Raw genomic sequence first — 144179 nt, 5'->3', positions numbered from 1 at the left:
TTGCCCAGGCCAGGCATAGGCACTTCATGGGCCAATCAGGAGTAGTTTGGGAGGCAGGATTACCCAGCATCACGTGGGGTGTATGTGAGCATTTGCTCATAGAACGCTCAAGATCTCAGGCGACAAGCAATTAACGCTTGAATACAATAGTAGCTCCAGATCAACCTCGACACAGAATGTTGAGCTGCAGAATTACAAAACGCTAACCAAGATCTTAAGAAATCAACCCACCATATACTTGTAAGATTTAAAAGAGATATCATCATCATCATCATCATCATCATCATCATCATCATCACCGACAGAAATAGTTGTAGGGTGTGCGGATGTGTGTATGGGGTGGGGGTGGGGGACTGTGTGTGAGATAACAGCCAGTGTAGGATATCAGGTAGCTTCCTCTAGTGCTCCGCACCTGGCTGCCTGAGACAGATTCTCCCATGGAACCCAAAGCTCACACTGTTGTTTTGCTTGGGCTGGTTGGCTAGAGTTGTACTGTGACATGTGACTTGGCTGTTCAGATACAACCTTCTACAGATTATTGTCCTGGTGTGTTTTTCATTGCTGTGATAAACACCATGGCCAAAAGCAAATTGGGGAGGAGAGGGTTTATTTCGCCTTCTATTTCCATTGAGAGATGTTGGGATGGGAACTCAAGACCGGAATTTATTTTTTTTCTCCTTTATTAATTTATTCTTGTTACATCTCAATGGTTATCCCATCCCTTGTATCCTCCCATTCTTCCCTCCCTCCCATTTCCCCCTTATTCCCCTCCCCTATGACTGTTCCTGAGGGGGATTACCTCCCCCTGTATATGTGCATAGGGTATCAAGTCTCTTCTTGGTAACCTGCTGTCCTTCCTCTGAGTGCCACCAGGTCTCCCCTTCCAGGGGACATTCAAGACAGGAATTTAAAGGCAGGAACTGAAATGGAGGCCGTGAAAGAATGCTGCTTACTCCTTCTCAGGCTCACACTCAGCTACCTTTATTGTAGCTTTCCTTGGGCGCACTTGCCTATGAGTGGTTTGAATGAGAACAGCCCCCACAGTCTCATATGTCTGGATATTTGGTCCCCGTTGGTAGAACTGTTTGGGAAGGGTTAGTAGGTGTGGCCTTGTGAGAGGAAGTGTGTCATGGGGCAAGTTTTGAGGTTTCAAATGCCTCTGCTATCTCCAGTGTGTTGTCTTTCTCTTTAAACAGTGGCCGATATGAACATTAATTTGATGTGCTCAGATAGAGCTGAACTCAAAGATAAGAATGTATCAAATGTCCGTGATGTGAATGCTAACTCTGGCTCTACAAATCCTCAAACTATGTTAGGAATACTTGGAAAAATGTTAAAAGCTTTGAAAAACAAAAAAAGTCATACAAATTAGGTACTTTTAGTCACTTTGAATCCGTTTTGTTTGTTTATATGTATATGCATATGTGTGTGGATGATTGTCTATGATATACTTATTAAGGCATTGTTTTAAAGTGCTAGATTTTCTTAATTTAAAAACATGTATTATATAATAGCTGCACACATACATTATGTGTATAGACACATCCATATATCGATTAACTTGCTATTTCATTGAAAAGAAAAGTCTTCAGATAGGCACACTATGCTCTGGGGTTATGACAGGAGTCTAGCATGCAAGGCAAGGCTGGGGAGCTCTGGGTGGAGCTCTGCCAATCACAGATCTTGGTGAACAGGGCTGTACAGCCACCCTGTGATGCCTACTGGACTGCTTACCTTGCTTCATTGCTAGTACTATTTGTTGCCAGTTACCAAACAGCTTGTGGATATCAGGAATCAAATGAGAGAGGGAGAAAAACAGCCATGTTGATTCAAGGCACCATTATCCTGAGTCCCCCAAGAGGCCAAGAACTCAGAACACAACATCAGAAAGTGGGTGGAATTACAGGCAGTTGCTTTCAGCTTGAGCCTCAGGTGGTAGGAAGGACAAAGGCAGCTGGGTGTCTTTTGTTTTTTGTTGTTGCTTTTTTCCTTCATCCTCTCTTTTATTGATTAAAAATGAATATGATTTCAAAATAAAATTTATTTACTGTCTGGGTATCTCATTTTTGGTATTCTGGTTGCTCACAACAAAGAGAAAGTCTAAATACTTTAACACTATGTGTGACTTATAAACACCTAGTGGCTGCTCTTCTGTTTTTCTTTCTTTCTTTTTTTAAACTGAAGTTGTTTAGGGTGGAAGATGATGGTTCTGCAGTTGAACACTGAATGCTCTTGCGAAGGACAGAGTTTTGTTCTCAGCATCCACACGATGCCTCAACTGCTTATAATTCCAGTCTCAGGGAATCTGGCTCATCTTCTGACCTCCATGAGCACCGGGCACAATGAAATGAAATCAGATAAATGTTATTTTAAAAGATTTATTTATTTATTTATTATGTATACAGTATTCTGTCTGCATATGTGCCTACACATCAGAAGAGGGCACTGGATCTCATTATAGATGGCGTGAGCCACCATGTGGTTGCTGGGAACTGAGCTCAGGACCTTTGGAAGAGCAGCTAGTGCTCTTCACTTCTGAGCCATCTCTCCAGCCCTTCAAATCAATACTTTTAAATATATTAGTTAGCCTGGTCTTGTAGTGCGTGCTTTTAATTCCAGCACTAGGTAGGCAGAGGCAAGTGGATTGCTGCGAGTTTGAGGCCAGCCTGGTCTACATAGCAAGTTCCAGGACAGCCAGAGCTACATAGAGACACCCTGCCTCAAATATATACACACAGATATTTGTTCACTTATTTATTAATCAAATTTGTTCTTTGGCACTTTCATATATAGTACATCCTGCTTACTGCATCCTGATTGCTCTTGTCCCTTGTCCTACCTCCCACCCATCACCCTCCTCTCCTCCCTACAATTCCCTTTGCCATAGTCATGATTTTGTTTTGTAACGAGACCCAGTGAATTAAACCAGTGCCATCTCTGTGCTGGTATGTGGTGATTTGAATGACTCACATCCCGCTTCCACGTCTCTCTCTACTTCCTCTGTGTGGTTGAGATGTGGCCTCTCAGCTTTCTGCTCTGACCTCTTGCTGCCATGCCTCCCCCACTATTTAGGGACTCTCTCCAGAGGCATAAACCAAAATAAACTCTTTCTTCAATAAGTTGACTCTGATCATGGTGTGTGTGTGTGTGTGTGTGAGAGAGAGAGAGAGAGAGAGAGAGAGAGAGAGAGAGAGAGATGTTTCTTTCATAACAACCAGAGGCAGCCAAGTACACTATGAATTTGTAACTGCCCATCACAGCCCAGTGGGCACACCAGTGGTTATTTGATTAATAACAGTAGCTCTCAATTCTCAGAATCTATCAATGGGCCAGTAGTTCAAAAAGAGTGAGCAGCCAGGCTTCTTGAGCAGCTCACGCATGCCTTCTTAGGCAGGCTCAGAGCAGGCAAGCCCAGGTGAACTCCTGAGGGCGTGGGCTATACCCACAGCCCAGCTTCCTCTCTTCTACCTCTTGATTCTTTCTCCCCTCTTCCTCAGCACTCGCTGAGCCTCACAGAGCACGGTATAAATACTGTGCCTATGACTGAGCACTCAGCCTGGACCGCTGCACGTCAAACAGGCTTGTGTCCCAGCATTCACCTCCTTCCACAGCGAGGACAGATTTCACTGGCTTTTGGCTAAGAGTGGCATTGGTCCCCAGCAGTCATGTGCATAGTGCTTGGGCCAAGTTCAGGGGCAGGCAGCCTTAAACAACTATTGATTGATTTGGATGCTCATCAAATCTAAAGCAGCAGTTCTCAGCCTGTGTGTCTAGACCCTTTGGGGGTGAATGACCCCCCACACAGGGGTCATATATCAGGCACCCTGCATATCAGATATTTACATTATGATTCATAACAGTAGCAATGTTATAAGTATGAAGTAGCAACAAAAATAATTTTATGGTTGGGGGGTCACCACAACATGAGGAGCTGATTTAAAGGGTCACATCATGGGAGAGGTTGAGAACCACTGGTCTAGACAATATATTTAGTAATATAAATTTGTAACCTTTTAAGTAATGCCTTTTTATGATTTATCTATCTGACTAGTAAGCTTTTAGGAATATTTTATTTTCCTTCCTAATTTTTATTTGTATGTATGTATATATGTATGTATGTATGTATGTATGTATGTATGTATATTGGTTTTTTAAGACAAGGTTTCCCTTCGGTGCCTTGGCTGTCCTGGACTCATTTTGTAGGTCAGGCTGGCCTCGAAGTCACAAAAATCTGCCTGCCTCTGCCTCCCCAAGTAGTAGGATTATAGGTGTGCGTCACCATGCCCACCCAACTTTTCTTCCCAATTTTTAATAAAATGCTTATTTTAAGCACTTTTAAAAGTGAAGTTTTATTTAATTAAAAAAACATAAACACATGGGCATACACATATAATATATACACCCACATATCTGATAGTTCTTTCTCCCTCCTCCGAAATGCTTTCTTGGTCTTTCCAGCAAGGATTAACGATTCCCATTGCCTTTAGCAGGAAAAAAAAAAAGAGTCTGGGTGGAAAAAGTATGGCTGAATTTAGTAAAGATGGAGATAAATGTTTGGAAAGACAGAGGGACATTCCAGACACACACAAGAGAAAATGAACAGGAGCTTCCCAGCCCTGTGGATCTCTCTGCCGGCCATTATGAACCGCTGACTGCAGATCCTAGGATAGGGTGGTACCTGCACCCTTGAGAACCACAAGAGCATCTCTGCGCTGCGCTAGCTGTGAGACCCTGCCCCTGATGCTGTGCTGGTGGAGGGATCCACCCAGACCTCACAAAGTAATCCACACCTTCTCATTTCATCGGCCCATGAGGCTTGTCATTTTGGAAGAGGCAGGAGGAAGGAAATGAACAGCAGGCTGTATAGATGGCATCCAAAATCAGGCTTTGGTTTTCTGAAGCAGGACTAGCCATATTTGGATGGTAGGCTGCTGGCAAGAAGTCAGCTCTTTGAAAAATTAGGATGAATATGCTTGGCGAGGGACTCGGATGAAGAGAAGATTTCGTCCTCCAAAATGAAATTTAGGAGAGCGAGCTGGAAAATAGGCTCATCCAAAACCACAGCCCCTGGCTGGACACCTTCCCTTTTCCTTTCCTGTATGTGCCCTGCCCTTCTGCCTCTCTCTAGGCCCAGGAAGCTGATCTGATCATGTGGCTGAGTCACTGGGCTCCCAAGCCTTCGCATTGGCTTGATACCTGAGGAGCATTGGGTAGGAACTCTGAGCTCAGTAGCCGTACTTTCTCCTACCCGCTTCAGGCCCAGGAGTAGTTAACAACTCCTTGTAGTTGTCATCTCCAGGATGCTTTATCAGCCTGCCTCAGTTTCCCCATATTGTGCTCTTTACAAGGTAGACCTTTCCCTCTCCTTGAGTATGCCAGCTTCCTTCCATGACTCTGATGGAGCCAGAGGGGAACAGGCATCTGAGAAGACGTACTCAGTGTGTTCCCCATAGGACGGTGAAAGAGATAGGGGCTGTGACAACTACACCAGGAGCAATGATGTTTGTGACTTTAGAAATCTGCATGGTAATGGGTGCATTTGGATGACAGAGGGAAGCAGAGCTCTTCATTCAGACCTTAAGCAGTGAAGATTATGCCTATCAGACAGTGATTGAAAAAAAGAAAAGGCCCAGAGGGTATCTCGTAGCTGTGCCTAGGGGGAGATGCGTGTGGTAACAACTAGGTGTCAGAGGATGGACTTAGCATAGAGCTAGCAGTGAGCAGAGGCAAGGAGGCATAAAAAGCATGTGATTATATACATCATGGGTTCTGAGCCAGAGGCAGGGCTATCCCCCTGAAACACTAGCAACTGGTTGCATAAATAATAATATTCCCCAACTCCTGGCAAATGGGCTCAAACATGCTGGATAGCAGATTCACAACTGGGCCTGTGCAAACTTAAGGACATAGACCTTAAGGTAAATACCAGAAACGGTTATGTTGAAAGGTCTTAAGAAGCAGAGATGGGCATGTTTTTAAAATGTCTGTTCTAGAAAGTACCTGCAGGCAAGCTTGGTGCTGGACCTGTGCAGTTTTCCAGGCTGATTTAATGAACAGTTTGCAGAAACAAAGGCATAAAGAACATCAGGCTCAGCGTGGTGATCCAAGGAAACATCCACGAAGTGCTCAAGAGCATCTGTATCCCCGCCTTCAGGTCGCAGAGGATCCTGGGAAAAACGTTCTGACATTGTCCTCGTTTCTAGATGAGGAAGGCCTGAGCCATAGGTGAGGAAAGAACTTGCAAGAGGTAGCAGTGTGTGTGCCTCTGGTACTCAGCATGGCAGGCTGGTCCTGCAACCTCTGCTCTCTCTCTCTCTCTTTGTTCCACATATTTCTCTTCACAGTGAGGCAGCAACATACTTGACAGGGAAAAAAAACCCTCAAACAGGTAGGACTTATTTGGGTTCGTGTGTTTAGAGGATTCAATCCATCCTATTGAATGTGGCTTTGCAGAACACCTCATGCTCTGACAGAGCAGGAGGCGAGAATGCTAGCACAAGGCTGGATTTTCACTTCTTTCCCCTTTGTTCTGTCTTGAGCCTTGGCCTGGGAGAAGGTGCCAGCACCAACTGAAGTGAAGCGATGGTCTAACTCTCTCAGTTGATTCTTCTTCTGACCGACTCAGAGATGCACCTCGCCAATCTCGTAGGTGATCCTAAAGCCAAGCAAAATGACCATAAAGATTAATTATCATACTCCATGACGCTTTCAGCAGAGCAGCTGAGCCTGCACGGGGTTGAGGTGGGGGTCTCAGGGCAATACCCCCAACGCAGGCTACCTCATGGTAGCAAGACAAAACAGCACACCCTGAAGCAGCTGAAGTTGCAGACATGGTGGTTTTGTTTTGCTTTGTTGGTATTTTTTGTTTTGTTTTGTTTTTGTTTGTTTGTTTGTTTTTAGATAGGGTCTTACTGTGTAGCCTTGGCTGGTCTGGAACTCACTTTGTAGGCCAAGCTGGCCTTGAACTCACAGAGTTCTGCCTCTACTTCTGAAGTGCTAGGAATAAAGTCATGTGCCACTACACCTGGCTCAGTCTACGACCCTTGATGGCAGTCTACTGCCAGCTTTAAAAGCCAGGAAAAATGTAGTGTACCCGAGCACTTTGTATTTGTAAAACTGAAGATTCTACGTCTTCTAGCCTAACAATGTTCCTTTGTACAACACTTTCTCATACACTTACTTACTTGAGCATGGATAGTGCTTGTTGAACAATTTCCAGATGACACCGACTGGGTCTCATAGCACAAGGTGGGTGACAGAGTTATAGTCCACAGTGACCTTTACTTGGAAGAGCAATGAAATGAGTTTTAACAGACATTAACCTGAGTTTACTTTTAATCACTGAGTTCTAGAGCATAAGCTGCGAAAGACCTGACCCCTCAAAGTCTGTGAAGACACAAGCTTCTTTGAGTCCTGGGTGGAAAGGAGACTAGGGAAGACAAGTTACGGGAGGCCTTTAGCACACACACACCAGCTCCCCCCCCAGCCATCCGTCGTAGACCCCAGGGCCAGCACTGGGGGCAGCACTGTGACATGTGACATGTGGAAGGTGTTCAAAGAAGAGTGTTGATTGCCTACAGAGTTAAGGGAACTCAGAGTTCCCTGGGAACCTTGGGGGACTCAGTCAGCAGCCTTCAAACAGCTACCAATACTCAATGGGACAGTGATATTCAAAGGGGTACAATTCTACAATTCCCACAAGTCACAATCAGATGCTGACATGAGAAAGGCACTGACCTACACAGAGAGGCTGAAAAAGGACAGAGAAAATGCTATCTTCATAACACATTTTGCTCAGGCATGGGGTCTGACATCATGGCTCCTGATACAGAAAGTCAGTTTGACAGTCAATGTGAAAGCCAGACAGACACTTGATGGCTGTGACTCCTTTAGCAGATATTTGTGTCACAGCCTGAAATCTAAAAGAGTAGTTTATTTGTCTGGGGTGCTAGATCTACTAGGAACAGGATGCATCCTATTATAAAGAATGGAGCCGGCTATAGATGATGCACTAACAAGACCAAGCCAGTTAAGAAGTCCAGTTTGGAGTGAGCTTGGGGCTCCGGAAACCCCACCCTTAGCTGTTGTCAAACTTGATGGCTGCTGGAGGAGGGACAGTTACTTTTCTTTGGAGATATGGCCATTGGTAGGCTCCCCTGGTCCCAGTGGAGAACCTCACACCTATGCACATATGGGCAACACTAATTGACACAGTGGGTTAAAATTTTTTGTAAAAAAAAAAAAAAAAAAAAATTAGGAGTGTCTGCCTACTAGAAGACACCCAAGCACCCAGACTTTGGCTCCGAGGCCCTGGTCGGGGCAGTGCTGCTCCAATGAACCAATATGTGATGGAGCGTGAGAAAGAGTGTGTGGTGGAGAGACAGGGGACAAAGAGCACAGTGGTTTGTGGGCTGTGGGAAGAGGTGGGACTGGATACATGGTGCTGATAAAAAAAAAACAGTCTGATACGAGGAGCTTGCACAGTTATTTGAGGCCATGGTAGTGTCCGGGCCATGCTGCTGCTGGTCGCCATGCTGATCTGAGTGGCCTGAACTGTCACATCTGGGCCATCTGCCTCCCTCTTGGGGCCATGTGTAGCTCTGTGGCCCCACTGCAGCCAAGGGTCTGTGTGATGTTCGAAGCCCATGTGCCCCACTGATGGGGTCTCGGAGTTCTGAGCTGCCGCAGAGGCCTCGTTGATGTCCAAGCTCTGTGCTGAGCTGGCCATGTGCCTCACCAGCCATAGGAAAGCAGGGGTCACACAAGGGAGCTGGCCCTACCCCTTGCCAGGATGGCATGGGAGTGCCGATGGTGTAGGTGCAGGAGAACTGGCCATCCATCTCCCCCCCCCCCACTCCCTGGAGTGAGAATGTTGTCCCTACCCCTCCCTTGGGGGAGGGAAGGCCCAGCAGAGCCCTGGGATGGCTAACTCAGCTACCACCCAGGCCCAGATGCAGGCTTTGAGTAGCCCCAACCCAAGATTTATGATCTCCTGAAATGTGAATGGCAGGGCCTGCAGAACCATAGCCACAGGATCGCCATGACTCTGGGCAATTACAGGACAACCAAGAGGAGGTTTATTTTTCAATTTTAAGATTTACTTATTTATTATTATGTATACAGTATTGTGCCTGCATGTACACCTGCAGGCCAGAAGAGGGCATCAGATCACATTATAGATGGTTGTGAGCCACCATGTGGTTGCTGGGAATTGAACTCAGGACCTCTGGAAGAGCAGTCAGTGCTCTTAATCTCTGAGCCATCTCTCCAGTGCCCCAAGAAGAGTTTTGGTGAGGGTCCAGTGTTGACGGTATAGCAGATGCCATGGGCTTCGAACTGGACCAAATATTCACTGAAATGGACATTTGCAAATAAAGTTGATTGGGAAAAGGATGTGCCGTGCGACACACCGAAGCTCCCAATGCCACTACTACAGTTGAATACGTGATGGAGAGGTGGGGAAGAAATTGAGATGGGGTGTGTAAGTACAGAGGTGAAACTGGAGATGCGACAGCTGTGACAACAGTGGCTGGTGTGATAGAGGACTGTGATTAATGGGAAAGGTTGGGCCCAGAGGGGTTGGCAAGATTGTTTTTTTTTTTTAAGTTTTAATTTTTGTTTTTTATTTTCTTTTGTAAAAGGTGGATATGGAAGGACCTGGAAATGAGTCAGGTTAGGGCATATGACATGAAATTCTCAAAGAATCGATAAAAAAAACCATGTTAAAAAATAAGTAATATTTAAGAAGGACATGAAGTCAAGAGGGTCCTGCTGGAGTTGGAACAGCGGAGTGAAGGACAGATAAAGATATATTATGTGTGAAATATTCAAAGGTTTAAAAACTAAAGAAAGAAACAATGAAATAGTGGCACCTATCTGTAATCCTAGCACTTGTGAGGAAAAGGAGGAGGAGGAGGAGGAGGAGGAGAAAGAGGAAGAGGAAGGAGAGGGAGGGATAATCAAGAGTTCAAGTCTAGCCTGAGCTACACAGTGACTTCGTGGCTAGCACGGATTACATGAGGACACCTGGTTCTAACATTCTGAAAAACCTGAGAGTAGGGAGTGGGGAAGAGGAAGGGAGAAAGCTGTGAACCCTTAGAGCCTCGAGGCCACGCCCAGGCCACGCCCAGGCCAGCCCTACTCTGCAGTTGGCACTGTTGAGATTTCCCTCTGAACTTGATAGGCCTCTGACTCTGAAAATAACTATCAGGTGAGACCAAAAAGTCTCCTCCGTGTGCTAGCCATGCATGTAAGCCAGGACAGAGGTAAACACAGAGCCAGTGCTCACAGTTACCTTTTTTTTTTTTTTTACTAGCTTTACTACTCCATAGTGCAACCCAGCTTTAAGGACCTCTGATGTTATAAAACAGGTGTCGAGTTTTTAGAGCTATAGACTGCCTTTTAGCTACAGTGCCCAGTGTCCAGGGGATCCTGTTCTGTCTACAATAACACAGAGGAGCTGAGTCCCCTTTCTATTCATGTGTCATCCTGCTGATGCCATCCTGCAGCCTGGTTATTGGAAGTGTACTTGCTCCCTATTCCTTGGTTTCCCTTCTGCATACATGCTCCAAATGTCAATCCAAACAAAGAGATCCCAGGTTTTTTTTTTTTAAAGCACATACAGGAGCCACCTAGGCATCATTCGAGGGTCAAGGCGCTCCAGGGAAGCTATCTTCTTTCGTTTGTCACAAGATCCCCAGTCAACATGTAAATTAGCATGGCTGTCTGCACTTGGAGCCCCTCCACCAGGGGGTTCCCAATCTGTGGGTCGCGACCCCCGCCTTGCATATCGGGTATTTACATTACGATTTGTAACAGCAGCAAAATTACAGTTTGATGGAGCAACGAAAATAATGTGATGGCTGGGGCGGGGGGTGGGGTGGGGTGGGGGAGGGGGTCACCGCAGCATGAGGAACTGTATTAAGTAAAGGGCGGTGGCGGCGTTTGGAAAGTTGAGAACACAGCGTTGTGGGAAGGGTTCTGCGTTGCTCCCTTACGATGGAGAACAGCTGCCCATCTTAGTCAGGACAGCCAAGAGCAGCAGGAGGGAACCGCAGGGGCGGGCTGAGTGCCGCGTTTCAGGACTAGAGCGAGACCTCGCCATCAGGATAGCCCGCGCACCTTACAGTTTCCCCTGCAGTGCACTTGTAACTATCTTCATCAATGTCCTCTTGACAGTGTTCATAAAATAGGAAACAATCATTTGGATTTGATTTATTTTCCGTATGCTAGTATCTTCCTTGGGGGGGGGGTGGGGGGTTATAGTTGTATATAAGGGGTACTTCCTAGTAACCCTAATGTTGGCACCCACTGAGTCAATGGATGGTGGAAAAAGATGACTTGCAGGTTGAGCTGAACCCTGTGAAAGATCATCTCCTCTGTGAAACACAAAATCGTCACCAAGACGCTATCTGCCTCATACGCCAAAGTTCCGGCGTCAATTCTTCAATGAGGCCAAGTGAATTTCTCTAGCACCTTGGAATTTTCCAGACTGTTGCCTACTTATTTTTCTCTCATCTGTTAACATATTCAGGTGCTTAAGCACAATGAGATTCTATTTACTCATAAGAGTGTTGCCAGGGTACCTAAGTGCTTTCATCAAATCACGCAGTGGATCTATGCCTCACAACCGAAGAGCAAATATTTTCCCCTTTATCTTTTGTGTACTGCCTCCAGCTGCTGATGCAACAGTGCTATGATATTCAGTCATGTTAGCCCCTCTACCAGCATGAAAACGGTTGTTTGCTGGGTTGGTGGGATTGCGGACTATTTTTTTTTTATCTTTAAAAAAATGTCTTTTAATGTTCACACAAAATTCTTTGAAAAATAAGCATTTTTAAAAGGTTACAGAAATGTCTTCTGGTAAGAAACAACAAAATATTTTTTTTCTGGAGAGATCCAAGCAGTGGGAGGATGGTGACAACAAACAAATGCATCAATGAGGCAGATTTGACAATTTTCACGTATAAAGGGATTTCTGGATGATTGACTTCTATGGATAATCAGCATGTCAAAGTTATTATGTAGGAAGATGTACACATAATTAATTAAGTGCTTCATTTTTCCATCCAACTGCTCCTGTGCCCAACAGAGAAAAACCTCAAAAGGGAATTGGCTCAAGGACATTTCAAAGCCACTGTCTATGTCTTTGTAACCATGCAAAGGTGGAGAAGTGTGAATGCTCATCTTGGTGGTCAGATGTGGCCTGCTGTGTGTCTTCTCTTTGTGTGACTCTGGGGAGCCAAGGCTCTCTAGGAAGCACATCCGGAATGGGATGCTTATCACTGTTCTCGCGTTATCTTGTTTTCTGTGGAAGGTTTCAAGCTCGAATCTAAAGGAGTCTGTGACCTCAGGGTCCCTGGAACTTTAATATTCATGAAGGGGGCAACTTGTATTTTACAAGCTTGGCAGTTCCTACTTCTGGTTTGGCAAGTTAGGATGTCTTGTGTGTGAGTAGTGATGGGGATTCTGGTCTTTGGGACTTTGACAGCTTTGTAGTCTGTGGTGGGCTAAAAGAAGCCCCCTAAAATTACCTACATCAAACACATGAAAGTAGCGATCCTTACATGACAAAAGATGTAAGTTAGGGACCTTGAGAGCGAGAGTCAACCCCAGGTTATCTGGATGGGCTTCAATGTAATCCCGTGATCTTGGTGGGAGGGAGCGAGGATGGTGATAGTGGTGGTCAGTGGATGTGAAGGCTGAGCAGACAGGAGAGGAGGTCACAAGCTAAAGGATGCCCAGCGAGGAACTGATGTTCCCTTAGAGCTTCCAGAACCAGTGCATCTCCTACTGCGTCTTACCTTCAGATTTCTGGTCTCTGGAACCTTAACAGAATATATTTCTATCTTTAAAACCGCGCCATTCACCAGTGTGACAGTAGTCACCGACAATAATCCAAACTATTGGTCTGGATTCAAATCCTGGCTCCAACTATTAGCTGTGATATTTAGCACTGTGTTCTGAGCCTTAGTCTCCTCATATATGAAATGGGAGCATAGGCGTGAGGTCTCCAGTGCATAGTGACATGGCTCTAACACACACTGGTGCCCTACATAGGCGTGAGTTCTCCAGTGCTTAGTGACATGGCTCTAACACACACTGGTGCCCTGTGTAGCTTTTATGGGAAACATTGCTCCATGGCTGTAAAGCTGCTATCATGTTGTCCCTGAGCACAGTGAGGTCTTCAGCATGCAGAGGTAGTCCATGAAGGAGAAGAGAAATGTACATGTGTTAGGGGGTTAGTGAGGAGCCAGAGCAGAGAGCGTGAGAGGAGAGAGCTGACAGCATGACAGCATTGGTGGGTAGGACTTCTTGTGGGAGGCCAGGAAAAGTGCCTCAGGATCTTTTCCTACTTACGAAGCACACGGACCAGCATCCTTAGACTTTAACAGGGAAATTTCCTGGTTTCTTTGAGATGGGCTTAGCTTCTTTATACCCACCTTCCTATTTCACATCTCATAATCGAAATCTAAATACACTCTTCATTTGTAGCTTGTCAGCTAAGGGAAAATTACAGGATGGGTGCTAGCAACAAGGAGATTATGGGTTGCATCTGAGAAATGGCTATTTATATGTATTGAGCCGGCTCTGGGGCATTCTCAGCGTATAATTTCATAGCAGAGTTAACATCATCACATAAAATATGACAACAGGCTTTATACTGCCCATCTGAGATGAAATTGCAGCTTCCATAATGAGCAAGTGGGGCCCAGGAGGCAGTTGAATTGACACTCTCCCTCCCCACCCCCACCTGTCACATCCAGTCCCAGGCCCTGGGAATGGAGTGGGGACAAACAGGAGGGGGGTGACAGGAAATGGCTTCAATTCTCGGAGGCACCCAGAAGCTCACCTTGCGAATAACTGTCCCCATACCACATCTAGGGACCACCCACTCTCTTCTTCCTGCTCTTGAGTTCCCACAGCCTTGAGCATAAGTGTACTGACTAGCATCACCCTCTCTGAGATGATTTACCTCAGCCTCCACTGATCTTACATTGACAAGGGCTCTGAACTCTCCCTTGCTGGCTCCGTGGTTAATGATTTATGGAAAAAACCCTCAATGTCCCGAGGTGGTCCCCACTTGAAGGGCATACTAGAGTAAATATTTTAAGTGGACCCTCTTTGAAATGAAAATAATCACACTAGTGTTAATCTCCTTGGCCGTTTGAGATTTCTCGTGTGTGTGTGTGTGTGTGTGTGTGTGTGTGTGTGTGTGTGTGTGTGAGTTCCTTCATTGTTTGGGAAAAACACCTGTACTATCCAAGTTTTTTTCCCTTGGTAAATAAGCTGGTCTCACTCTAGGTAACAACACCGTTATCCTGGTTATTCTGTGTATAGCCTGGTCTCCTTTGGACTTCCTTTTCCCCTAAGTAGTCCTAGAATCTGAGCACCTTTGAGAGAGAGTGTGCCCTGGGGTACTGAGCTGCATAACAATGTCATTGTCTGAGCCCTCGAGATCCTTCTGTCTTAGTCTCTCATACCGGCCAGTAACGCCTAACCAACCCCCCCCCCCCACTTTCAGTCATTACAGACAGGAAGAGCTTTTACCTAATGTATTTGAATAGGAACTTTCCTTCTCATCCTTCTCCTACCCCCACCTATAAACAGAAGACTGGACTAGCTGAGACCCTGCCTCCATCTGCAGCAGGATGATGTAAGGAGACAGCTCTGCACTTTCAAGTTACTTGGACGCATCAGCCGTGAGCAAAAGAGAACTGGCTCAAGTTCTGGATCCAATCCCTTTTCTCTGGTACTTCATACACGTCTTGCCCTTCTTACCCGTTGCTCATTCGGGGCCAGCAGAGGGGAAAGGCTGTCGACGAGATGAAATCCATTAGAATGCAAGGCAGTGTGGGGATTAAAAGTAGATGGAGAAAAATCTGAGAAGTTGTGTTTTCATATTGTGCAGTGCGGTTTCCTCTCAAAACATCCGTTGGAGGCTGGGCTCCAGCTCCATGCCAGAGTGCTGGCCTAGCATGCTTGAGGCCCAGCATCGTAAAAACTCAACAAAGCATGAAGTCATCTTTCCGTTGTTAGAGATTACAGCATAGAAGTCTCCTCTTGAGAGATGTTTAGGCTTCCCTGGTCCTTTGTTTACCAAGCCATTTTAGGTTGTATCTTGTATGTTTAAAATATTCTGCTGTGAAACTCTGAGTTCCATTTAAATCTTAGGAGGAGGAGGAGGAGGAGGAGGAGGAGGAGGAGGAGGAGGAGGAGAAGAATTGCCTTTGGAAACAGCTAAGTAGTCTGATAAAGTTCAGCCGGCATACTCTTGTCCACTTTCTAAAGCATTCACAATGCTATTTTGGCCATTCCTGCCTGTGTACTACCCAGTCTGAAAGCTCGGAAGTGTCTCCCCACAGGTCAGTGTTTACAACGTCTCAACAGTGATGACTCCAAACACAAGTCCACGCTGTTTGATACCATCCCTGTCTCCTGCCCGCTTCACTGTGCTGCTCATCTCTGCCTGCATCCTCTGGATTCCAGCATCTTCCCTTCTAGATGTTCCAGTTAGAAAGTCCAAGTTTCCCCATCCCCCACCCCAGGACATGTTGCACTGCTAAGGACTGAAGGAGCCTTCTCTTGGCTGACGCTTGCCTGACAACAGGCTAGAAGGTCAATGGGGCTCTGCCCTCAGGGAATCTCCTCAGTACCTTGGCTCCTTGAGCAGGTTGCTCTAGCACTTGCATTAGATATATGGGTGAAGTGAAAGCCTCTGGTTTCTTTGAGGACTCAGTTGTGTCACGTGGCGTTTTCTGGAAGATGTCTTGTGAGAGGGTATGTGATGTTTTGCTGGGAGCAGGCACGTGAGCGGTCATGTGATGGTTGGAAACAGTATAAATAGAACCACGGACAGTGGGATGCCGCCTTGTGCATTGCTACACTGCTATGGCGTGCACCTCTTCACTGGTCCTCCTTGGTCTTTGCTGATCTTCACTTCACAAAAGGAAATGTTCCAGAGAATTTCCCATGGTACTCCAGCTGTTTCTGGTCGCTTTTGCTGACTTGTGTTGATCTAGTGGGGCCTTGCTGTTTCTGCTGGGTTGTGCCATCACTATGGACTCCTGTCCTGTTTGGTGTTGGCTATTGGACTGGACTGCTGGTATCCTGACAACGCAGAGTGAAAATGGCCCAAGGAACTACATCTAAACAGGTCCATAACCCCGTTTTCCCATTAACCTTCTTTCTTCCTTTCCTCTGGATGGTGGGGTAGAAGTGAGGTTTAAGAACCCTAAATAAAGTAGGGCTTGAAAAATCTAAACCTACATGTGGGAGCCAAAGAGAGTTTATAATTCCTTAAAGGAATAGTTCCCAGCTCGTCCGTTGAGTCCTGGATCTAGCAAATATAATCCTCCCCGCACCCAAGGAAGCCAACTGGGCAGGTGCCGCTATGCCCCTTTCAAAAGCGACAAAGATGAAATGTAGAGAAAGCGACTTGTCCAAGGTCACAGTGCAGTGGAGCAAAGCTACAGCTGGGCCCCTGGGAACTGCCTTTCACCATCACGTCCTCTTCCCTGCACCTCTTTCTCCCTTGTAGGTTTTGCCTCCTGATGGCCAGGCAAAGGCGTACCTCATCCGTGCTGGGATTTCCCGCTCTAGAGAGGGTCAGCTCCTACTTAAGCTAAGAAACAGTGAGCACACAACACAAGCCAGCCTAGACCTCACAAGCACTGCTGGGCGCCTTGTATTGCTCAGTTTCCTGGTTCACAAGAAATGTTTGGACCCAAGTGCTCGAATCAGGGTGACGTGAACCTGGCTCTCCCCTAAGTCCAGGCTTCTTGTGTGTTGAATGAAGAAGACATGAAGGATGCTTTAGGACCTTCTGATGCTAGGGACAGCCTGGAAGGCAGTGGTCCCAAGTGCTCTCAATGGGCCTCCTGTGGGAAGAAGCATCTTCCCTTCCTGTGTAAGGCCTTGCAGTGCGGGTCTGTTCTCCTAGGAGCTGGAGTGGTCAGCCACCTGCTACCTCCTGTGTCTCTGTCTCTGTCCCTGTCCCTGTCCCTGTCCCTCTCCCTCCCTCCCTCTCTCTCTCTCTCTCTCTCTCTCTCTCTCTCTCTCTCTCTCGTCGAATTTTATTATGTAATGAAATCCTGAAGCATTCAGCTTTTAGCCTTTTCAATTGATATACTTTGTGTACCTTTGAAGTCCTTAAATTTATTTTCTAAAACTTGGCTTTTAGGGGCTAAGCATGTAGTCCAGTTGGTAGGGTTTCGTGCACGGAATGCAAGAAGCCCCGAGTCTGAGCCCGGAGCTGCATAAACCAGGGACAGGGGCAGAAGCCTGCAACTCTAACTGCTCAGGCACACGCAGGAGGCTTAGAAGGCAAATGTCATCCTTGGTCACGTAGAGAGTTCAAATCCAACCCAGCACACATGAGGTCTGTCTCAAGAACAGCAGCAGCAAAATGGAAAAAAAAAAAAAACACAGAGTTTTAAAGGCTGTAAAAAATAATTCCATCATTTTGATGAATGGTTAATTACATTAACCATTTAGGTCATTTTTATTTTTGGTTAAACATCTTTGTGACCAAAACCGTGTTCAATGCCAGTGGGCGGGTTGCCTGGCTGCAGAGGCAGAGGATCGGGAGGAAGCTGACTAGGCGGACTAAGTACTCCGGAGCTCCGATGCAAGTGAGTCATTCCCACAAAGAATAGGTTATTTTATTATTAAGGCTATAACTCCTTTGCCTGACATACATGTAGCAGACACTTTACCCTTGTTTTGTTTTCTCATCCATCTAAAAAAGATATTATGCTGATTTTTATGCGAAGCCTTATTTTCTTTAAGAAATCCCCTACTTCCTTTTTCACTCCTTTTATTTCTTAACAGTTTAGAAAATCCTTCACCACCCAGAGCCCAATTTTAATCTTAATCTGGTTTTTGAAAAAGACTTATTTATTTACTATTATATATACACAATGTTCTGCCTGCATGTACACCTGAAGGCTGGAAGAGAGCATCATATCACATTACAGATGGTTGTGAACCATGGTGTGGTTTCTGGGAATTGAACTCAGGACCTTTGGAAGAACAGGCAGCACTCTTAACCACTGAGCCATCTCTCCAGCCCTCTTAATCTGGTTTTACTTTCATGTGTTAAGTATGTAAGGCAAGACAATTTTTTCTTTGTTAACAAGCAGTCAGGTATTTTGGTTTTGGGGTGGTTTTTTTTTGGCAGATTTAAATGGACTATATGGTGATGATAAAGTAAAGATTTATTTTGCTTTGCTCTGTTTTTGTTTTTCGAGACAGGGTTTCTCTGTGTAGCCTTGACTGTCCTGGACTTGCTGTATAGACCAGGCTGACCTAGAACTCACAGAGATCTGCCTGCCTCTGCCTCTCTGAGAGCTGGGATTAAAGGCGTGCACCACTACAGCAGGCTCAGACAAAGATATCTAAAAGAAGTTTAATACACTTTGGGGATGGAAGAATTGTTCCTTTTTTTTCTTTTTTCTTTCTTTCTTCTTTGCTTCCTTCCTTTCATCTTTTCTTTTTTGGCTTTTCATAAGATCTTGATTGATTATTTGGAAAATTTACATCATGAACCCTGAGCACGTTTACTTCCTAGTCCTTCCAGGTCTGTCCCCACTTGTGACTGCCTCTGCCAAGGAGGAGGAGAAGGAGGAAGAGGAAGAAGAGAAAGAAGGAGGAAGAGGAGCGGGAGTCTAATTTGTGTTGCCTGTATACTCACTGGAGCATGGTTAAATTTCTGAACTCCAAGTGGCGAACCCCTTAAAGAAAACTGAATCCTTCCCCACCCCATACCCCATACCCCATTACCCCTGCCAGAAGCCATCAGTTGTGGAGAGCTACATGCCAGCATCCTTATCACAATTTTTAAGTGTTCTCTTCTGTGGCTTTCTGTCTAGGCTGTTACTTTTCGAGTGTGGGAGTGTGTGTTGTGGGTAGGGGTTCTCACAGAAGCCCTCTATGTTTCATTTTCTCAACTGTGAATCTGTAGTTATCAATACCATGACCAAAGTTGTTTCCTTGTCCTTTACAGTCAACAAGAGCATGGATCGTGGACTTGCTCATGGACCACAGACTTCCACACGGTCTCCAGCATCAGCATGTGCCACAGACCTTAGCACGGTCTCGGGTGGCAGCACAGCCCTGTGCCACTGCACGGGCCACAGACACCATCATAGTCTATGGGGCAGCATAGGACATCAACATGGCTTCAGGCTGTAGCTCAGACCACAGACCTCAGCATGGCCTTCAGTGGTAACCCAGACCCTGACCGAAGTAGAACCGTGAACAAGACCTGGCTCTCGATGGCAGCACCGACCCCCGGATGTCACCATGCCTTCAGTTGTCATGCTAGACATTGGCTTTTCTCACACGCTGTCCCTCAGATGAGAAAGTTCTGTCTGTTCCCAGCTTGCCAAGAGATTTTATCACAGGATGGAGACGAGGCTGTGGCTATCAGTTTGCTACTCTCCTGAGCTGTGTGCTTTCATCTCCTTTAGTCAGCTGGTCACAGGAAGTGCACTGATTGCTTTTTCCCACAATTTAACTGATTTTGCATTTTGTTTGTGCGTGGTAAGGCCCAGATGGTCCTGATGTGGCACACCGTTGCCATGTCTAAAGATTCAGTTCAGTGAGATTCGGCTGATGAGGACTTGTACTTTTTACTCACCTGGGGTATTGGTCTGTGCGTTTCTCAAGTGGTGCCACTCAGGGGTGGGCATCAGGAATTTGTCACTTCCTGAAAAGACGATGGTGTGTGCCCTGTTGTGTAGGAGAGTAAGGTGGGTGCTATTTCTTCCCAGAGGATTGATACAAACCCATCCTCCTTCCAAGAGTTCTTCACCTCGGATTCAACTTCCTCAAAGTTACTCAGGTGTTTCTTGTGTCTTTCTCAGTTATGATTAGTCCTGTTTCTCAAGGGGCTCGTGCATTTCATTGGCCTTGTCAGCGGCATTGGATCGGCTTGTTTCCCGTGACCCTTCATTATCATGTCTGGAACTTCTGTGTTTTTTTGTGTGTGATCGCTCACAGTTTCTATTTCTCCCTTAGTCGAAGGCATTGCCAATTGTATTGCTTTTCCTTTTAAGGTCATCTCTGGCTGCGCTGATTTTCTGTGTCCTTCGTCTTTTTTCCACGCCACCGATGTCCGGGCTCATGTCTGGTGGTTCCATCCTTCTGTTCATGGCAGCTCACTGTGTGTTCTCTTTCTGGTTTCTTAACATGGAAGCTTAGGCCACTGCCTCAGTCCTTTTGTGTTCTCTAATGTAAGCACTCAACTTGCTAAAAATTTAGTATCTTAGTTTCATGTTAATTATAGCTTATAAATCTTGGGAAATGTGCATTCATTGTCAGCTAGTAAAAAACAGTATTATATGTCTTCTTTGCAATTTCTCTTTTAATTTCAAAGTACACTTTTATTGGGGAGTTTTAAACTGGTTTGCACCCTATTTTTGCTTCAGAAATCTCTGTGTGACCTCAGGTGCATACGTATATGAAATAGTTCTTCATTTATTGATAATAAACCAAAAAATATTTTTTTTATTTATTTTTTCTGAGTCAAGATTTCCCTGTGTAGCTCAAGGTGATCTCAAGCTTACCTCAGTCTCTTAAGTGCTGTTATTTAAAGCCACATGGCACCTCACCCTCATTTTTCCTACAATTTTTATTTTTTTATGTGTGTGTGCGCGCATGGGCACATTTAAGTGTATCAATGGGTACTTCATGTATGCAGGAGCCCACGGAGGTCAGGAGAGGGAGCAGGATCTCCGGGAACTCAAGTTACAGACAGTTGTTGTACGCTACCAGCTGGATACTGGGAACCAAAGCCAAGTCTTCTGCAAGAGCAGCAAGTGTTCTTGAGCCATCTCTCCAAGCCTTCCCTTCAGCTCTTAAAAGAACTCTAGGAAGACTAAAGCAGCTGTACAGACTGTAAATGGAGTCTGAACATCGGGTCTTACAATCTTCTCCAATTGCAAGGACTAAGCAGCCATTGTGCTTTGTAGGTTTTAGGTTTGCCAGCCTTTCCTCAAAATAGAGATGATATAATGCAGACTTACCTGCTGGTTTTCAAGGAAAATAATTGCCTTTCTCAGGCAAGGGAACCAGCTCTAGTACAGGTGTAGGGGCCCAGCCAAATGAGTTATATTCCTGTCTCTTTGAGGGTTTGAGGCTTTGGGGAAAGATGTTACGTGCTGCCCCACTCCATACACATGCATATACAAGGAAAATGTATGTTTTAAAACAAAGGTCGGGTTCAGATGGTTTGGAAAGTCCTTTGCCTGCTGGTGAGAATGTTGGTCCCAGTGTGGGGCGGAGACAGGAAGTTGCTGGACTGGTTGTCCAGGTATCACAGACCTGGTGCGTTTGGATGGCAGCAATGCAGTGAAGGTGGACTCTTGGCCCCATGACATAAGATACACTTCAGAGGAGGGCTGATGGCAGCCAAGTCAGATAGATGAACGGCGGGGTGGATGCTGCTCGTTAGTCGATGGCTCGGTGTCCATCTCCAGAAGGGACCACTCACTCCACCTGCTTCTGGCCTCCGTCTCGCCTTATTAAGCACCTATTAATGTCTTTGATGAAGACATTGATGGCCCAGTGATAAAATTTGTCGGTGACAGGAAGCTGGAAGGGACGGCAAATACACTGGACAGCAGAACTACAGTGCAATAAAAGATCTGATAGACTGAAAGCCTGGATCCCATCCAAGGAGACTACACGTGGTTAAACTAAGCACGCAGATGCAATGGGATGTGTGGCAGATGGGACAGGAGCTGTTTGATCACAGCCTTGATGAGAATGGTAGAGATGGTTTGGTTGGTGCTAAGTTCAGAATGACTCGCTAGCACCAGAGAGCTTCAGGTGGAACAGAGTCCGAGGGAGCCTCCGGGCTTGACAAAGCATGTCTGCAACCCCAGCACCTGGGAGGCAGAGGCAAAGGCAGAGACAGAGTTGGCCCTCTGTTCACGGCCAGCCTGATCTACATGGTGAGCTCCAGGAAAGCCAGGGCTGCAGAGTGAGACCTTGTCTCAAAATAAATAAGTGAATAAAAATACGAGGAAGATGATGCGCACACGGATGGCTGGAGACAGGGCTATGACCTCTGTCCTATGTATTACAAGCCTATCTCCCTCCTCACTGGGGACTGGGTAGAGCCAAGGATAAAGAGGGACATTACAAAGGACACCAAGCCCACGCTTTCTAGTAACAGAGTGTCCCCAGGCAGTGAGGCTCCAGCATTAGGGGACCTCCACCACAGCCATCCTGAAAAGTTTTCAAGGACAGATACTGGACAACGTGACTTCGGGGTTCTATATCAGATCAAAGACACTTTTAGACCCAGGGGGTTTCTCAAGGGTTTCTAGTGTCTTCCTGCTCATCAGTGACCTTGAAAACTTGTTTCTTCTGGGAAGTTTTGCTTTTATTTTTCTGACGTTTTGGCCTTTACTTTGTCTTCAGTCTTTCTGTTTGTTTGTTTTGTTTTTCAAGACAGTCTCACTATGTAGCTCTGGCTGTCCTGGAATTCGCTATGTAGACCAGGTTGGCCTTTAACTGATCGAGATCTGTCTGACTCTGCCTTCAGCGTCCTGGGATTGAGAATGTGTGCTACTTACACCTGCCTCCGTCTCCTACGTTCCTGGATTATTTGCCTGGCTCTGCTTTTGTACCTTAATTCTCAGGGATTCTGAAGTACCAGCTACTCTTTGCTCACATGACAAAAGGTGTAACTGGCTGCTGTAGATCACCCCCTTGCATGAAACAATTAAAGGAACTCAGACCCCCACTGAACAGGAAAGCCTCCACCTCCCCGTGGTGGGCTGTCATCTCACTTCCTGTCACTGTACCAGATACCTCTTGTCAGGATTTCATTTGCATGTGACAGCCTTCCTATTGGGCCTCCTCAGCCCACCGTTGCTAAGCCATTCCCACCAACAGAGGGGGCTGCAACAGGAGTCGTTCTAATTGTGAGCTGAGAGTGAGTAAACAGGTGCCGCACTGGGGCTGGAGACATTGCATCAGTAAATCACATGATCTAGATACATGGACATTATATTATCCATTTTGATTGGTTGGGACCTCCTTTCCCTTCCAAAACCTTCTAGAGTTTCTAAATACAAAAATACCTTGTTGTGTGGGTAATTAAGATTAAAATACAAAATAGTTTAAATTATTGCCCTTTTCTCCTAGTAAGGGAAGAAACAATGACTGCCAGTAATATGGGCATCTTCATTATCCGCCCAGTCCCAACAGCCACCTGAACAGCTCCCATCGCTCACCCAGTGGTGGAGAAAGCGGCTCTGCCCAGCATAATGAGACAGCACCAGGCATTGTAAGTAAATATTCTTGGGACAGCTCGTGGCAGTCTGAGGCTGCTGGCACATTTTGCAAAGAACCTCACACTATCTTAATCATGCCTGCCAGTGAAGCAAGTCTCTTTTTTTTTTTCTGTTTCCCATTCCCCCCCTCAAGACACATTTTCCTCCATATCATTTAAACATATTAAATCACTGTTGGTACTCAGAACGGGCATCATGTTAGCATAAGATCTAATCAGCGCGCCGCTGCAGGTCTCCCAAGGCTTTTATTCTTTTTGTCTCTTTCCTCTGTTTTCTTGTTAGGCTGAAGAGCCTTTTTTTTGACATCCTCATTTGTTCTGCTGTGTAATAGCACAAGATCTTTCAGAGCTGTCGACATCTGCTCCACTCTGGAGAGCTGCAGAACCGAGCCAGCGGAGCGATCATAATTATGCCCAAATGGACTGAAAGGCTACAGGAGCTGAGGAGGAAGACAAGAGAAAACACAGCCTGTGCGGGTACATGTGTGTCCATCCTCTGCATGTATGTGCACACACTAAGGTCATATTTCTGAAAGTAATAGGCCAACCACTAATAAGGCTCAGAATTTTCAGGTTCCCCTCTCCACCCTCCCTCCCTGGGCAGACCATGCTTAGTTTGGGTGTTGTGTATGAAACCATGCATGCAGTTGGACACTGCAATGCATTGTGGGGGAGAAGGCTTTCACCTCGAGTTCCTCACTCTTGTTGGGAAGAAAGCCAGCAGATGTGTCCTCCCCCCAGAGACTACTGTCTGTGGGAAGAGATCATGCTTGTTGGAAAGATGCTATGAATCTTTCTTAATTGTCAAGATATCTGTTATGAAATAACTGTTCTGGTGACTTTCTATTGAAAGTAAAAAGAACATCTGGTAGCTATCAGATGCTGAGTGATTGCCAGGCATTCACAGCACTTTAAGGATATGATCAGTTGTCCTTCAATAACTCTGCAAGAAGCCAGGAGTGGCGGCGCATGCCTGTAATCCCAGCACTGGGGGAGGCAGAGGCAAGTGGATCTCTGTGAGTCCGAGGCCAACCTGCTCTACAAAGTGTGTCCAGGACAGCCAGGGCTACACAGGGAAGCCCCATTAAAAACAAAACCAACCAACAACCAAACAAAAGCAAATGAATTCTTCAAGATGAGGCCAGAGAGATGCTTTGGCGGTAAGAGTGTACACTTGCAGAGGACTCCAAGGTCAGTTCCCAATACCAACAGTATACAACTGCCTGCAACTTCGCTTCCAGGGGACCCTCTGGCCTCCAAGGGCACACTCATGTGCACACATAAGTATGAAGGGCTTTCTAACAGGCCAAGCACGGCAAACATAGCGCTGGCAGGTTTTTATCCTTTACCCTTCTTTCTCTTTCTTGCCAAAACAACAACAAAGAACAAACAAACAAACAAACGAAAAACCCATTAGATTGAATTCCTAAAGCTAGCCCTGAGGTCTAATCCGTTATTTGGCTGTGACCTTATTCCTGAGACTGATCACCAAGGTCCAAATATCAAAACACCAAGGTCCAGCAGTCAGAATTCACTGTTTGGCTACACTGTCCAATCAGGACTCACCAATTACCGTAGCGCAGACGACGACGCCCCCACCCCTTTCTCCTTTAAAAACCCACTCCTGCAAAACACACCTGCTGCTTGCTATCTGCCTTTGCCCAACCTGGAGGCACCTCACCCCCAGACCCTAGAAGGTAATAAATTCTCCTGTGCTGAGAGTTTGGTGTCTGTGTAAGTCTGTCCTGACCTCAAGAAGGCTCCCAACAAAGATGAGGAAGCCAGCTTTCAGAAGCCAGTGACTGCCCAGTTAACAGAACCGGCCCTGCCATTCCTTTTGTAAGTCTTCAGCAGGTAGAATTCTCAGTGATAGACCAAGAAACAACCTTTCAGTGAAGAAAACAAAGGAACGAGTTCTACAAACAAAGGCTGGGCTTTTCCACTGGACCAACAGACAGTTTTGCAGAATCTAAGAATCCTACTGAGGTCAATCAGGGCCAGGGTGAGTTGTGACCAACCCTTCCTCAGACTTGGGAGGCCCAACGCTCAGCAAAGGTGCAAGGTGAGAGTCACCTCAGGGAGCACACCCATCTTGCCTCTGTCTTCCACATCACCCAATCTGATTCCTGTGTAGAGATGGAATTATTGCTGCCCTCTCCACAACCCTGAGTTCCATAGGTCTGGCTTTAGAAAGTCATGTGATTCACTGCTTTGAAAGGAGCCCTTTTTAAAGTATTTATTTGAACTAAGGAGTACCTTACAAGACCAAAGGGAGTGGCATCTCATTGATCTAATAACCCTGATGGAGGTTAAAGGGAGAGTTTCACCTGGGCCTGGTGGCACTTGCCTTTAATGCCAGCACTGGAGAGGCAGAGGGATCTATGTAGGTTCAAAGCCAGCCTCATCTACATGGTGAGTTCTAGGCTAGCCTGAGCTCATAGTGAAATCCTGTCTCAAAACAAACAATTAATAGGTAAAAGTTTCTATCGGTCAGCTTTTTCCCTTGTGGATAAAATGTCTGGGGTAAAGTACTGTGAAATGAAAAGAGCTTGGACCAGAAGTTGCAGCTCATGATGGCTTAGCCTGTCGTGGGCCTGTGGTAGCTTAGATGGTCACAGAGGGGACACGCAGCAGAAAGCTACCCACCCTGGGGCACTCTATGACAGTCAAGAAAGACTGGGGTCCCAATGTACCCTTCAAAAGCCTGCCCTTAGGCCAGGCGTGGTGGTGCACTCCTTTAATCCCAGCACTTGGGAGGCAGAGGCAGGTGGATCACTGTGAGTTCAAGGCCAGCCTGGTCTACAAAGTGAGCCCAGGACAGCCAAGGCTACACAGAGAGACTCTGTCTTGAAAAACAAAAAAACAAAACAAAAAAAACAAAAACAAAAAACCCCAACAACAACAACAACAACATCAACAAAAAACCAAAAGCCCACCCTCAATAACCTTTCTTCCTTTGTTTAGGCTCAACCTACTAAAGGCTCCACTAGCTGCCACTAGTACCACCAGCCTTCAACACCTGGGCCTTTGGAGATGTTCAGGATCCATACTCTAGCTGTCTCCATGACATTTTGATCATCACTGTCTGTGGAAGAAGGAAGGAGAAAAAGGCCTTGGAATCTGTCTGTGCACACGGCTGGATGAGGCTGGGATAGAGTCCGAAGGGTCCTTGCTTGTAAGCCCTGATCAAAATCTTTTCTTTTAAAATTTATCTTTAATTTATATATTCACTTTATATCCTGATCATAGGCCCCTCCCTCCTCTTCTCCTGGTCCCTCCCTCCCACCCTCTTCCCCCTCTCCCCTTGTCCTCAGAAAAGGGAAGCTCCTCCCCCCAACAACAATGACCCACCCCAGCACACTAAATCGCATCAAGACTGAACTCTTCCTTGTCCACTGAGGCCAGGCAAGGAAGCCAGGTTAGAGCGAAGTAATTAAAAGCAGTCAACAGAGTCCATGTCATAGACAGCACCCCCTCAACTTACCAGGGGACCCACATGAAGATCAACTGCCCATCGGTTACATATGTGTTACATATGCGTTACATAGGCACAGGGGCTCTAGGTCCAGCCCTTGCATGCTCCTTGGTTGGTGCCTCTGCCTCTGAAAGCCCTCATGAATCTACGTCAGTTGACTCTATTGGTCTTGTCAGGCATTTTGGCTTGGGAATGCACTTTGCAAAGTGCACTTACAACATCCAGTGATGTTTTAGGAAGGAAAGGGATAAAAAAAAAATATTAGGATGAAAAAGAAGAGGGGAAAGGATTTTTAAAAAGAAATAGGTGAATGAGGATTACTCTTGGGAGAGAGAAGAAAGTCCCAGAGCCAGAGAAGGGGGGCAAGCAGACCATTCCGTCAGCAGCTGTGCTACTGAAAGTCACCCAACGGGAAGAGCAAGCCGCCAGAGCCCTGCAGACTGCCAAGGCAATAAAATGACAAGAGAGAGCCAGGGCCAGTCTGGGCTGAAGATGAAACTGGAGCACACCTGGGATGGAGGAACAGTGCCACAGTCCTGGGATGGAAGTTTGGGTTCTTTGTAAATTCAGTTGTGTTATGTCAATATGTGTTTGCTCTACTCGCAAGTGTGGGGTTTTTAGTTTGAGCTTTAGCTTATCCACATCTGTTAACTGTCCAGTGTGGGGTGTGGCTTTTGCCTGCTGATAAAGGCAGCAGGAAATGGGGAGAGAGCATGGTGGGGCCGTGCTGTGTTGGGGTGCAGACTGTACCAGTTTGAAGAGACAGGAGGTGGACGGTGTGGCAGGTTAGAGTGGACAGAGACTCTTCTGGATGCAGCAACTTGGAGGAGACTGCTGGCTGGTGCTGTTGGCAAAGAGATGAGTACAGCCCAAAAGCACCCAATTGACTCTAAACAGCCAGGAGAACTAAAGGGGTCCCCTCTCCCCACTAACCTTCTCTCTCCTACATAGGGTTGGGAGGAGGTTGGAAGGGAGGTTGAGGCCTAAACACCCCAAATAAAGTAGAGTTTGAAAGAAAGAGGGTTAAACAATTTCTCACAGCAGAATTAACATCGATCAGCATTAATTACTGACAGGGTCACAAGTAGTCCTCCAAGGAGATGTACTGAGCCAACCAAGCTTGGGTTGAAGCACACTCCATACTCTGTGTGCGTTTTGACTTACAGGGAACATACAGGGAACCTCCTGCTCCACCACACGCACCACCCAAGAACTCTAATGACAGAGAACTCAGACGGTCTTGGTAAAAGTCTATACAGCATCCCCAAGTCCTGCATTAGTCATGCAGTCCCCTACTCCACTTTTTTTTTTTTACAAAGTTCAAATAGTTCACCAAAATATTTCCCCTGGCCCCTACCCTGAGGTAGTGAGGTCTTTGAGATCCCCCAGGGGTGAGCAGATGCAAGGACCTTCCTGTGAGGTGCACAGACGCACAGGAGCAGCTCCTCGTGATGTCCCTTGCAGCCAAAGACTCAGGTCTTGGCTCAAGCCCACTTCGATGTGCACATTTGCATATCGCAGCCCTGCGGGATGATGCTCCTGATTTAATTAATAATTTATTTGTTTGCATGATTTCCCTCAGAAAGGACCATTAGCACATCCAAAGAGTGTTAACAGGGCCCTCTGCACTGAGGAGTAAATACACACCTAGCAGATCACTTTTACCAGTTTAAAAAGATACAACTCAGACACGTGAGCTTTCCCAGATGGAAGGTGTGGGCAGGTCCAGTCTGGAGCCAGTAGGTCATAAAAGGCAAAGTAATTTCTAGAATGGATTTAAAAAATTTTAATTTATTATAATTTATTCAGATTACACCCCAAATGTTATTCCCTCACTTGTATCTTCCCATTCCCACCCTCCTTGTCTCTTCCACCTTATTCCCCTCCCCTAGACCTCTGACAGAAGGGGGGCCTTTTTCCCTACCATATGACCACAGCCTATCAGGTCTCATCAAGATAGCCTGCCTCCACTTCCTCTGAATGCTGCCAGGTCTTCCCACCAAGGGGAAGAGATCAAATTGTGGGCACCAGAGTTCATGTCAGAGGCAGTCCCCACTCTTCCCACAACCCTGGAGAATGAGCTGTCCATTGGCTAGATCTGAACAGGTTGTCTAGGTTTAGTGCATGCATTGTCTTTGGTTGGTGCAACAGTTTGTGCAGGCCACACTGGGTCCAGATCCACCTGCCCAGATGGACTCCTTGTGGGACTCCTGAACCTTCTGGGTCCTTCCATCCCTTTATTCTTCCATACCACTCTCAGCACTCCACCCAGAGTCCAGCAGCGAGTCCCAGCATCTGTCCCAATCCCCTGCTAGGTGGAGTGTTTCAGAGGACATCTATGTTGGACTAATATCTACTTATAAGTGAGTATGTATGATGTGTGTCTTTCTGGGTCTGGGTTACCTCACTCAGGATGATAATTTCTAGTTCCATCCACTTACCTGCAAATTTCAAAATTTCCTTGTTTTTAATATCTAAGTAGTATCCCATTGTATAAGTGTACCAGTTTCTTTATCCATTCTTTGGTTGAGGGACATTACGGTTGTTTCCAGATTCTGGCTATTATGAGTAAAGCTGCTATGCACATAGTTGAGCAAATGTCCTTGTTGTATGGTGGAGCATCTTTCAGGTATATGCCCAGGAGTGGTATAGCTGGGCCTTAAGGTAGTATTATTCCCAATTTTCTGAGAAAGTGCCAGATTGATTTCCAAAGTGGTTGTACAAGTTTCCACTTGCACCAACAATGGAGGAGTGTTCCCCTTTCTCCACATCCTCACCAGCATGTGCTGACACTTGAGTTTTTGATCTTAGCCATTCTGATGGGTGTAAGATGGAATCTTAGAGTCATTTTGCTTTGCATTTCCCTGATGACTAAAGACGTTGAGCATTTCTTTAAGTGTTTCTCGGCCATTTGATATTCCACTATTGAGAATTTCTCTGTTTAGCTCTGTATCCTATTTTTAATTGGATTGTTTGGTTTGGTGGTGTTTAATTTCTTGAGGTTTTTTTGTTTTGTTTTGTTTTTTTGTTTTTGATATTAGCCCTATGTCAGATGTAGGGTTTGTAAAGATCTTTTCCCACTCTGTAGGCTTTTGTTTTATTCTGTTGAGAGTAGCCTTTGCCTTACAGAAGCTTTTCAGTTTCATGAGGTCCCATTTATTAATTGTTGATCTTAGGCCCTGAGCTATTGGTGTCCTGTTCAGGAAGTTGTCTCCTGTGCCAATGAATTCATGGCTCTTCCCCACTTTTTCTTCTAACAGATTTAGTGTCTTTGGTTTTTATTGAGGTCTTTAATCCACTTGGACTATAGTTTTGTGCATGGTGATAAATACAGATCTACTTGCATTTTCTACATGTAGACATCCAGTTAGACCAGCACCATTTGTTGAAGATGCTATCTTTTTTCCATTGTATAGGTTTGGCTTCTTTGTCAAAAACCAAGGATCCATAGGTGTGTGGGCTTATTTCTGGGTCTTCCATTCAATTCAATTTATCAACCAACCTGTTTTATGCCAGTACTATGCAGTTTTTATTACTGTTGCTCTATAGTACAGCTTGAGATCAGGGATGGTTTTTTTGTTTTTCCATATGAAGTTAAAAATTGCTCTTTCTAGATCTGTAAAGAATTGTGTAGGTATTTTGATATGGATTGCATTGAATCTGTAGACTGCTTTTGGTAAGATGGCCATTTTTACTATATTGATCCTCTGGATCCATTTTCTGATATCTTCTTCAATTTCTTTGTTTAGAGGCTTCAAGTTTTTTTTCATACAAGTCTTTCACTTGCTTGCTTAGAGTTACTTTATATTATTTGTGGCTACTGTGAAGGATGCAGTTTCCCTAATTTCCTTCTCAGCCTGTTTGTTATTTGTATTCAGGAGGGCTACTGATTTTTTTTAGTTAATCTTGTATCCAGCCACTTTGCTGAAGGTGCTTATCAGCTGTAGGAGTTCTCTGGTGGAATTTTGGGGTCACTTATGTACACTATCATAGCATCTGTGTAAAGTGATGCTTTGACTTCGTCCTTTGTGATGTGGATCCCCTTGATCTCCTTTCATCATCTTATTGCTCTAGCTAGAACTTCAAGTACTATATTGAAGAGCTATGGAAAGAGTAGGCAGCCTTGTCTAGTCCTTGATTTTAGTGGAAATTCTTTGAGTTTCTCTCCATTTAATTTGATGTTGGTTATGGGCTTGTTGTAGATAGCCTTGTATCCCTGATCATTCCAAGACTATAAACAGGAACAAATGTTGGGTTTTGTCAAATGCTTTTTTTGGCATCTAAGGAGATGGTCGTGTGGTTTTTTTCCCTTTCAGTTTGTTTATATGGTGGATTACATTGATGGATTTCTGTATGTTGAACCACTCCTGCATGTCTGGGATGAAGCATCTGTGATCATGGTGGATGACATTTTTTTGTGTGTGGATGGCATGTTTGATGTGTTCCTGGATCTGGTTTGTAGGTATTTTATTGAGTATTTTTAGAATAGATTTTTTAACATTCAAAACTACTGCAGGGGAGGGGGATAACTGATTTTCCCTCCCTCTTTCCCTCCCTCCATCTCTCCTCCCTTCTTGTAACTTAAAGCTCTTAAAGAAAACCTGCTGAGGTAACTGCCCTTCTCTGTGTCTCGTGGAATGCATGAGTAATATTTTTGGATCTGGAGATATCACTCAGTTTGCACACTACAGGCAAGTACCAGGCCCTGGGTTCAATTCCCCAGGACCCAAAGCAGGAAAAAAATGATGTTTTCAGAAAGGAAGGAGCAAAAGAAGGGAGGAAGGAGAGAGAAGGACGTAGGGATGGAGGGGCCTTTATTTAACCTTACACCCTTTTCTGTCAGACTCTCAAGCAGAGTCTCTTTGAGCCCCTGAGAGCCACATGAGTCTTCTTGTTTTTGTTTTTACCTTTTAAAAGAGCCATGAGCTCTGGTGCTCCATATCTGATCACCTCTCCTTGGTGGGGAGGCATGGTGGCACTCAAAGAAAGCCTGCTTAGGCTACCAGGATGAGACTTGATAGCCTATGACCATATAGTGGTGGAAGAGGTCCCCCTCGGTCATAGATCTAGGGGAAGGGAATAGGGTGAAAATGGGAGGAAGGGAGGAATGGGAGGATACAAATGATGGGATAACAATTTAGTTGTAATCTGAATAAATTAATAAAATTTTAAAAATGAAAAAAGAAAAAAAGAGCAACTTTATGCATGGCAGTGCTGTGTGCATATTAAAGAGAATATAACAGAATGATTTGCTGTCATTTTAAACATGCAAAAACTGGGGACAATTTTCAGGTTACAAAACTCCTGCCCCCAAAACAAACAAAAAAATTAAAGCAACTTTTTTCTATGTGGGTCAGTGTAACAAATGTATTCTGTGACTAGTCGTGTCTAACTCTCACTGCCACTAATGGTTGATGGAATTAAAAGCAAGCTTAATTCTTACAGTCAAAGACAACTTAGGCTTATTCTTTCGGGATGTACAAATGCAGGTTCTTGCTACTTCAACTCCCAGAAAGCTGGATCCACAAGGCTACAGTGGTTCCCCCAACAACAACAAACAAAACCTAGGCGGGGGTTAAAACTAATGTCCCTTTGCCTGCATTTCTCCCTTTATGGTCACCTAACATCGCTCTTTCTTCTTGTCTCATTTCTAGACTGTAAACTGCACCTAAGGTTCAACTCAAGACAGAAAATGGCCCCCAAATCAGGAAGCAGAAGATGAGATGGGCAAGCAGTCAAGATGACCGTTAAACCAAATCTGACCTGGGACTCTAGCTCACTGTAGAGATGAAACTCTGGTATCTCTCCGCAGGACCGCAAACAACCCAAATCCCAACAACCAGGGGTGACTCCACCAGGTCATGTGGTCTCTGGTATGCTTGCAGAAGGTGCCTACTCAGCAAGTCCTTCCTGCCTCTCTGCAGGCAGCCAGGTGGGCAGCTAAGCTTATTTCCCCTCTTCATATGGGGTCCATGGTTAGTAGGAACTCCCTCCTCTCCTAGGAAGGTCAAGGGTCCTCTGGAGCCTCTGTCCCCAACCTTTTTCCTACTCGGCTTCCCAGGGTAGGGCCAGTGTTAGTCACCTCAGCCCCTTGCAGGCAGCTAGTTCAGGCTAGTGAGGGTAAATATATCCTAGGTACCTTTGGGGGAAATGATCCTATTCTTCAAAGACTGAACAACTGTTATTTCGGGGTTTGAGGCCAGCTGCTGCAGCTACTCCGTTGCCAGCTGGGGATGAAGCCTGACTGGAAGAGGACAGAGGGGAGGGACCTGTAGTGTCATCTTCAGGGTCATGGGACCAAGGCCTTGGCCCTCCGTCCACTGGGAGCTGGTTGTGCCAATAGATTTCAGTTTGGTGAGCCACTTGTCACCTTATCTTATAAGCCTGTTTGAGTTTTCTGCTTCGCACACATGAACTTCACCACATGTTTTCAATGACTGAAAACTTCTACGCCATGTTGATAACGAAGGCAGCACAAGGTTGCCTGCACGGGAAGGAGTGCAGCACTGACTGATGGGTGAACCGGTGAGGAACAGATTGATATGAAACCAGGAGAACATCCGCAGTGCAAACGACTGAGCTGCGATTTAGGATGGAATCCAAGACACTGCCATCATGTCACATACCTAGAAAAAAACGAAGTAAAATAACCTGGTGCCATCATGAACGTCCGTACTCAACCTTGGTATGTGTGGCGCTCTGTTTATAGTGTCATTGTGACGGGATTTAGAACCACCTAGGAGACACACATCTGGCCATGTCTATGAGGGCATTTCTAGAGAGATTCAAGTGAGGTGGGTAACCCACCCTGAATGCAAGCAGCCCCCTCTCATGGGCTGGGTACCAGAAGAGATAACAAGGAGAAAAAGAGGTCAGCTCCAGCATTCCTGTCTCCCTGCTTTCTAACTTCACAGCCCAGGTGACCAGGCACTTTATGTTCCTGTCACCATGCCTTCCCCATCAAGAGAAACTTGTCATAGAAATGAGAAAACAATACAGCACAGGTCTGTTTGCAGTGAATAAGGTAGCTTTGACCATAGTAGGCAGGTTAAAATGACCCTCAAGACACTTAGGTAACAGACTTCTAAAAACCCGAGCCAGAATAGTGTGTTTTCATGTAGAGAGGCACGGAGAAGGACAGTAGACAGTCTAAGTTGTGGACATCAATACCAGTTTAGTACCTAAATATAAATGGAAGGCTCCTCCCCCATCTGGCATGCTTCCCTAGTTTCTGTGTTTGGAATTCTATCAACATGGAGTATGAAGAGTGTCTTAGCAGAAATGAAAGACCCTCAATGTAAATCTTCCTGAAAGCACTGACCTGATGATGCTAAGGTCTCAGCCACTGTAAAGGTGGCAATAGGGTTCTTTCTCTCTCATTGGCCCTCCACTATAACCTCCTGTAACCCTAGTAACTAAAGAGGTGCCTAACCTGTACAGCATGCAAAACAAATTCATGGGACTGAAGGAGCAAATGATTGATACCCGAGTCCTCCCTATTGGTAAACTTAACAGGAAGGACGAAAACATGAACGGAAGAACTGAAAGGCGCTAGAAATGGGCAAGAGGTGGAAAGGCCACTTCCTCCCGTTGCTCTACTCAGTGCAGGCCAGACCCTGACTGGCTTCTCATACTAGATCTTCCATCAGAAGGCTGGAAGGCGTTGTCTCCCTTCCCAAACATGATATGGAGAGACGTGGAACCAGACTGGGTAGAGACACCTGACAGCCACACTGCCCTCTGCCTACCCAGCTTCACCAGGCTTTCCAGCCTCAGCCCCTCCCACCTTCAGAGCTGGAGTTACCCAGCCACTGGCTTTGGTTTGCAAGGAGTCACATCAGCGTTGTTCATTATATTTTTTTGCAAAAGTTGCCGGAGTTGGTTGTTTTGGTGACAGTAATCCAGACTGCTGTCCTTTCTTTTCCAGCACCTTGTATCAGGCGATGCCAGCCATTTTGAAGAACAGGCAAGCGGGTGGAAATGGATATACGTTATTTTGGTGTGACAGGTGTATTTATGCAACTGCCAGGCACTTGCACGTGTAAAGTTTTGTTTGTCGGTTTGTCTGTTTCATTTTTTCTCTCTTTTTGAGCTTATGTAGCTCTTGCTGTCCTAACACTTACTATCTGCTAGGCTGGCCTAGAACTCGCAGAGATCTATCTACCTCTCAGTTGTTGGGATTGATTAAAGGCGTGCACCACTATGTCCAGAAAGTATTTCTTTGTGTTTCTGTGCACACATGCGCTGGTGCATGTGGATGTGTGTACATGTATGTAGTAGACAGGAGATTGACAATCTTGGGTGTTGTCCTTGTTCTTCAAGCACTGTCCCCCATGGTTTGTTTGCTTGTTTTGCTTTTGTTATTAATGATGTCTCTCACTGGCCCGGAACTGGCTACGTAGACTAGGCTAGCTGGCCGGACGAATCTCAGGGACACACCTGTCTCTGCCTCCCCGACAGTGGTATTACAACACGATGCCTGGCTGGCCATATTTCTTTCCTTTAAACAAGGGATGCTGGGGGTTGGGTTCCAATTCTTGCACTTGCAAGACAAGCACTTTACTCGATGAGCTATCCCCTAGCTCCTGTGTGTGTTAGATTCCAATGGTTCACTTAGGAAACTCCCTCGGTCTGATAACAGAAACGGACCGATCTACAGGTTGTACTACAATCGGAATAGTATGAAGACTCTGGTAGAAAAGACACAAAGTTGGGAAAGGATGGAGCCAGCAGTTAGTGTGCGGGAGATTCCTCCCAGTGATTACAACCAAGGGTTCTTCATTAATTGGTTCTGGATCTGAACCCAGGCCTTGCTCTTCACATACTCCACCACTGAGCACTACCCCAACTCCAAAGGACTGAATTTGATTGACACATAGTCAAAGCAAAGTGTCTCCTCCCATACCTCCATCCCCACCCCCAACTCCCACCCCCCACCCTCCCGCCTTTGGGATGCATGTGAAGGAGCGCTGGTGTGCTGTTATCTTTTGTGCCATTCAATAAAATTATTTTATTATGGGTTTGTAACAAAGTCAACAGAAATTATTCTAATACTCAGAAGTAAACTATAGAAAAAAATCATTCTTGTAAAAATAGAAACTCATTAGGAGAAAGAGGATTAATTATTAATAGACATAATCAATAGACTCTTGGAGGCAGGAGCTGATGCAGAGCCATGGATGGGTGCTGCTTACTTGCTTGCTTTCTGGGGCTTTCTCAGCCACTTCGAATCAAGCAAAAACTCTCACAGGTTCCATTTCTGTGGAAACTCCCAACTTTGCATTGTGTTCATTCCAAATACCGTCAAACTGACAGCTGATAATAGCCATCACAGTTATCAAATGATTTAATCAGTCAAGAAGAGTGAGCAAATGAACATATTTCAAAATATTTAAGTTAGAGCGGGCTCGGTGGCGCACGCCTTTAATCCCAGCACTCGGGAGGCAGAGGCAGGTGGATCGCTGTGAGTTCAAGGCTAGCCTGGTCTACAAAGTGAGTCCGGGACAGCCAAGGCTACACAGAGAGACCCTGTCTCAAAAAACAAAACAAAACAAAACAAAATTTAAGTTGGTTTGAATATGACAAGACTATTCCTAGTGAGAGAAATGGTAGGAGGATTGTGGATGTGAAGGCTTGGCTCAGTGAGTGCATAGAGTATGTGAGGACCTGAGTATAGTCACCAATATCCATTTCCTAAAAAACTTAAAGGGCCGAGGAAGATGGCCCAATGGTTAAGAACGCTTGCTGCTCAAACATGACAACCTGAGCTCAGAATCCTAACACCTATTAAGAAGCAGAGATGGCAGAGGCAGGAGCATCGCTGGAGCTTGCTGCTTGTCACGCAGTGAGAGACTCTGTCTCAAAAGAATTAAGTAGAGGGAAATAGAGAAGAACACCTAATGTCCTCTTCTGCTCCCTCACACAGAGGTATATACAGACACACAGACAGATAGAGAGACAGACAGACACATAGATAAAGACAGAGAGGCAGAGGCAGGCTATAATTTGAGCCCACCAGTACAAGAACACTGAAAACAAGCTAGGTGAAGGAAGGCCAATACATCAAAACATACTTAAGAGTAAGCCTTGAATGACGACATAAATCGGAAATGCTTTGAAAATTTTAGTTTACATATTACAAGAATTTGGTAGAATTATCTCAGAGCTGATGATTATCTTAAACATGAATGTGATGATGCTGTCAATGACTTTTGAAGCTCATAGATGCTTTTTTAAGCCACTGGCTAAAAATGAATTTGATCAACTTATATTGTGGGCAAGACTGACTCCTTTTTATATTCTCTCAGCAGGATGTATCATAGAAGATTTGTCCCCTGGCCAAATGGGGAAAAGTTACGGGACCATCAAGTAGGCTAAGCAAAAATAAAAATGTCTGTTAATTTTTTTTTGTCCTGTTTGGAGTTCTGTGGTGCTTGTGGTTTAATTTTTTTTCCCCAAGACAGAGTTTCTTTTTGTAGCTTTGGCTGGCCTTGAACAAGTTCTGTAGACCAGGTTGGCCTCAAACTCACAGAGATCCACTTGCTCTGTCTCCCAAGGGCTAGGATTAAATACATGCACCATCAGGGCTAAATATTTTTAAATGGACAATTTTACATAAATAGTCTTGTTTCCTTCTCTTCTTCTTACCCTCTTCTCTTCTGGGTTTTTGAGATATGGTCTTAGATAGCCTGGGCTGGGCCTGAATCCCTATCTGCCTGCCTCCGTCCCAACCGCTGGATCTGAGGCAAACACAATCACATCACAGTGCTTTCCATCTTCTTTTACTCAAACCTCTAAAATAATATGCGTGTCAGATGCCAAAAGCAGTAAGTGACAAGGGAAAGCTCCTAGACCCACCTTCTTGATTTCTCATGCCAACCTGGATTGATTACGTCATTTTTCCAGTTTAAAAAAACCACATCAAGCTAGGTGAGGTGGCGCATGCCTTTAATCCCAGCACTCAGAGAGGCAGAGGCAGGCCGACTTCTGAGAGTTTGAGTCCAGACTGCTTTACAAAGAGAGTCTAGGACAGCCAAGGCTACACAGAGAAACCCTGTCTTGAAAAACTAAAAAAAAAAAAAAAAAAAAAAAAAAAAAAAAAAAAAAAGAAACAACAACAATAGCAAAACAACCACCACCACAACCACCAAACAAAACAAAACACATATCACACTGAAACACAAAGATAAAATAAACTGGGTGGATTTTTGTCATCTTCTCAGTCTTGGTGGCACAGATGATTGGGACACGGCTCTGGGGTTTGGTGCTGGAGCATTGGGATGCTGGTGTGTTGAGGGTGGAAAGTGATGAAGGACTTTCTGAGTGCAGACGTCTCCTTAGGCTTGTACAGCAGAAGATACCCACAAGGATCACCTGCCTTGGTCTGTTTGGACTTTGATGACAAACTAGATGGATTATAAACAGCAGGAAAGTGTTGCTTATAGTTCAGGGGATTTGGGAGTCCAAAACCAAGTGAGCATCAAATTCAGTGTCTGAGGAGGGCCAGCCTCCAGCTGACAGGGGCCGTATCAGTGGGGGAGGGGAGAGGGCAGTTTTACAAGGACGTTAATCCTATCTCATGAAGGCAGAGGCATATGGCCTCTCAATGCCTTCCTCCCATCATACCATCAACTTGAAGGTGAGGATTTCAGCATGCCAGCTGTGAAAAGAAAAATATCGAGCCCCTAGCACGGCTGTCTAAAGAACAGAGGAAAATGTGACTTTGGACAGTCTAGGGTTTAAGTCCCAGCCACAGAATTAGAGAATAGTCTTGTGTTCACAAGCCATAGCTTCTAAATCTGCAAAAACAGACAGAATATTAGATGGTTGTTTAAAGTCTTGTGAAATTGAAATGGAGCTGCAACAACTGCCGAGGGCTGTTTAAAGAGACGCCATGATCAAAATATGTATTCACGTGTGTTTCTTCCTTTGGGAGTATAGGACACGGAATACCATGGAACACAGTGTGAATCTGTTCTGGTCATAAATGCCAATGCAGTTTCCTTCCTCACAATACCCGTGAATCTGAACGGATTGTTGGGATTGTGTTTCATCTTTCTGCCTTATCCTAGGGCTAGTACTAAACATGACACCAATGACATATATGTGCAATTTACAAGAGAAGTAAGAGTGTTTGGTGACAAAGCAAGATTTATTTAACACACTTGCTTATCAACGCAGTGTAAACATGCAGGTGCTGCAGCAGCTTGCAGACTAAGAATGGGAACGCCCACTTGCTCTTATCAGGAGAGGAAGGGAAGGGCACACGGGAAGCATTAGCTCGTCGGAGTTCAAATGGGACACTTTTGAAGAACAATGTAAATGTTGGTTTGCATTTTCTCTGCACTAAAAGCCAAGCACTTGGTGATAACTGGTTACCCTCCCAGCTTCCATAAGAAAAGAAAAATCTGTCTAGGTAAGGTGATATATACTTTTGTTTTTAAAACCTAATATTTTTTTTAATTAAAACACAATTTATCATATTTTCCGGTATATAAGATGACTGGGCATATAAGACAATCCTCAACTTTTCCAGCTTAAAATATACTCACTGTATAAGACTACCCCTCTTCTAATACACACCCTGTAGAGTAGACTCGGGCATGTGTCTATTTGCAGGCAGGGCACAGACAGCCAGGTGCTTTATTAAATGCTGGCAGACAGCCAGAGCCAGCCTACAGTGCCCCTTTAAGGCGTGCTCCACACTCAACCCTAAGATATGAAGCCCTCAAGTCGAATGGGCGGGTTCCGGATGGAGAGCCAATCCACACTCATGTCCTCTTCCTAGAGGTACAGGAAGAGGTGTGCAGCTTGCTCCGCCCTGCTTCATACTCCTTGCACAGAGCCGGACATATGAAGCAAGGGGAAACAAGCCTGGCATATAAGACGACCCCCAACCTTGGCACGGATTTTTTTTGGGGGAGGGTTAAAAAGTCTTTTTATACATCAGAAAATACAGTACACCATCTTCCCCTTTCCCTTCCCTCCCATCAAGCCCTTCCATGTAAGACTTGTCTTGTTTTCTCTTAAACTCATGGCCTCTTTTCTTCAGTGGTTGCTAGATAAAAAACACAATCTTCTCAGTCCATTTAATATTTTATCTTATGTACATATGATTTAAGGGCTGACCACTTGCTATTGAATAATGAACGGTGAGGGGATGCTCTTTCTTAAGGAAAATGATTTCCCCTGATCGCAGCATTGTTGTTGCCTGTAGCTCTTTGTCTAGGCTGAAGCCCTTTGAGATGCCCTGCTCTGTGTTAGCGTGTCTGTTCGTTGTCCTTGTTCTTGGGTTTAGGCAGCCACACTGATGAGACCTGGTGGGTACAGCTTCCATGACACTTCCAGAGGATGCAGACTTCAGGTTCCTTTGCCTATTATGACCTTTCCCCTCTCCTGAGGTGTTTCCTGAGCCTTGGGTACAGGAGTTATGCTATATCAGTTGGGTCTGGGCTCCACACACTGTCTTGTTCTCTGCATTTTGATTGGTTGTAGCTTTCTGTAGTGATATTCATCTTTACAAAAAGAAGTTTCTTTGATGAGGGGTGAGAGCTGTACTTATCGGTGGGTGTAAGGGTGAATATTTGGAATGCAGTTAGGAGCTATGCTGCCTTAGGAAAGAGGTTATAGTGACCCCAACATATAGAAGGTGGAGCTATGTGATTTTGAAGGCAGCCTGGTCTACATAGTAAGTTTCAGGTCAGTCAGAGTTACATAGTGTGTGTGGTGTGTGAACACCTAAAAGACATTAAAGAATATTCACAGCAAGTTTATTCATAACAGCCTAAATGTCTACCAAAATAAAACAAAGCAATAACTTGCGTTAAAAATAGAACAAGGGGCAGGAGAGATGGATCAACAATTAAGAGCACCGACTGCTCTTCCAGGGGACCTGGGTTCCATTCCTAGAACCCAGCTGTAAATCCAGTCCTGGGAGATTTAGTGCCTTCTTCTGGCCTCTGGGGGCATGGATATGGTGTGCAGATACAAATAAAGTAATAACACAAAATTTAAAGCAGAACAAAAACAATAAGCTGCTGTTAGACACTTCAACAAAACTGATCTAACAAACGTTATATTGAGGGAATAAAACCAGAAACAGAAAATCACACTCTATGATTCCTTTTATGCCAAGTTCAAGAGCATAGATAGGCAGATTGATTTGGAAGAGCATAAATATCCTGGGGTATCACAGAGATTTTCTGCCTTGACCTGGGTGGTGGTGATGTAGTTGTGTGTCTGCAAGCATGTGTGTATGTGTGTGTATGTGTGTGTGTGTGGTGTATAGTGTATATATATATGTGTGTAATTATTCAGCTGTCTTAAGATTTGTTCACCTTGTTGTATATGATATATATCAATTTAAAAATCTTCAAGAAAAAAACCCTCTTTGGCTTAATATTAGTGCTTTCACCCCAAGGAAAAGGTGAGAAGATACTTCCATGCAAGATCAGTAATCATAAGATTATTGCTTCTGTTGAATAGCAATCTGACTATGAAGAAATGAGGGTGCCACTAAATAAATTATAATACATTTGAAATGGCAAGGCCATCATTAGCTTTAAGCATTGCTTTGCTTCAGGCTGCAGCCTGAGCCTCTTTACCATCGCTGACTCGGTGGCTGTGAAGAACTGGCTCTCCTTTCTCCCTTGAAGAAGGGCTGGGGTGACAAAACACACCCAGGCTCAGCACGCCACACCCATTTGTCTGAAAGGCCTCATCTGACCTGACCGGTGACTCTCATTCTGAGAGCCAGGTCTGTGAATGTGATGGATGCATCAGGTTCCAGTTGTCACTCGGAGCCACGCAAGGTCAAGCTTGTGTGTGTGTCTCTCAGAGAAGCCTTGCAGGCCCGGGTTCTGTGCCGCTCTTTGTCACTATTTAGACAGACAGAGCGGCAGAAAGTCGGGAGCTGCTGGTGTCTCTGCCTAGAGGATTTTCCCTCTGCAGCGCGCTCCACAGCCCTGTTGCACAGTTGGGTTTTAATTTCATTCCCTGCTTGTGTCTCCTCTGCCACTTGCTCCGCTCTCCTTGCCTTCTGTGTGCTTCTCCACTCTTCTCCCATTTCTGTCTGCTTCTGTGTCCTTCTCCTTGTCTGAGCTCCCCCCGCCACCCCTCCCACCTCCACATCTCCCTTCTCTCTCCTTCCTTCCCTTTTCTCTTCCTCTTCGTCTCTCTTGAGACAGGTCTAGTGGCCTGGTTGCCATCTGCTGCCTTTTTTTTTTTTATGAGGTTGAGATCAGATGGCATCTAATCGATCGTTGCAGTCTCCATGGTTACCAGGGTGACAGAGTACTTGGGAGAGACACATTCTCCAGCCTGGGGCTGTCAGACCATTCCTGAGAGGGGAAAGAAAATAAAACCTCTTCCATCATATTTACACATTTACATCTTTCTCAGAAGCGGCAGAACACAGGTCCTGGGTGTGGTTTTTACACAGCTACCCAGTGGCTAGAGGCTTCAAGTACTCTGTCACACACAAGCAACAATAAAGGTAACGTACACTACACACACACACACACACACACACACACACACACAGACACACACACACAACACATACACACAGATACAGGCATAGATTTTTTTTTACCTTAGAGTCCACTGCCCAGACACAGAGACAATCCCTTCTCTGTCTTACATCTTTTAATGGCTGAGAATTAACTCACTCATCTAACGAGTTGCTAGTCTTCAGTGTACTCCCAGCACTGACATTCGACAACTATTTGCTTCATGGAAAGAAACACCAATGCAAAATGCTACCAACACTTTAATCTTTGATTGGGATCAAAGGTCACATTAAAGCTAGTTGCCCTTTGCCCAAGAATTAGTTATAGTTCAGGAAGCTATATGATGAGATATAACCAAAATTATCTCTATTGTTGCTTGTTTGAGACATGGTCTCTTGTAGCCCAGGCTGGTCCCAGACTGATTTGCTGCCGAGGATGTCCCTGAACTCCTGAATCTGCTGCCTCTAACAACATGCTGGGATTTCAGGTGTGACCCAGAATGATCCTTCTTAAAGCAAAAGGTTCCTGGGCTTGGCTGTAGTCTGCCAGGCTTTAAGTCCCAGGGGCTTCCCGATTTGTCAGAGACACACTTGGCCCATACTATAATGCATTGTGGCTCACAGACCAGGTCTGATCGACAGACAACTGAGGATGCCCTTGGTACTGAGAGCTGCGAGCTGAATGGAACCAAAGCTAGAAACGTGGAGTGCTTCTAAGACAGGAAAGCAACCACGATGCTATTAAATAAAGTCAAAACTGCACTGGAAAGTGTCCTTGACCTAGTCCCATGGCCTTAGCCCTAAGCACAGATGATGGCGAGCGTCTACAGCCTGTCTTTCTCCCCTTTCAATGCAACTTTCCACGCTTTGGAACACTTATCCAAAATTCTGTTATTTTTCAGCTTCCTGGAGAAAAATCATAAAAAGTAAATCTATCGTCCTGAAAGGGACAGCTGCCCACTTAAAGAACAGATACACCTGGCAAGGCTTCCGGCTTCCCTCCTGTCTCGGATCCCTCCAGGCCTCCCGCCTCCCCTCACGCACAGTATCTTAGCAAGATCCAGATAGACTCATCTGCGGCGCCTTCGGCTGTTAAGCAAATATCACACTGGTATTTGAAATAGAAATGATTCCATCAATTGAGGGAGAGACTTTAATATAAAAGGAAAATAATTTGTTCTGGACACGAACCTCCTATTCACTTTCCTCTCCGTATCTTGGCTAGTGCCTGGCTTCTCTGCACTTCCTCCCACTGCCCCTGCCCTCACTTGTTGCTGCTCTCAATGACGGAGTGGCCAGGGGAAGGTGTTTTATTGAAGCCCTGTCTTTCCAGTGCCCCATCCCGGAGAGCCAAACCCCCAACGCTCAGTCTATGCTTCTTACTGAGAGCAGCCGTGGAATTCCTCCTATCTCTCTAACTGGTGAGCTCTGGAGCGTGGAGACCGCATCCCCTACCGCTTGTGGTCTGACTATGTACTGACATAACACTCACTACAAGTTTACTGAAGATACTAGGAGCCTGTGAAACCTTAAGGCAACGCGCACCTGGCTTCCAGAGTTTTTGTTTGTTTGTAGACATCCATTTATGTATGTATACATTTGCATCTGTGTGTGTGTGTGCTCATGTATGCGTGCACATATGCATGACAAGGTCCAGGAGTGACACTTTCTTCCTCAACTACTCTCTACCTTATTTCTTGAGCCGGGGTCCTTCTGTCTCTGCTTCCCCGGCACCAGCACTTCAGGCACTGGCCACCATAGCCAGCTTTTCATGTGCATATTGAGTATCTGACCTCAAGTTCCTATTCTTGGGCCACAAGTGCTTTCTAGACTGAGCCATCTCCCCAGCTCTGGTTTTGTTTTGTTTTGTTGAGACAAGCTGTCTCCCAAGGCAATTAACACTGGCCTCAGTCAAGCAATCCTCCTGCCTCAGCCTGTCCAGAGATATTCTTTCTAAAACTCAGGACCACATTTCGCTCTGGGCATTTCTTTGGCTTCAGTTCTTGACCCTGCGTCTGCCAGAAGCCTTCTCTTCCCTCCGAGTCCACTACCTGCTCATGCACAAGCCTGCTCCTCTGAGAAGGCGGCTTCCACCTTGGAATGAAATGAATCATTGGCTCCCTTCAGGACAACTGCCACAGCATGGTGTCAGCTCACGCTCGCCTTCTGAAAATTGAGTTTGTCAGTACCCAGCCCCACAGCTGAGTGAAATGTTGTGTGATGCGGGGGGTGTCTCCTGGGAGAGAGAAACTGGCATAAACCACATCCTAATGGGACCCAGAAACAAAGAAGCGTGAATGAAGTGTTAATTGCATTCATAAAGACATTAACAAAGGAATTAAAATGGCAGAAGCTCCCTTTCCTCACTCAGGAGTCACATGGAAAGGGGGGAAGAGGGCAAAGAGGGTTTTAACAATAGCCATCAGAGTTTAGTGCTTGCCCTTTGACGAGAGAACTCTCAAGAAGCACTAACTTTTTAATAGAACACTTTCAGCCCATGGTTTTGAGTCTGTCAAGGAGCAGGCATGTCCACCCACCTTACCTCCACTTCTCTCTTTGATTTTGTATGCTTTAAATTTCCAGGGAATCAAGAGGCCTGGCTGTGTCGCTTCGCCAATCAATCTTGCAGTTCTTAATGGGGTAAGATGCTTACTGTCTGCGAGATTTTGTTTTTGTTTGTTTGTTTGAAGAAAAATGACCAGCCTGGGGACTCTTTGTAATTCTTCTTGAATATTCTCAAGGTAATGTGCAGTGAGGGTATCCTGCCCTTTGGCTGGACCTGCAGCTGCTGGCATTGGGACTAAGTGGGCAAAAGGTCAAAATGGTGCATTGACTAAAGGTGGGTCACTAGGTGAACTTGAGCCTGCTTAGGAAAGTCAAGGGCATGGATTTGAGGCCTTGTATGGGTACTCTTATTACACTCAATTTCACCCTCACAGATCACCATATTAATTCCAGACAATCACTTTGTTGCCTGTATGCAACTGGTGACCAAGAGACTAGAGAGGTCAATGGATCCCAGCTAATTCAGTGACTGGAAATCTCTAGCACCTGACAGGACTGTAGCTGAGGGCCATGTTCACAGAGGGCACGTCGGAGACCTTCGTGGACATTCTGAGATACACTGACAGCAGATGAGAGAACACAGGTGTCAAGCCATTAAGAAAAGCACGGGATCGGAATTCAAGCACTCTGACAGCTTCTCTGCTCATTCCACGGTGTGCAGGAGTGTAACTCTCCCAGGGTCTCATTTGGCTCAAATAAGAACCCTGAGAAGGAAGATGAGCTGGATAAACAATTTCTATAAACTCTGGGTCAATTTTTCTGGGAGTTGCATCAACCTACCCAGAGGAGTGGCCACCACCAGACTCGGGCTGACCTGCCTGGTTACCTAAACCGTCACATTTCTCTGTCTTTCCTAAATCATATTAGTGGACGAGGCCCCAACCTAATGGTTGATTTAAAAGCAATAATATTATTGCATGTTGGGTACATCTATGCTGATGGATACAGGGCAGTCTGTGGGGCGGGGAGTGGGTGCAGGGGGGGAAGGTGCACAGAATTGGGGACCTCACTCTCTAGCCTTTGGAATCAGCCTCAGGTAACTTCCAGACCGGGAACTCTGCATCAGACACTGGGGACACTTCCTCCCAGACATGATCTCTGTGCTAATTTTGGAGATATCACAAATCCTAAACTGAAAATCTCTTGATCATTTGTGGCTTTGCATTTGTTTTGTGTCACTTTTTAATATGTGATATGTACATATATATGTATAAATAGCCACCGTTATCTTTGTTGTATTTCATGATGTATATAAATAACCATGTACTCTAAACAGACTGTTTCCCTCACTGCAACATACTGTTTATAATACTTGAGTTTATAATGTTCAAAAATGTCCAATTTAATTCAATGCAGACCAGGATCTAAAATTATCTGCAGGTTATTCATATTCATTTACAGCCTAGGATGATCTTGAACCTTGACCAGCTGATCTTCCTGCCATCACTTCTAGGGGGCTGGGATTCTATAGAAGCAGGGTCTCCCATCACTGAGGCTGCTGTAGAACTCCCCATATAGCTGAGGATGACCGACATATCCTGCCATCTTAAGTGTCAAAATTACAGGTGTGTGCCATCACACCCAACTCTATTATTTGGCATCTTGAGAGTCTTTTGTGTTGCTTTTAAGATGAAAAGAACTAGTGAAATAAAAAGCTTATTCTTACTTGTCAATGGCTAGGAATAAGACAGAAAAATGCAGACTAAATATATATTTTTTATTTATAAATGTAAATACATAAATATATATTATAGTGAGTGATTGGCAACTTAAATATTAAGTCAAAAAGACTGGCTTTCAAGTCCTGCTCTGTTGGTAGCAGCAGCCCTGGATATTTCTCTTCTCTTTCCTCTTTTATTATGTCATTCCTCTTTTCCCGAAGTCAGAAGACCGAGGACAGAGAGAAATCTGGCTGTAATTACCTACTGAGGTTCAAAGCACTGGCTAAGAGATCTAGAATTTTCAGCTACCTTACTTTTATGTTGACACTGGGGTGTTGAAGATACGTGGCCTGAGATGCCACCTAATGCTGGGAATAAAATGTTTTGGACATTTATGTACGCCACCTATGTCAGAACTATGAGAATTAGCTCATGTTTTCTGACTTATTCTTATAGAGTGATCACAGATCCTTTCCCATTCGCAGAAATCCAAAGGACGTAGTTTCTATCATAGTAGGTACCAGTCATAATCCATTTAAGTTAAGATGGATTTAAGTTAAATAAATAAATAAAAAACTACTGAGCATCCCAATTTAGGCACTTCCTAGCCACATGTGGCCAGTAGCTACTGCACTAAGCAGGGCAGATTTTTTAGGATATTTTTGTCTCTAGCCAAGCATGCTATTAGTCAGAGCTGTGTTTTTGGTTTTTTTTTTTTTTTCTTTTATGTTTCGTAAAAGACAGGACCCCCCATAGATTGAAGAAGTACATCGTACTTAGTCCTTTGGGAAGCAATATGTAAGTTTTCACTGACAATAACTGCGGGGCCAGTCTGCTGGAGCCTGGCATGAAGGGGCGGCCTGGAGCCTCCTTTGTCAGAGTGTGAACTGGCCCTGTGTGTCACAGCGGAAGGAAAGCCAAGTCTCCAGAGAAAGGGCAGGTGCAGATGAGCCGTTTCCATTTTCCACTCCTGCAGCTCCCCGGACCTCCATCCAGACCTGCCGCCAAGACATGCTTGTACAGAAGCCCAAAGCGAAGCTCTGTGCGGATTAATTTTCTGGCCGACGTTTCTTTGCAAAATCCAGCCCGCTCCTCTGATTAAGGGCTTTCTTTCTTTCTGTCATGAATTTCAATGACTCTGGACTTGAACAGCATTCCCTACCAGCCATGACATTTAGCATCAACACTGATCAAAAGCAGTAAGGCCTCAGACAAGTCAGCACTGTATCCAAGACCTAAGGACAAGGGCAGGGCTCTGCAGTGCCCATGGCTACGTAAATGCCGTTGGCTCATGGTGGCTGACAGTCAGCAATCAAAAATATCCTGCAGACTGAAGAAAGGTCTCTGCCTACAAGGATAATGGGGATTTTCTCCAGTCATTTGCCATTTTAGACTTGTAAAAAAAAAAAAAACAACAACTAGTAGCAAAAAGCAAAACCTTCAAGCTATGCCGTTCTCCAGCGTATCTCAGTTCTGAGAGTATCTTTCAAACGTCAGGAGAATGGGTGAGGATGCCTCTACAGAATAACATGGCTCAAAGTCATTTTCAGTGATATCATAAGATATGCATCTTTATTGATTCTTATCCATTTTATTGCTCAGAGTGAGCTCATTAGACCTGCCTTATTTTCTTGATAGTCTCTAAGATCCTTGAAACTGATTTTAACATATTCACTTCTCACCCTACCTGACAGGAAGGGAGGTGCTGAGACTTGTTTACTTTTATTTTTATTTGTGTGTGTGTGTGTGTGTGTGTGTGTGTGTGTGTGTACATGTATATGTGCACATGCATATGAGCAAATATGTCAAAGAGATGAGAGGATAAATGGGGGGGGCAGTCAGTTCTCTCCTTTCGCCATGGGTTGTAGAATAGAACTCAGGCCCTGAAGTTTGCAAAGCAAGGACCGTTAGCCACTGAGCAATCTTGCTGATCCCCCAAACAATATTTATTAAGTCAATGGACAAGCAAAAGGACATCAGTGACAAATATGTCAAGGCAGAAATGTGTCAACTTTCATCTGTTGTCTACAGAAACGATGGAGGAGGAAAGAGGTGCAAATTTCAGAGCATAAGCTGTCTGGAAAGGTGTCCTTCCCAAGCATCTCTGAGCCTTCGGGGGGCTAGGACGCTTTAAGAACTGCGTGGGGCTGCAGAAATGGCTCAGAAGACGGCGGACTGGTTCTCTTCCAGAAGACCTGGATACAATTCCCGGCACCCACACGACAGCTCACAATCCTCTGTAACTCCAGTTCCAGGGGATCTGGCACCCTCTCCTGGCTTCTGAAGGCACAAAGACCTTGGAGCTCAGTACACAGGAAGCAGAGGCAGGCAGGTCCCTGTGAGTTCAAGGCCAGCCTCGTCTATATAGCATACCAGGCCAGTTAGGATAACACAAAGCATCCCTGCCACAAAGAAACAAAGAAACAAACAAACCAAAAACTAAGCAGAGACTAGAACTACTGTGTGGGAGAAAACAAAAAAGAACACCTTTGTGTTTCAGTTGGTAGAACTAAAGCTCTGAGAAGGCCAAGTCTCGTATCTCCTCTGGTTCAAGGTGCTTCTTGACATCCTTTTAGGATGTTGACCCTCAAAGCAGTGTCTTCATTTGTACTGTTTTGCACTAACGGCCAGCTATAACAATGATGGAGTTGACCAAGACAGAGCCTGATTGGCATAATTGGATTCAAGCCTACACACCTTTCCAGGCAGAGTGAGAACGAATCCTGAAGGTGAAGTGGCCACTGGCAGGCTGCTAATCCACCCACCCTACCCCTGAAGTCATCGTTGGCAGATCAAGATCCAACCATCTCCAGTGGATTCAAGAAAACAAAATATTAGGGGTGTGTTACATGCCGTAAAGGGGAAGTCAAAGCACACTTGTAGCCTCTTCAGGGTCTTGACACAGCGGCCACCAACTTTCTGTGTGACTCTTGTGATGCAGCTTTTCAGTTCGCGTGTGTCTTTAAATCCCCGCGGCTCACATTTGTCCCCATTCCAACTGCTTTCTGGTGTCTCTCCTGCCGAAATGGTTTCAATTAGAGCCTGGAAAGGGTTGATACAGAACTCTCGCACCATGCTTGCCAACATGGGAATTGGTTTTTCAACACTGCTGTTTTTCATCCAAAAAAAAAAAAAGCCCTTCCCACCCTTGAGTTAGAAGAGATTATTCTCAGACAAGCATTTAGCTGATTTTTAATGTCAAAGAAACTTAATTTGCAAACTCGTTAGAAACTCTTTAGTAAAAAGCAGCCTAGTAAAACAGATGATTAATATTGGTAAGCTCCTCATTTGCATATTAATTAGTCTCCATACTCAGCTAATTAAACCCATGCTTTGAGGACTATTTTCTAGATGGCTCCCCTTGTTTCCACACAGTCAACGTTCTTTAACTCAAATAGGGCTTACTGAGCGAGTCCGTGCTTATTACACTAATTTTTCTATCTGTATTGCTTGGAACACCTCTAGGTGGCTAAGCAGCCTTTTCATTGGTCCTCGTGCTTTTCTGTCAGGTATTTGTTCTTCTGGTTTGAGGACCGGGCGGGTAAACAGTTGGGCGACACAGCGGCTTGTGATCATTAAAATCATTAAAGGTACAAGAAGTACCAATCCGTATCAATACTTGTTACCTTTAGGTCTCGCTCGGTAGCGCCCTCTGTCGTGGCACATATACAAATACATATGTGTATCCACTGGGGAGCGGGGAGACAGGGTCTGGGGATCAAGGCCTTGTGACCAGTACACTTGGCTAATGTAATAACTTACTCCACCTTCTCATCTTTCATAAAACAAACAAACAAAAACAAAAAACAAAAAAAAACCCCTGTTCTGCTTTAGACAATTACGCCTGCAGAAGCCTGGCTGCCCAGGACTGTGGGAATTTAGTTTACAGAAGTTGAAGAATTTAGTTCACAGAGGCTCACTGGTAGTATATACTTGTCTGCGATATACAAAACCTTGTGTCTAGTTCTCAGGACCAAACAAAGAAAAATGCCAAGAATTTAGCTTTCCTCAGTGAGAATGCATTTCCCTGCAGGCAAAACTAAACGAAACAGATCGACAAAACCCCAAAATAATTTTGGAATCAACTTTTGAATGTATATTCTTCAACTGAGATTCAGGCAAAAATAACATTCGTGCCAGTAACCAAGTGACTTTAGCCAAACTGCTGAATTTCTACAGTAACTAAGACCAAACAGCTGCACGAGACACGTGGAAGGAAGGGCATGAACGAGAGACCAGAAAAGAGAACAGGACAGGCCCCAGACATGGGATTTTCACAAATTCAGTTCATAAATCCCAAATGGAAAAACCTGGCCTACAGCTAGTCTAGGGGGAGTGCCTTACCTGGCAAGGGTAGGGCTCCAGCCTCTGCCGTGAGACTGAGCTCTGATCATCCAGGCCTGCCCTTATTTGTGTGACCTGCACGGCAGGGATTGCATACGTGGAAATTGTGTGTGTAGCAGCTGAGGCTGATGTCCCCAAACTATGCACCAACTAATACAGACTACACCTTCATCCTTCGATGGTGTGAACTACAAACCAGGAAAAGGCACGCCAGGAAAATGTCCCTAACTGAACACATAACTCTAAAATGGAAATCCCAGCTTCTTCCCTAACCTCCAGTGCACCACCTCAGGCTGCAGGGGGCGCCCCGGAGCAATCAACAGCTCTTCCTGCTCGGCTTGAATGGGTGAAGGTGTTCTGTCTTGTTCCTCCTGGTATCTCTGGAGTAGATGCCAGCACACACGGACAATAAGCAAAGCCTGCATTGTAATTGCTGATTACACTATAATACAAAGCCCCCAAATTTAGAGAGACTAAACCCAATTATTTAGTATTTCTCATAACTGTGTGTTTTGGGAACAGTTCTGCTGTCTCACCTGGTGTGCTGCTTTGACGTATTGTCGACTTGACACACCTGGGAAGGGGGAACCTCAAATAAAGAACTGCCTTCACAGACTTAGTCTTCCAGGTGTGCCCATACACCATTTTTCTTGATTGCTGATTGACACAGGAGGACCCAGGCAATGTGAGCAGTGATGCCTCTAGGTGGGTGGGTGGGCTGGGCTGTATCGGAAAGATAGCTGAGCAGGCTGGTGGGAGCAGCTTTCTTCCACCGTGTCCGCTTCAGTTTCCCCACCCACGATCCTGTTTTGATGGTAGACTATCGTCAATAAGACAAATAATCCTTTGCCCTGTCAGTTTCTTTTGTTCAGAATGTTCTAGAACAGCAACAAAGAAGCAGAGTAGGACAACTGGGCTTGCTCACGGTTCTACCCTCACCTGGGCCCTCCCAGGGTTGTTGGGAAGGGTTGGGACTGCTGAGAATCTGATATTTCTCTCCATTATATCTTCTACCCTCAAGTCAGCTCCAAAGACTTCCTGACATGCATGACTGTAGAGAAGTTTTAATCCAGCAACATGGCTACTCTGGCAAGGGAGTACATCCCAAAGACCTAGGTCTGTGTGATCCTGCTGGAATACAGACACACCCTTAGTGTACACCTTTAATCCCTCTGGCTGGAATACAGAAACACCTTAAGTACACACCTTTAATCCCAAGTAATGACATCTAATTGAGCGGCGGCAGCCAAAGTGAGGAGTCAGAGAAAGATTTGACAGAATGAGTCAGCAATAGGATACTCCCCAACTCTCAGGGGAACAGCCAGGAAGAAGAGGCTACTTAAGAGAGTGCAGACGGAGAAGGAGGCACAGTGTAGGAGTACAGTAGAGTTTGGGAGTATAGGCAGGTTGGTGCAGGTCAGTACAGTTGAGTGCTGTTCTGTTGAATGCAGTTGAGTTTGTGCGCTTCAGTTTGTAGAGTTCAGAGGAGTTTTTCCAAGCAAAGCAGTTCAGTGAGAAGTCAAAAGAAGCCAGTTTGAATCAGCTTGGAGAGGAGTTTGACCCAGAACAGCTGAGTTGAACCAGCCAGTCAGACCTCTGAAATGCCCTGGCCTGCCGGGTTCAACTAAAACTCAGGAGGAAGTTCACCTGTTGAAAATGCAAGACACAAAGAAGGAGAGCAAGTCTGACTGATCAAACTCTCAAACTTTATTAGTCAGACAGCAGCTTTTATAAGTCAGAAGGAAGGGAAGCATGTTGCTATAGCAACCCAGCTGCAGGCTTTTCTCAAAACACGGGGAATTCCAGGCAGGGTCATAATGTCCTGCCGCACAGGGTATCTGGCTCCATCTTTGTCTAGTCTAACTGCTAAACCATAACAGGGTTGCTCCATCTCTATCTGTCTTTAGTCTAACTACTGACCCACAACAGGATCAGCTAGTTTCTGGTGAAAGGCAAGCTCTGGGAAAAACAGAGACTTAAAGGTGCATGCTCTGACAAGATGGCTGAACATTGGCCATATGACCTATTGTCCCCAACACCGAAAGAACTAGAAAGGGTGAGCTTACCCAGCAGTAAGTCTTACAGGCTGAGAACATTGTAGGCCTAGGTTAGCAGACGGAGGTTGGAAGCTGAAGCCTTCAAGGTCCAGATTTGGAGAAGATTAGATTGTACAGAGGCTGGAATCTGACACCTTTAAAGTCCAGGCTTGCAGAAGGTTATATTGTATGGAGGCTAGAAGGTTCCAGGTCTAGGCCTAGGCATAGTTAGACAGAAATGCTCCGGGCCCAGCTCAAGCCATGTATTTGTGGAGCGTGGGGGACACCCTCATCTCATGCCATCATCTGAGGAAATAAAAACAACCTTTATGGATGACACAGAGGCATGAATGCATGGGAAACCCTAAGTACAGCCAACCAACCACATTCCTCAACCTTAAGAAAGTCGTTGTTCAAGGCAGGTAAGTGAATGCACAACCAACCTACACTGGCGAATGTGCTGGAGTACAGCCAGCTCCTGGGAAATACCAGTGTTTATAATTCTAACCATGGGCAAAATAACCCTTATTTTTCTCCAGTAGCCGTAGTTTTCCATTCTAACTCCATCAGCGCAGTAGGGGTGATGGGAAAACTGTTTAAACAAAATTATTAATACCATATAGACATGAGTTTAAAGATACGGGCTTTGTTTGGTTTTCCTTTAAAAAAAAAATAGCCATTTAAAAATCCAGATGAACGCTATAAGTGAATTAGATGCCAGCTAGACTTCATAAGAAGAAAAGAATCGCAAATCTGAGCAATTAATTATTAAGCACTCAATTGCCAAATATAGCACCTGTGAGCACAGAGGCCTCTCCTGTGAGACGGTGCAAACTAATCGCTAAGCAGTCTCAGGGAGGTCACACTGGGAAGCATGGGGTGCGCAGTGGGCTCTGCTTGCCTGGCCACATTAAAAGGAAAAGTGGAAATTTAAGAAGGAAAGTATTTAAGCCCCCATGGGAAATCTATTTACTAGGCAATCATGAGGAAAGCGGGAGAAAAAGAGAAAGAAAGACAGACAGACAGACAGACAGACAGACAGACAGACCTAGGTAGTAATGAGAGCCCGGGAGAAAGAGCGAAGGTGATGAGGGTGTTTATGATGGGCCGCAGGGCCTTGGAGCCTGAGGATTTCAGACCCTGAGAGAGCATAGACTTGGCACACAGTAGGTAGATGGAGAGCTGTTTGTTCTCCACTTGTGAAAACAGACGCCGTTGATATTTATACATTATTAAACATAGTACTTAGTGTGGACTGAACTTTTTTCCTTTTCTTCTTTTTTATTAAATATTTTTACATATACATTTATATTATTACACATAAATACAATAAACTACCTACAGCCAGAAGAACCACAAAACAATAAGGAATTATATATATACACACACACACACACACACACACATATATGTTACATTCATAGTGTTATGGCTATTTGTCTTTGGCCGGCTTAAAGAAAACATCTTTCCCATCTTGGTGAGTCTAAAATTCTGAATGTAAATCAGTATCTATCATATCTCATCATTATCAACTTAAAACATCTATCTAGGTCTAAACACATCTTAAACCTTAAACAACTGAGCTTAATTGTAAAACTAAACTATCTGGTCTTCAACCCCATCAGAGACTTGAGAAAGAATAAAATTAATTACCTGAGTATACAGGGAGTGCAGGTTAGCAGCTTCCCAAATGAGAAGATGACAGAGACAGTTTGCTGCCTGAACAGTCACCCAAAACTCTCTATAACATTGGAGCATCGTCTTCAGCCTTCTGGCCCAATATATCTGACATATTTGTGAGGCCGGAACTGAATGTTCACACTTTCCCTACCACCCCAAAATTCAGTGGTAGAGACCCTAGCGGCCATTGTCGTCATATATTGGAGATAGAGCCTGTTGAGGTAATTAAGGTCAGATGACTTCATGAGGGCCAGGCTCTGGTCTGATGCAATTAGTGCCACTGACGAGAAGACAGCAGAACATGGCTGTGTCCCTGTCTGTGCAGGTAAGCACAAACATGGAGGAAGGCCATGTGAGGGCAGCTGTCTGTGAGCCGGGAAGAGAGCCTGTTGGCTCTGATTCCTTAACGATTTTACTTTATTAGTAATTTATTAAAGGTAGGTGCCTCCCTTACAACCTGACTACCCTAAACAGGAGGGAAAGGAGATCAAGGAGAACAAGAATGAAACCTGGGTATCAATTCTGAGGGGCAAATCCCCTGGCGTAATTCTCAGGAGTCAAGAAGATCCTCCATCTGGCAGAAGAAGCCACACCTTCCTTCCGTGGACCTGGAACACTCCACTGAGCTCGCTGGTGAATCTTCCAACTCAGCGCGAACAGCGCTGTAGGGTAGGAAGCTCTGATCTCTCACATTCCAACGTCCTTCTCCTCTTAATCCATGGTCCTTTTTGCAATACAATATCCGGGGCAGAGGCGCCAGAGCCTGCCTTTAGTCTTGGGCTGAAACTTCCTTTCTCTCTGAGTCCATCGAAGATCTTTATTTCAGTGGGTCTCAGTGGGGTCAAGCCGCCCAAGACTGCTTTCACCTTGGGCCCAGCCTAAGGCAAGGTTGCATTCTCTCCACAAGAACGCCTACCTAGACCTTTCGGCCACCACATTGACCCTGGCCTTTCTAGTCTCCCAAATCACAAGAGATACATTTCTGGTGTTTAAGCCACCCATCTGTGATGTTTTGTTGTAGTCATGTGTCATGCCAGCCAGAGCCAGTCAAGATAACACCTAGACTTAAAATTTTTACGTAACTAAATCTTGGCTTTATTTCATCATCCACACATGATTATATAGTAGTGCATAGACTATACATTTATATGTCACTTCTATTTTAACTTTGAAACAAGTTAGATGGTAGAACACGTACTTAACATAAATGAGGCCCTGGAGTCAACCTTGAGCACCTAAAAATATAAAATAAAAATGACAAAAATTAAGTTATCATTGAGTATAAAATTATTTCCCAGTTGAATATAAATTGATTATGTTCATGGTTCAGAGGACTTGTATCTCAGGAGCCCTTCCCAGGGAGCTTGTGTTAGACCCGACAGGTAACAGGTGTGTCCAGGAAATACTGGGCTTTAGCACAGACAAGGCACAAACTCTATGCCTCTCTTTCTCTTATTCTCTGTCTTTCTCCCTGGACTAGAGTATCAACATTCCCTCCAAAGGAATGCTCCCAGAGGCCTTACTCTACATCTCCTGACAGTTCCAGGGAGCAAACTTTGACTACAGTATAGAGCCAACTGAAAGCAAGCATGTCAGTGCACCCTGCGTCTAAGTGAAACCGCAGCAGTACATGGACCATGAAGGCGAAACTTTATCTGGCTTGTGGTTTGGGGCTTATAGAGCATATATGAGACCTGGAACTCAATCCTTAGCACCACAAAGAAATAAATAAATAAACGAGGCTCAAAAGTTAAGAGCACAAGCTGCTCCTCCGAGGGACCCAGGTTCAATTCCCAGCACCCACATGGCCGCTCATCACCATCTGTAACTCCCGTTTCCAGGGCATCTGACAACCTCCTCTGACCTCCACTAACACTGCATTGGCATGGTGCGCGCACACACACACAAGGAGGAAAGAGCACATTAATAAGTAAATCTCAAAGAAATTAAAATGGCTTCAAGCCTAATAGCTTAATCATAGAGATGGGAGGAAGGCAGCCTGTAGGCTCTTTCAACCACCTCTGCCGTCTGCGGCTGCATATTATCTTCCGACATATGCTAAGATGGCTGCCACGTGGCCCGGAATCCAGGAGCAAGGAAAAGAACCAGTGAGAGTCAGTTGGTGGCCAGCAGTCCCTGAGGCAGCACTGTGTGCCATGCTGGGCCAGTGCTGGCCAGCATTCGAGCTTCTGGGATGAGCAGCGGCAGCCGTAGCCCACTGTCGTCATCGGGGCTATGGCTCTCTCTCGTCACCTGGGAAGAGAGAGAGAGGAACAGGAATGACCCAGGGGTCCTGCTAGAGTTTGGGGAACCCCAAATGTCTAGTCATTCATTTTTAATATCAGCCTCTCAGTTACGTTCAAGCCTACCAGTCCTGAAGTGTGACCAGGGACATGGGCACAGAGACGTGCAAGTAGCATTTTCAAAGTCCGATTCTTGTGGTGGTGATGGTCTTAAGTGTTGTTGGCAGTGCTGGAGGGGGTGGTGGTGTGTGTTGGTGTCTGTTGTGTGTGTGTGTGTGTGTGTGTGTGTGTGTGTGTGTGTGTGTGTGTGGGTGTGTCTGTGGGTGTGGCTGTGTGTTATGGAGCATGCATGTGGATGTGTGCAGGTATATACTCCCATATACACATATACAAAGGCCAGAGCAGGACATCTGCTGTCCTCTACCACTCTCCACCTTATTGCTTTGAGGCAGGGTTCTTCACTGGATCAGAAGTTCACCTTTCAGCCAGGCTGGCCAGCCAGCAAGCTCTTTGAATTTGCTTTCCTCTGCTCCCCAGTGCTGGTATCACAGACACAGAGCCACAACCAGCTTTTTATTTGGATGCTGGGGATTCAAACTCACATTGTCACACATGTGAAGCAAGTGCCTTTTACCTCTCAGCCATCTCCCTGGCCACTTATTGAGTTCTTACTGTGAGCCAGGTTCAAGCCAAGTCCTTTAGTGTGACTTGTCTGTGCTTTGAAGATGGGCATGCCTGTGTGACAATCCCCAGCCTCCTGCAAAGGCCTGGAGCTTTTCCAACAAACCAGCTTAACTTGCCCTCTTATTTTTACTAGCATAAATTAAGGCCATAGATTGTCCTGTAGGAAGTCTGTACCCTGTTGTTCACCTCTGCAGAAGCTGGTATCAAAGGCATCGACCTTGGAGTCCATCCAGAGGGGTCTGCTTTGGAAGGGCCTTGAAGATATTGATTATTTTTTAATGTGAAGTCACAGGCCCAGGAGCTGAGGTTAACTTAAAGCATGACTGCAAGCAATGGACTCATCTTACCCAAGCTGCCTGTGGCCTGCACTGGGCTCACTTACTGGGCTTGTCCACCTCCAAGCATCCTTAAGAGCAGCACCCACCTCTATCCAGACCTTGAACCTGGGGCATGCATGCTTTACATTAATTGTGATAATGGCAGTGCCACGACCAACATGCCTGGAGCCATCAAGTTAGGGTACCCTTTGGCTTGAGCTGTCTGTCTTGGAAAGCTCTATAGAAACTGGGAAAGGTTGAGGATGCTTTCGGTGAAGCTGAAGGTAAAGGAATGGATGCTGTGATGCCCAACACGGAGCGTCCCAGGAAAGCTCATGTGCACTCTGCAGAGGCTGGCATGCAGATGCCCTCTGGACAGGCCACAAACAAAATGCAGGTGCTAAAGGGCAAAGCCTGATTGATTAGCTCATATTAAAACCCAGGCTTTTATAACAACCTCATTGCTCCCCTTTGTGGATGAAGACAGAACTGAGAGTAATTTTCACTCTGTAAATGCCAAAGCAGAAACAACCATCTTTTTTTCCTTTTACATTTTTGTTAGTATATGCTAAACATCTCATGAACTTTCTTGTAAAAAAATTACGTATTTCTGACTCAAAACGTACCTTCTTCTAAAATTCCAAGGGAGGTCTGAAGGGAAAAGGAGGAGTGGGCAGCCATCCTGCTGTAGCTTAGCTAATGATGACCACAGTCCTCCCACAGATGAAGTTAGGCCAGGTAGGCCAGTGGTGTGGAAACGGGAGGTACCTGGGGGTGAAGGGTGTGGGGGGATGAAGGGTGTGGTGGGGGGTGAAGGGTGTGGTGGGGGTGAAGGGTGGGGGGGGTGAAGGGTGTGGGGGGTGAAGGGTGTGGTGGGGGGTGAAGGGTGTGGTGGGGGATGAAGGGTGTGGTGGGGGGTGAAGGGTGTGGGGGGTGAAGGGTGTGGGGGGTGAAGGGTGTGGGGGGTGAAGGGTGTGGTGGGGGTGAAGGGTGTAGTGGGGGTGAAGGGTGTGGTGGGGGTGAAGGGTGTGTGGGGGGGTGAAGGGTGTGGTGAGGGTGAAGGGTGTAGTGGGGGTGAAGGGTGTGGTGGGGGTGAAGGGTGTGGTGGGGGTGAAGGGTGTGGTGGGGGTGAAGGGTGTAGTGGGGGGTGAAGGGTGTGGTGGGGGTGAAGGGTGTGGTGGGGGTGAAGGGTGTGGTGGGGGTGAAGGGTGTGGTGGGGGTGAAGGATGTGGTGGGGGTGAAGGGTGTGGGGGGGGTGAAGGATGTGGTGGGGGTGAAGGGTGTGGGGGGGGTGAAGGGTGTGGTGAGGGTGAAGGGTGTGGTGGGGGTGAAGGGTGTGGTGGGGGTGAAGGGTGTGGGGGGTGAAGGGTGTGGGGGGGTGAAGGGTGTGGGGGGTGAAGGGTGTGGGGGGTGAAGGGTGTGGTGGGTGAAGGGTGTGGGGGGGTGAAGGGTGTGGGGGGGTGAAGGGTGTGGGGGGTGAAGGGTGTGGGGGGGGTGAAGGGTGTGTGGGGGGGTGAAGGGTGTGTGGGGGGTGAAGGGTGTGGGGGGGTGAAGGGTGTGGGGGGTGAAGGGTGTGGGGGGGTGAAGGGTGTGGGGGGGGTGAAGGGTGTGGGGGGTGAAGGGTGTGGGGGGTGAAGGGTGTGGGGGGGTGAAGGGTGTGGGGGGGGGTGAAGGGTGTGTGGGGGGGGTGAAGGGTGTGGGGGGGTGAAGGGTGTGGGGGGGTGAAGGGTGTGGGGGGTGAAGGGTGTGGGGGGGGTGAAGGGTGTGGGGGGGGTGAAGGGTGTGGGGGGGGTGAAGGGTGTGGGGGGTGAAGGGTGTGGGGGGGGTGAAGGGTGTGGGGGGGGGTGAAGGGTGTGGGGGGGTGAAGGGTGTGGGGGGGTGAAGGGTGTGGTGGGGGTGAAGGGTGTGGTGGGGGTGAAGGGTGTGGTGGGGGTGAAGGGTGTGGTGGGGGTGAAGGGTGTGGTGGGGGTGAAGGGTGTGGGGGGTGAAGGGTGTGGTGGGGGTGAAGGGTGTGGTGGGGGTGAAGGGTGTGGGGGGTGAAGGGTGTGGTGGGGGTGAAGGGTGTGGTGAGGGTGAAGGGTGTGGTGAGGGTGAAGGGTGTGGGGGGTGAAGGGTGTGGGGGGTGAAGGGTGTGGTGGGGTGAAGGGTGTGGTGGGGGTGAAGGGTGTGGTGGGGGTGAAGGGTGTGGTGGGGGTGAAGGGTGGGTGGGGGGGTGAAGGGTGTGGTGGGGCCATTTCCCTTTCTACTCATGAGACACTGACCCTGTAACACAGGGGAATCGGTGGAGGCTCTACAGATGGGCTCCACTTAGCTGTTCTGTTCTCCAAGCTGCAGGAGCCCTGCCAGGGAGACAGTTCCCTTATCTGTCTCCTGCTTCGGATCCCTCCTCCGAGGGCACTTTACTATGCTGACATAACACAGATTGGGGGTGGGCTGGCAGTAAAGAAGGGACTCTGGACAGAGCTTCCACCCTTGGACAGCAGAGACAAACTTGCCAGGTTCAAATCCCGCCTGTGCAGCTTACCGATACCTTGGGTTCTCTGAACTTCATTTTTATCACCTGTAAGTCCGGGTGACATTATTCATTTCTACTTGCAGGACAAAGTGAATGAATTCACTGAGCAAAGCACTGTCTGTGAAGGGTCCAGGACGGTGCTTAGTGCACAGTACCCTCCAGAAAAGTGTTTGCTAAGTCAGTAAATACACTCGCTCCAGGAAGGCAGAGTCCTCCACGGAAGGGCCGCCAGGCTGTGGCAAATGGAGCTGAAAGGGGGTGGATTGTGCTTCCTGCTACAGAGATGTGTTGCCATTGCTGGAAATTTCCATTTTCTAATTAGCCTCTTACAGGTCCCTGAATATTCTAAAGTCAGAGAGTATTTCAGATGATAGGTAACTTGCTTTTGGGGTGAAAAAGGGAAGTTAAATGCATAAATGTACCTCTAAATAGAGGTTAATTAACTGGCAATTTAGAACATGGAAATCAGAAGGAGGAAAAAAAAAAAAGAATGGAAGATTTTGAGGTAGTCAAGCTGAAAGACTTGGAACTGAATCCCAGCCTGGCAGCCCTTAACTATTTCCTCTCTGGAAGGCTCCACCTCCCTGGAGTTCTGCCTGTCTCTCAGGGAAGCCATGGAGTGAACTAGGGGTTCTTAGCACAACTGAGGCCACGGAGCGCTCAGTGATGAGTCCGCAGGTGTTTGCGTTTAAATTAGGAAACACATCCACCAAGCGCATGCGCAGAGCCCTTAAGTATTTGGCTAGGACCTGGGGCCTTCATTGGACACAATTCTACCTAAGTAGGCATTCTGATTTCCCAGGCAGCACTGCAACAGAGAATAAAGACATATGAAGGCTGGATGGCTTGGCGTTAGGAACAACTGCTCTATGATGTAAGCGATCTCTGACGGACGACTGTATCACAGTCTGTTACAGTGACCCACATCCCTGTGACTGTCTCTGAAAGATACAGGTAAGGCTGGATGTGCTTGCGGCCCAGAGGAAAGGGATCTCAAGCGGGCCACCATAGCACCACTCCAACGTATTTGAAAAGGTGTCCCAAGCAGACTAGAAAGTAGAGGCTTAGCTCTCCACTTGGGACCTGCAGAAACTGTGGGAGACTCTGGCACTGCGGAGGAGGGGGTTGGGTTGAAGTACGCTTCTGTGTACTGGAGGATGAGGTGGAATGCTGACCTTTAAAAAGGGACAAGGTCGGCAACACTAGGCTGCCAGAGAAGGAGTGAATGGACGCACACTGTGGGTGGGACAGGTGCGCTGCGGGCACCATGATACAGAAGGCAGGTGGTCCAAAATCCTGGAGATCAGTGATTGGCTGCAGGAGCCAGATGCTGGAGTTCAAGCCCAGCTCTGACTTATTGCTTGAAGGATCTCCAGCTTAACCTGACAGTATCTTCTGGGTAAAATAGATGCTGTGCAGCCATCTGAGGCTAACTACATTAGCATGTAGGGCACACTGACTACTGGGCACACTGAGATCCTTGGATGTCTGGTACCATCAAACACATCCCTTGAACACAACTTCCTTCCTGGGGTCTTAGTAACGGAGGGCTGACTCATCCCAACTCTAGTCGTTACAATCACTGATGTGATCAATGCTACCTTTATGTTTTCATTAAATATGCATTTACAGAGAGGCTGCTGTGTGGTTGGCAGTGCTTCTAGGTAAGACTCTAACCAGAGACACTTGTAGTAATTTCGCCAAATGCCAGTACCGGCTCACAAATTCACACCTCAGTCCCTCATTCCTCTGTCTCCATCGTCACTACCTCACATATTCAGATGTTTCAATTTTGGCTAATCTGACTGGTGAACAGTGGTAATTTAATTTTCAGTTCTGGAGAGCAAAATCAAGCCTGTCTTTATGGTCTCCTCGTAGCTGCTCTGATATCTTTTCAGTGGGCTTCTTGTCATTGTTGCTGTTGATTTAAATTTAAATTTGACTTTTATATTTTCGATCCCCAACACTTGCTAGTGTTGGATTTGGGGAGCATCTTCTCTAAGTCAATGGCATTAGCTTGGGGTTTCATGACTGAGGAGAAATCTTGCCTTGTACCAAAGGGAGGAAACTTGGCTCACTTCTGACTAGATTACTTCAACCATCTGTGTGGATAACCTGTTAGAATAAGACGCCCGCCTACTTATGGACATATGTGCTATTTATCTCACTACCCACTGTTCTTCTACAGCCAGTGTCTAACATTTAATCAAAACTTAGCCGGGCGTGGTGGCGCACGCCTTTAATCCCAGCACTCGGGAGGCAGGCGGATCACTGTGAGTTCGAGGCCAGCCTGGTCTACAAGGTGAGTCTAGGACAGCCAAGGCTACACAGAGAAACCCTGTCTCGAAAAACAAACAAACAAACAAAAAACAACCAAAAAACCAAAAAACAAAAACTTAGGATTGAAAAAAAGGAGAGAAAAGAAAAAGAAAATCAAGGAAGAAAACAATGGCAACCAAGCAATTGAAGCCCTGCTTCGGGGATGGCCCAATGCCTGACACAGGAGCTATAGTGAAAGGCCAGCCCTTCTAAAAGCAACTAAAACCCAAGACGTTATAGCAAGTTGTTCTTATGCGTGGCTACCCAGCTCTAACTAAATGTGCTCTGGCCTTGGCCCCGACTTACATTCTGCTTATTGTATTTGTTTCAGACACAGACATATTCTACCTCAAGTCAGAGACTCTAGAACAGCAAGTGGGGAACTGTAACCAGCCTGGCAGAGAGTTAGGACATTAACTTGACCCTGGGCCTAGACAACTTATAAAAGAAAGTATTTAATCGGGCTTACAGTTCCAGGGGGTTAGAGTCCATGGTGGTGGAGGGGAAGCATGGTGACCTGGAAAGTGGAGAGAGAATGTCTCTAACAAATGCAGGAGGCATAGGGCACTGGGGATGATCAGCAGCTTTTGAAGCCTCAAAGCCGGTCCCTGTGACAGACCTATCCCACTAAGGCCACACCTCCCAATCCTCCTCAAATCGCTCCACCAACTGAGGACCGAGTATATGAGCCTGTGGGGGCTAGGCTCATTCAAACCGCCACACTATACTTTTCTCTAAGTCACTAAAATCTTTTCTTATTAACTTTTTCTGTCTTGACTTTATTTGTTACTGCTTAGTTTGATGGTTTGGCCAGTTTATCAATCTCTTAGCTCATTAGCATCCCTAGGATAAAATTGAGGGAATAAATGAAGCTTACTCTCTCTCTCATGAAGAATAAGAAACCTTGCCTCTCATGCCTTAGTTATGATCTTCAAGCAGTAAATGCGGTGAGGGAAGAAGTAGCCTTCAAGACAGACAGCCTAGCCTGACTTGGCGAGCTCCAAGCCAGGGACTGTGTCACCATGCAGGAGTGGGTGGTACCTGGAGAGAGACACCTAAAGTTGTCCTCTGGATTCTACATGCAAGGGCAAACACCAGCACAGACATGTGTACCTACACACACATGAGCACACAAACATGCATGTGTGCATGCACATGTGCACACACACACACACACACACATACATGAGAAAGCATCAAAAGCTTACTTAAATGGAGAGAACCATATTGTTCTATGAAACAAATTGAAATAGTTTATTCTAGGGTAGTGTCACAAAATGAAGTAGTGTCTAAATTTATGATTATAAGTATCATCAAGTACATTATAAAAACAAAAGTTTAACTCAGTATTTATATCACTTTCCCCACACATAGGCATGCCTATTTTTCTTTGTAGTAAGTGGAGACAGATAAGAGGGAACTACATTTCTCTGGGGGCATTGTCAAAGCACTGTTAACAGCTGTTAAAATCACTATTAGTGTGCGTGATGATTTCCTTAGGTTTTTATTCTAAACACTTTCTGATGTTCATTTTCCTGCAAATAAGGAAAGATGTTGGGAGATGCAACAATTTGACTCCATAACTATTGGTCTTCCCTTGCTGCCCTGGCTGCCTTGAGCAAAAGGATTGTCAGCCAAACAACCCAGTCAGAGTCTTCTCCTGCCAGCGGTTTTAAACACTCCAGCAATGCCTTGAGGACTACACAACATTCACAGCTGAGTGCTCCAGCTTCTCTGAAGGCACCATCTCAGCCTGGATTCCTCCAATCAGTTTGATGTCTCAAGCCTTTATGACCTCTTGATGACCCTGCAACCATTTCTATCTGTGCCAGAGGTAGAGAGAGTGCTTCCCCTCCTGGCCTAGCAGAGCTAGTGCAATGGAACAAGGCTGTGAACCAACCTTCAGTGTCACCGGAGGTTTGCTCACTTCTCTGATTGTGTAAGCAGCGAGCTATTTGGCTCACTTAGCCAATTGCAGCAACCCTTCTGTGCGGCTTCCCCTGATGTGGCAACAGTAAGCTGAAATTGTTCTGTTGGCTCACAGTGCACTTTATCTTATGAAAACAGTTTGGGGGACAGGAGAATGAGCCCACTTAGAGCCAAAGTTTATTGGCATAGTTTCTAGAACCCCAAAGATCAATTATAAAGACAACAAACAAACAAACAAACAAACAAGTGTCTATTTAAAACATTTAAGAAGGCAATCTGATAGATCAAGTTTGGAATGGAGCCTTCATAGAATAGGTGGTGAGCCTCAAATGTAACTGTTTTTCTAAGCTCTCAAACCCAAGAATATTACCACTGGCTTTTGCATGTTTGGTAATTCAAGGATGCTGGTAAAGCTATACCAGCTTGGTGTGGGGAAAGTATCCAGGATTATCTGGGTGGATCCTAAATGTAAGAAAAAAATGAAAGTGAGGGTGTTATTGCAGGTGTGTAGAGAAGGAGAAGGCCACGTGACCACCCAAGTCGAAACAGGAGTGAGTAACAAGGGATACTAGCTGTCACTGGAAAACGGAAGATGCTCTGCTGTAGTTCAGATGGTGACTGTCCCCCAAAGGGACATGTGTTAAAGACTGGTCATCTGGGTGAGACTTCTGGACAACAGTGAAGGCATCAGGACCTGGACAACAGGTCTCCGAAGACATCTCCAGGAAGGACAAATGGAGAGGAAGGAGACTCTACCTCCAGAGTGGGCCACACATTGGCTGGGGGCCCAGATACACAGAGTCTGACCAACACTCAGTGCCTCCTGTCTTTGCTTCTTGCTGACAGGATCTGGCTGCATCTACCCCCATCAGAATTCTGCTACTGCTGCCGGTGTATCCTTTACTGACCCCAGAGCCTGACCTCTTCAGCCCTCCAACACAGGCTGAGGACCAGTAGCTGTCCAGGAATCCTTCAGGCCCCCAGTATCTGACTAGGAGTGCTGATAGATCCTGGGCCAAGCAGCCACCAGGTCCTCAACCCAGCATCTCTCTCTTTTTTTTTCCTGCTCCCTAACTCAACATATAAGACAGAAAGAAAAGAAAGGCACTCAGGAAGCTGAAACAGGAGGATTGCTGCAAGCTCAAGGCCAGCCCCATACATAGTTGTAATCTGGACAGTTTGGGCCACCGCATGAGACCTTGTCACCCAACCCAGGTTCAAAATGTGACTGTGAGTCAAAATAACCCTTTTCTATAATTTGTCAGCTAGTTCCTCTATTGTGTTAGAGAGACAGGGAGCTGACCAATATAGTGTTGGTTACCAACAGTGAGGTCATTAATTATTGATATTCTTGATGACAGAGGAGCCTACAGCATTGGCTTTCAGGAAGATTTTGGAAGAGCGTGGAGGAGCAAGCTGGAGGAAGCCTGATTATTTGGATCAAAGAGGAGACAAGTGGTAAGATTTATTTTTTTAAATTGGCCCTTGACAAAAAGCAGAGCTCATGCAAATAAATATGTGTCCAAGAAGGATGCAAGTGCTAGAAGGGGTAAAGAACAGGCAAGTGATCTATGTTGGGAACAGTAGGAAAAGATGTCAGGAGTCCATCACACAACTCCCCATGACCATCCCACTCACGCAGTCCAAAGGGACAGCAATGCTAATTGGTTTTAGAGTTTTTTTTTTTTTTCAGTACCGAGGATTGAACCCAGAGTCTCTCACATGCTGAGTTTCAGCCTCAGACGTTTCAAAGACTTGCTAGGACTGAACCCATTTATAAAAAAGCCACAGGATGCCCTGCATACCCAGGACCACCTCAGGAATCATTTCCCTGGAATATTTGTATTTGTCTAGCCTGATACCCAGAAGCCACCGCAGCTGAGGTACAGGCAGGCCCCAGAACAGCGCACCAGTGGCAGACCTTGGCTTCACACGCCTGATGCTGGTCTTGTAGGCATGCAGTATGCGACAACTATGCAAAAGAGACTTCTGCAAAGATTTCAAAGAAAAGGGGGGAGGCCTGGTAGTATACTGCAGACTCACAGTCCCTGCCACAGACGCTGAACGAAGCACGGGACAATGAGCATAAAGCCAAAGCTCAATAGAGACCCCCAGGGTGTTAGAAAAGTGTGTAACTTTCCTCGAACCCTAACAAAATACCCGAGACAGCTGCCTTATTAAAAAATTTCTTTTGGCCACAGTTTTAGGGGCTCAGGATCATGATCAAGCAGGTTCATGGTTTTGGGGTCTCTAGTTTCTCATGGCCAGAAAGCAGAAGAGAAAGTGGAAAGAGTGGTTGTCTCAGAACTCCCTTGGAAAGCGCATCCCTCACACTTCTACCTCCTGCACATCCCACTGCTTCCCCACCGCACCGCTACGGACATCAAGTCTCCGAGGTCTCCTGGTTGCCCCTGGTCTCCGAGGCTCACGGTTGACATCTCACACTGCCAGATGCGTTTGATCCCCTACAGTCTCTGCAGCCTTAACTTTTCCAGCATCTCTCACAACACAAACTGAGCCATGAGTCTGCCTGAAAAGTAAATAGGTTATATGTCTCCAAGATACAATTGCGGGATGGGCACAGAGTGTGTGCACCCATATTCCAAAATGAAAAATAGGAAGATGGTGAAGAGGAACGAGGCCACGTAAGATGGAAACCCACCAGGCAGCATTCATGTCCCTTGTCAGGCCCCTGCTGCGTATTCTGGCTGGAGAGCTCCCGGGGATCCAGGCAGGCCTGCTCCTACATAGGTGGCTGGCACACGAAGTTTCATTCTGGCAGAGTTTGCACATTGCTGGAGGGGGCCTAGCTAGCGTTTGTATGTTGACTGTCCCCCACAAGGACTGTGTGTTAAAGAACAGGTCCCCAGATTTCGGCGATAAAAAGTTAATACGGGGCCCCAGTGGGTTGGCCAACTTCACTTTGAAAGATAGCAGGTTTTTTTGCTGCAAACATATAAATATTTCCAGGATTAAAACATAGAATATAAAAATGTCTAAGTTTTCCTGAGAATGCAGGTAAAAGGGTTAGTCATCCTGCCTGGCACTTGCTCCCTCATATTTTTTTAACCTTTCCTCCCCTTCTTCCCCTCTCTCAAAGCCTGTGCCATTTCTAATAAAATCTAACCAAGTTAAACTGAAATTTTACTTCTACAGCTCATGTGACAAACTACTCTCACAGTCAAAATATTCCAATTTATTTTTTTCCAGCCATGTTTGGTTTAACAGATAATTAGTAAAACTATCAGCTCTTGTTTATGACAAATATTAATTCATTTATTCAGCAAATTCGTGATGAGTTCCAACTATGCCTTAGGCACCATGCTAGACACCAGGCAACATAACAGTGAATGCTGTAGATTTAGTCCTTGCCTTATTTACTGATTAATAAAGGAGACAGCTATAAAATGGCCAACTGTGGGAGGTGCCAGCACAGAGAGAAAGAGGCTCCTTGGAAGTGGTACTTGTATATCCAGAATATAAAAACCTTAACAACAAAAATAACAAGGCCAATAAAATATGGGCGAGTGATCTGAACAGACACTTAGCAGCAGAAGAAATACAAAGAGCCAATATATGAAGAAATGCGCAGTATATTTAGCCATCACGGACTCGTTCCCAGCATTCGGGAGGCTCAAACAGGAAGACTGCTAGTTTGAGGCCAGTCTGTGTGCAGAGCAAAAGTCCATCCCCAAAAAACAAATATATACATTGAAATTTCATCTCATCCCAGTTAGAATGGCTACTTTGAAAACAAACAAACAAATGAATGAATGAATTCTGGGGAGGATTTGAAGAAAAAAGTATCTTATACATTGTTGGTGGGAGTGTAAATTAGTCCAGCCACCATGGGAATCAGTTTGGAGGTTCTTCAAAACACAGAGAACAGACCTGCAGTATGACAGAGCCACCCCATTCCTGAGCATGTGAAAGGAAGTCAGGAATAGTACGTGCACGTCTGTGTTCAGTGAAGCTCTGTTCACAATCAGCCTAGTGCCAGTCAATAGCCGAGTGGATACCAATATGCTGTATTAGTTATAATACAAAAGAAAGTGATCATGTCCCTACAGGAAAGTGAGTGGGACTAAAGTAGACTGTGTTAAGTGATATAAGCTAGATATAGAAAAATGGCATATGTTTTCTCTAGTATGTAGAAGCATAAAGGAAACAAGATGACCGGTGATGGTGTTACACGCCCTTAATCCCAGCACTTAGGAGGCAGAGATATGCAGATCTTTGTGAGTTCTAGGACAACCAGGTCTACATTGTGAGACCCTGTCACAAAAAACAAAAACAAAACAAAACAAAACAAAAAAAACCAACTAACCAACCAAGCAACAAAATAAAACAAACAGAAATCAAACAAAACCTCACAAAAGCCCTGAAAGTAGGAGTGGGACAGATAAGGATGAGCAAGACACAATACAGGCATGTGAAAATGTCACTGCAAAGCCAGTGGGTTTGAGCAATTAGTAAACGCTAGGTTTTAAAGTGGCATTTGCATTGTAGAGGTGAGGTGGAGGGAAGGTCTCACACACAAGGGCAGATGGAGAGTGAGCTCCATGTGTTCAAGGAACACGTAGAAGGAGGACTGGCATCACAGCAGGGGAGAGAGGACCTTGTGATTAAAGGGCAGTGGCAGTCACCTCTGTTCCCTTTCTCTTCTTGAATAGCCCAAAGTATCGGGAGCTAGAGGCCCAGTAACTAAGAAACATGTCAGCAGTGGGCTTTGATGTCTCCTTTGCTTAGACTATGCCCAGTGTGACATACAACAGTCCCCTTCTGCTGCCTGCAGATCAAGATGTAGAATGCTCAGCTCCCTCTCCAGTCCCATGTCTGCCTGCATGCTGCCCTGCTTCCCACCATGATGATAATGGACTAAACTTCTGAACTGTGAGTCAACCCCAGTTAAATGCTTTCCTTTTCAAGAGCTGCCATGGCCATTTTGCTTCTTCACAACAATAGAACCCTAACTGGCCTCCCTGCGCTGGTTTAAGTTATATTTATTTATTTGGGATAAGACCTCAGTTTGAAGCTTTGGCTGGCCTGGAAGTTGCTATGTAGAGCAGGTTGGCCTGCAAGTCTCAGAAATCTGCCTCTGACTCCTGAATGCTGGCATTGAAGGTATGCACCACCACACCCAGCCCTAATGTGCATTTTCTTTCTTTTGTGTGTGTACATGTGCCATGGCACATGTGTGGAGGTCAGAGGGAAGTTTTCTGGAGTTGGTTCTCTCTCTCTTTCTACCTTTGTGTGTGTTCTGTGGATCACACTCAGGCTGCCAGGCCTGTGCTAAAAGCATCTCTACCCTCTGAGCCACCTCACCAGCTCCTTGCTTTAAATAAGAGATGCTTAAAATAAAGAGAGATATCAATTAGGAAGAAAATATTCATGTTCAAGGGCTAATTTGAATTACTTGTGAGCATACGGCATACGGCAGCAATGTTGAGTTTAAGTCAAATTAAACCCAAGGAAGGGCTGAATCTTATCTCAGTTGCATATGAATTGCACCCCAGGGCACAGGTCTCATTAAAAAATACATAGACTTTGACTTTGATCCTAAAATTAAATTTCCAAATTTGAAATCTCCAAGACTGTCAGCTTTTATGAATTTGTTCACATGGCCAAGGACTCAGAATCTACACGTCACTGTAGTTCACAAGGTGTCATGAACTTTTTCAGGACGCGGGGGTGGGGGGGGAGTGGGGGCTGCATAAAGTCACAAAGAAATAATCCTACACTTGGCCTTATGAGGCAGGCTAGTCAAAAGACAATAGGCATATCATAAAATAACCACCAGGCTGTGTGTGCGGTGTGTATGAAATACAAATAGACTTCATGTTCAGCTTTGGGTCTCCTCCCAAAACATCTCATCATTTATGTATAAATTCCTGAATCTGAACAACAAAACAAAACAAAACAGAACAATCAGAAATCCTGAAACGCTTCTGGTTCCAAGTATTTCGGATAAGGGACTCTCAACCTATTCTAACGCTAAACTTCAAAATTAAAAATTACTGAAGATATCCCTACTTAAGGCCTTTAACTGGAAACCCATTCACTTCTCTATGTCCTCCATGCAGTAAGGGAATTAGAGGTCATGTTTTTAGCTACTCCCTGGTTGAAGGAAAATGGAAACACGGGTCTCAGTTGAGTGCGTCAAGCTGTCATGCTTGTATCCAGTGCCAGCTGGGCACCTGTTGGCAGGGCCAGCAAAGAACTCTGGGGATAAATTCATCCTGCCCTTCTATACTTGACAGCAAACAGGCTGTTTCTCTCAGACCGTCCTCCCCCCCTGTGCAAGCCACTTCATTATGTGAAAAACCTCTCTGCTTAAGTGATGTTTAGTTATCAGCTTGCAACTTAATATCTAACAAATTAAAAACAAAATTAACACAGAGCCAACATCTTTCCATTATATGTTGTTTTAAGAGACAACCATCTCCTTGCAACAGATAGCTTTTTTTTTTTTGCCTCAGAAATACAGCTGAAAAGAGCCAAGAGAAAAATAAAACATAAAAACAAATGACTTACTTCAACTCTCTAATTAGCATTGCTACAAATTTGTTTTATGCTACAGTTGTTTTGTTGCTAAAATATCGGCTTCCTTGTCACTCCCCACCACCACCCGCCTCCCGCCAACTTAGGTGTCATTTCATCCTCAACAGACAATGTATCCACCATGTAAGGATGGCAGAAAGGAAGAGAAAGATGGTCACCAGGACACTGACAGTGGCAGACATCACATGTCACTGGACAGAGAGACTAAGGATGCATCATTAACAGCCCAGCTCCGCGCTCATCACCCATCTGAAAGTTTCCACGTGCCTCAAGTGAAAACACGGACTATTTTGCTTGCAAAAAGTGCTACACACAGTAAGCAAAGGGACTGAACAGCATTTAGTGCTTTGTAGGTCATTTAAGGTGGTGGGAATTGTAACCAGCCATGTGCTAGGCTTATAGTAAGCAGGTCAGAAGATGTAACACTTTCTAGGCCAGAGGCGGAGTGGCCATTACGTAAGGAATAACCTTCCGCAGACACTGACAAACACAATTCCATTCTCTGGCTTCAAACACAATAGGCCAGATCATTGCCTGTGTTTGCGTCTGTGGTTGCATTGTGGAGCTAGTATATGGGCCTAGCTAGGGCTTCTGGCTTAGGAGACATGGCAAAGCCCTTATTTTTACCCATGTCTGAACCCTAAAATCATTGTGGAACTGGGGGACACAAAAACACTGATTCTCCTGACAGAGAAATCAGAATACTGAGATAACGTGTACGAGGAGAAAGTGGTCCACAGATGAGAGCCGGATTCTGAGAGTGGCCTATGATAGTGCACAGGGGTGGAAACACACACTTTTGAGATGGTAATTTCATTTATGGCTTTGCTGTGTGACTTTCCATATGTTCACTAGCCATTCTGAGCATCTTATTTAATGTCCATTACGTGATTTATGTGTAAGGGTACTCATGCTCTTCCCTGCTGGCATTAAACTGTGGCCTTTATGTGGGTTTTGGGGATCCAAATTCAGGCCCTTTATGCTTGCAGGGCAGGGTCTTTAATGAACAAGCCATCAGCCAGACCCCAGACTTACATGTGTATGTAATGTGGGGTTAAGTTCAGTGACTGCTTAAAAATATGGAGTTCTTCCAAGTCAATGAGGCTCAGCCGGTAAAGATGCTTTGCCTCCAAGCCTGACCCACTGAGTTTGTTCCAAGGAATCCATGCGTGGAAGGAAGATAACTGATACCCCATGAACTTCACATGTATGCTGTGCGTGCATACATATAACAATAAATGCCAAGAAAAAGTTAAAAGCATCATATTCGAATCATGCTGGTCTGTTTGGGATCACTCTGTCCTGTGTCTTTACTTTTTCTAAAAAAACAAAAACCTACTGTTTTCATAGATTTACAAAAGGTCCCAGGATCTAAGAAAAATGTGAAGAAGAATCTTAGCCATGTAGTGCAGAAGACAATACGTATGCCATCAAAAATGTAGAAGTAAGTCCAACTGGTGCCTAGCTAGAAGCCTCACCCCTACAGACTAGCATTCATGGTACTGGAAGGTACTCTGCACACTATCAGAAGAGAAAAGGCAATAAGCCATATCCTCATCTATAAACCCTTTGACCTACAACAGTGACTTGACACAGCAGTGTAATAGTGGCACACGTGTTATAGGAATAACCAACTACCTTCTGATTGGCTTTAAGGTCTACTCCATCACATGGAACCCGTACCTGACACTGCTAAAGTGGCCAAGAACCTGAGACTAGATAGCTGGTGGGCCGGGGAGAGAAAGTTAATACTACTTTTCTGTTATGGGAACATAACAATAAAATGATTCTTAATGCCATGCCCATAGAGCAGTGCCTCGCTCATACCTCATTAGAGAAGCTTCTCCTTGCAGCATATGGGAACTAACAGAGCTCCACCAAATAGACAATGTGCAGACGTCGAGAGACTTTGGAGCACTCAGTCCTGAAGGTGATGTCGTCATCCAAGCCCTTCCTTTAAGGCTCAGGGAATCTGTGCATAAGAGGAGGCAGAAAGAGTTTAAGAACCAGAGGTGATGGTTGATCCCAGGGAAACAGTGTATTCCAGAAACAACAGGGCTGATGCATATATGAATTCATAGAGGCTGTGGCAGCACCTACAAAGCCTGCACAGGCGCAAGACAGATGGGGTCCCAACACTGAGAGAGGAAAGTGGATGATACCTGTGGGCAAAGGGAAAGTCAGTTTCCTCCAATGGAGTCTCTCTGGGTATATTAACCACACTCCAAGGCAAACCCCAGGCCCAGGAATAGTTGGCCAACACAAAACAAAGTCAATGGTATTTTTGCTTTGGCCATTTTTTTTTTTTGTCCTTTGCTTGTTTGATTTCCATTTTTCTGAGGTCAGTATATTATTGTTTGTTTGTGTGTGTGTGTGAGAGAGAGAGGGGGGGGAGGGAGGGAGGAGGGGGAACTCAGAGGCAACACTACGGCCATGAGTAAGTAGGTGGGATTGAGTAGGTGGTGGAGTGATGGGAGAGAAAGAAGCGAGCAAGCAGGAGTGAAGAAATGGAAGACAGAGAAGCTGAGCGAAATGTGTGCTATGAAATGAGGCCGAGCTGGAGAGTTGGAGGCAGCTGGGTTGCTGTGCTTGCTCCTTGGGAAATGGTGAATTACACTGTCCATCAATAGAACCAGTAACAAATGCAAATACCAGTGGGACCTATGCTTTCTTCCTTTGAGAAAACCAGCCACTTTTGTGAGTTGCCGTGAGTCCCAGGGCTGCAGCTTAGCCCAAGAAGAAGAGCAGTGTCTGCAGAGTGGAGGCCCACAACTGCCTGGGCGTGTCCTGCTGCGCTTACTTCTCACTGTTGGCCTACTGGTAATCTCTACCTGGCTATGGGGGCGGCTCAACCATGAGACTGGACCACTCTGTTGAGTTAGTTTTGCTGTACTGTGTTTAACTTTGGGTTTATTTCTTTTGGAATCTTTGGGCTGGACATTTGAAGATACCTAGAGGCCCCACGTGCCTTGTGGTCTTCTCACAGTGGGAGCCACTATGGTGTGCAAATACGTAGTGGGGAGATGAGAGAGAAAGAGAAGCCAGTCTTAGTTTGGGCTTCATTGCTGTGAAGAGACACCAGGTTCACGGCAACTCTTACAAAAGAAGACTTTCCATTGGGGCTGGCTTACATTTTCAGAGGTTTAGTCCATTATCATCATAACGGGAAGCGCGGCAATGTGCAGGCAGACATGGTGCTGGAGAAGGAGCTGAGAGCTCTACATCTGCATCTAGAAGGCAGTAGAAGGAGACTGTGTACCACACCAGGGGTAGCCTGAGCACATACCTCAAAGCTCACCCCAACAGTGACACACTTCCTCCAACAAGGCCACACCTATCCAACAAGGCAGCACCTCCTGATAGTGGGCCAAGCATCCACATGAATCTATGGGGGGCTTTCCTATTCAAACCACCACAGAAGCCGAATGACATGATCTCTATGAAGAAAGGTGGGTCTGGAGACACAAGGGCGGAGAGGAGCAGCCACCTGTGAGTAGCCTGCCCTGCCACAGGAGGCCATGGTGAAGTTTCAACCTATGCTGCTACTGAGGGCCATGTCTGGTTCTGCAGCCATGCAGTGGCAGGGGTGTGTGTTGGTACATGTCTGTGGCCCCTGTTACCACCAAATGCCAGGCAGACGTCCCTGATCTGGGCTTCTGCCTGGTACCATGTTGATACCAAAGTGCTGGGTAAAGCTAGCCAGGCCCCTCACTGGCTCTGGCACTCCAAGAAAGCTGGACCCACCTCTTGGTAGATCTCACCCAGATAGCACATAGGAGAGGCAGCCAGAGGGAGGCGAGCACTGGTTACAGGGAGGTGGTGTGGGCTCCTGAGAGATCCTCTCTCCATCTGCCCACTACCACCTGCTGCAAGAGGGAAACCTGGTGCTAAGGTCCTGAGAATGGGTAGGAGAGCCAACCCCTCCCCTCACTGGCTGCAGCATTCTGGAGAGCAGTCCTGCAACTTGCCTGGGCAACACAGCAGAGCTGACCCTGGTGGTGGTGGTGGTGGTGGTGGTGGTGGTGGTGGTGGTGGTGGTGATGTGTGTGTGTGTGTGTGTGTGTGTGTGTGTGTGTGTGTGTGTGAGAGAGAGAGAGAGAGAGAGAGAGCTGGCTTTGAAGACATGAATTCTAGAGAGCTGGCCTTGCCCATCCTCTGTTGTGAGATGGTGTGGGTGTGGGAGATATGCCTTCCTCCCCCTCTTGCCACCTGCAGGAGATATAAGAATTGGCCCTAAGGTCATGAGAGCAGAAGAGACGGCCCTGCCCCTCACTGGCTGTAACTTGTCTGGGCAGCTGGGCCTGCTGTCTAAGGTGTGGGTGGCTTGGCCCTGAGGCCAAGAGAGCAGGAGAGCTGCCCCACTCCACCCCCTTGTTGGTTGTGGCATTGGGTGAACTTGCTGGGGCAGCACTGGAGAGCTGACAGGCTGACCAACTCAGGTACCACCCAGGTCCAGATCCAGGGCTTTGAGTTGATGCACCCCAATATCTACCCTGTCTATGAACTCCTGTAGTGCATGAAAGAGCTGGTCCTGTAGCTCCAAAGCTGCAGGATCTCCATGGCACAGGGCAACACCAGGATATCCAAGAGGAGACCTGGTGAGGCTCCAGTGTTGGGAGTGTAGCAGAAGCCAGCGGCCTACAACCAGAGGCACAACTCGTTGGGATGAACATTTGCATGTGGACAAAAGGGTATATAAGGTGGGACACACTACAGCTTCCACAACAAGGTGGGGTTTCTTTTGGGGGGGTCTGTTTGTTTGTTTGGGGGGTTTTGTTTATTTTTTAAATTTTCTTTGGGGGGAGGTTACAAGGATGGAGGTTGGGTACGAAGGGAGGGGGAGAAGAGTGGGATTGGGGTGCATGATGTGAAGTTCACAAGGAATCAATAAGTTCGAAATAAAATTAAAATACTCAAGTCCTTGCTGAGGGGGGGGGGGGCGGGGCGGGGAAGACCAAATTGGATGAGTAAGGAGGTGGGAAGAAAAACATGATCAAAATAAACTATGAAAAATTTTTTTCGGTTAAAACAAATCTTGGTCATAGCAGTTTATGTGTAGAACTGGAAAATGACCTTGAGAATAATCAAAGTTTTGGGTTGGAAGAGAGAAGTTACAGGAGGGTTTGATTTGCTCCATTCGGCTGAGAGTGAGTTGGTGCCCTGAAGACTGAGCAAGACAATGAGTTTATATTGTTTAAAATGCAATATGATCTCTTGGCTCAAATAGCCGTATGGCAGTAAATGAAGGATTAATTTTTGGCTCTGAAAATCATGTAAATTCTCTTTGTGAATTGTGCATTAACATAACTTTGCAGTATGACTTTGCACTGTAGGGAGCGAAGGCCCCACTGCACTCTTCCTGCAGCAGATAACCCTAGGGAGAAGAGCCATTACAGTGAAGACTTAATGGATAATACCCTTCCTATACACACTGCTGTTCTGATTTGGGCCTGCTTTTATGATCAGATAACAGAGCAAGTCTGTAGTTTTCCTAAACTACAACTTCCTCTTCCTCCTCCTTGCTCTCACCTGATCATCCCCTTCAGTACTGCCAGGAAGGAGAGGTCTTCCTCTAGAATCTAAGTGAGCACACTGTTGTTAGCACCAAAGCAGACCAGCTCTTTGCTCAGTGACTCTGCATCAGCAACTCTGCAATGGAGCGTGAAAATGTGGGAGATTTTTCAAAATCATGGCACCTTATTTCTGAGCCTAAGTAGAACAAGCACATCAAACTCTGACCTCGGAAGTCTACAGAACTTTGTTTCCCCGAAGCAATAAATATCGCTGCCCATGGAGGTCAGCCCAGGGATATGTGGATTATTTTCAGCCTTGTGCAACACTCCACCGACTGCACTGGTGTTTGAGCAATTCCAGTACATCTCCATATATGAATACTGGAAAACTGTGAGGCATTTTTTTTTTCTATACAGGGCAAATTTTCATTCATCCAATTGAGTCATAACCTCAATTTATTGAGCCCAGGAGTATACCGAATTCATCACTTCAGGCTCTTTCCCCTAGTTGTAGAACGTCAGTGCAAGCAGCAGCAGCAGCAGCAGCAGCAATAGAAACAGCAGCAGCACTGGCATTTTCATTAGAGACGAGGACTCGAGGATGGGTCTGTTGAATTAAATGAATGCCCTATTATCTAGGCTCCGTGCCTCTTGGACAACTTGTAAAATTAGACTCTCAGCAAGCAAAACACTCTCCTATCTAAATCCAAGCGTAATTAATGGCTAATTTCCCTCATATTTCATTTCTCTCTTTTAACCTCCTGAATGTCAGCCTAGCTCTGTTTACACTTTGCTGCTAAGGCTCGAGACATGGAAATGGTCAATTTCACCACATTAACTAGGATCCGGTTAATATTTTTCACCAACTTAACAATAGTTTTTGAAAGAAAGTTGTTACTTCAAAAGCTTAGAAAGCAGAGGCATCCATCTGACTGTGAATCCTGTTTTCCTCTTCCTTTGTTTTATTGACCTTTTCTCCTGGACGTCTACCCTGGAAATACTATTGGCTTCCTTACGAGCAATCTTTCCTATTATATATGCTACATGCTTTGTTGGGTTTTTTTTTTCTTGCTCAACTTACACACATATCTGTTGTTGTGCCATACTCACAGTAGAGTGTTCTCTCAGGGTGAATGAAGGTTTGGCAGAGGAAATTGTTCTTCAGATGAAAGAAAGGAAGGCAGACACAGACCAGCTGTGTATACGTAGCTGGTGTAGAATATGTACCACACGCCAATCTTATAGCTCACACACCACATTTCAGTAGACACGAGGGACATCAAATTCCCAATGAATGAAACACAAGGCAGGACACAGTTCACACCTGAAGAAGATAACGATGGCTAACATGGGCTTCAAACTTGGTCCTTTTCTCTTCTCTCATGGACCAAAGGGTATTTGATAGACACTATATTCCAAATATTATTCTAATTTTTTTAATTATTAAAAAAACCCAATGTGTATCGTCCCTGATTGTAAACAGAAGATACAGGCATTATAAATTTGGGGTAGAAAAAGATTTAAGGAAAAACAAAATGAGGTGGGGGATGGGAGGTCAGATGGGGGAAAATATATGCTCAAAATGGAACTCATTGCTGAGAGCCACAGATGCAATACCTTGAACCTCAGGAGAGCTTTAATTAGCCTGGCTCTTTCTTGAGCGCATGCTCAGAAGCTCTGCTGTTAACTGTAAATTAGGGCATGGAAACCCAGCAGGGGCCTGACTGGGTTAAGGGGGAGGGGGGAGGGCAGGATCTTAAAGGGACAACAGTCATTTAAAAGGGCAGTTCCTGTTGGCCCCACCATTCCTGACATTGACCTTGTACCACAAGCCTACTCCACAGTTCGGGTCCCTTCCTCCTTTATGGGTGCCTCCACTCTTTCAGTCTGGCTTTTAGGACTGAATGTGGGGGTGTTTCTCGGTTTCACCCTGATTGTATTTGCAAAATATAATCTCTCTGAGTTCTGGCTGGCTTTACTTTGGATTTGACTTTGTTTCTTTGTCTGCCATTCTTCGGGTTTAAACTCTCTCAGTGGGTCTTGCTTTCATCTTTCCCACTGCTCTTGCATGCATTTTCCACCTACTGTGGCCAGATTAGATTATCTAAGTCACATCTCTCCAATGTAGAGCGACACAGCAACCCCCTCACCTGTGGGACAGTCCCAGCTCCTGTCTGTTAGCCTCCCATCAGTCCAGGAAGCCTTTCTTCACACAGTCCTCAGGCTGCGTTGTCTGTTTTCAGAAGACCATGGCTTCTGGCAAGTGTGTCCCAATATATAGGATTAAAAGCAAGGACTAACTACACAGAATAGGCTTTGGTCAATTTAAAATATTTCGGCTTTTGGGTATAGGAATCAAAAGTCCACCTTCTACTTAACAATATATTAATTTAACTATGTGTCATATATAGTGTTAATTTTAGTTTTTTTTTTTTTCACTTAAATGCTTCATGATATCAAAGTAAAGGGTTTAAAGTTAAACACCCGGCTGGAGAGATGGCTCAGCAGTTGAGGGCACTGTCTGCTCTTTCAGAGGTTCTGAGTTCAATTTCAAGCAACCACATGGCGGCTCACAACCATCTATAATGTGATCTGATGCCTTCTTCTGACTGGCAGGTGTGGATGCAGGCAGAGCACTGTATACATGATAATAAATAACTTTAAAAAAATAAAATAAATGCACATTGCTGGGTGTAGTGGCACATGCCTTTAATACCAGCCCTCCAGAGGCAGAGGCCAGCCTGGTCTACAGAGTGAGCTCCAGGACAGACAGGGCTACACAGAGAAACCCTGTCTTGAAAAGCATATAATAGCCTGGCATGTTGGCGCACACCTTTAAATCCTAGCACTTGGGAGGCAGAGGCAGGAGAATCTCTGTGAGTTCAAGGCCAGCCTGGTCTACAAAGTGAGTCTAGGACAGCCATGGCTGTTACACAGAGGAACCTTGTCTTGAAAAACAAAACAAACAAACAAAAAAGGCAAATAATAAATAAATGTCTTTTTGTCCAAAATGGAATGAAGCCTTGTCTAAGTTTTATGCAACAAGAGCACTGATGAAGGAAAGACGGCCCCACAGCATCTGAATGAATGAGGACAGAACACGAGGGTCAGAGTAGCACTGCTAGAAGAGGCACCAAATGAATTAATACCCCACAGGGCAGCATCCACACACAGCATCTGCCAGCTGACCCATAACCTCCCAGTTTGTTATTAAAAAAGCATGCGCCAAGCCTGTTAAATAATACGTCACCACTATAATGAAAGCACATAGCTTTTTTGCCTTCTTACTATTTCTACAATAAGAATAATTATTCTTAGCAATAAAAATGTGTTTCAAATGTTTCTAATCAAAGCCCTTCATGTGAGCCTTGAGTCACTGGGTTAGAGACTCAGGAAGGAGAGAAACAGAGGCTGGTATCTAACTGCCCTCTACTTTTTATTCATTCTGAGACAGCAGCCCACAGTCACCTTGGCTAAGCCTCCCTAGAAACACCCTCATGGATATACCTAGAAGGCTGTCTCCTAGGAAATTTAGAACTTGTCAAGCTGACAATCATTTCCAGAGTGTGACATCTTTATGTCCTCATGAGTTTTCTCAGACACAGTATTCCTAAAACCTTCTACAGGATCTTCATCACTTTGCAAGGAGGAAACATACAGAGTCTGTCTATATAGAATGCATAGACACAAGCATTGTGGGAAAGTGCCCAGTCCTGTAGGTGTTAGAACATGTTGGTGTCACTTCCAAAACACTAATAATAATGTGGTCCGTAGCTCCCAGGGCAGAATGGATAGAAAAAACAGATTAAATCCCAGCACTTGGATGCAGAGGAAGATTCATCTGTGAACTGAATTCCATCTTGGGCTACAAAGTGAGTCCCAGGCCAGCCAGGGCTACATAGTGAGACCTTGTCTCTAGAAATAAATGCAATAATCCAACAGACAGCCAAGAAAGTGAAAAGAAACACAGACCAGGATGGCAGAAATAATTCTGATTATATAATTCATAATAAATATGGAGGGATTTCTTCTCCTACTAAAAGGCCTGGTATCGTGGTATGTATCTTTAATCCCAGCCCTCAGGAGGCAGAGGCAGGCAGACCCCTGTGAGTTCAAGGCCACCCTGGTTTACATATCAAGTTTTAGGCCAGCAAGGGCTAAATAGGGAGACCCTGTCTCAAAAGAAAAAAACAAAACAAAACAAGAACAACAACAACAAAAACCAACTCAACAACATGAAAAGAAGCCAAGCACACAAAGCAAAGGAACAAACAATAGACTATGAGGCTGAATGGAAAGTTAGAGACCATGAAGAAGAATGGGAAGAAGGAAGAGTCCTTCTTCTTCCAAAGACATCCGGAAGAAAACAGTAAACCACAAGATGAAATAAGAGGACGTAAGGAGATGAGGCTACAAGAGAAGCACTAATGAAGACAAATGAGTGATTGGGTTGTCCATAAATACAAATGTTTATTCTGGAAGAGGTTGATATGTTTATTAAAAAACTGATAGAAGCCCTTAAGAAGTGTTTAGTATGAATGTTGGTGATTTTACTAAGATCACAAGACAGAATGTGTTGAACCCAACAGATGGAAAGAAACCATGTTATCATCAACAAATATGATGTGATTCTTTTTTTATTTTGTTTTGTTTTGTTTACAATGAATACATGGTAGGTCACAGGAAAAGCCAAGCCAGTTCCAGGATTTAACATTGTCTTTGACCACGAAATGTTCAAATAAATAGTAAAAAATGTTTAAAATGGCACAACTTTTAACTGGAAAGTTCAAAAGAATGCTCTAAGATATAACTTACTGGTTAAAGAACAAATTGCAATGTCATGAAATATTTTAAAACAAAATATTGTTTAGGAAAACTTGTAAATAAAGGCAAGATGGGTACTTATAAAATTGTACATCCTTTGATATGATTAATCTTTACAAAGGAGAATCGTAGTGAGGTTGCAGCCCTGTGGTCTCAGCCTTCTGAAAGACAAAGGCAGGGGGATCAGTAGCTTGAGGACAGCTATATAACAAGTTCAATGCCGTCTTGGGCTACAGGAGACCTTATCTCAAATAAAACAAAGATGGGCAGGGAGACACTTGACAGCAAACAAGCTAAAGGCAGAAGCTATCTAGCTAGTAGGAGTTACAGAGTAACAAAACTAAACAAATATAGGCAAACTCAAAGTCCACTAAGAACATTTTTATAGTATATTTCCTGTGTAGGAAAAACGAAAAACAAATAACAAATTATTTAGAAAAAATAACAACGTATCACACACTAAATAAGTCATAATAATAAAAAAAAAGAAAAGTGGATTATAAATGCGGCCAGATCATGATTTAAGAGAGCAAAATGAGCAAGTTTATTCCCAAAACAATTATAAATAAAAACTGAAAGATTGTTTTGGAAAAAGATAGTAAAGGTGCTTTAAGAAAGTTAGATCATGGTTAAAGGAAAGTTTTGCCCAATTCTTGTGTGTGTGTGTGTGTGTGTGTGTGTGTGTGTATTTTGAGACAGGTTTCCCTGTCTGTCTGTTCTGGACCTCACTCTGTAGATTGGGCTGGCCTCTGCCTTCCCAGGGCAGTACTGGCATTAGAGGCTTGAGCCATCCCTGGCATAAGCACTTCGAGTTCATGTCATGTGACTGCTCCGCTCACCACCTCCAGCCCTCTCATAGTCAACCACTCTGAGTATCCTTTTGCTAAAGTAATTAGGTAGAGGACCAGCAAAGGGTAGTTACAAACAGTCACCCATTATGCTCTGCATGGTGTTTGGAAGGCGGTTACTTTTAATTATCAAAACCTAGCCTTGACCCGGAAGGAAGTCTCGGCGAGCAACAGTGTAGATCAGGTTGGCCCTGGACGTGCTTCTGAAGGATTTTTTTTTCACCTGGGTTGAGTTAGGAAAGCACATCTTGAGGCCATTTCATGGGCTGGGCCCTGAAATGAATGAAAGAAAAAGAGGGAGTCAACAGAAAGCAACTGGCAAACTGAGCGATGGTTTAGATCAGTGGCTCTCAACCTTCCTAGTGCTGCCACCTGATAAAACAGTTCTTCATGTTGTGATGACTCCTAACCAGAAACTTATTTTCACTGCTATAATTCATACCTGTAATTTTGCTACGGTTATAACTCGTAATGAAAATATCTCATATGCAGGATGATATGCAACCCTTGTGAAAGGGTCGTTCAGGTTGAGAAACGCTAGATTAGACATTTGGACTAGTAACTGTTAAAAACAAAAAAGGATTAGGAGTGCGGGCACAAGAGCATATAGTCCCCACACGTCTGTGGCCCTTGACAGACCTTGGCAACCATGACCTGCCCTGTCTCTTGTCCATGGGCCTTGTGGGCACTTCTCTAAGTGGGTATCTCGTAGCTGACATCTGACCCTGCACCTAAAGCGGGACAACTGAGGAGAACAGATGCCTCTGGGCCTCCCCTCCGAAGGCTCTAGAGCTCAGAGCGGCCCCCGCATTCCACTGCTTTGTGCGAAGGAGCGAACCCCGCGGGACGCGGCGTGGAGCTCCCGGCCCCTCCCGTGAGTCCCCGTGGCCGCCCGCGCCGCACCCACTTCCTCTTTCCCTTCCGTGCGCCAGCCAACCGCTCGCCAAAAATTCCTGTCACTTCTGACAGGAAGCGGGGAGGCCGCGCCCGGGCGAGCAGCCGAGCATCTCCGCTGCTCCCCGGGACGTGGTCGGCAGCCGGGTCCCGCCTGGGCCTGAGCCTGAGGCCCCGCCGCCGGGTCCTCCACCCCCCGGATCGGCCCTCTGTTCCCTCCTCGGTCCCCGTCCCCGCCGATCCGGCCTCCGTCCTCGCCTGGCCCAGTCCTCGGTAAGGGTGCTTGGTCCTCGCCCCACTCCCAGCCAGGTCTCCAGCTGCGGCGCGGTGGCGGCTGGGTTCTCAGCCCCACGCCCGCCATGGAGGTGGAGGAGGCGTTCCAGGCGGTGGGCGAGATGGGCCTCTACCAGATGTACTTGTGCTTCCTGCTGGCCGTGCTGCTGCAGGTGAGTCCCCGGCTCCCCGCGGCCCGCGGGGGCGCGCACTCAGCTCGGGGCCCCAGGTGTGGCGCGAGAGCACAGGGCAGGAGGGGTCGGGCGCTGGCGCCGCGTGGTGGCGGGCCAGCCACTGAGCTCTCCCAGGCTGGCACCCCGGAGCCTGGCACTGACACTTCAGCACCGGAGCTAGTTAAGAGATGAAAAACCATTACCTGGGATCCGCTGCCAAAATGAAAGGGAGTCGGTACCCCACCAGTGGCTATATAACCTTGCAGTCTAAGAAACATCGCGAATAACCTGCCCGCCCACAAAAGGTCTGATCTAGCAAGGCCTCCCTAGCTTGGGGCGGGGGGGGGGGGGGAAACCTTCCTTTTAAGAGGGCTTTCCACGCATGGGATTTATTTCTCTCTGGCTTAAAGTTCTGCTGGGTTATTCAGCTGAGACCAGCTTTAGACTGATGGTAAGGAGAAATGATACCATTTACATAGTGTGATTCATCGTATAGTTTTCAGAACCCATTTGCACACCTCAACCTTGATTCTTGATTCTAGCTTCACTCTTTTTTTAAAAAAAATTATTAATTTATTCATATTACATCTCAGTTGTTATCCCATCCCTTGTATCCTCCCGTTCCTCCCTCCCTCCCGCTTCCCCCCTGCTCCCCTCTAGCATCACTCTTGTAATGGCACTATGGAAACTGAGGCAGGAGAAGGATGGCTCTCCTTGAGGCAAATTCAAAGTCAGCCCGAGCTACTTAGCGAGTCCCTGGCATGCAGGCCACTGGTAAAGCCCAGCGTGGGCAAGGCCTTGAGTTCGATCTCTACCACCAGGGGCTGAAGGCGAGGCTCCCTGCTGGCGAGGCTTGCGTTCCTGCGGTGAAGTGGGGTGTGACAGCTAGGCCGGCAGTTACGGTGTGCTTGTATTATTCCAAGGGAAGCGCTTGGACGTAACCAGAGCCACGAGTTGCTTCAACATTTCAGTGACGCTGCAGCTGGAAGGGAGGCAGCGAGGTGAAAGTCGACTTATTGATTCTCTTTTCCCATTAAAATCTTCAAGAGTTCAATTGATTTTTTACTACTGGCCAGAAAAATTGTTCCAGTGGCGACGCATGGAAATCCTTCTCTTAGCAGAATAAAGATTATTTAATACAGACATAGGGCTGTAACTGTAATGTCTCATCAGCATGTATATTGGTTTCTTTGACAATATTCTGTCTGACCAAGAATCTCAGGTATATATACTCCTTCCCTGAGAAATCCCTAACCCACCTTTTTGCTCACGAACCTTTGATTGACATGCACTCAGCATTTGCCAGGTTTTAGAGGGTTTTGTTGTTGTTGTTGTTGTTGGTTTTTTGTGTTTTTTGTTTTGTTTGGTTTTGGTTTTTGGGTTTCTTTGTTTTGTTTGGTTTTTGCTTTTTTTTTTTTTTTTTTTTTGGCAGTATGTGATTATCTTGTAGGTGTGGGCTGTGTTTGCCACCATGTCCCTTCCTCCTCAGGAGTTCCACAGGAAGACTAGTTTATGAGGTAGTGTGTGTCTGACATGATAGCCGGTTCTGCAGAAGGCCCTGCTATAAACAAGTGACAAGCGCCACACCATACTCACATTGAAGACCTTACTATATCATAGTCTAAGCCCCGCCCACAGCAAGACAGGGGTTCAGCCATGAAGAGAACCTGTTTGTACCTAGTAAGAACTTTCTAACGGTGATTTCAAAACATGATGACTAGTAAGTCACCAGAGCTCTCTGTGGATTGGAGTAAGGTTAATGCTGCTCCCGAGCGGAGAGCTTGATTGAGCCTTGAATTAGTCAGGAACACACACGTACACACGTACACACACACACACACACACACACACACACACAGTGGAGGAATGGACTTGCCAGCAAGGAGAGCAGGCAGGCCAAGAACACAAACTTCCTTCTTTCATGTTCTTTATATAGGCTGCCAATAGATATAGGCCCTGATGAAAGCTGTATCTTCCCACCTAAAAAGATCTGCATTTAAAGAGGCTCCTCCCACTTAAATTGATTCAGCCTAGGGGGAAAAATGCCCCACTGGTGTACCCAGCCACTTGGTTTTTAGTTCACTCTGGATGTAGTTAAGTTGACAACCAAGGACAGCTGTCACAGGCTTCCTGAGGGTTATGATGAACTGGGGACTTTTGGCCTATTGCTTATACCAGTTTAAGTGGGCAGGGCCCTGAACCATACTTGCCTCAGCATGGTCACAAAAACAGTGGTTGCCTTGGTAAAGCAGGACTTTTCTTTGGACCACAGGCTCTCAAGTAATGGCCCAGAGACTTTTTATGTTTATAATTAAAGTTTGGCCATAGCTTCGGCTTGTTCCCAACTAGCTTTTATCTTAAATTAATCCCTTTATATTAATCTACGTTCTGCCACATGGCTTGTTACCTTTCCTCAGTCTCCCAGTCCTGGGCACCCTGTTTCTTTCACCACATCTGGTTGGGGAATCCTTCCTCCTCTTTCTTTCCCAGAGTTCCTACCTCTGCCGGAAGTCCTGCCTTCCTCTTTTGCCTTTGCTATAGGCTGTTCAGTTCTTTATTAAAAACTAGTCAGGAGGTGTTGGAGGGAGTGTTTAGAAAATATGATGCAGCCAAAGGTAACAATACCAAAGTCCAGCCTGTACTCGGCTCTCTGCTGGTACAGAAATCAGCACTTGAATAATACAAAGATGGTCTTTACCTAGTGCACAAAAAGAGCATCCAGCACCTTGGACTGCATGTGTGTAACACAGATCGAGCTGCAAATTCCTTAGATGCTTTCCTCTTGGGGAGGCTGTGAAGATACAGGAAGCTCCAGGCACTGCAGAGGGCTCCTTTGGGTCCGAAATACCTCAAGAAGTGGGAGTTGATGCTTCCACAGCAGTTAGATCTGCACAGCATGCCTGGCAGGGCCACCCATAGATTGTTGACAGTGCCCTGACAGAGCAGGTATCACCTTCCAAGGAAGCACAAAAGAAGTCATTACAAATATGAAAGCAGATGATGTGACGAGAACTCTGGTCCTGACACCTATCACTGCTGGGGGGAAAAAAAAAGGCTGAGTGAACTTATGCAAATGACTCCTCAGTCATCAACAGGCCTTTGGAGGTGGCTGGTCATGAAACCTTGTTTGCAAATTTACAGGGGTTTTTAGTCTTTAGCATTCAATATTTTATCTGGCATAGACTGAACAAGTTAATTAAAGAAGTGTTTATAACTATCCTTTTGGATTTCAGTTTGAAGGTTTTCTTAAAATTGCTCAACACTTAGTATGTAATAATTGACATAATTCATTGACCCAGAGGTTTTTAGAACAGGAAATTGTGTCCTCACCACAGTTGAAATCTATTTTTTGACAATAGGTAATCAATGCTAAAGGCACACATACTGGTAATCTTCTGTATGGTTTTTTTGACAAAAGCTCAAACAAACCAGTGTCTGCATTCTTAAGAACTAGAGGCATGCCACAGATAGTGTTTCATGATTGTAGGGGAGAGAGAGAGAGAGAGAGAGAGAGAGAGAGAGAGAGAGAGAGAGAGAGAGAGAGAGAGGAGAGATTATAGAAAACAAAATAGAACAGTTCTTAAGAGTGTCTACCAAGGTCACATTTTTCCAGAATTTTAAAAAATGCACATAGCTGTCTTTTTGCAGAAATGTATATTCTCACTAGGTTTTGTCTCTGGGCAATGTTTTGATGCCTTGCTAGTGTTTAGAGGTAAGTCCACTAAAGAACACACATGGAGAAGATGCTCTTGAAGCCCAATAGAAAGTCTGTATTGCTGGCCATAAGGTACACGGGGAGCTTGCCCAAGTCACGCAGCCTTAAATCTCACCGTCCTCTGTCTCATAATGCACAAATACCATATCCCAGCTGACACACTTTGGTTAGCAAGAATAGTTAGCAAGAAGCAAAACTACAGAAACCAAAAAGCAAGGTTAGTACATTTAGGGACTTCTGGGTCCTGGAACTGTGGACTAGGTCTTTGATTGGTTAGGTCTTTCTTCCTATTTTGTCAGCTATTGGTGCCTAGGTGCTGGGTTCTAAGGTCAGAGTGATGCCTTCAAGATGGCATCGGTGTGCTAAGATGGGGGGCCTGTGGAAACCGTCACAGTTGTTAACATTTTAATTTTGTAACAATTGCAGCGTAAGACCTTTCATATATGACCATAGCTTAGCTTGCTTATCAATTTCTCATTTCCGATTTAGAACCACACACTGCAATGCTAGACCCTTCTTTGTCCACACACTGCAGTGCTAGACCCTTCTTTGTCCCTGGACCTCACCTCTTGCGTGTTCATTGACACTCCCTTTCTCAAGCACAAGGAGAAAACATTACCGTTACCTAATAGCGCACGTCTTAGGCCTCCATGGAAATAACCTAGTACTATTACCGTTTCCTCCAAACTCAGCTGTGTGATGTTCCTAAAAGTTCTGGACCTGAGTTTGGTTCCCAGCACTGATATCAGGCAGTTTACAACTACCTGTAACCAGCTCAAGGATCCCACATCCTCTTCTGGTTTCCACTGACAGACCTACACACACACACACACACACACACACACACACACACCACACATTGTGGCATATGTTTACAAAGACGCATACATTAAAACAAACAAATGAGCAAAGAAGTGACTCGGAATATATTTTGGCTCTGGTGAGAAATGGTCTCAGTCTGCCCCCTTGATCCAGAAAGTCTCTCCCTATTAAAGTTTGGGAAGCCCTGGTGTATACTGTTCCCATAGTACATGCAAATATGCTGCTCAGTCCAGAAGTATCCCATTGGACCCTCCGGAGAGGCTAGTTAGACGGGAGGGCCTTAGGCACAGACACGCCATTAGCATCAAGTTGAACCGTGAGGTTTAGAGAGGTGTGACTGTAGCTGAGCTTCAGACTCGGGTCTGAGATCCACATGTACTCCCAGCACCCAGTAAGTCACACCTGGGTGGTGAGTAGGCCAGGGCAGAAAGCTTGGCTGCAGACCAGTTAGCAACTTGGATTTTAGGAAAATAATCCTGCATCCATTAATATGTTTTGACCAGAAGGGTTTCCTGAGGAGTTTCAGGCGCTCGGGCTAGATTAGGGTGGAGAAGAGAGACACCAGTCGTTTAGAATGTGTGAGTTCCACATCTCAAACCCCTCAAATACATCCTTACCAGTAGGTCACTCGGTCCATATCCAATAATGCTCTGTGCTCCAGACACTGGGGTGTGGTCTTGCTTTCGTGACTAGGGGCTTCTTCACACGGTAGTTCTGGTTGACCAGTTAAACAACTGAGTCCGAAGCCCATGAAAGACTAGTGGTAACGGCAACAATGAGATCAACTTTGGTTTCTGCTCTTTATATTCCCCTGAAAGAGATCTGTCTGGAAAGTTAAGTAACCTCACTCTTATCTTGGTTTTGATGTTACAGGAAACTGTAATTGCCTCCTATCTTGTTCCAACTCACAGAGTAAACATCAGGCATAGCCATGACTTCACTGCTCATGGTTGTGATGGTTTCCTGAGATGTACAATGAAAGCCCATAATGGTGTTACTACAAAATTACTTTAGAAACCTTCGCTTTCAGAAACTTACATTTCCAATACCCTTGAGTCATTTTGTAATTGTAATTACACTGGAGTGGGGGGGGGCATGGAAGGGGAATCCAGCCATCTGTGGCACTTGTTCTTCCCCGGAGCTGGAGCCAGAGGAGATAATGATTTATCTGAGATGTTGTTAGTCACACTCAGAAAGAGAATAGACTGTGGTTTCTTACTGTGGCTTTAAAGGCCCTCTGCTGATAGGTGTGATTTCATTAGACAAAAATGTGGGTGAGTGTACACATGGTAATGTCAGAGTGAGAGTAAAAAAAACAAGAGGCTGCTTTCTTCTGGGGGGGACAGAGTAGGATATGAACTGTATGAATGTGTCACAGTCCTAAATGGCGAACCAAGGAAAAACACCCCCATGTTCTGTGTGGGTGGTACGTCCCATAGCTGGTAGTGTCATCTCTGACTTCCTATGACCGAGTAGCCCCAGGCTGTGCTCTGGAAAGTAAGACTGGCATTCACGTAACTGTGGACTTTGAACCTCATGCCTCTGACTTAATCTCATAGTGGCCCTGCGTGACATTTATTACACAGCATGGCTGCTACCTGCCTGCTGAGTCTCCCTGATGAGTAGCAAAGCCGAGCATGACCATGGGCTGGCACTGCATAGAAGAGTTGCATACTTGTAGCCTTTGTGTTAAGATAAAATGATAGACCTGTGTATTAAGGGCCTTGGACGTGCAAGTGTGTATGTGCTCATGCACACTTATGCTTGTCTATAAAAGGAACCGAGAAGACGTTGTGAGGGGTGGGGAAGGCAGAGAGGATGAGAAGGTTGGAGAGTGTTCATTCTTCTCACAGAGGGCTAGCAATGAAGCAAGCTCGCGCTGCTTGACACATATAATGCTGACTAAAACATTTCCATCATTCTCTATGAATAAGGCGGTATAATAGCACCCATTCATTTTCAACTGCTTTCCCCCAACTGTAGTATTCACCAAGAATTCTGTGGCCTTCATAATGAGGTACATCTCAGATGAGAGGACTCTTTAGAGCACTTCCTCTTTTATCTGGAATGTTGCTTATCCTAGAGCAATCCAGATAAGAATATTGTGTGCTAACATATATTCAGCAGAAACCTAGATACATGGCTTATATTATAAAAAAGCATGTGCTGTTATCATTGGTGTCTTTCCTGGCTGTTTATTCATCCCCATTGAGTGTGGGAACCTTGGGTTATTTACTTTGGAACCCCAAAGACGAAGCAGGCATAACAAATATGCATGAGCAGAACTTCTGGGCCACTGGAGAGGCAGCTGAGTTGATGAGGAAGCAGGTGAACGAAGCTGACTTTCAGAGAACGAGAGCAGCTCTAGCATTGCTGACAGGAGGTGGTGCCTCTGTGGGAAAGAGCACGATGCACAGAAGTAGGCACAGAGCAGGGGCGCAGTCAGAGAGGGAATGCGGCTAGTTGGTTTTGCCTGATGAAAGGCTGTGCTTTGAGTCATCCCCTGCATTCCCTTGGCCCATGTTTTTCATTTCTTTATACCCATCAATTAAATTTCAGCAGATTGTAATCAGAGGGGCAGTTACTAAGTGGATGAAAGTGGCTTTGTAATTATAGCGACTGCTGGATGTGTAATCTATTTGTTCTTGTGATTATTAAGGTTTTTATTTTTATCAGCTGATTGCCTCCTCTTCTAAAATGTCCTTAATAGTATGCAAATAAGGTCCATGAAGTATGCAAGCCTAGGAACATATTTTCCTTTGTACCTTATAATAAATCTCGCAGCGTACAGAATCAAGGTAGCGTTGCCTTTCTCTCAAAAGGTCCACAGTTCATTGGCTCAAAATAGATTGGGACTGCCTTGTATCCCCTCAGCTCTCAAGAGGGGAGAAATCACAACTCAGGTTTGCATTAGCTTCTGTTACAATGCACGAAATGTCACAACTCCTTGACTCTCCCCGTAACTAATTCCATCATCTACTACTGATAAGTGGCTCTGCTGTTGGCTCTTTAGTTGAACATGCCTCTTGGTGGACTGGTCCCTGTCTTCATGAGCCTCAGTCAGCTGTTTCAGCAAGTGGCCTCATGGCCACACAATGATAGGAATCCCACACTTTGTATCTTTCAGACACTTAGTCTGTTTCATGGTGTTTTGAGGTCAAGCTCAAAGTTAACAGGGATCTTATTTCCTAAAAATAAGACTTTCTTAGCCTGTAGACTAAATATGTATTTTCTTAGTGAATTTTAAATATGAAATAGTCACCCAACAATAAGAGTTAACCCAAACAGATGCCCATATCAGTAAAGTCTAATAGGGCCCAGCACCCCATACACCCAGCTGTGAGAAGCCACAGACCTAGAGCAATCAGCAGATGGCATGTGTGTTCGATAAATATTTCTTGAATGAACTGGTGCTATATTTTTCCTTGTTAGTGAACAGTTATGGTTGGATTAAACAAAGCTTCGATAGAGCTACACGTTGCAATCTGAATATGCCTGAGATTTTGAACCATGAAGTCCTATGAGCAGCCGCATTGTAAAACAGTGTCTTGCTTAGATTGTGAGTCTAAAGACAAGAGCCTCTTGGCTCACAGTATCAGATTACTTGAGCTGAAAATACTGTGCCGAGAAGGAAAGAACTGGAATATCGATCTTTTAAACCAGAGCCAATGATGATGTGGGCTTTGCTGCCAGTGTTGTACAACATCACACAAGGGCCCACAGCATCAGACACATCCCAGATGTGGAGAAAAAAAAAAGACTGACTAAAGAAGGACAAAGTGCTCCGCGAGCAGACTGCTGATGGCCCTCTCATAACATGGGGTGCTTTTTCGTTTTCTTCTTCCTGGGTTTCTGTAGCTAAAATGAAACAACACAGACAACAGAAGCAAGAAGAGCATCCCGCCTCCTTTCCTCCTCCTCTTCGCCTTCTTCTCCCCCCACCTCTTCCTTCTCTTCCTCTTCCTCTTTTTGCTATATGTGTGTACATGTTTTACCTGCATGTATGTATGTGTGCTACATGTACAGCTGGTGCCTGTGGATGTCATAAAAGAGTATGGGAGTCCATGGAACTGGAGTTAAGGATGGTTTTGAGCTGCCATGTTGGATGCTGGGAATGAAACCGGGGTCCTCCGGAAGAGCAGCCAGTGCTCTTGATTGCTGAGCCATCTCTCCAGCTCCTTCCCCACATTCCCCTTCTTCTTCCTCTTCTTCTTCGTCTTCTTCCGTAAGGGCATCATGTGCCTCAAGCTCTCTTGAACTCACTGTGTAACGAAGGATGACCTTGGACTTTGGATCCTTCTGCCTCCACCTCCTAAATGCTGAGATTATGGAAGTGACGCCCCACGCATGGGTTACACGGTGCTAGGCAAGCGCTCCACCAATAGCCCTACACCCCCAGTTCAGTCGCTGTGTCACGCTTAAGTTTTGGTGGCCTCCCAAGTTTTCCATGCACAGGCCCATGTCTGCAGCATTTGATTCTGTGTGTGTTTGCTTTCAGCTTTATGTGGCCACAGAAGCCATCCTCATTGCACTAATTGGAGCTACACCATCATACCACTGGGACATGGCCGAGCTCCTGCCCAACCAGAGCCACAGCAACCAGTCAGACGGCAAAGACCAGGCCTTCGGGAACTGGCTTCTGACCGCCAACGGCAGTGAGATCCATAAGCATGTGCATTTCAGCAGCAGCTTCACCTCTATCGCCTCTGAGGTAAGTAGGTCACCCAACCAGGCAGGTGGCATAAGGTATACATTCTGAAAGAGCCTATTTTGACTGTAGAGTCCTTTTAAACTCCAATTAAAACCCACATTAGCAGAGTAAAGCAAAGAGTGTAAGTGGCCCCTCTGTCACTAACCCCCCCCCCCACTCAGAGCTTGTGTTTCAGTCCCATGCTATACGTGGACACAGGACAATTTGCACAGGATAAAGTACAGATGTTGCCCCAGGTGTAGGCAGGAAACCCTACTCTAAGGGGCTGCTGCTGACCTGGAGACTCTGGTGCTGCAGAGCCAACCAGAGATGAGGCAGCTGAGAACAGCCTAGTGAGGGCAGCATTACAAAAGCATGCTTTGATCATCTTTGTACATCTGCGGCCCAGCAGCAATAGTGGTACCGCCCACCCCTAGCCTATTAAAGAGATAAGTGGCATCATTGCTTGTTTACTATAGACCAGACATTGTGACATTTTATAGGTTTGTCTTATTTATTCAGAGTAATTTTATGGGGTGGAGGGTAGGATGCTTTCTCTGTTTGACAGATGGGGAGACCAAGACTCCAAGGTCAAGCTTAACTCATAAGGACAGTGTTGGTATTGGATCTAGATTTGTCCTAGCTGGGAAGTCTGTGCTCTTCATTCTGATTCCAAGAAATATACAGTCTGCATCCAGACTAGGGTGCACATCTCTTAGCTTCTTCTTGGTTGGCAACAGTAGCCTAGTATTTTTTCTCCCTTATTTGTGACTAATTTCAAACTGACAGAGCTAAGAATATAGCTCAGTAGTAATATGCTTGCCTGAAATATCTATGGCCCTAGGTTCTATTCTTATCTGGCACCCTGGGAGAGAGGGGAGTGAAGAAAACTAATTTAAAGAATGGAGATAGAAAAAAAGCCGAACCCTTAAGTTCTATAGTGTCATCTGTTGTTAATACTTGCTTCTGCAGGACTGTCACTGTCTGTGGTTTTCAGCCAACTTTAAAGTCCTACACACCAGTATCTTCACACTAAGTATTCCAGTATTTCCTGAAAACAATGACGTTCTCTCACAAAGAGGAGAATTACGCCTATCGATTTCAGAGCTAAAATTATCAGCTACACCTCAGATACCAACTTAACAGATTGATACCTAGCTAGAACTTGTGTCCTGTCCGCATCCGGTTGTGTCGTTTGATTAATACCTCCCGCGACAGGATTGTTTTCTCTTCTAAATGTATCAAATCTGATCTGAGTTCCACGATTGCAATTAGTCGTCCTCAGCTGCTCAATATCGTGTGACCTTTCACCTTCGTTTTCTTTGTGACATTATTTTTAGACCATCTGTACTCCTCCCCTAGAGACAAACGGGGCTATTGTGTATGTTGGGTTGTGCCCGCTGTGTGCTGTCTCAGTTAGCTCTCTGTCTTAGTGATGCTGACTTCATGTTTTCCAGGAATCATCTGAGTCTCCTCATTCTGTGTACAGTTCTTATTCTTTCATTTTTAAGAAATAAGACGTCGATGGGGACTGACTTTACCGTTGCAGTCGATGATGCTTAGCTGATCTCCACCCAAGCTTAGTGGCCACCCGTGATTCTGGTGTGAACCAGCGTCGATTATGTTAATACAGGCCAAATGATTATTTCTTAACCCAGCACACCCTTCCCCATGAGAGGCCCAGGGCCTGCTTCTTTTGGAAAGCTGGAATCTTTTCCTATCCCCGCGCCCCATGTGTCTGTATATTTGGTCCTTATATCTATCAAAAGTATGTCTGTGTAGATCTCTTTTCAGTAATTTATAGATTATTACAGCCCCTTAATTATTTTGCTACCAAAGTTATCCCTCAGTTTACCAGCCATGTATCCTTTTTATGTTTAATTAAAAATTTAATTTGAAATAACTAAATTTACATGAAGTCGAAAAAAAATACAAAAAAAGAAAGAAAGAAAGAAAGAAAGAAAGAAAGAAAGAAAGAAAAACCCACCATATTGCCTTTTGCCCGTTTTCTCCAAACAGCAACACCTGCCCAAACCATTCTGTGAGTCTCAGCTACGCTGCTGATGCTGTTGTGGCTGCCTTCCTCCACATGGATTCGCACCAGCCTTTCAGAGTGTGGTCTCCCTTCCTTCCCACGGCTCACCCTTTCCTAGTTCTTCCTGTCTACAGGTGCTTTCTCCTAAACTATGATGTTGTCACTTGAAAAACCGCATAAAAACTAGCATCGTATTGCTGGAGACTTGTTGTGAGCCATTTTCTTCACTCTCTGCGGGCTGGCCTAGGATTGTATTAATGTAGCTACTAATGAATTTGCGGTGGATTGGATTAGTTCTTCTTGCTTGATTCTTTTCCAAGTTAATTTTTTTTTTCATTTGTTCCTGGTTGTACAAAAGCTTTAGAATAATTTTGTCTGTATAAAGTATTTGGGAGATTTTTTTTTCATCAGGAGCTGGCTTTAGCCTGTATATTTGTCTACAGGCATCTTCACCAGGCGCTCCTTCATTGGTTTCTAGCTTAACCAATCACGAACCTTTGGCTTAGTCCCCCCCACATCCTGAGCGAGAACAGCTGAGCTTGGGTAGGGCCACCCAAAGTTCACTGAGGCTTGTCATGGCTGCTTCAAAGACTTCCCAAGCAGGTGTAATTTTGACTTGTCAGAACTTGAACGAGGCCTCTTGAGGGGTCATAACGTCAGCATTCTTTGTCGTTGTGGAGCTCTTTCTACCTGGAGTGGTTCAAGCAGCAGGGCCGCCACGATGCTGTTCTGGCTGGGTGTCGCTCGGTGACCGCTTCACTGGAAGTCTCAGGCTCAAGGGAAACTGATAGCACAGCCCAAACCAGATCAGTGCATTTGGAGGAAACCCAAGCACTGCTGAGTACCCACAGTGAGCTCTTCCATGACACTGACAGTCTTAACAGTACTTGGCACTGCTTAATTAGCTCTCAGCCAATACCTTTATGGCAGCTTGGGGCCTTCTGTATGTGCCACTTTTGATCTGCTGGTTTCTCCAATGTCTAGCTTGTATATGGGGCTGGAGTAAGTGGGGAGCACACCGTTGTGCGTTTCTTGAGTTCTAGGGTCCTGGATAGATTTTTTTCCCCTAATTTTTAAGAGTCATCTTCTTCCTCTTTCAGCAGGGTTTAGGGGAGAATAGGAAAAGTATGCCTACCTTGTCCTTGCCTTGTGCCTTTGCTCTTCACAAAGCAGACATCCTCCTGGGTCATTTTGATTTTTAAAAGTACTTGGGAGAAATAACCCAATAGAGAAATGGGGCTCAGAACTAAACAGAGAATTCTCAACAGAGGAATATCAAATGGCTGAGAAACACTTAAAGAAATGCTCGACCTCCTTAGTCATCAGAGAAATGCAAATCAAAACAACACTGAGAGTCCATCATACACCCATCAGAATAGCTAAGATCAATAACTCAACTGACACCACATGCTGGTGAGGATGTGGAGAGAGAGGAACACTCCTTCATTGCTGGTGGGAATGCAAACTAGTACAACCACTTTGGAAATCTATCTAGCGCTTTCTCAGAAAAATGGGAATAGGGCTTCCTCAAGACCCAGCTATTCCACTCCTTGGAATATACCCAGAAGATGCACTACCACACAACAGGGACATATGCTCAACCATGTTCATAGCTGCCTTATTCATAATAGCCAGAACATGGAAACAACCTACGTGTCCCTCAGTAGAAGAATGGATAAAGAAACTGTGGTACGTCTACACTATGGAATACTACTCAGCTATTAAAAACAAGGAATTTCTGAAATTTGTGGCCAATGGATTGAACTAGAAATTATCATAATGAGTGAGTTCACACAGAAGCAAAAAGAGCTAAATGGTATATACTCACTTATATCGAGACACTAGTCCAAGGTGTACGTCCCCATGAAAAACTGTACCTACCAGGAAAGTGGGTCAGAGGGGAGGACATCCTATTGAGACTTTAGGTGTGAGAAGCCTGGGAGAATGAGGAAATAGAAGGATCCAATGGGTCCTGGAAAACTACAGGCAAGTCTGGGCCCTGGGGTCCTCCGCAAACTATGGCAACAGCCAAGGAAAATATAGGCAGTAAACTTTGAACCCCTACCCAGACTAGCTGATGGACAGGACATTCTCCACCGTTAAGTGGAGAAGGAGATCTGACTTTCACACAAACTCTGGTGCCCCATATTTGACCATGTCCCTTGGATGGAGACGCCTGGTGGCACTCAGAGGAAGGATAATAGGTCACCAAGGAGAGACTTGATACCCTATGAGCAAATACAGGGGGAGGAGGTCCCCCTCAGTCACAGACATAGGGGAGGGGAGTAGGGGGGAAGCAGGAGGAAGGGAGGAATGTGAAGATACAAGGGATGGGCTAACAACTGAGATGTAATATGAATAAATTAATAAAAAAATAAAATTAAATTAAAAAGTACTTGGGAGACCTTTGTGGAGGGGTAGGAATGTGGCCCAGTAGTAGAATTCTAACATGCACAGGGGCCTGGCCTCAAGATCCATCCCCAACAAGATGGGGGTAGGGGGGATAAAGGAAAGAAAGAGAAGGGTGTGTGTGTGTGTGTGTGTGTGTGTGTGTGTGTGTGTGTGTGTGTGTGTGTGTGTGTCTGTGTGTGTGTCTGTGTGTCTGTATGTCTTCTGCCTAATATATCCCAGGTTATCTTTCAGGCTCATGTCCAGCCTGTGGTATTAGTCAGGTTCCATTTAGTCTCCCCTTGGCTTGTGAAGCAGATGAGAGCGCTAGATACATTCTTCACCAAGTCCATTATCACTATAACGCAACTGAGTCTCACACCAAAGTCAGCCACATGTGTAACCAACGACTTCTTTACCTAATTGTCACCATCAAAGAAGCTAACAGTATACCTTCTTGCAGGCTTGAGAATCCCGACTCTTTTCTCTCAGAGGTATCTTAAACACCGTTCCCCTTCCCCTCCCACTTGGACCAGACAGGAGACACTTCCAGAGCTCGGATAGTTCAGGGCTGAAATGGGGTCACATCACTCACCTCAGAAGTTGCATATAAGGTGTAGGGAGCGTCGTCCAAACACACTGAGCTAATCTGTGACTTCCGAGATGCTTTCAGTTCACCAACAGCAGCCTTTTTTGTCTGATTTTCTGTGGTACTGGGGATTGAACCTAGGGCCTTGCACATGCTAAGCAAGTGTTCTTCCATAGCTGCCTATATACCTTTCTTTTTACTTTTTATGCTGAGACAGGATCTCACTGGATTTCCTGGCCCTTTCTTGAATGTATTCTAGTCCAGGCTGGCTACTGCTTCAACTTTCTGGGTAGTTGGGATTACAGGCCAGTGGAAACTAGGCCACTGACTCTACTGAATGCTTTAAGGTAATTTAGGTAAAATAGAGCAACACTGCTTCAGCGCCACAGGCACACAACATATTGTAGTAGAATTGAGTGACAGTAACACTAGTGACATGAATAACTAGAAACCCTTCTGTTACGGGAAGGATACCCCTTCTCGCCAGTGTTCATTGAGAGACTGCTGCTTGCCTCATATTGAAAGCACTCCACGGCAGGAGGGAGAGGCATTGGACTCTACACTTCATGGTAGCCAGCTGTCTGCCCATGTCCTTGGGTTGTTACCGTGGAAGCTCACAGTAAACAGTGCTTTGTGGCTGACTGAGCGTAGACAGAAGGGCAGGTTATCAAGTGGGAGCTCAGAGAGCTACCTCCACAGAGACAGAGGTGGTTGGTGAAGGGAAGATGAAATTAGATGCCTTCCCCAGCAAGAGCATCCCTGAGAGCAACGGATGGAGGGTTCGGATGGGCCTTGCTGTCATACTTGCTGCATCTTGTCCCACTGGAGTATGTCTGTAGGTCCCAGTCTCTCTCGCATCTGCCTATCAGTCTGCATCGATGTTGGCTCCTTCCTCCTCCCTTCCCCTGTGTATCATTTCTCTTCCCGTCTCTGTCATTTCTGTTTCCACCTTTCTGCATCGTTGCCTTCTCTGAACTTACATCCCAGTTTCTCTTCCTTGGGAAGCTTTCATGTTGCAAGTTCTCTGACTTGCTAGGCATGATGAAGCACCCCTTTCATCCCAGTATTAAGAAGACAGATAGATATCCATGAGTTCAAGACTAGCTTGGTCTACATAGTGAGTTTCAGCCAGCCAGAGTTACACAGTGAGACCCTATTTGCTGTTCTCTCTGTGTGCTTCTCTGTTCCCATCTCTCGTCCTCTCTGCCCCTCTGCCCCTTTCTCTTCCTGGAGAACTTGTCTGTCTCCTTTTCATTCTCATCAGTACCTACTTAGATGCCCGCATCTGGATCTCTATGCTACTATCCATCTTGACTTTATGTTTGTTATTTGATTCTAGGACGTAAAGGCACATGGTCTGTCCCTTTCCTACCAGAGTCATATTGAGGGAACAAACACATTGCCCTGCATATGGTGAGCCTGCACCTCCATCAATTCCTCAGTATCCAAACCTGAGATGGAGAAGCAGGCCTGCTCTGGTGCACAGCCGAGTTATGTAGATGTGCTGCCCTGCTACAGGACTTCTGGAGTCATGCTTATCTGTGGACCTTCTCAGCTCTCAACCAGTTGCTTCAGCCTGAGTGGGTCCATGAACCTCTTGCAAGGATGGCCATGGTCTGTCTGCTTTGTTCATAAAGTAGTTCAGGTGGCATCACTGTCCACTACTGGGACTGAACGCCATTGCTTCCACAGGCCCCTCAGCGACTGCTCCAGGTTTGTAGGTGGGAAGATGAACCTCCACAAGGATTCATGGATAGAGGATAAGATGGAGAGGCAGGCAGTGTGACTGCCTTTCACAGCTCATGGGTCAGAGGCTAGCTACCATAAGCTTTCCATAGGCCAATAGCTCTACTGTGTAAACCACAGTAGGGTCACTGTGGTCTTGAATGAGAATGACCCCCTTAGGCCCATATATTTGAATGCTTGTTCCCCAGTTGATGGAAAGGATCAGGAGGTGTGGCCTTGTTGGAGAAGTGTGTTACTGGAGGGTAGGCTTTGAGGTTTCAAAACCTGGGGCTATGCCTCTGCTCTCTCTGCTTCTTATTTGATGATCAAGATGTGAGCTCTCACCTACTGATCCAGTGCTATTCTGTTTGTCTGCTGCCATGCTTCCCACCACGGTGGTCATGAACTCAGCCTCTGAAACAACAACAACAACAACAACAACAACAACAAAACACTAAGTAAACCTTCTCTTCTCTAAGATGCCTCGGCTATGGCATCTTATCACACCAATAGGAAAGTAAGACAGAGGTCAAGGTATGTGCCCTAAACCATATGCCATTTAGGCTGCTTTTCTGGGTTCCAGTGAATCCGTATTCTGTTGTTATAAAGAAAGAAAATCCCAATTGTTCAATTTTTCCAATAAAGACTCAGGAGCCAGGAATTAGGGTGACACCTGCTAGTTCAGAGAGGCAGAGAAAGCATCCAGCTCACCTTCCTACTCAACAGACTTCCCAGGAGGAAAAAAAACCTTCCTATTTAGCTGAGATCCTGGAAGGACCCCCCCCCCAAAAGCCCAAAAGCCCCTTCTCCTCCGCACTGTCTTAAATACCTTCAGTTCAAAGTCCCTCCTTTCTGCTTAATCCCTATCAGCTGGTTACTTGCTTCACCTCTTGACCTAGGGTTAACTTTATTTAATTCAGTTACAGAAAGCTCTTGGATTAAAGGTGTGTGCTAGGGCTGAGCCACACCACAACGAGAAACAGGTTTTGACAGTTCACAGTCTCGGGGTTCACAGTGGAGTCAAGTGTCCTGCAGCAGCATTCTTCTCATTACATGAGTCACTTCCAAACACTTTTCCATATAAGCCTTAGTTTTAAATTATCTCTTAGACAATGCATCAGATTTAAGATGTTTTATTTTTATTTTTAATTACACAGGCATACGTGTATGTGCCTAGTGTGTGTGTACAGGCGTACAGGTGCCTGCAGAGGCCAGAGACACTGAGTCCCCTGAAGCTGGAGCTTCAAGTACCTGTGAGCTGCCCAGCGTGCATGCTGGGAGTCAAAGTGAGGTCCCCCACAAAAGTAGTATGCGTTCTTAACTGCTGAGCCATTGATCCAGCCCTATCATATCTAAGACTTGGGGGACTTTGCTGTTGTCCTTGAAGAGAGGCTGAAGCCAAGCTCTGCCTCCGCTAGCCTCAGAAGGCCCTGTTTGGAAAACACAACCAAGCGTTCACTCTCTTGAGCTGTGTATTAAGTTCACTGAAGTGGCAAGAGGTGAGGAATGAAAATATGGTTGGGAAGTTTGGTGATGCTGCTGCACTCAAGCAAGGTGACTATGAGGAGACTGTGGCGCATACACTTCGGGCAGAAGGCTGCATTTAAAATAAATAAATAAATAAATAAATAAATAAATAAATAAATAGCCTTCCCAGCTGCCACTGTCCTGCTTGAGAGTGCCTCTTGGAAAAATAGAGAAATAGGAATAATGTGTCCTTGGAGTGTCCGTGGAACTTGCTAGTAAATGGAGGGGCCTGTTCACTGACTCCTGTGGCCCTCCTACTCAGGCATGAAGCAGGCAGGCCAGGAAGCAGCTGTCTATGAATGGTGTTCCACACTTGCTCTCCCCAGGATATGACTTAGGGTATTTGTTCTAGACATGTGGGGAGCCTACGCCTCTGTCTTGCACACACAAACTTACACAGGACAGTGGAAGAGGCCTGGCTTCTGCTCTGCTTTATCATCAAGCCACATGAAAGGACATGCTTCCTAACACTACAGGAAATACCAGAGAGATGTGAAGTGTCAAGCTGGGCCCCATGGGACATGGCTGTAACCTCAGAATTCAAGGAGTAGAGAATTATGAGTTTGAATCCACCCTAGACTGAAGATGAGATCCTATCACACACACACACACACACAGACACACACACAGAGACACACACACAGACACATACACACAGAGACACACATACACACACACATAGACATACACACAGACACATACACAGACACACACAGAGACACACACACACACACACATAGACACACACACAGAGACACACACACAGAGACACATACACACAGACACATGCACAGACACACACACAGACACATGCACAGACACACACACACACACACACACACACACACACACACATACAGACACTGGTTAGGAGAGAAGAAGATGGGTAAAGGGAGGAAATGGGAGATATGGGGAATGAACACGTCCTTTGCTCCTCAGTCGATGGAGCCCAGCAGCACCATGGCCCACTCCTCTCTTCCTGTGGAGATCCAGGAAGACATAATAGGACTCTTCTGCCTTACGTTTTAAACATGGGCTTGCTTATTTTTCTCAAAGTCTAATTTTATTGGAAGGGACAGGCACAGCATCGGCGTCTGCCCTTTGTACGTTGCCTTCCTCATGCAGAGTACATGAGCCGCATGTGAGCTCTCAGGCTGCTCCTGCCTGGCACCTCAGAGGTCTCTTGGGGTTGTTTGAAGTGGCTGGTACAGGCGCTTCCAGCCTTCCTGTTGCCGTTTCCCCCAGTCCACCATCCAGCCAAGGACTGGCAACAGAGCAGATTAATGGCTGGTGAGCAAAGATCAGCCATGCACGGCTGGCAACGCAGGCCACTCACCGGTCTGGGCACCAAGTCGAGCTCATCCTAATAGCAGTTGAAGTGCAGCTCCAAGCCGACCTCGGCTCCACTTCTTAGCACTGGTCTGATTTCAGTTCCGTCTTCAGCTGTCAGTTGTTCTTACAGTCTTCGCATTGGCGGTTTTGAAGCAGTCTGTGGTGTAGGCATGGTCTAAGACATGGCTCTTGTTAACATTATTTAGTCTAGAAATCAAAGTATGCAAGCAAGTTCTTGGGCCAGCGTGACGGTGACTCAGAGACGGTGACTTGTTGCTAAGCCTGGTGGCCTGAGTTTGACGCCTGACTACGTGGAGGAAACCAAGTCCTGCACATTGTCCTCTGGCTTTGACAGATGCACTGTGGCATGCATGCCCCTCACCCCACTAAAATACACCCAAATAAAATAAGTGTGTGTGCAGAACTCCACAGTCTAGGATAGTGTGTGAAAATCCACAGTTTCTAGCTTCCACCAACATCTTACTGTACTTGATCTTGAAGAGTGGTTTTATGGAGGGTTTGGAAAGGGTGAATAAAAGGTTATGTGATTAACATGGTATTTAATTTTTTTAAAAACCTCTAATCTAGGAGTCTTGACTATTCTCAAATGAGCTAATAGCCATTGGGGTGGATTTATGTAGCAAATTGCTGTCTGCTGTATTCAAATTATTCCCTGAGCTCTGACTCCTACAGAAAATACCAAATATCTCGGAGACACACAATTATCATGCTTAATTAATGTTTGCAACCAAAAAGCACAAGGTTGGAATCTTTAATATCATTGTGGATATTGAAGAGCTGAAGTTGACTGACTATTATCTTGAGATTAATATTTTTTTTCCCCAAGCTAGACCCTGGGGTCAGAAGACAGAGTATTAAAACTATTTGAAAAATCCACTGCAATTAATTGCTGTAGGGGCTAATTTTTTTTTTTTAATGTCTTGCTTCCTTACGCCTGTGCTACTGATCGCTATTGCCTGCACACTTCACCCATTAAGTGGTAATTCAGAGTGACAACTACATGGAAATGAAGCAAGTTAGTTAATCACCATAAAACAGCTCTGGAAATGCCCTGTCCAAGTACTCCCCACTCGCGGGAGCTCTCATTACCTGATTTGCTCCCGGAGTGAGGTTTTCCCTGCACAAAGCCATTTGTAATTTTTATGGAGAAGACAAGGACAAAGGAGGGGGGGTCGGTGATGATATCTGCGCGGAGTTGCCATCAGTAACCCCTCAAGGTCCTGTAGAGCCCTCAAGGTAATTTTGGGGTGCTGGGAAACTGCTGTCTGTCCTGGCGTTGCAGCCTTGGAGCATCCACAAGCTGGGAGTCTGGGTGTGGAAGTGGAGGTTATAAATTGATTTTTTTTCCCAAAGTGAGACTTGGAGCTGCAGGGAGCTGGATCAGTGGGCACATGCCAGTCTTGCTTGCTCATGTGTACGTGGTCTGCCATAGCAGCCAGGGAGCTGCCTTTGCCTTCTCCCTCTGCATTTTGACTAGGTAGACTGGACAGCCATGGGTCTGCCCCTATTTCTTGTACTGGGCCCCGGTACAAGCTCACCTTGTGGAGGAGGCCCAGGATGGCACTGCCTTTTGTGTGATCATGGGTGCTGTTCTTAGTAGAAATACTTGTGCATTCAAGAACACGCTTCCATGAGAGAAACTTCAAGTATTCTAGATGTCAGTTTGGCTATAGAAAGGAGGACAGCGTCCCAAATTCCAAATGTCCCTTATATTCCTTTTGAGGAGGAAGTCATTCAGTGGCTCTGAACGAACGATGGCCAGATTCAGTACTTTCTGCGTGCTAGTAAACTCAAAATGTAAGGCTTGAAGTAATCACACCAGGACACAGGGCTGCACATGGTGGGATCCCAGAAGGCAGAGGCAGGAGGAACACTGCCAGTTCAAGGTCAGCCAGAAACAGGAAAAAAAATCCTCGGTTTGTGAGGATGCCTGTAAGACTATATAGCATTCCCTCACGACATACATAATTCAGTGAGTGTTTAATTAGTGTTGGCAGGCACTGTAAGATTAGCACGGGTTTTACAAATGTGCCCTCAGGAAGCTCAGGGCATCGTTTGGGAGAGACAAGGGAACTCACGGCTCACGATGCATCATGCAGAAGACAATGTGGGAAGATACGTCAGGGAGAAGAGAGGGCCAGGTCTACTGAGGAGGATGGACCAGGCTGGAGTGTGTGCTGTGTGGGGAGAGGGAGGCAGGGGCCTAGCCGTGAGCGAAGAAGAAAGGTCAGTTCTCTACAGGAATCAGGCTGCTGGCAAAAAAAAGAGAAATGTTTGCTTCCCTTTGGATGGCTGTGCCCTTACATGGGCTCCCGCAAGGCAGGTCACGCATCATGCATGTGTGGGTGCTGTTGAGCCATCACCTGCCCTGGGCCAAAACAAGGAGAGCAGGAGAGGACCAGTCCTCCCTGGAGGAGGGAAATGACCTAATGCTCAGCAAAGCCGACCACACACAGCTCTTTACTCACCAGGTCCAGCTCCTTTCGAAAGAGGAGTCTGTGTTGAGACTCCGCCTCTCACCTTCTGTCCCATGAGAGTCACCAGAACCCGGGAGGGGTAAGGCCACAGGGGGAACATGGGACAGACAGAGCCATCACATTCCCGGGCCACTCAGAGTCAGGCCGCACACACTGCAGTTCCCAAAGCTCACAGGGAGGCCCTCTAGCAGTTATGCTCACCCGAGGAGAGTGTGCTGCGCTGTCCGTGCTCTAGGGTGGGAGTGGGGGCAGTCAGGGAGGAGGGGGTGGTCCAGCACTGTGCAGCATGGAAGGAAAACAATGGCGCCCACAGCTGGTGTCACGTGGGGACCTGAGGATGGCACACAGACTGCAAGTCAGTGACACAAACCCAGTTTAAAACCAGAAATTTTATTGGGCATTTGTATCTAAGACACACACACACACACACACACACACACACACACACCACACACACACACACACACACACACACACCACGGAATGAGGCACACCCTGGGACATAAGACTAGCCAAATTTTAAAATTCAGTAAAAACTGCTGGGAAGGTGACTTTAAAACAGTATCATTTTTTTCCTACCATCAGCTTCCTTTTTCTAAGCACAGAAGCCATAGAGTACCCACCTCCTCTCCCTCTCTCTCTCTCTCTCTCTCTCTCTCTCTCTCTCTCTCTCTCTCTCTCTCTCTCCTTCTCCCTCACTTTTACTTTCCAGCAATACCTTAGTCTGTTCTGCTAAGTGAGTGGTTCTCAACCTGTGTGTCGGGAACCCCTTTTAGGGTTGAACGGAAGTCACCTAAGACCATCAGAGAGCACAAATATTTACATTATGACTCACAACAGTAGCACAATCACAGTTACGAAGCAGCAACAAAAATGATTTTATGGTTGGGGGCCACCATGACCTGAGGAACTGTATTAAAAGTCAAATCGTTAGGAAGGTTGAGAGCCACTGCTCTAAGTTACGAGGTCTACTTATTCCTAATTCCCTTCTGATCTGTGATCTGCCAGCATGTTTCCTGAGTGGAACACATGCTGGGGATTAAAAGTAGAAGGTTCTTCCCCATTTCTGTGCAAAGGGCGGCTGTGGGGACAGGAGGAGAAGAATGTGTCGAAGTCGGTTGGTTAATTATCTAGCTGTAAAGTGTGCAGTCTGCCTGTTTGACAGCTCTTTCAACTCTGGGTTTTTTTTTTCACTACTTGGCTGCTAACTTTGCTTTTAGAATTGTGCCTTAGCATGGAGTCCATTTTAGGGAAGTACATTGCTTTCTTTTTTGTTCCAGATGATCATATTTCTGCCACGTCAGAGAAATGATTGATTTGACTTGACACCTCCATACAGCTTAAGGTCTGATGAATTCAAGACATGCTAAAGATACATTTTATGACTTCATTGAAAATTCATCTCCAACGCTTTCTCTGTGTTTCGCTGGTGTAATCTGTTCCAGTATTCCTGCTCCCAGATGACTCTCTGAGTACCAAGTCTGCATGTCTAACCTGAGACTGTTCTCTTCTAGAAGCCCCCATTCTGTCCAGACTAGCCTGGCTCACTAAGCATTTGGGGCTAAAAATATTTGTCTTTATAGTCTTGCTTTCTTGTTAATATATGTAGGGACCAAGTGGGATTTTTGCATTTTGGGCCTCATCACTGTCAGCTTGTCATCTCCATCATACACTTAATTTCAGCCACAGTAGGTTTGCCCTCCATGGACCCATGTCCTTATCAGGCCATCCCATTTATTCTCAACCTTTAGACAAGGAAGACCGAAGACTGCACAAAAACCTCTCCCAAGCGAGTCACTGATACCCAGCCAAAAGGAAGTCCACCTTCGTTCTCATCAGCTCTGCTCGCCTGCCTTCGCTCTTTAAGAGCTGGAAGGCTCTGCTGGGCACCTGGTGCTGGGCTGGCACCTGGGTTGGCCCTGTTTATATTCCTCTCATCTTTTATGGTAGAGGCACCTGCTCTTGGTCCTGCCCTACATTGTGGCTGGTTTCCTCTCAAGCCCGTTTTCTGTATTTGAGTGAGCGATGGTTTCTGTGCTTTTGCCACTAGGCTCTTCCAGTCCATTTTGAAATAAATATAATAAATACTCATGGATTCTATTTAGGGATTAGAGCATGTGTATAAAATAGATGTATGTTATTTAGTCAGGTCAACACGAGGGGCTAAAAATATTTTTTTCTTTATAGTCTTTCTTCCCTATTAATATCCATGGAGAAAAAGTGGGCTTTTTACACTTTGGATTTGCAAGTGGTTTTTCAATTTGAAATGGATTAGTGTAAAAAGAACATTCATTCCAATTGCTTTAGAATTTGGCCTGCCATTAATAAAAAGTAAGAGTCACCACTTTAGTAATCTCTAGCCACTAAGGACTTGATGTTTCTTGAGAATGTCAGAGTCATCATTGTATTTTGATATATTATAGTTTAATTTCTTGTGTCCTGGTGATTTCTTGGTTCGGATTTTACCTGTCACTGTATATCAACCACGAGGGGAAAGAAAGAGCTAGCAGCTGATTTAGTCTTCCAAGCCACCCCTGATAGTTACTATACCTGTACATTGTCTTTAAGATACAGGGATCCTGTCTTACCGCATCTTAGTCACGTCTGAACAAAGCAAAACACTTTTGATCACATTGGTAACTAGGTAATAAGAACTTAAGTGATACTTTAGAAAAGTGAAAATGAAACATGCAAAACAGTCAGCACAGGGTTGTGCACATCTGTCTGTCAGCTGATGGCCTCCCTCGGCCACTCTCAACTCATGGAACTCTGGGAGGGACAGATCTCACATTCTAGTTAGCGTTGAGAAAATCTGCTTTTCAGTTTTTCTGTTCGTCCTTGAGTGTATTCTGGGAGGGATGGGAGGGTGCATTAACCTAACCAGCATCAACTTGAAGAAAAATTAGTAGAAATTACTTTGACCCTCGGAACTGGCAGCCTGAGAACCAGGCTTTAAAATTTGCTGGTTAACCGTCCCTTGGGCCATTTCTTCCTAAAATCGCTGTACAAGTTGACAGCTATTCAGTTGCTGAGGGACGACACTGTAGCCTCTTCAGTGGATATGAGAAATTCAGTAAAGACAGTCAACAGGATAGTTGTTTCTTCCTGATTAACAGACCCAGCTCAGTGTCCACTGAAGTTCTCACCGTGTAAGCGGACTGGCAGACAGTCCGCTTGGACTGAAGCACAGAACCAAGGCTGAAGTTGCAAGCCAGCTTTTAAAAGCGTGTAATCATGAACGCTACGAACATGATGAACATACCAAGTGTCTGAATTGAGAGGTTAATTGTATTTAAGAAACAATTCCACTTGGCCTTGTTTCACCTGTCACAGGAGCAGGGCTGTCCCCGTGGTGAATGCTGAGCTGTCTTCTCTAGGACACCCTAGTCTTTCCTCCTGAGCTGAACAGTCTTCTGCACCACTACCCGTGTGTGCAAAATCAGCTTTTCACAGAACAAAATCCTTCTCCCCCAAATGCCAGAGCGCTCTCACGTGAAATTCTAACACTTACTATACCCAGTCTGTCATGGTCCTTAGACCTGACTCGTCAAGCTCTTCATCATCAGTCCAGGATTACAGGAGGCACAGAGCAAGGAGAGACAAGATGTGGCTTGGGAGCCCTACTGAGTAACTAACTGTCAAAGCATGGGGGAGCAGGTAACATTAAACATGGAGACAGGCAACCCAGAAGAGTGCCACCTTGAGAGTTCTCAGGGAGAAGAGCTTTTGGGTGGCTCTGCAAGGGGACTGGGAAGATGGAATGTGGGTGTCTTTGTGTCCTCTGAGATTATTACCTCTGTGACGTTACGTTACTGGTCCCTACTCCTAATCATCATTTAGATAGGGTGTCATATGCTGATCAGAATGAGATTGCCTTCTGTTTAAGTTCACAGTTGTCCTAAAGTAGATAATCGCACTGCAGGAATTTTTTTTTATTGTGGTAAAGATGCATGGCACAAAGCCTACTGTTGCAACGTTTAAGCGTATAATCCTGCGGCATTACGTATATTCACACTGTTCGGCAACCATCGCCGCTGTCCGTCTCCAGGCTGTTCCCGCTGAACACTGACCCCCTTGCTCCTCCTCCTCCTCGTGCCTGTAACCACCACTCCTTCTGTCTCTGTGACGCTAACTCTTGCAGGCACCTCATGTGATTAGAGTCATGCAATATTCATGCCTTTGTGCCTGGCTTGTTTCACTTGCTATAATGCCTCTGAAAGTTCATCTGGGCTATAGCACGAATCAGACTGCATTAGTTTTAAAGATAGGACAATATTCCATTTGTCCATGAGTATGTCCACTTTACTCCTCTGTTGATCTGTTGGTTGACACAGGTTACACTGACTTTAGGGATTATTGGGAATGACGGTGTAGTGACGTGGGTGTTGATGGGGAGCTTGAATTTGGGATTTGGAATCTGCTCACGCTTTAATTCTTTTGAATATACACCCAGAAGAGAAATTGCAGGATCACATGATGTTCTATTTCAACTTTTTATTGTATTATTTTATGTGCCTGAATGTTTTCCCTGCATGTATGTCTACCCAGTGTCCTCAGAAATCAGAAGCCAGTACTGGATTCCCTAAAACTGGGGCTACCGGCAGTTGTCAGCTGCCATGTGGGTGCTGGCAATCAAACCTGAGTCCTCTGGAAGAGCAGCCAAGTGCTCTTAACCTCTAAGCCATCTTCCCAGCCACCTTTCCATTTTTATTTTTTGGGGGAACGTATTCAAGGAATTTTAAACACACTAATCTGTTAAACGAAAGAACTATTCATTGATTACTTCCTATGTGTCATGGGATGTGTAGGCATCCAGAAAATGGAAATAGAACAAGGCTTCTCCTCCTCCCCAAACACCGCCAAGGACTCAGGAGAAAGCCATAGTCAATAATCACGTACGTACTTAGCACTTACATGCTGTGCTCCGTTCTGATAGAGGTGCACAAAGAATACCCTGAAAACACAGCACAGCAGCAGTGGTTTCCGGTGTTTCTGAAGCGGTCTCCTTGGCTGTGGTCAGAGAGAAATATTCTACCATATTCTGGCTAATGCTGCTTGATGCAGTCAGGTGTCCGAGTGAGTCTGTGTTGTTTTGTTCAGTGCATATACTGCTATCTGTGGCCTAAACTGTCCCCTTGTGGTTTTTTTTCTTCTTCTTCTAGTGGTTTTTAATTGCCAACCGATCTTATAAAGTCAGTGTGGCCAGCTCCTTTTTCTTCAGTGGTGTGTTTGTTGGAGTTATCTCTTTTGGTCAGCTTTCAGATCGCTTCGGAAGGAAAAAAGTCTACCTCACAGGTAACCTGTCACTACGCACGTACACTGAATCTTCCTTAAGACTCTTGAGGAAATAATAAGGAGGTTATTTCCTTAAAGTTCACTGGTGGACAGAGAGCTTCTGTTTATGGCATTGGCGAGAGGCCGTGCTGTGGCTAGCTAGCAATGGCTCTGGCCAAGTGACTTTCTAAAATGAGCTCACCTGGCTAAGACCCGATATTTTCGCTAAAAAGATTTTTCGACAGCGCTCTCTGCAACCCCCAAATTGTAATCAGTGCCCTGCTTCTAAAGAGAGCAATGAAGGATTGCCACAGCCTTCCCATCCATTTCCCTGTATTTTTCTGTGTTGATTTATTTCAAATGAGCTCTACAGGACTTGGCATAGCTGTCTTGACAGGCCGAGTATGAGCGAGGATTTTCAATTTCTAGCATTATTATGAATAACTGAAAATGGTGTGTGATTGACAGAAATTGTAAAACAAAGAAAGCAAGCTTTGCTTTCCCTCTATAGTTTTCAAGGCAAATGGTTAGAAAAAATAAATAAATGACATAGCTCAGGACATTTAAGCTTACAAAGGTTTATTTCACAAGCTGATGAATATAATTTATTATTTTCTTCAAATGCTGTTTTGCTTCTGGGTCATTGAATATTGTTCCTCTCTTCCCAGGTTTTGCTCTTGACATCTTATTTGCTATCGCAAATGGATTTTCCCCCTCCTATGAATTCTTCGCAGTAACCCGCTTCTTGGTGGGCATGATGAATGGAGGGATGTCCCTGGTGGCCTTTGTCTTGCTAAACGAGTGCGTGGGCACCGCCTACTGGGCACTTGCAGGTACTGCTTCACCTTGTGCAGCTCCGGAAACTTGGATTTTGAGGCATTTTTTATATCGACAGGTTGAGTATTCCTTACTCTAATGCTGGGGACCAGAAGTGATCCAGATTCATAATTTTTATACATAATGAAATACCTTGGGGATGTGGCCCACTTCTAAACACAAAGTGCATTTATGTTTTATAGGTGTTTTATGTGCATAGCCTGAAGGTGGTGTTATGCAGCATTTTTAGTGACTCTATTTTGGCTTCAAGCCATCGGGTTCCAAGGTAAAGTATGGATTTTTCCTCTTGAGGAATTGTGTGTGCTCTCAAAATGTTTCAGAGTTTGGAACATTTGGGATTTGGGGATTTCATGTTAGGGATGCTCAGCCTACATCTGCCTCCAGTGTGCTCTTCAAAGCATATTTGTTGGTATTGGTGGTGTTCATATTTGTTGGTAGCCGTCTTCCCTGGGCCTGCCTTACAGACAGGGAGGTGGCCACCTACCTCAGGACCTGCCTGCAGATGCCTGTGGCAAGTGTCCCATTTTCTCAGAACAGCATCCGTCACTTTGTGCCCTACAGTGGGAAACCATGCAAGGGCAGAGAACTAGGAACTTTGTCCTCCTGAGGCCTCTCACTGCATCCTACTGAATCCTGGTCCATGGCTCTCACCAGTTTATACCATTCTCCCCAGTCAATAGAGGGCATCATTGTAGCATTTCTCACTGATGCAAAAGTTCTAAGTCGAGGCCGTATTTGGAATTATCTCCAGTACTTCCAGCATCCTCTCAGGACCACACACGCAGTTAAGAGAATCGCTTAATTTTTTTTTTTACATTTACTTTGTGTGTGCGTGTGCTCACACGCACATGTACCCATGTGCACACGGTCAGAGAACAACTGGCAGGGGTCAGTTCTTGCCTTCCATCAGGTGGCACCTGGGGATCGAACTCAGGTCATCCGTCTTGACGGCAAGCACCTTTATCCACAGAGCCCTCTCTCCAGCCCAGTAATTAAAGGTTGCCTTAGGTAAAGTTTCTGTTGCTATGATAAAACACATGACCAAAATCAACTTGGTGATGAAAGGGTTTATTTCACTATACCCCTTGTAGTCTATCATCTAGGGAAACTAGGGGCAAGACCTCAAGGCAGGAACCTGGCTGAGAGGCCATGGAGGAGTGCTGTTTAGTGGATCTTTATTGTTTACTCAAGCTGTTTGCTTATGGCACACAAGAACTGGCCTGGGGGTGTCCGTGTCACTGCCCAACAAGCATCAATCAGAAAACTGCACCACATAGACCCGTCTTGAAGGGTCCTTAGTTGGGGTTCCCTCCTTCAAAATGACTTTAGCTTGTGTCGTATTGACATAAAACTAGCCAGCATAAAGGCTGGGGGCTAAGGATATGGCTCAGTGAGCAAAATATTTGCTGATTTCAGTTCCCCAGCACTCACGTAAGAATCCAGGCATAACAACAACAGCAACAACAAAACCACCCTAGTGGTGATGGTGCACACCTTTAATCCCAACCCTTGAAAGGCAGATCTCTGAGTTCGAGGCCAGCCTGGTCTACATAGTGAGTCCAGGACAAGCCAAGGTTACACAGAGAAACCCTTTCTCGAAAACAAACATAAGAAGCCAGGCGTGATGGTGTGTGTCCATCGCCTTTGCTGGGGCCTGCCGACCAGCTCGCCTAACTGAAATGGCAAGGTTCAGGTTCTGTTTCTGTGAGAGACCCTGTTCCAAACCAGAATGTGGAGAGCAATAGAAGAGGAAACTATCAGCCCTTCGCCTCCATGGGGACCGGCATAAGCACCTGCACACAACATCCCTACAACACACACACATACACACGCACATGCACAGCACATGTACACCCTCTCACACATACATGTACAACTTCACACACACACACACACACACACACACACACACACACACACACACACACATTATGTGACTTCAACTATTGTCTTAGGAGAGTTCCTATGTCTAAACCTCTACCTTTCAGATTATGGATTTGCACTGATAACTTTTTGAGATTAAGAAAACAAACATTTCGTTGACTTGGCAGTCATTGGTACAAACACTACTTTTGTACCAATATGGGAACAAAATTGGCCTTATGATTGATAAAAATCTATCTAAATGACAATATTATGAGATAATGCCATTTCTACTCTTCAAGACTAATTCACTAATTAAAAATTTTTTGAGGTTATAATTACATTTCTCCCTTCCCTTCCCTCCCTCCAAAGCCGTCTCATATGTCTCTCCCACCTCTCGTCAACTTATTGTTATTCTGTGCATATGTGTGAATGTTTATATACATGCATGCATAGCTATGTATATATCCCTAAATATAACCTGATTAGTCCATATAATGTTACTTACATGTAAGTTTTCAAGGCTGACCATTTGACACTGGACAACCAGTTGGCATGCTCTTCCCTAAGGAAGACCTCCTCCCGGGGTCTCAGCTTTCCTCAGTTACCTGCAGCTCTTTGTGCAAGGTTGAGGCCTCATGGGCTTTTCCCTGTCCGTTTTGGCATGTCCAATAGTATTGCCAATGTTCAGCTAACCTTTGGGCAACAGTAATATTCATGAGACTTTATGGGTGTAACTTCTTTTTTTTTTTTTTTTAGATTTTATTTACTTATTATTTACACAGTACTCTGCCCCCATGTGTGCCTGCATGCCAGAAGAGGGCACCAGATCTCACTATAGATGGCTGTGAGCCACCATGTGGTTGCTGGGAATTGAACTCAGGACCTTTGGAAGAACAGCCGGTGCTCTTAACCTCTGAGCCACCTCTCCAGCCCCAAAGCTTCTAACATTTCTAGGAAATACACTCTCCCAGACAACCCCCGATCTTCTAGCTTGTGCAGTATTTTCACCCCCCTCTTCAGCAGTGTCCCTGAGCCTTAGGTGTGGGAGTGTTTTGTAGGTGTGTCCACTGGGACTGGGCTTCACAGCTCTGCATTTTGGTTGTTTGTGTTTTTCAGTAGCTGCCTGTATCTGTTGCAAAGAAAAGTTTTCTTGATCAGGGGTGAAGACCGCTACACTTACATGTCAGTATAATGACACAGATTACTGTTATGGATTTTGCTGGTTCAGTAAATTAGTGCTTGTAGAGTCTCCTCCAATAGCCATGTCTTCATCAATACTGAGTTTCTAGTACCAGGCATAGTTTCCTTCTTATTCAGCAGGTCTGAAGTTCAATTAGAGAGACGTTGGTTCCGCCCAAGGGATGTGTGCCATGATTGTATCATTGGGGCTATTGTGCCATGCTGGTTGTTGGTATGGTTCATTAGGGTCGTAGCTAGGCTGGAGTGCTGGTTGCCTCTCCTGCTTTAGAAGCTTGCTATCATGAAGATTATCTTTTGATTAGGGGAGGCTGAGGAAATAAGCAATTCCAGAGAGTTCTAAGGACAGTGAGGAAAAATTAAGCAATGTAATGGGCCAGATAGTAATTTCCAGAGTAGTTATGTTAAATAGGATGGTTCAAGAAAGCCTCAGATTTAAGATTTGAATGAAGAGGAAGGACTGAGCATGTGCAGTTCAGATAAAGAAATTCCAGCCGTTGGGATGGCAAGGACCAAGGCCTGAGGGAGATGAGAGGGTGCTGGGAGAGCTTCTTCAAACCTGAAAGGAGACCGTGGTTCAGTAGAAAAAGGTAAAGGAAGGGCTGAGAGAGAAAGGGATGGGTAGGGATGGACCAGGCGGTGCCTGTCCTAAGGTGAGCTGCACGAGCAATTTTGGATCTTTATTCAAAATTCAGAGGAAAGTCATGGGGCTTATATCACATAAAGGAATAATGGGAGTGCATACAGGAAGATTGTTCTCGTGAGTGTATGACAACAGAGAAGAGAAAATAAAACCTGAGGGGTCTTTCAAGAAGCTGTGTAGTTGGCTGTGCGAAGCCAGTGATGGTTCAGACAAGGTGGGAGCTGCAGCAGAGAAAGAGGCGGTGTGTGTGTGTGTGTGTGTGTGTGTGTGTGTGTGTGTGTGTGTGTATGAGAGAGAGGGGTGGGGGTGTGGGGGTGGGGATCGAGTTATAGTTGAGTGGCCGTGACCTGGAGAAGGATCAGCAGAGATGCAAAGAGAAAGAGAGAGAGGCCCAAGGGAGGCTTTAGGGTTTGGGTCTGAAAATTGGGTCAGTGACTGGTACCTCTCACAGAATAAAGTCAGAACTAAGTATCTGTTATAGACGCCCCACTCTGGAAAGCACATACAGGGAGAGAAACCATTTCTCAATATCTCGAGACAGTGCAGCTTGGCCTAGGAGAGCCCTGAGGCCTGCAAGTCGGGCACTTCTCATATGTGCTCTCCATCCTCTCTGAAAACTTTCTCAGCCAGAGATGAGCCCCAGCAGCACCAAAAACATGCGGGTTCATCCAGCTAAGGTTCCTCTTACGGCTAAGGGAACTGTGATCGGTCGTCCCCACTTGAGTGGCACAGGAGTAACAAGACAGAGTCAGTTCTTCAGTGCAGCGCAGTGGCTGAGGAGTTCTTGAAATTAGAAAGGAAAGTAAGTTAGAAGTATTCTTACGTGGGTACTCATACCCAGGGGCTTCAGGTGTCCTCCCTGCCCCCAACCCTAATAGATATAAGAGTGTAAACCCAAGTCCAGATTGTAATAGGAGGCTGTGGTGGCCAACTGCAATTGGCAACTTGATTGTGTCCGGGAATACTTCAGTGCCGCACACTTTGGGGCATGTTTGTGATAGAGTCTCCAGAGGCGATTAGCAGAGGAGGGAAGACCCACACAGTGAAGGTGGCCCCATCCAATGGCTGAGGGTGCAGACTGAATAAAGAGGAAAGCAAAAGATAAACGAGTGCCGGAATTCACCTCTCTGCTTCCTGTCTGCCCTGACATGGGCAGGAGGCCTCATGCCCTGACTGCCCTGCTTCTCCGCCCCTCGGGGTGCAGGCCGGAACAAATCTGCCCACCCTTAAACTGCTTTCTGTCATACGCTCCATCCCAGCATGGAGAACAGGAGAGAGGCTACAAGTCTAGCACTTGTATGACAAGCATTATGTTCTGGAAACCATTAGTAGTGAGAACTACCTTTTGAGACCAGTGTTGATCCTATTTCAATGGTGAGAAGATTGCAGTTCAGGAAGATTCGGCGCCTTGCTCAAAACCACACCGCAGCACAACGGTTCTCAGCCTTCCTAACACTGTTACCCTCCAAAACAGCCGCTCAGGTTGTGATGACCCCCAACCATAAAATTATTTAGTTGCTCCTTCATAACTGTGATTTGACACTATTAGGAATCATAATATAAATATCTAATACACAGGATAGTTATCTGGTAGGCATCCTTGGTGAAAGGTTGGCCAACCCCCAAAAGGGTCCCAACCCACAGGCTGAGAACCACTGCTGTGCTATTTGGTAGAAGTGGAGTGTAAATTTGGTTCTTCTGAAACCACCTATTTTATCCTCTGGCTGCTTCTGTTGTCTGTGTTGTCACAGGTGAATACTGTGTGATGGGGAAGCCTTGCCCTTGGAAACTAGCCAGGCGCTATCTGATGCACTATAATGAACCTGCAAATAGCTATTGATTGTCTTAAATTTTCAAGGAACTCCATACCGTCTCTGTTCCCTCACTTGCTGAATTGTGCTTTCAGAATTCTGAACACACATGTGCACTTGTGTGTGTGTGCACGCACACCTCCCTTTGGCGCTTTCTTTTTCTAGCTAGGGAAAATAGTGTGTGAGTCGTCATGTCTTCTCATAAAATGATGTTATGAACTGCAATTTTTAAAAAGCCATCTGTTTATAGGATTATCATAGAAAAATTAAGACCAAGACCAGCAAATCCCATTCAAAAATTGCCTTTCCAGCCAGGCAGTGGTGGCACATGCCTTTAATCCCAGTTTTTGGGAGGTAGAGGTAGGCAGGTCTCTGAGATCGAGGTCAGCTTTGTCTACAGAGTGAATTCCAGGACAGCCAGGACTACACAGCAAACCCTGTCTCAGAAACACAAAAACAAACACACACACAAACAAAAAACCCCACACTGCCTTGCCATAGGCATGAGAAAGAAGGTGCAAGTGGCTCAGGATGCCAGCAGACCTGGCTTTGCCATACACAGCACGCTGTGTCGTAGACACCTTCCCCTAACCCTCAAGCTATTTTATTGCTTCCACGTGTGGTTAATAACAGTGCCTGTTTCATAAAACATCACACACAATACATTATTCTCAACAAGTAGCTCAATAACCTGCTATTACAGAAATTGTGTCAAAGGTTTTTACAGAATTTGCAAGAACATCAGGCAAGTCACTGCATTTAATCCTCATCTCAACTCTTATTTAAAAAAAAAACATAGGCTTCTTTAAAGTTCTGTGGTTGATATTTTTTCCGTTAGTGTTTTGACAAAAATCTATGCTTCAAACAGCGTATGTTCTACTTGGGAGAAGCAGGTGAGAAACAAGAAAATGTAAAGCGCCAACATCTGATGGTGACAAATTAGGTAGGGAAGGAAGACGGGGGAATTGGGAGAGGCTTAAGATGATATTTTCATGAATAGCCTCTGTGATAAAGGATGGCTTGGTGGGTTAACACACACTCTGCCAAGCCTATAGAGTCTGATCTGTGGAACCACGTGGTGGGAGGAAGGAAGCAGCTACCGCAAGTCATCTTCTGACTTCCTTAAGTGCACTGCGGCACACACAAGCCCACACACATAGAGGCACACATAACAATAAATAGAAACAGAACAAAACTTTAAAAAAAGATTAAGACCAGCATTGAAGGGGCTACATGACCTGAAATCCACATCACCCCCATTGCAAAATATCTCCGGCCCCAGATGCAGGCAGAAGTCAGTGCAACACCCAGAACAGAAAGCATTTGACTGAAGCCTTGAACTTCCATCTTGTCTGCATGTGGCACATGTTTTCATCTGCCCTTCGCCCATTTTCACAGATTTCTGGCCCCTCTTGATGTTCTATCATTAACATTAAGCTGGGTGCTTGGTGTGGTCCTTCTATGTCTTCTGCCTCCCACACTTAGTAGTGCAGGCTGATGTCTCACAAGGAGGACATGCTCACTGATCCGGGTTGGAAAGGGCATTGTGGGTAGTCTTTGCCGGTGACAATTCTTTTTTCCCTGCATTAGGATCGATTGGCGGTCTCTTCTTTGCTGTTGGCATCGCACAATATGCCCTGTTAGGATACTTCATCCGCTCCTGGAGGACACTAGCTGTTCTGGTCAACCTCCAGGGAACAGCAGTCTTTCTCTTGTCTTTGTAAGTAGTCCTTTATCCTTGGGATGTTTGTGCCATAAACAGGAGGATCTTGGAAGGATGCAAGCAAGCGAGCAGCGTTACTTCTTTCAGGAGCTTACCTGCAGTGAATGCTGGGAAGAGCTAAGCTGCAAACATTCAATTCTTGTCAGCTCCTTAAAAGAGAAAGAGAGAGAGAGAGAGAGAGAGAGAGAGAGAGAGAGAGAGAGAGAGAGAGAGGAGAGGAGAGATGCTAGTTAATTAGTTCAGAATGCAGGTATCTCATATTTAAAGTAATCTCTCAGTAGACTGCATTTGGCCTTCAAACTATTGAAATTTTCTTTCCTTTCCTTCCTTCCTTCCTTCCTTCCTTTTTTTTTTTTTTTAACCCAATGCCTTAAGCTTAAAGATCTTCAAGCTGCGTGTCACCATGGGCTGGGTGTGTGACTGAGGTCTGATGCTTTGGAGCCAGGTCTAAGTGCTGGACATGTAGGGACAGCTGTCCACCTTGCACAGGAGTCTCGTGTCAGGGCCTCCGAGTATGGAGTCTACAAGAGATGCTTTGTCTACAGGAGTGCTCAGAGATGTACAAGAATAATTCCTAGGCCAGGGTGGGCTCCATAAGCAGTCACCCAAGTGTCCCATCATGGTGGTAAGCCACCAACTTCAGTGCACTTAATCAGGCTTTAACGTGGCCAATGAAAACTGTTTCATCACTAGGGTTTCAGACTAAAATCTTATGTGTAAACAAAGATGGTGTCTGGCAGTATCTGGGATTTCCCCTGCAGCATACAGTGAGACAGACCATGGTAGGATCTTACTTTCAGTCGCTCTCTAACTTAGTAACTCTTTATTCAGTTTCTAAAGCTGAGATTTGGTGGCATCTGAACTGAAATTTGCTTCCCTAGAGTCTGTGAAAACAAGACAATAGTGAGATGCAGAAATGACTGCAGTAGAGGAGTTAGCCTGTATTTAAGGGAAAAATCATCAAAAGATTGAGTTATGTGAACTGTGGCGAGATGATTTTGTTATAAAGGGAAATAATAGTACTTCATTAGCTTGCACATTGTACAGTTTTTAAATAAAGGTGTGCCTTATATGGTGCATTGAGTTAATAAGGAGTCATGTAAGTATTGGTGAATAAATGAGTTTTCTTTTCAAATATTTAACAAAGCACATACCTCTGCAGCTAGCCTGGCTCTCACCTCTCCTTCAGCAGCAGTGCAAAATCAATGAATGGTGTGAGCCATTGTATCTTTTTTTCTTCTTCTTCTTCTCTTCTTCTTCTTCTTTTGTCTACAGTCTGAGTTAGTTACTGCTTGGTGCTGGATGAGGAAATGTCCTCACTGGGAAATGACTTCAGAACATGAACAATAGAGAGCAGAGGGAGAACGACACCTGAGTTCTAAAAGTCTCATCACTCTCAAATATCACCCTCAATATGGTTGGCAACGTCTTGCAAGGAGCTTTATCGCTAATTAAACACAAAGGCTGGGGAGAACATGGCTGCATTAACTGTAGATAATCATGTGGGATTTTGATACGCTTCCTGCTGGGGTTTTTTTTCACCCCCATTCCAACTCTTCCCACATTAAATTTTATTTTCATATGTTTTCTCTGCTAGGCAGCTCCGCTGTCTTCTTCCAGCTCACTTTGTTTATATCAAGATCATTGTTCGTAGTGGCTCCACATCAGTGGATCTAACTGATCATTGAGAGATGCAGCATCCAACAGAACAGTGGTGACTTGGCTATTTACCTGTTAGTCAATATAATAATTAAACGGCAGCAAGGAAGTAACAAAAGGATTTTATAAGACATTATAGATGGGTTTGATTGACAGTCCAGTGTTGTACGTGGGTGTCTTTGTTCCCAATGGGTAAGTTCTGTAAAAATTCCTTTTTGTCCCAGCATCTTTCCTCTTAGCACCCACCATACTGCCCTGTATAAAATGGCAATGCTCACTAAATGGTTCTAGACAGAATGACTGTCTACTAAGCTTCCAGATGCTGTAGTGTTTCTTTCTCTCACAATCCTTATGGAGAAGTATCAGGAATCTAGAAAGAAAAAAACCACCAACAACAACCACCTATTTTATCCATCAGCATTTGACTTAAGACAGAAAGTGTCAGATTGGACTTTTAAACATAAAGTACTTGGAGGCTAGAGAGATGGCTCAAAGGTTAAGATTACTGACTGCTCTTCCAGAGGTCCTGAGTTCAATTCCCAGCAACCACATGGTGGCTCACAACCATCAATGATGTGATATGATGCCTTCTTCTGTTCTGCAGGCATATATACAGACAGAGCAGTGTATACATAATATGAACAAATAAATCTTTTTTTAAAAAGCTCTTGGATGTTGTGTTTAGTAAAGAAAGCTTCCAGGCTGCAAAGAGTGCCTACTTTACAAACGTGAATACTTGAGTTCAAATCCTAGTACTCATATGAAAAACTAAATGTGGCCACATACCCCAGTAATCCAGCACTGTGGGAGGCAGGGAAAGGGGAACTGCTGGCCACCAGCCTAGTTCCAGCTTCAGAGAGAGACCCTGCCACAAAGGAACAAGGCGAAGATTGAGTAAATTAGAATGCCTGACATAATCTTCTGCTTCTAAGAACACAGCGTATAAATCTACACACACACACACACATACACACACACACACACACATGCACACACACATACACACATACACATACACACACCTACACACACACCACACACACACACTCCACCATACTTTTTTTTTTAAAAAAAAGTCTTCCATTCTGCCATGTCTTTAGAAAGCCCTCCTAAAACACAGGCGGAATGATGAAGCCAAATTTATACAGTATCTAGGTTTTGAACTGTGCAGAGACTAGCGGCATAGCACAGCGTTGCTTCACCACTGTGGCTGTATTAGGAAATGCTTGTTGTTCTGTAACTAGACATTGACCTGCCAGCAACTTTTACTCTTTACAGACCTGGTAAAACAGGAAAGATCCTCAGGACACTGCGAAGCTGGTGTGCTGGGTGGTTTGAGTCTTTTGAAGCAGTGAACATTCAGAGTAACAAAAGTCTGTTACACTGTTTCCTGCCTCTGTGTAATCTTAAAGTAACACTATCTCCTAAATAACATGTTGCCACCACCTTTCACAATTTTCTTCAACAAGGATTTCTATCTCAACGTAAGACTTTTCCAGAGCTTTAAGAACCCAGTTGTTTAGGCCTGGTGGTGCTTGCCTGTAATCCCAGCACTCTGGAGGGTCTTAAACTCAGGCCTATTGTGAGCTATGTAGCAAGTTTGAGGCCAGCCTGTTCTACATAGTGAGACCGCGTCTCAGAAAAAGATAAAGCTAGGCGATGCCCACTACTATATCATCCATCAACAGCGTCTGGTGGGGATTCAGAGCTGTGCCTGACCTCTGCGTATGAGGAACATGCATCCTTCAGTACTGGAGATTTGCCAGTCACTCACTGAAACTTGTTTAAAAAGAAAATGAGAACTATTTACCTTTATTGAAACAAATATTTGAAAAGCATGTGCTCAGTTCCAACTAATCAAACGAGCCACCATTTACCGTCACCTCCGTGTTCAGCATTGCCCCTTTGTTCTCGCTCATGTGTCACTGGGGAAGTCATATTTCAAGTTTGTGATTGACTGAGCCATGGTGAGGGAAACCACCTGCTGAGGCGGCTGTTGGTCTCCCTCCTCTGCACGTGCGCCTGTATGAATATCCAGCCTTTAATGACGTGTCTTTCAGATTCATTCCTGAATCACCTCGTTGGTTATACTCCCAGGGTCGACTGAGCGAGGCGGAAGAGGCTCTGTACCTCATCGCCAAGAGGAACCGCAAACTCAAATGCACATTCTCACTAACACATCCGGCCAACAGGAGCTACAGGGAAACCGGAAGCTTCCTGGATCTATTCCGTTACCGGATCCTCCTAGGACATACTCTGATCCTGATGTTCATCTGGTAATTTTGAGAGATGCTGTGAAATCTTCAATTTGAATGCTAAAGGTCTCTTGATAACCTAGTCCTTCCACAGGTCTGCAGAAAGATTGACCTCTTGTCAGTAGGAGGTGGTTTTGTTCAAAGCAAAACAAAACTCAAAAGAACAAGGCCCCTCTCCCTCAGTGCATGCTGTGTAAACCCGTCTGCTTTCTTGGGAATGTTATCTCTGGCACTGATAGGTTCCCAGGAGGTTAAAGGGCTGGGAAAAATCACACATTAGGTCAGTAGATGAAGGGTTAACACTCTGAGCCTGCTATTCACTTGCTTAGGTTTTCCAGCCTGCCTCTCAGCAGGCTTCTGAGTTGGTGTAAGCTGCATCCACGATTCTGGGTGGCTCCTTTTGAAGAAGGAAGTCTCAGGGAGACAGTCGATAAGGCTCATGCCTCAGGCAATGATAAGTGCATAGTGAATATCAAACAAAGACACAAGGTTGGAGGCACAAAGGTTCAAAGAGCCCCTTGGAAACCAAGCCCACAGGGTGAGGCAGACTCAGCTGATTGGAGGTCCTTACTAGTTAGGTACAGGGACCAGAGAGCTCTAGCCAGCTCTTAGTTTGCTCAGCGTATGGTCAGCTGCTTTGGAGGAAGCACCTACTTATGAAGCTTGTGTGTGTGTGTGTGTGTGTGTGTGTGTGTGTGTGTGTGTGTGTGTGTGTGTGTGTGTTGTAAGGAAGTGACTCTGGGGCATTATAGATGTTGTTAGGCTAAATGTCCTCCTGTTTTGTCTTTGAGCTGTATTGCAACCCACTGTATAACCTAGGACACTTGGCCCACTGCTATGGCTTTGTTGTTGTTGTTGTTGATTTGGCAGAGGGATAAGTAAAGTGTCCCCTTTGCCATTTGACCTCAATGTAGCCACAGCATACCAGCCTTTTTCTAGAGAGAACAAAATAGAGGCAAATGCACAATCTGTTTAGCAAGCACTGGCCCCGGGGAACTGCACCAGCTAGTGGAAAGCCCCAGTAATCTCTCACTTGGGTAGGAACCTGCGGGTTGGTACTGTCTTCATATACTAGTAAGGGCCAGCCTCGGGGTTCTTGCAACCAGCTGTTCTGTGTTGTGATGTTAAGGCAGTGGCTTGCTGGGCCCTGATGTTCCTCTGACCACTTCACTCTGATATGGAGCTTTAGATGAGCCCTCAGTTGAGCTGAGCTCTTTGGCATCATCAGTCCCCACTGCTGGAGACAGACATGGGTCTGGCAAAATACCAGGGCTGGGAGGTGCTCCCTGGGTGTGAATTTCAGTGATGGTGTGCAGAAACGAGTCACTGTTTCTCAAGAGCTGCCACCACCACCCCCTGCCATGGATCTTCCCAGAAGGTCCTGGCTCTGCTGTGACCTGGCCTTTTCTTCTCTACTCTGGTAACTAGACAGTGTGCGCCTGTTGAAGACCTCAGATGGGAAGAGACTAGGGGGATGGAGAGCCAGGCATCTGTGGCCTGCAGATGGCCCACCTGAGGGGCCCAGTTTCTAGCCATCCTCTCCCCCCCCACCCCCCACCCCCATTGGCTTTCCCCACAGGAAGCTCTGCCCAGCCCTTCTGATAAAATCACAAGGCCACAGGCCAATGTCCCCTAGATTGTTGAACCCAATAAAGTAAGAATAGGGCCATTGTTTCCACTTTAGTGCAGAAACGCTTGAGGAGGCAGGAACAATGTCTTTCCTCAAGCAGGAACTGTCCATTCATTTGCTTCATGTAATAAGTAGACATAAATCACTCCCAAAGCCCCATTATGCTTGTGTTTCTTAACAGGATAGAAGTTTAGCTTAAGATAGAAAGCTCAGGTGGGGAGAGAAACTCACTGTCTAATCTCTCCCAGAAATTCTTGTTTCCGTGCTATGGACTTTTCTCTCACCTCCCGGTCTTTTGATCCCCGATGCAGGTTCGTGTGCAGCTTGGTGTACTACGGCCTCACCCTGAGTGCGGGTGACCTAGGGGGGAGTATTTATGCCAACCTGGCTTTATCTGGCCTTATAGAGATTCCATCCTACCCTCTCTGCATCTACCTGATTAACCAAAGATGGTGAGTATGGATGACAACGGGGCTTCGAGTTGAGGCTACGCATTGTAGTGCACACACGTTCTTCCCCATTGGCACACCCAGTTCTTGTGCTCTCTGCCCACAGACAGTGCATGCCCAGCACTGTCCATCAGAGTTTCTCTCAGGCCAAATGCCAGCTAGCTTGCTTTTATTGTAGTTCTTGAGTTTTGTGTATGTGGGTGCTGACGTAGGCTTTAACTCAGTGTAAAAGGTACCACCTTCTGAGGGGTGTTGAGTAATCGATGCAGATTCACAGGCCTGAGCAGCGTGATTTGTTAGCTCCATGCAGATAAAATCCCATTAACTCAGAATTCAGTTCTTTTAAGCAGGAAGACAAAACCCGACAGAAATAAAAAGACTCCCTACCTCCTAAGACTCCTCGGAAGGGGCAGAGCGTGCCCTGTCTTTGCTGCCTGTGAGCAAAGGAGAGACACCCAGAGCTTAGCATCATCCTTATCTGTCTGTTTTTCCCTCTGTTACTTAGCGAGTGAGGGACAATTGAGTTGTTCCGTTTCGTATTGTCTAGACGGTTTCATTTCAACCCAAACTACAGCATTGCATAGCAAGCTACTATTAATCAGGAAACCAAGATTCTTCTGGGGGTTAATTAGCCTTGTTAATAAAAAGAATTTGGGGACAGACATGGAAGGAAGCTTGAGGACAATTTTATTAGACTTCTGAAGAAAAAATAACAGGGCAGACAAGCTGGAAGTCTGGACAGGGGACATAGAGAGAACGCCATGCCTTTGAGCTTTGCACAGAGGTCAGAGACACAGCGCCATCCCAGGTGCCAAGGAAAACACGCTCAGCCTTTAGCCTGCATCTGAGGGGGTTGAGGAGAAGGATCAGCAGACAAGTGCTAAGTGCCGGGCCAACCTGTTCCAGGTTGTTTATTTTTGTTTTTTAAAAAAAGTAAAGAGTAAAACATTGCTGAGAGTAGGAGTGGGCTAGTGAGCTGAAGGAAAAGGCCAGAAAAGCACTGGGGTCGTGAGCTCTGCTGCCCTTTATAGTCCAGCCCTGACTTGCCTGCCGCCACACCTCCCAGTATGCTTCAGCTGAGAGCACTGCAGCCCAATGCAGGTCCCTGTTCAGTTGGAGGGTTTTCTCCCAGAGTGTTACACATGGCTTGTCTGAGTCCTCTGCTAGCGACCATCACTTACTCTCAAGGTGGAAGCAGGCCAGCCATCACACACATCATCCTGTAAGAGCACATCCTCTTCCTTTTGCAGTTACAGGTTCCTGTGTATGCCTCTCATGGCAACTTCTAGTACCATCAGGAAGCTATTCATGGGTGTAGCCTATGCCTAGGGCTTGCCTATCATAAGCAATGTCACTCAAAAGCCATTCCATACTAGCTATTAAAAATAACCTAGAAATTAGCTGTCAAAAAGACCTTTCCTGCTTTCCAGCAGCCACTGCCTTAAGGCAGGACTGGAATCTGAAAGGGAGAGAGGACAGTGCCTTTGGGATCAAGCTTCTATTTGTACTTAGTCTAAAAACAGCAATCCTAAAAGTATCCAGACAAATTAGTTATCAGAATTGCAAGTATATACTGAAGTTCCTAGCAGAGGGCCTCGCCTATTGCTGGTCCCTGGAGAATGGAAGTAAATGTAGCATCTTTTTTCCAAGCCCAGAACTTATTTGTAAATTAAAGTGTGTAGTATGTTTTACTTGAATTGAAAACACTAACAAGAATTTTTTTTCAGCCTAATGCTGTGGCACATGCCTTTAATCCCAGCACTCTGGGAGGCAGAGGCAGGTGGATTGTCTGGTCTACAAAGTGAGTCCAGGACAGCTTAGGCTACACAGAGAAACCCTGTCTCAGAAAACAAAAAACAAGCAGACAAAGAACAAAAACAAGACAAACAAAAAAAGGGTTCTTTTCTTGTTTATATTTCTAAACGACTGAGACAAAGAGCAACAACAACAACAAATAAAAGCCCCACCAACCCTTGTATTTTAAACTTTCAACACCATTAAGAGTAGGGTACCCAGAGAATAAAACAAACTAGAGCACTCCATTCCCTTTATCAGCTTCAGTCTCTAAAAGACGGAGCGTGTAGCACAGCACACACCTACGTGAGTATTATTGGGGCTGAGAGAGGTAATGGGTGGCCTGCGCGACAGCAGTCCTGCCCAGTGCACACTCTTGGGAACACAAGGATTCCTTCCTGTGTACACAGTCTGACCCTGCCGCCCGGGGGGGTCCCCTTTTTCACGCTTATGATGTCCTGATCTGTCTCCTGGCCAGCTACATTTGCTATACACTCCTTTTTTTAAAAATTGCATTGAGGACATTTAAGTGGGAAAGTTGCAGGAAAGGGACGACAACATTATAAGATCCTGGAGAGAAAAATGTGATTTCGTCCTATTGTTCAGGTTTGGTCGGAAGCGGACACTAGCAGCATTTCTGTGCCTCGGAGGACTAGCCTGTCTTATTGTGATGTTTCTTCCAGAAAAAAGAGGTATGCCTTTCAAATTTCCACGAGGATTCTGAACAGCACTTTTATTACAATGAACCTCGGTTTAGTAAAGGGATTACCATATGCCGTGCTTCATTTCTGTGACTGCGTATTCTTTAGCGATTGTGTGGGCTCTAATGGGCTGGGTTCTTTGCATTGCCTGAACTATTCTCTGGGTGAATAGTGTCCTCGGAGGTGTGCTATTAATTCTTTTACGCTATTAAGATACCATCTGGGGTGTCTGGGATGCAGCATTAGTGACGTTAGAGTTGTTTACTTGATGATAGAGAAGGCCAAGGCCCACTCTGCACTGAAAGAGACTCCTTCCGAGCTGCAAATGAAACTGCACCCTCTGGTCAGTCTCAAAGCTGGAGACTGAGCACTGGTTCTTAATGGTAGCCCCTAAAGGTCTCCATCTGGTACCCCAATGTTAGTAATAATAACAGCAACAGCATAAGAGTAATACTCACCTGCTGTGGTCATTTTTCAAGAGTGACTAAGGGCTGCTGGGATGACTCAGTTGGTAAAGGCCCTTGGCACAAAGCCTCAGGACCTGAGTTTGATCATAAGTATCTTTATGATGAAGGTGAACAGCTCCTACAAGTTGTTCTCTGACTTCCACATTCATGCTGTGGAACACACACAAACACACAAACACACACACACACTTTTGAAAATCATGTGCATTTGGGTGGTAGTGACAGACACCTTTAATCCTGGGAGCACTTGGGAGGAAGAGGCAGGCAGATCTCTGAGTGTGGACGCCAGACTGGTCGATAGAGCAAGTTCCAGGACAGCCAGGACTACACAGAGAAACCCTGCCATAAAAAAACCAAACTAGGAATGTCCAACCTACCTGATCCAACCTGAGGCCCACTCCATGGGGGAGAGCCAAGCCCTGCCACTAGTAACGATATCTCGCTATGCTTGTGGATAGGAGCCCAGCATAGCTGTCCTCTGAGACGCTCCACCCAGCAGCGGACTGAAACAGATGCTGAGACTCACAGCCAAAGATTGGGTGAAATGGAGGGAGTCTTGTGGAAAAATGGAGGGAAGGATGGAAGGACCCAGAGGTGACAAGAACTCCACAAGAAGACCAAAAAAAGCCAACCAACCAGAGCCCAGAGGGGCCTGTGGAGACTGAAACACCAACCAAGGACCATGCATGGACAGGACCTAGGCCCCCTACACAGATGTAGCCAATGGGCGGTTCAGGCTTCATGTGGGTCCTCTAGTAAGGGGAGCTGGGGCTGTTTGTGACATGGACTCTATTGCCTACTTTTTGGTCACTTCCCCCAGGCTGGGCTGCCTCCCCAGGCCACAGGAAAAGAGGATGTGCTCAGTCCTAATGCGACGTGATGAGCTGGGGGTGGGCTGGGAGGGGAGTGGAGGAAGATGGAGGGAGGGAGGGTGGGACGGCGAGTAGAGGAGGGATGGGCTATGATCGGGATGTAAAGTGAATAAATAAATAAATGCTCTAGTGGTTTTATAATTCTTCAGCTTGCTAAGCAGTACAGGTTCAGAAGGCAGTCCTTTGGGTAGAGTGCTTGTATTACACGAAACCCTAGGTTCAAGCTCCAGGAAACCGTGAAATCTGGGCATGGTGGCCAATCTGTAATCCTAGAACTCTGGAGATGAGGGCAGGAGGGTGGGAGGTTCAAGGTCATCCTTGGCTACATAACAAGTTTGAGGTCAGATACATGAGACCCTATTTAAAATAAATAACTCTTTTTCATCCTATTCGACACTGTTGCCCCTACCTAGGAATTCTGTCAAGCCAGGTGTGGCAGTGTATGCTTGCAATTCTAGCACTCAGGAGACGGAAGCAGCAGGACTCCAAGTTTGAGGCCAACCTGGGCTATGTAGCAAATTGCAGGCAAGCCTGGGCTACATAACAAGAAAAAATTTCAACAATAAAAAAGAGATTCTGTAGATACATAGGTTCTTGTGTTTCTTTGTTGGTACTTGCACTCTGGAGGCACGATAGTTCCTGCCCAGGGAGATGTGGTTCTCAGTGAGGAGGGTCCTCACAGCTTTGCTACAAAGGGATGTGGGCTTATTGCACCCTGTGCTGAGTTTTGGGATTCTGACCACTGTCGGATGGCTCCCGTGTCCTGGACGGGAACCATGGCAATAGTCTGACTACAATTTGGTAACTTCTGGAAGCATGAAGTGTCCCTTCCCCGTCAGAGCACTGGCAGGTTAAGTGCCCCTCTACTAAGTTGCTACTCCTTGGGGTTCAGTTGTTGCAGGTTCTTATCCAGAGCCTTCCGGGTTGCTCATCCTTACTCCCTGACCCTCAGTGTGCCTGCTCCACTGTCAGTCACCACCTGAAGTTCTGCGCTCTGAACACAGACTGCCTCTCAGCGTTTTTTGTTTGTTTGTTTGTTTGTTTGTTTGTTTGGGTTTTTTGAGACAGGGTTTCTCTGTGTAGCCCTAGCTGTCCTGGACTCGCTTTGTAGACCAGGTTGGCCTTGAACTCACAGAGATCCACCTGCCTCTGCCTCACGAGTGCTGGTATTAAAGGCATGAGCCACCACGCCCAGCCCCGTCCTTCAGCTTTAACAGTGATGTAGGCCAGTATTGTACCACAGCTGGACAGGGATTTTTATCAACTCACAGAAACTAGAGAATCCAGGATGTTTGCCCATTTCTTATCCTCTGCCAGTGCCAGCTCCTCATTTCCCTTGTCTAAGGCAGGAAATAACAGCCTTGTCTTTTGAAGGCGACTTGGGAACGTGGTTCTGTACCACAGCAGCCGCATTTATGTATCATCTCAGAGAGCAAAGCTTTGACCAGTTATCATAAGCATTTTCTGGCCTCATCCCACTTCCGGAAGCCAGACCAAGGCCTCTCTCTCTCTCTCTTTCCTTCTTGCTTCTTTGCACATTCAGGTAGCCCACCTCTAGGACACAACCCTTCTGCAACGTTAACTCTATTATAAATAACAAAACAAAAACCCAAGGCGAGCACGTGAGTGGCCTCCTGCCCAATCAGCCAGCCCTCATCAGCCACCTCTGTCCTGAGAGATGCTGGAACTCTCTGTGGATTTTGCCCCTTGATGAACATGGCTTGAGACAGAATGAGCGATGTTTTCCACAGGCTGGGGAATATAACTCGGCTGTTGTGCTTAGAAAAAGTGGACAGCCTGTCAAGTTTTAAAGATTCCTAAGAAAGAAATTCTACAATGCCCCTTAGTTAATGATTTCTGGTTTTAGGAGACGTGGCTGCTAGAAAGACCCTTACCCATGATGCCTGAGCCCGTTTTCCTTCGTTTGCTTCATCGCTAAAGAGAGAACAGATGGCCAACTTTTTGTGTATAACCTTTGCTATTCTTTCTGGACTCCTCTTTGAGCTTTAAACATTCTTTAAACTATTTATATTTACCCTTTAAAACATTTTTTGTTGTTGTTGTTGTTGTTTTGTTTTGTTTTGTTTTAAATCTGCCTTTTCCCCCCAGAGTTTTAAACTTACATTCTGGTAAGTCTGTATTAAGAAAGAGACCTAGCAGTGTCTACCAGCGGCTCGTGTATGTATTAAGAAAGAGACCTAGCGGCTCGAGGGAGCAGGAGGACCATTCGTTTCCCCACCATGCTCATTTCCCCAAGCTTTCTCGCTCAGCACTCCACACCTGCGCTCCCCACTTCCTGCCAGCTCAGGGGCCCTTTGCTCACTGGCTTCTTTTTAGCATCTGTATTTGATTGTGGCTCTCAGTTTCTGGGAGTGTTTGTGGATATTGTGACAATATATCTCTAGGAGATACAGAAAATATGCTAAAAACCCAGCTGTCTAGTGTCTTGCAGCCTGTGATTTATTACTATAAGTTGAATAGCCCTAATCCAAAGAGCTGAAATCTAAAATGTTCCAAAAATCCAAAAACCTTCAGGGCTGAGAATTTTTTGCCCTAACAAACGTGATGCCCCAATGTGGAACATTCCACGCTTGACCTTCCATGATGAGTCACAGCACAAGTGCACTGAAAGTGTTGTATGAAGCTGCCTCCTGGCTGTGTGTATACAGTGTTTATAAATCACATATGCATCTCCTGCTTGGGCCTGGGTCCTTTCCCCAAGGCATCTCACTATGTATGTGCAAATACTCCTAAGTCTACCGAAATCGGAAACACGTATGGACCAAGCACTTGAGAAAAAAAAGACCCTCAGCCTGTGTTAGAGAGGAGCTCCCCAGCCACGTGTTCCCTTCCTGGTCAGCCTCCTGGGGAACACTCTCCTCTAGGGATGCTGGCAGGGCCACTTACTCATTTGTTTACACAGATTGGTCAGTAGGCATCTTACTTGGTTTGTCTTCTTGCTTAGAGGAGGGTCCCAGTTAATCTTGCAATATTAATTACCATTTGGCGTGTTGATGAAGTGCTGGATTCAGAAGGTTATTATTATGTGTCACTTACCACATGAGGAAACTAAAGTTCAGACTGGTCAGGTAGTGTGTCCAGCCTTCTAACAAGAGGTTGCCATTTCAGGCCTCCCTGACTCACAGACTCAGCCAGAGCTCTAGTGGAGATGCACTGACCATCGTAATTACAAATGGTGATGCCGTGGTGTCTGAGCACTACCACTGTGTGATTAGAGCCAGTTCTTAAGTCTCCAGGCCTGCTGGGGTTAGCCAGGGTTTAAGAGATGATGTTAGGGTTAGCACTGAGTGCCTGAGGGTAAGGCTCATGTAGCTGCGGCCTCTCTGGAAGATGTGAGCATGTGCCAGGTCAGCAACCTCACAGTCTAAGAGTGTGTGCCAGCACGTCTCATCTCCTTCCTCAGCCCGCTCTCCCATCTCTGTCCCAGCTTCTCCAGCATTTATGGATACAAGGTCCCGTCTGCGACCAAGGCCCACTTCCTAGCCTCAGACAGCTTGGCGTCTAATGAGGGAACGTTGTGATCCAAAATTAATGAATAACAATGTCGCAGAAAAAGTAACAAGTGCTTGAACTGTCAGCCATCTTCTTGCTTTAAACTATAAATCCTTTATAACTACAAAATGTTCATTAAAATGTTCATATTCAGCCAGTGGACAACAGGGTGCACCTGGCAATGATACCAGGCAGAAGACTAAGGAAAGTGGGCTCCAAGAGGGTCCTCGTTCAGGGTCTCCAGGCCACAGCACAGAGAGGGAAGTGCAGCCAATCTTGGCAACTTACTGAATCAATGAAATAGATATTAAGGTGTCTAGAAGTTGCTAGGCAAAGACATTGAGAAATAGATAATAAGATGGCTAGACATTGCTGGGCAAAAGTACTGAGAGGAGTAAAACACACAGAGCAAGACCCCCAACGATCTTCCGAGAAATCCTCCATACCCTCCCTGTGCATGAAGTGGAGGCAACTCCCGAAGACAGGAGAAAAGTACCAGACAAGAGTGGGGAGGAGCAATGCAAATGGGGAGCACTGGGGAGGGCTGCTAGGCTTGAGTCGGGAGGATCATGAGATAGAACTGGGGAGGACCAGTAGACAGGAGTGGGGAAGGTCATGGGCTTGCATTGAGAAGGGAGAGGGGAGAGGGGGACACCGTCAGGCAATAGCAGGACCAGCCGTCACTAGAACTCAGGGCCATGAGTGCTTCGTGCGTCCTTCAGCTAGACACGAACCAACCATCAGAGAAGATAGCCTGGACCAACCGGGAAAAGCTGCTGGTCCGAAGAGTGCTCAACACAAACACTGCAGGATCAGCTGATTCTGAGTAACTGAGCCGCATCACAGAGCAAAGTCAATGTAGCATTTAAAAGACACTAAGGAAACCTAACCAGGGAACAGCCTTGCACGGCTTTCAGTCACAATTTCCAGGCATGGATAAGCAGGAGAAAACCCCCACACAAGGGAAGAAATCGGCAGAAACAACCCAGAGGTGCACGAGTGATTGAATGAGGAGGCCAGAGCATCCACGCAGGGGCTGTGACTATGTTCGTGTGCCTAAGTGGAAGAGTGTCCAAGCAGCTACTATGTCCATTCTGTGCATTTAAGCAGACAAGTCCAAGAAGCTATTATAATGCCTTAGAATGAGCAGAAAAATGAGGCCATAACGAAGACGTGCACCATGTATCTAGAGAGGAATCAGGCAGCACGCAAAAGCAGCACAGAGAGGGGTCCGACAGGAGACTGGACACCACAGAAGAGGACATCCGTAGTCATAGCAAAAGAAACTGTTCACCATAAAAAAAAATTTTTTTTAATTGAATAAAGTCTAGCAGGGCGCCTGTAATCCCAGCACTCAGGAGGAGGGAGAGAGTTCAAGGTCGTACTCGGCTACCTAACAAGTTCAAGGACAGCCTGGGCTGCCTGTGACCTGCCTATCTCTCAACACAGCAAAATAAAACAAATTTCCTTATGATCATCCAGTAAAAGAAGAGAATGACGAAGATGAAATTTTGCTAATTGGAACCAGGAGTCCGGAACCAACCTGAGCCGCAGAGGAATGTGAACCTATTCATTATATATATATATATATATGTGTGTGTGTGTGTGTGTGTGTGTGTGTACACACACACACACACACACACACACACACACACACACATACATACATGCATATATACATCGAGGAAGATTGAATCAAAAATAGAGAATGGTATCTTACAACTCAATGATAAGTGGACAAAAGAGACATTTATTCCAATGGCTCCAAGAGGCTTAAAAGAGTCCTGAAAACATAGTTGCATTGTTAGAGCTAAGTTATGACCTCAAGGAGTTTGGCACAATGAAAGCACTATGCAAAAATCCACTTTTTAAAAACCACAATTTCATTTTAAGTTCCCCTTTAAATCACTTCTTTTTTTACCCCCCAAACAATACTTTGACCACTCTCACTGAGAGTGACTAGGAATGTAGGTCAGGAAGGCAGGGCACTGGCTCAGTGGCTGTGGAGCCTTCGGGAACAAAGCCAGCAGGCCAGGAGCTGCACAAGCAGGAACCTTAACAAAGAAAGCTGTCTGCTGTTGACATAAGCCATCTTGGGGGAGAGGTGGGTTCCCCTGTAGGGGTACTGCAGGTGTGTTGGCAGGAGCAGAGGAGAGAAGGTACAAGCAGCAGATGGGGTGGCGTTGGCCTTTGGCCAGAGCCAGGCTCCCGTCATGAGCTACTGCTGGGGGTGTCTTCCACCATCACAAGGGAGTCCTCTTGCAGCTTTGGACCCTGTGGAGCTAGTGATTATCTTTGTGTCTTCTGTGTGGAGGAAATCTTCTGCCCTGTTAGTAAAGATGTAGGGTACCTCTATGTGGTTTAGAAAGATGCCACTGTGCATGGGGCAGGGTGTGAGGGGATCTGTCTGTACCAAAAACCATTTGCAGTAAAAAGTCAGCACTCCTCAACAGGAACAAGAGATAATGTTTTTCTTAAGACAAAAGTGGATGACCATGGTCCAGGAACCTACATAGTTGCCCAGGGGAACATGTTCCATTAAGGAAAAGCAGTCACATAGGCTTTTACTGGTCACAGAGAAAAAAAGTAATAAATTGCTACCAGTTTCATTTGTGGGGACCACAGGCAGGTGGGTTACAGTAGCAATTCTGCTATGGGTATTAGCTCAAACACTGGGGTGGCGAATGAGGGTGCTAAAGAGAGCCTGAAAATTGTACTGCGTGTCTAACGCTCCACAATTACAAAGTTCCAACCAGTCACTCCCTACGTGTAGGGTTTTCCACTTGGGTGTCTTGCTTGTCTGTTTTTGAGGAATTTCAGTTTACACAAACAATTACATTTCTGTTTTCGTCAGTGCTACTCAATACCTTTTCCTGATTCAGTTTTCTAAAAAATAGCGAAGAGGCTCATGTATCCTCATTACTGGTTTAAATGGCATGTGAATAATCTCATTAAACTGCTACCAGAGGAAGTGAGATCAGAGTGCCAGAAACATACCTTGGAGCAAGTGCTGGCAGGCACGGCTTGTCTTTCTAGAGAGGCCTTGTAGCTTAAATATATAACTAACACTAGCCAATGCCACCATGAAATATCTTGGCAGCATTGAGTACAGCCTTACATGTTTAATATGCCTGTTCGTGCTTTCATGATGCCATGTTAAAAGTAGATGGAGCTGAGTCCCACAGTCAAGCAGGAGGCAGACAAGATTTTGAACAAGGCATATGCTAAGCCTTCCTTGTTGACAGCTGAGGCAGCAACAACACAGGCTCTTCCTACCACATGCATGTCAGATGGAGTCTTAGCACCTTTTAGCTCAACATATACTTAGTGATCAACTGTGTGCCCTATTCTACAGGAAATTCTGTGACTCTGACAGGTACAAATAAGACACTAACCTTAGCTTGAGCCTTGAAATATACTGTTGGCAAAGAAGATGGAATGACGAGAGAGTGCTTGAGTTTGAGGCATGCCTGCTGATGGACTGCAAGGTAGAGTCAGTGGCAGGCACAGGAGGAGCGACTGCTTCATTGAGGTATTAAGGGAAGAAGGGCTTACATGAGCCACAAAGTCCCAAGGAAGGGACAAAGTCTACTGTTTAGTAGGAATGTCAAGAAGAGACATGGGTGATTGAGACAGTGCTGCTGGCCTTCCCGAGCAGGACTTCGGGGAGAGGAAGGCAGCAGACTGGAATGCTGGGAGTCAGGGAGGAAGTGCAGGGGCAAATCTGACGGAGACAGGAGGAGGCAGAGAAAGATTGAGTATTGTTTTTCTTTTCGCAAGGAGAAAATTGCTCTTTTGAAGGCAGGGGTGTGTGGATTTTTGAAGGGGGGGGCAGTCAGTGTGTTTGACAGGCACCAACTGTAGAATCCCCGTCAATAAAGGAAAGGGCCACAGGATAATCAATAGTATTTTAGTAAGGATGTGAAACCGGTATACTTTTGCATGTTATATAAATAGATTAAGAAATTAAAATCTAAATCCCAATTAATAACAAGAAATTGGGAAGAAAAAAATTATGTTTTCCAAATTTCTTTCCCCTTTTGTTCTCTATAGAGCATTGTCATATCTTCCTTCAAAAGTTTCCTGCCATTACCCCTCACTCACTTCAGTGGAATACTTTCAGTATCTTAGGTTTTGAGTGTCCCACAAAAACCCGTGTGCTGACAGTTCTTACCGCGGACTTGACGAGCGCTGTCTGTCCTCCTCAGGCACAGGTGTGTTTGCAGTGGTCAACAGCCATTCCTTGTCCCTGCTGGGGAAGCTGACAATCAGTGCTGCCTTCAACATTGTTTACATCTACACCTCTGAGCTGTACCCCACTGTCATCAGGTATGGTCCTCATGTTGCAGCACCCCATTCACGCCACCAGGCTCTGTCGACTGTGCTTTTAAGGGTAGAGATGGCCTTCCCTACCTTTAGGGAGGCACCTGTCAATCAAAAGAGCATTTAGTCACCCGTTGTCTTAGTCACTGTTCCACAGCTGTGAGAGACACAGTGGCCAAGACAACCCTTATGAAAGGAAGCAAGCGTGCTTGCAGTTTCAGAGGGCCAGTCGTTTTAGGTGCGTGGTGAGTGCATGCTTATGTAAGAAAGAACGTCTCCTATCCTAATATCCCTTCATGGAGACAAGAGCAACCCCACAATCAAGATGGGGCTGCAGCCTTGGCTGTGCTCCCATGCCCTGGGCTGGTCCTCCCTGTGCCAGCCCTTTGCCAGCCCTCCTTAAAGACCATTTAAAAGAACCCCCTCCCTTACCTCAAGCAAGAGGCCTAGAGGTGCTTTCTGCTCATTGACTTGAAGTTTCTTCCCAGAAACATCTGCATCTGCTCTTGTCTGCTCATCTTCGATTGTTTCTGTGACCTGTGCTATGACTTGGGTGTCATGCCATCCACACAGGGACACTTTTTATGCTGATAGGAGGGCTGGCCCAGAACCGCGTGGCCACTCTATCTGGAAACAGTACCATTCTCTCTGCTCCCTCTCTAACTTTTCTGCCTAAACTATTCATGCTGTTCTAGGTTACCTGACAGGGCACACATGTTATTTCCTGTTTATACACTTGGCTTTCAATATTTAGTTGAGTTAAAAAAAAAAGATGGCCAAAGTTTTTGGCTCCCAGAGCCCTGGTTCTCTGGCTATGTTAACTGATAGAGGAACTAAACTATTTTCTCTGAGACAGACTCAGATGCTCGTTCCATACCATCTTCTGTCTAGTATGGCAGCTGTTAGCCTCACGTGACTATTTAAATCAATTATAACTGCAGAAATCAGAGATAGATCTGTGGTTAAGGAGCCTTGACTGTTCCTGTGTTCAGATCCACTCCCCACTACCCACATGGCAGCTCACAACCGTAAATCCTGTCCCAGGGGATACAAAAGCTCTTTCTAATTGTCAAGGGTCCCAGGCTTGCCCACAGTGCACATACATACAGTCAAAACACTCATACACATGAAAATACATAAGTCTTTTTTAAAAAGTTACTTTCTGCCGAGCATAGGGGCTCACATTTTCAGTTCCAAGAGCTCAGAGGAAGAGGTAGGGGATTGCCACCGTTCCAGACCAGCCAGGGTCACCATAGCAAGAATTGATTTTAAAATAGAAGTTCACTTCCTTATCCCCATGAGTCACATTTCAGGTACTGAGAAGCCTCATGTGTCTAGTGACGTCTGAGGCTTCGGCCTCAGAGAAAAGTCACTATACCTTCTACTTAGGAATTTACTATTTTGGGCTCATTGTACTCTTCCTATTCAGGATCTTTAAATTGTCCCCCTGAAACCCAGTGGTTTTTTTACTTAATTAATTTGCCTTTTTTTCTTCTGCCTTCCAGGAATGTTGGCCTTGGAACGTGCTCCATGTTCTCCCGAATTGGTGGCATCATTGCTCCCTTCATCCCCTCACTGGTTGGTTTGTACCTCCTGGTTCTGTTCTTCTTGGGCCTCTGCTTTGGAACTCACTTATTGCTTTGTGTAGAAAGAGGTACTGAACAGGTTTGACCAAGAGCAGATACACAAATGTGAATCCTGTGCTTTTCTGATGAAGAGCCCAGTACGCTGTCAGGGCGGATGGACTGGGGGCGTTCACCCCTTGTGGGTCTGACTGTTCATCTGGACTCATTGGGGGGTGGGGTGGTACCAGTGAGCCCCTTCCTGCCAACATTCAGAAGCCGGGTACTATGTAAGGTCTTCTGTGGCGTACTGGGTTCTGTGCTAAGTACTGTGAATATGTTAGGTGACCCTCGCAGTGGCTCTCACTAGCTCTAAAGACAGGAAGTGCTTTAGAAGCAGGTTGAATACGTGCTCACCACTGGGAAGGAAAACTGGAGGAGAGACACATCTAGAGCATGCATGCCCCTGTCTTCTTTGCACTTTTTACATTCTATCTTCCAAAACAAGGATGGGGAGCAGGGGAGATAATTGACCGCTTTAAAATCCTCCAGGCCTTAAAATGCTCAAGTCCTGGGAAAACCCTGGGGGCCTGCAGGTCTCACGTTGATTTTGCCAGACATGGGCAGTAGAGCTGGGAGAAGGGAGCCTACAGATAGCCCCAGCCCTGTTTGTGGAGCTGACAAGTGATTACAGAACTCAGATTTCATGATAAAGGCTGTTTTTAAAATAACAGACTGTCTTAACCCTGGGACAATAAATGTCCTAACTGACAGACAGTCATGAGATCAATCACAGGACCCTGAGCTGTCCCAAGGTCAGGCATGTGGTAACCAAGAACACTGCACCTGTGTCAAGCTTGTGAGTCCGCTAACAGTGACTTCAGCTTCTGAAACGCTTATAAAAGAGACTGGGGAGACGACTCGGTGGTCTAAAGCTGGCCTGCTGTGGCTGAGGACCCTGGTTCGATCCATGAGCCCTTGACAGACAGCTCATGGCCACCTATGGCTTCAGGGGATCCTACACTGCCATGGACACCAGCACACACAGACACACAGACACAGACACACACACACACACACACACATGCACACACGCACGCACACACGCACACACACAGAGAGACACACAGACAGACACATACACACACATTAAAATCCTGAAACATGTTTAAAGTATTTTATCACAATGTGCTCTTATATAATAAAACAACATTAAGATATTACTTACTGTGCCTTTGAGGGCTTTTCTAGAGGGTCTTGAGAAAAAAATACCCCAAAGGTTAGAACCAGCCCTGTGGTTGTGGGCCTGTGCATTGAAAGGAAACACTGACTTTCCCTTAAAAATACCTTTTGAATCTCTGAAGCAATTGCTGGTAGCACCATGTTCGACTCAGTTTCCAAACTCTGCATGCCACGGGACATTTTTCTTTCAGCTCCTGCTCCTTTAATCTTGGGTCTCTCGGTGATGACATTATAACACATGTGACTACTGCAAAGTTTATTATCAGCAAATAGTTCAGGGTCTCCTTCTTATGAAGAGATCGTGGAGGTCAGTGTGGAGCCGACTTTTCCCTCGGGTGGAAGCTGGACTTGAGAGTTCCTGTGGACTCTGCCTGTGAGGGCCTGCCCTGCTCACAGATAGCCACAGCTGTGCCTTGCCTGCTGTGGTTGGTCTAAGGCTTCTAGTCCATATTCGCCTGCAGTCCTTTGGCTCACATGCCTCTCTGCGATGCCTGAGGGAACTTTCTGTGACTTTCCCAGATAATTGCCTTAGACAGAGCAAAGAAAAACATGGCGGATGGTGTTCTTGTAGGAAGGTGCTGACTAGACAGTAAACCTGGCAGTCCTTGGTCACAGGGCTGCTGACGTCACCTTGTTTGTTCTCACACTACTTCCTGTCCCCACAGAAGGACGTGCAGTGGTCTCTGCCCTTCATCGTGTTTGGAGCCACCGGCCTGACCTCAGGCCTCCTGAGCCTGCTGTTGCCAGAGACTCTGAACAGCCCTTTGCTGGAGACGTTCTCTGACCTGCAGAAGTACTCCTACAGGAGGTTAGGGGAGGAAGCCTTGTCTCTACAGACCTTGGATCCTCCACAGGTACAGAGACACTTGCTGGAACCATCCAGGTGCCCTGGGGGTTGGCCCCTAGAACCACCTAAAGCTGAGAGTGGCGGTGCACACCGTAAAGCTGGCACTTGGGCGGTGGAGGCAGGAGGATCACAAGGTCTTTTCAGCTCCATAGCTAATTGGAAGCTGACTTGATATTTATGAGAGACCCTGTCTCAAAACAATGGCAAAATTGTCCTGTAGGGGTCTGGGTGGTGACTCTCATCCTCTGGGTGGTCACCACATCATTTTATTGCCCCCACAAGATCACCTTTGCCGTTTCAGGCCCTGGACAAGGCCAGCAGCTTGGGGAGCGAGAGCGATGAGGAGGAAGAGTTCTACGATGCAGATGAGGAGACACAGATGATCAAGTGAAGAGCCCACGCTCCTGCCCGGAAGCAAAGCGCCATCATCATTAGTGCCTCGGGTTCAGCTTCAGCACCACTCAGCCCACACTGATGCTCTCCAGACCCGAGAGGAGCTTGGAGGAGAGATTCCAAAAGGGAGAACCTTGGTGCATTGAGAGAATCGTTGCTAACTTGTTCAGGATGAGGCTGACCTCAGTATCGTGTCTCTGGCCACACAGCTCAGATCCAGCTTCTAGGTGCCTGACCTGTGTTCTGTGCCACTTCCGCGCTTCGTGACCTAAGGGCCGGTGTGCGGAAGTGCTGGCACTTTTACTAGAATTAGCCAGACCTTCCCGGGAGATTTCATCTGCCTAGTAAGCTTGATGACTACCCCTGTCACTTGGGGCTCCCCACCAGGAATCTCCCAGTGCTGTGTGGAGCCCCCAGCCTTCCCTCAGCTGGTGAAATGAGTCTTCAGCTGCCTTCCAGATCATTGGCATGGTAGCTCCCTCTGTCACTTCGGTTGTGCAATGTTTCCTTCCAGTTGCCACTTAGAAACACTTGGGAACTTGTTTGTTGTTGTTGTTGTTGTTGTTTTTCCCCTTTGTGAGATTCTAACGTCTGCAATAACTTCAAAATCATGCTCAGTCCACAGTGAACCTTTACAAACCGCGGGTATTCAGCAAGGCATGTGCTGAGCACTTTTTAAATGACTTAAGTAAAAGAGAAGATTGTCTTTTACAGTGTTTGTTCAATTCAGTGTCCAAGAAGGGATTTTGGACAGCACCCCAGGGCTTGAACGCTGCCCTACATCAGTCTCTACCTGTTCATCCAAAAGGCATGGTGGTTTTAAAAGAAAATGTTGAGTTTTCCTTAAGTGCTTCCATGGCTTTCCAAAGTAATCAAAGTCACTCTTAATAACCTGTTCCTCACAAAACTCAAACACTCTCAAATAGACGTATAAGCCAGGAGTCCAGTTTCCCAGCCGGGGAGGTTGCTGTGTGCTTAGGATTTCTGCTCAGGCTAATCTCTTGGGAAAGGAAAGCACACGGGAGTGGAGGAAAGGTGTTCTCTGGATGCTTCTGGAACCCGAGGAAGCCTGCATCCTGTTGCCTTCCAATAGTTCCCGGTCTCCTCCATGTTGTCTTGGCTCGCACTGTACCCATCTGCTCCTTTGTTAAATGTTTTTTCCCCTCTGTGCCCTTGATGATGGGGAGCCGTCTCCACCACTGCAGAGAGCACTGGCCAAGATGGCGTGAAGACCCTACAAGAAGGAGGTCATGTGTCTAGCTGTCAGAAAGACTATGGAACTTCTTGCAGTGTAGCATCTGCAAATCCCAGCAAAGGGTGCTCATGCCCACTCCCCAAACTGTGGTGTCCTGCTGCTCTCTTCTCTGGGAAATAGAGGCCAGCTCTCCTTAGGAGAGGAAGGAAAGGGCTTCCAGAAACCCCTGGTTCTTGACAAATAAATGTTTAAAATAAAGCAGAAAATCAATATATATAACTTTGGTTGGTTTGATCTCTCTTTATGTGATATAACCCATTATAGAAAGTTATATATTAGACGTTAGAAAATGTATCCATCAGTCTAGCCACCATGGAAGTCAGTGCCATGGCTTCGCTTCCCATGTGCGTTTTTCCGTTCCCTGTTGCTGTTGAGGTTCCCGATGCTTCTGGCTAAGTAAATGAAGGGCCATGTAATTCTGGCCCCGTGTTTTGTTTTGTTTCTGTTTTTGTTGCTGTTGTTGTTTTGGCTTGGTTTGGTTGGTTGGCTGTTTTTTGGCTAAGAGGTAGAAAGAGAGACCCCAGTTTGAATTAAATGTTGTGTAAGAAGACCGGTTGGCTATCGGCTGCTCCTGTCAGATATGTTATTAACTTTTTTCTTCTCCCTGCGTAGCCCTCTAGCATAGTTTAATAATTATTTCCACTGCCTTTGTAAAGGTGGATTTTATTCCCTAATATAACTGTTAATGAATACTAATGGTACAAAACCACAGAAATCTTCATTGGTAGGTAGCACATTTTGTTTGCCTAGTTAATCCATTAAAAATGTCTTTTAAATAATAGTAAGGATGTCTGAAAAGTCATAAGGAATCATACTATTAACTATCTACCTAAAAATACCTATAATACATGGAAGTCAGTATATAAATATACCCAGAGAGTTTAAATAAAAATTTCCCATCTTAGCTGACAATGATCCCACCAAGAGCTATAGACTTGCAAGGGGCCCAACACTGGGCAAATAATCCCTCTTTTGAGTTGTTGATCAGGGATAACCCTGACCAAAATATTACATACTATTGCTATGATCCTTGTTTTTCCCCAAAAGTAGAAGCTTTAAGTCCATATTGCTGAAGACATCATGTGCTTTGGACACAGGGATGTGTGTGTTTGTGTGTGTGTGTGTGTGTGTGTGTGTGTGTAAAATGTGTGTGTAACACACATGTAACAATACAATGATGCCATAAGTTTGGGGAGAAAACACCAAAATTAAGATTTTTTTCCCTTAAAGGTATCAAGAAAAAATGTAGGACAAGTAGGAAAACTTAAGGTGTCAGACCCAGGGATCTGATGGCTTGTGCAGTCTTCACACTGCACGATCTGTGCAAAGACACTTGCATTTGGATGCTGCACCTAAGCCACAGCCCCTGAAACATGGCTGCTCATCTTCTAGCTGCTCTAAGACAAGGGCGATGCTCTTCAATTCTGAACATGAACACCTTAACAGATTACAAAAGTCAAGTTCCTGGAGCACCGCTGTGGTGACTGAGGCCTAAGCACACACTGTTCAGTTTAATATATAGTTTATATTCTTAGCACATGCATGTTCAAGCCACTGTTACTTCAGCTTTTGGAGCTGGCGTCCCGCTTTTCGGTAGAACTTCTTCCTACCGATATCATTGGTCTTTAGGTGGAGAAGGTGAGGGGATTTTCTGACTAAATAAAACCAGGTATTAGTGGCTGTCTTCTGTGAATTTAATAAAGGATCACAGGATGTGGGTTTTCTGTTCATACAGAGTGCATCTGGAGTACAGTAACAACTTTGACAAGTACAGAACCTACCAGAAATCATTAGTTCTGTATGAGGTGGATTGTAACAAGCAGGCCAGGGGCTTAAAAGAGAACCCCAGGAGGACAGTGTCAAAGGATGCAAAGATGATGCATTGTGGAAAACCCACGCATGCCCTACATCAACCACTTCCGTGGGCATAGAATTCAATACTCGCCCTGAGTTAAAGCTATCCACAGACTAAGAATGCAGGAAATACTAGCAAGAAGGCTCAACCTCCAGTTCAATGTGTGGGACCCATAATATGAAAGTGGAGAACCGAAGACTGCAGGTTGTCCTAGGACCTCCACGGAAGCTCCCTTAACAAAGTAAGGGCTGCCGGGCAGCGGTGGCTCACGCCTTTAATCCCAGCACTCGGGTGGCAGAGGCAGATGGATTGCTGTGAGTTCGAGGTCAGCCTGGTCTACAAAGCGAGTCCAGGACAGAGAGACCCTGTCTCAGAAAAAAAGAAGTAAAGGCTTTTGTAGTCAGTGTGGTGAGTTGCACACGGCATCTGCATCCTCTGGTATCTTGTCCTTCAGACTTTATCCTGGTCTACAATAAAAGCTGTTATGGGGCCTGTGTCTACAAAGTGAGTTCCAGGACAGCAATGGCTGTTACACAGAGAAATGCTATATAACAAAAAATAAACCAAAACAAACAAACAAACAAACAAAAGTACCAAAAACACAAAGAAACCCAATAACGACAAAACTGTTCTGGGGCCAACAGGATGGCTCAGTGAGTAAAGGCACTTGCAGTGCAAGCCTGATGCTTTAGTTTGATGCCCAGAAACCACATAAAAGTGAAAGAAAAGAACTGACTCCATGAAGTTGTCCTATGATCTGCACACATGCATTGCGGAAGGCACACTCCAACACACATACATCATGCACACACAGACATGCACAGACACGCACACCCCCACAATATGTGCTTACATATGCAAATGTGTGCACATCTGCATGCTTCTGTATTTGGAGACCAGAGGTTGATGTTGAGGATCTATCATTCTCCGTGTAATTTTTTGAGACAGTCTCTCACTGAATCTGGAGCGTGCCATTCTGGTTAGACTGGCAGGCCAGTGAGGCTCCAGGATCCACCTGTT

The 144179-nt window shown here is 45.7% G+C and overlaps 1 protein-coding gene and 2 long non-coding RNA genes across 7 annotated transcripts; 2 read left to right on the top strand and 1 right to left on the bottom strand.

Annotated features, from left to right (window-relative positions):
• Nucleotides 1–60896: 60896 nt before the first annotated feature.
• LOC311583651 lies at nt 60897–69564 on the top strand. The gene is made up of 3 exons (XR_014774624.1): nt 60897–61290; nt 65946–66042; nt 69380–69564. It is a non-coding gene; the product is annotated as an uncharacterized lncRNA (long non-coding RNA).
• A 13212-nt stretch (nt 69565–82776) lies between these two features.
• SLC22A15 (solute carrier family 22 member 15) lies at nt 82777–141826 on the top strand. Of its 5 annotated transcripts, none has more exons than XM_084757937.1 (12): nt 82777–83204; nt 92706–92918; nt 110154–110286; nt 110934–111098; nt 118210–118339; nt 122062–122277; nt 124198–124338; nt 126736–126821; nt 135891–136011; nt 137511–137583; nt 139475–139663; nt 139958–141823. In XM_084757937.1, exons 2-12 carry the CDS (start codon nt 92772–92774, stop codon nt 140045–140047), a joined length of 1491 nt encoding a protein of 496 aa, XP_084614063.1. In that variant the 5' UTR covers nt 82777–83204; nt 92706–92771; the 3' UTR covers nt 140048–141823. The 5 variants fall into 5 exon arrangements, 4 of the variants coding, with proteins under 4 accessions (XP_084614063.1, XP_084614062.1, XP_084614064.1 ...); XR_014774723.1 differs by lacking the exon at nt 82777–83204 and adding an exon at nt 83241–83670 and having other exon boundaries at nt 137511–137587; nt 139958–141825; XM_084757936.1 differs by lacking the exon at nt 82777–83204 and adding an exon at nt 83241–83670 and having other exon boundaries at nt 139478–139663; nt 139958–141824.
• Nucleotides 84196–88962, bottom strand: LOC311582953. Its single transcript, XR_014774323.1, has 3 exons — nt 88825–88962; nt 86369–86623; nt 84196–84652 (listed from the first exon to the last, which is right to left on the bottom strand). It is a non-coding gene; the product is annotated as an uncharacterized lncRNA (long non-coding RNA).
• Nucleotides 141827–144179: the final 2353 nt, after the last annotated feature.

This window comes from Acomys minous, assembly GCF_964271855.1.
Source record: "Acomys minous genome assembly, chromosome: 14".
NCBI lineage: Eukaryota > Metazoa > Chordata > Mammalia > Rodentia > Muridae > Acomys > Acomys minous.
Note: the sequence above shows the minus strand (reverse complement) of the source record. Positions and strands in the feature narration are given on the sequence as shown.

Coding starts and splice junctions, on each gene's coding strand:
- SLC22A15 (XM_084757935.1), top strand. CDS start 83,584: ATGGAGGTGGAGGAGGCGTTCCAGGCGGTGGGCGAGATGGGCCTCTAC. Junction 118,340..122,061: donor GCAGTCTTTCTCTTGTCTTT/GTAAGTAGTCCT, acceptor CGTGTCTTTCAG/ATTCATTCCTGAATCACCTC. Junction 136,012..137,510: donor CTGTACCCCACTGTCATCAG/GTATGGTCCTCA, acceptor TCTGCCTTCCAG/GAATGTTGGCCTTGGAACGT.